This window comes from Somniosus microcephalus, chromosome 8 (genome assembly GCF_052327205.1).
Source record: "Somniosus microcephalus isolate GS21.2 chromosome 8, FLI_Smic_1.0, whole genome shotgun sequence".
Classification (NCBI taxonomy): Eukaryota; Metazoa; Chordata; class Chondrichthyes; order Squaliformes; family Somniosidae; genus Somniosus; species Somniosus microcephalus.
This window is the reverse complement of record NC_140994.1, coordinates 118,275,244-118,385,836: the sequence shown is the minus strand read 5'-3', so window position 1 is coordinate 118,385,836 and position 110,593 is coordinate 118,275,244. Positions and strand designations below refer to the sequence as shown.

At 49.1% G+C, this 110,593-nt stretch overlaps 1 long non-coding RNA gene across 1 annotated transcript; it reads right to left on the bottom strand.

Annotated features, from left to right (window-relative positions):
* Positions 1 to 22,988: 22,988 nt before the first annotated feature.
* Positions 22,989 to 92,638, bottom strand: LOC147113759 (uncharacterized). The gene is made up of 3 exons (XR_015079267.1): positions 92,445 to 92,638; positions 65,655 to 65,745; positions 22,989 to 23,151 (listed from the first exon to the last, which is right to left on the bottom strand). It is a non-coding gene; the product is annotated as an uncharacterized LOC147113759 (long non-coding RNA).
* Between the last annotated feature and the right edge of the window lie 17,955 nt (positions 92,639 to 110,593).

Genomic DNA, 110,593 nt, shown 5'->3' with positions numbered 1-110,593 from the left:
GAAGAGAGCGACTGGGGGGAAGAGAGCGACGCGAAGCGACTGGGGGGGGAAGAGAGCGAGCGAGCGACTGGGGGGGAAGAGAGCGATGCGAGCGACTGGGGGGGAAGAGAGCGAGCGAGCGACTGGGGGAAGAGAGCGAGCGAGCGACTGGGGGAAGAGAGCGATGCGAGCGACTGGGAGGAAGAGAGCGAGCGAGCGACTGGGGGGAAGAGGAGCGAGCGAGCGCGACTGGGGGGAAGAGAGCGAGCGAGCGACTGGGGGGGGGGAAGAGAGCGAGCGAGCGACTGGGGGAAGAGAGCGAGCGAGCGACTGGGGGGAAGAGAGCGAGCGAGCGACTGGGGGGAAGAGAGCGAGCGAGCGACTGGGGGGGAAGAGAGCGAGCGAGCGACTGGGGGGAAGAGAGCGAGCGAGCGACTGGGGGGAAGAGAGCGAGCGAGCGACTGGGGGGAAGAGAGCGAGCGAGCGACTGGGAGAGAGCGAGCGAGCGACTGGGGGAAGAGAGCGAGCGAGCGACTGGGGGGAAGAGAGCGAGCGAGCGACTGGGGGAAGAGAGCGAGCGAGCGACTGGGGGGAAGAGAGCGAGCGAGCGACTGGGGGGAAGAGAGCGAGCGAGCGACTGGGGGGAAGAGAGCGAGCGAGCGACTGGGGGAAGAGAGCGAGCGAGCGACTGGGGGGAAGAGAGCGAGCGAGCGACTGGGGGAAGAGAGCGAGCGAGCGACTGGGGGGAAGAGAGCGAGCGACTGGGGGGAAGAGAGCGAGCGACTGGGGGGAGAGAGAGAGCGAGCGACTGGGGGAAGAGAGCGAGCGACTGGGGGGAAGAGAGCGAGCGACTGGGGGGAAGAGAGCGAGCGACTGGGGGGAAGAGAGCGAGCGACTGGGGGGAAGAGAGCGAGCGACTGGGGGGAAGAGAGCGAGCGACTGGGGGGAAGAGAGCGAGCGACTGGGGGAAGAGAGCGAGCGACTGGGGGGAAGAGAGCGAGCGACTGGGGGGAAGAGAGCGAGCGACTGGGGGGAAGAGAGCGAGCGACTGGGGGAAGAGAGCGAGCGACTGGGGGGAAGAGAGCGAGCGACTGGGGGGAAGAGAGAGCGAGCGACTGGGGGGAAGAGAGCGAGCGACTGGGGGGAAGAGAGCGAGCGACTGGGGGGAAGAGAGCGAGCGACTGGGGGGAAGAGAGCGAGCGACTGGGGGAAGAGAGCGAGCGACTGGGGAAAGAGAGCGAGCGACTGGGGGGAAGAGAGCGAGCGAGCGACTGGGGGGAAGAGAGAGAGCGAGCGACTGGGGGGAAGAGAGAGAGCGAGCGACTGGGGGGGAAGAGAGCGAAGCGAGCGACTGGGGGGAAGAGAGCGAGCGAGCGACTGGGGGGAAGAGAGCGAGCGAGCGATTGGGGGGAAGAGAGCGAGCGAGCGACTGGGGGGAAGTGAGCGAGCCAGCGACTGGGGGGAATAGAGCGAGCGAGCGACTGGGGGGGAAGAGTGCGAGCGAGCGACTGGGGGGGAAGAGAGCGAGCGAGCGACGGGGGAAGAGAGCGAGCGAGCGACTGGGGGGAAGAGAGCGAGCGAGCGACTGGGGGGAAGAGAGCGAGCGAGCGACTGGGGGGGAAGAGAGCGAAGCGAGCGACTGGGGGGAAGAGAGCGAGCGAGCGACTGGGGGGAAGAGAGCGAGCGAGCGACTGGGGGAAGAGAGCGAGCGAGCGACTGGGGTAAGAGAGCGAGCGACTGGGGGGGAAGAGCGGGATCGACTGGGGGAAGAGAGCGAGCGACTGGGGTGAAGAGAGCGAGCGAGCGACTGGGGGGAAGAGAGCGAGCGAGCGACTGGGGGGAAGAGAGAGCGAGCGACTGGGGGGAAGAGAGCGAGCGAGCGACTGGGGGAAGAGAGCGAGCGAGCGACTGGGGGAAGAGAGCGAGCGAGCGACTGGGGGGAAGAGAGCGAGCGAGCGACTGGGGGGAATAGAGCGAGCGAGCGACTGGGGGGAAGAGAGCGAGCGAGCGACTGGGGGAAGAGAGCGAGCGAGCGACGGGGGGGAAGAGAGCGAGCGAGCGACTGGGGGGAAGAGAGCGAGCGAGCGACTGGGGGGAAGAGAGCGAGCGAGCGACTGGGGGAGGAGAGCGAGCGAGCGACTGGGGGGAAGAGAGCGAGCGAGCGACTGGGGGGAAGAGAGCGAGCGAGCGACTGGGGGGAAGAGAGCGAAGCGAGCGACTGGGGGTAAGAGAGCGAGCGACTGGGGGGGAAGAGCGAGCGACTGCGGGGAAGAGAGCGAGCGACTGGGGGGAAGAGAGCGAGCGACTGGGGGAAGAGAGCGAGCGACTGGGGGGAAGAGAGCGAGCGACTGGGGGGAAGAGAGCGAGCGACTGGGGGGAAGAGAGCGAGCGACTGGGGGAAGAGAGCGAGCGACTGGGGGAAGAGAGCGAGCGACTGGGGGGAAGAGAGCGAGCGACTGGGGGGAAGAGAGCGAGCGACTGGGGGGAAGAGAGCGAGCGACTGGGGGGAAGAGAGCGAGCGACTGGGGGAAGAGAGCGAGCGACTGGGGGGAAGAGAGCGAGCGAGCGATTGGGGGGAAGAGAGCGAGCGAGCGACTGGGGGGAAGTGAGCGAGCGAGCGACTGGGGGGGAATAGAGCGAGCGAGCGACTGGGGGGAATAGAGCGAGCGAGCGACTGGGGGGAAGAGAGCGAGCGAGCGACTGGGGGGGAAGAGAGCGAGCGAGCGACTGGGGGGAAGAGAGCGAGCGAGCGACTGGGGGAAGAGAGCGAGCGAGCGACTGGGGGGAAGAGAGCGAGCGAGCGACTGGGGGGAAGAGAGCGAGCGAGCGACTGGGGGGAAGAGAGCGACGCGAGCGACTGGGGGGAAGAGAGCGAGCGAGCGACTGGGGGGAAGAGAGCGAGCGAGCGACTGGGGGGAAGAGAGCGAGCGAGCGACTGGGGGGAAGAGAGCGAGCGAGCGACTGGGGGGAAGAGAGCGAGCGAGCGACTGGGGGGAAGAGAGCGAGCGAGCGACTGGGGGAAGAGAGCGAGCGAGCGACTGGGGGAGAGAGAGCGGAGCGAGCGACTGGGGGGAAGAGAGCGAGCGAGCGACTGGGGGGAAGAGAGCGAGCGAGCGACTGGGGGGAAGAGAGCGAGCGAGCGACTGGGGGTAAGAGAGCGAGCGACCTGGGGGGGAAGAGCGGGAGCGACTGGGGGGAAGAGAGCGAGCGACTGGGGGGAAGAGAGCGAGCGAGCGACTGGGGGGAAGAGAGCGAGCGACTGGGGGGTAAGAGAGCGAGCGACTGGGGGGAAGAGAGCGAGCGACTGGGGGGAAGAGAGCGAGCGACTGGGGGGAAGAGAGCGAGCGACTGGGGGGAAGAGAGCGAGCGACTGGGGGGAAGAGAGCGAGCGACTGGGGGGAAGAGAGCGAGCGACTGGGGGGAAGAGAGCGAGCGACTGGGGGGAAGAGAGCGAGCGACTGGGGGGAAGAGAGCGAGCGACTGGGGGGAAGAGAGCGAGCGACGACTGGGGGGAAGAGAGCGAGCGACTGGGGGGAAGAGAGCGAGCGACTGGGGGGAAGAGAGCGAGCGACTGGGGGGAAGAGAGCGAGCGACTGGGGGGAAGAGAGCGAGCGACTGGGGGGAAGAGAGCGAGCGACTGGGGGAAGAGAGCGAGCGACTGGGGGGAAGAGAGCGAGCGACTGGGGGGAAGAGAGCGAGCGACTGGGGGGAAGAGAGCGAGCGACTGGGGGAAGAGAGCGAGCGACTGGGGGGAAGAGAGCGAGCGACTGGGGGAAGAGAGCGAGCGACTGGGGGAAAGAGAGCGAGCGACTGGGGGGAAGAGAGCGAGCGAGCGACTGGGGGGAAGAGAGAGAGCGAGCGAGCGACTGGGGGGAAGAGAGCGAGCGAGCGAGCGACTGGGGGGAAGAGAGCGAGCGAGCGAGCGACTGGGGGGAAGAGAGCGAGCGAGCGACTGGGGGGGAAGAGAGCGAGCGAGCGACTGGGGGGGAAGAGAGCGAGCGAGCGACTGGGTGGGAAGAGAGCGAGCGAAGCGACTGGGGGGGAAGAGAGCGAGCGAGCGACTGGGGGGGAAGAGAGCGAGCGAGCGACTGGGGGGGAAGAGAGCGAGCGAGCGACTGGGGGGGAAGAGAGCGAGCGAGCGACTGGGGGGGAAGAGAGCGAGCGAGCGACTGGGGGGGAAGAGAGCGAGCGAGCGACTGGGGGGGAAGAGAGCGAGCGAGCGACTGGGGGGGAAGAGAGCGAGCGAGCGACTGGGGGGGAAGAGAGCGAGCGAGCGACTGGGGGGGAAGAGAGCGAGCGAGCGACTGGGGGGGAAGAGAGCGAGCGAGCGACTGGGGGGGAAGACAGCGAGCGAGCGACTGGGGGGGAAGACAGCGAGCGAGCGACTGGGGGGGAAGAGAGCGAGCGAGCGACTGGGGGGGAAGAGAGCGAGCGAGCGACTGGGGGGGAAGAGAGCGAGCGAGCGACTGGGGGGGAAGAGAGCGAGCGAGCGACTGGGGGGGAAGAGAGCGAGCGAGCGACGGGGGGGAAGAGAGCGAGCGAGCGACGGGGGGGAAGAGAGCGAGCGAGCGACTGGTGGGGAACGAGAGCGAGCGAGCGACTGGGGGGGAAAGAGAGCGAACGATCGACTGTGGTGGGGAAGAGATCGAGCGAGCGACTGGGGGGGAAGAGAGCGAGCGAGCGACTGTGGGGGCAAGAGAGCGAAGCGAACGACTGGGGGGAAGAGAGCGAGCGAGCCACTGGGGGGAAGAGAGCGAGCGAGCGACTCGGGGGGAAGAGAGCGAGCGAGCGACTGGGGAGGAAGAGAGCGAGCGAGCGACTGGGGGGGGAAGAGAGCGAGCGAGCGACTGGGGGGGGAAGAGAGCGAGCGAGCGACTGGGGGGGGAAGCGAGCGAAGCGAGCGACTGGGGGTGGAAGAGAGCGAGCGAGCGACTGTGGGGGAAGAGAGCGACGCGAGCGACTGTGGGGGGAAGAGAGCGAGCGAGCGACTGGGGGGAAGAGACCGAGCGAGCGACTGGGGGGAAGAGACCGAGCGAGCGACTGGGGGGAAGAGAGCGAGCGAGCGACTGGGGGGAAGAGAGCGAGCGAGCGACTGGGGGGAAGAGAGCGAGCGAGCGACTGGGGGGAAGAGAGCGAGCGAGCGACTGTGGTGAAGAGAGCGAGCGAGCGACTGGGGGAAGAGAGCGAGCGAGCGACTGGGGGGAAGAGAGCGAGGGAGCGACTGGGGGGAAGAGAGCGAGCGAGCGACTGGGGGGGAAGAGAGCGAGCGAGCGACTGGGGGGAAGAGAGCGAGCGAGCGACTGGGGGGAAGAGAGCGAGCGAGCGACGGGGGGAAGAGAGCGAGCGACTGGGGGGGAATGAGAGCGAGCGAGCGACTGGGGGGGAAAGAGAGCGAATGATCGACTGTGGGGGGAAGAGATCGAGCGAGCGACTGGGGGGGAAGAGAGCGAGCGAGCGACTGGGGGGGAAGAGAGCGAGCGAGCGACTGGGGGGGAAGAGAGCGAGCGAGCGACTGGGGGGGGAAGAGAGCGAGCGAGCCACTGCGGGGGGAAGATAGCGAGCGAACGACTGGGGGGGGAAGATAGCGAGCGAACGACTGGGGGGGGAAGAGAGCGAGCGAACCACTGCGGGGGGAAGAGAGCGAGCGAGCGACTGGGGGGGGAAGAGAGCGAGCGAACCACTGCGGGGGGAAGAGAGCGAGCGAGCGACTGGGGGGGAAGAGAGCGAGCGAGCGACTGGGGGGGAAGAGAGCGAGCGAGCGACTGGGGGGGAAGAGAGCGAGCGAGCGACTCGGGGGGGAAGAGAGCGAGCGAGCGACTGTGGGGGGAAGACAGCGAGCGAGCGACTGGGGGGGAAGAGAGCGAGCGAGCGACTGGGGGGAAGAGAGCGAGCGAGCGACTGGGGGGAAGAGAGCGAGCGAGCGACTGGGGGGAAGAGAGCGAGCGAGCGACTGGGGGGAAGAGAGCGAGCGAGCGACTGGGGGGAATAGAGCGAGCGAGCGACTGGGGGGGGGAAGAGTGCGAGCGAGCGACTGGGGATCAGAGAGCGAGCGAGCGACTGGGGGGAAGAGAGCGAGCGAGCGACTGGGGGGAAGAGAGCGAGCGAGCGACTGGGGGGAAGAGAGCGAGCGAGCGACTGGGGGGAAGAGAGCGAGCGAGCGACTGGGGGGAAGAGAGCGAGCGAGCGACGGGGGCAAGAGAGCGAGCGAGCGACTGGGGGGAAGAGAGCGAGCGACTGGGGGGAAGCGAGCGACAGTCGCCTGATGCCGGATTCGAACCCAGGTCCCTGGCGCTGTGAGGCAACAGTGCTAACCACTATGCCACCGTACATGTAAATTGGCCAGAAAAAGCAGTGCACCTGAGGATTGGGAGCAGTTTAGGATTCAGCAAAGGAGGACAAAGGGATTAATTAAGAAGGGGAAAATAGAGTATGAGAGTAAGCTTTCAGGGAACATAAAAACTGACTGCAAAAGCTTTTATAGGTATGTGAAGAGAAAAAGATTGGTGAAGTCAAGCGTAAGTCCATTACAGTCAGAATCAGGGGAATTTATAATGGGGAACAAAGAAATGGCTGACCAATTAAATACATATTTTGGTTCTGTCTTCACAAAGGAGGACACAAATAACCTCCCAGAGATGTTGGGGAACATAGGGTCTGATGAAAGGGAGGAACTGAATGAAATCAGTATTTGTAGGGAAATGGTGTTAGGGAAATTGATGGGATTGAAGGCCGATAAATCCCCAGGGCCTGATAATCTACATCCTAGGGTACTTAAGGAAGTGGCCCTGGAAATAATAGATGCATTGCTGATCATCTTCCAACATTTGATGGAATCTGTAACAGTATCCATTGATTGGAGGGTAGCTAATGTTGCCCCACTATTCAAAAAAGGTGGTAGAGAGAAAACGGGGAATTGCAGACATCGGTAGTGGGGAAAATGCTAGAGTCCATTATAAAAGATATAATAGCAGAGCACTTGGAAAACAGTGACAGGATCGGACAAAGTCAACATGGATTTACAAAACGTAAATCGTGCTTGACTAATCTACTGGAATTTTTTGAGGATGTAACTGGTGGAATAGATAAGGGAGAACTAGTGTATGTGGTGTATTTGGACTTTCAAAAGGCTTTCGATAAGGTCCCGCATAAGAGATTAGCATGTGAAGTTAAGGCACATGGGATTGGGGGTAAGGTACTGACTTGGATAGAGAACTGGTTGGCAGGCAGAAAGCAAAGAGTTGGAATAAACGGGTCTTTTTCCGAGTGGCAGGCAGTGACTAGTGGGGTACCGCAGGGATCGGTCCTAGGACCGCAGCTATTCACAATATATATTAATGATCGAGACGAGGAAACTAGATGTAATATCTCCAAGTTTGCAGACGACACAAAGCTGGGTGGGCGTGTGTGCTGCGAGGAGGATGCCGATAAACTCCAGGATGATTTGGACAGGTTGGGTGATTGGGCAAAAGCATGGCAGATGCAATATACAGGAAACTCTTTATTATCCGGCACCAACGGGACCGGCGTGGTGCCGGTTTATCAAAAAGTCCGGATTACAGAGAGGTATAGTTTAAAAGGTACGAGAGCTCCGTACACAGCAACAAATCTGTTGTATCCGTGTGTTAATGGAGACACGGAATGCAGGAGTTGGTTTCACAGGTGTTTACTGAACAAAGTCTGGAGGTGAACTAACAGATACAAGACACTATATAGGCTTATATAGCCCGAGTGGCCATTACCGGCATTACAGTACACAGGGGCTCTTAAAGGCACATACACCACAATTCCTCCCCTTTTAGACAACCAGTACATAACATTTTAAGTAATCATTAATTAACATGTTACAAGAACAATAATCTACACATTTGCTGCAGTTAATCAATTATTAGTCAGTCTCTCTGGAGGCTTCCTGACTCGGTCCGGATAACGCCTCGGTGGTGTAGTAGTTTTTGGTGGTGTAGTAGGTTCTTTTGGCAAGGTCGATTCGGCTTGAATGCCAGTGTCGGGTTCATCTGGTTCCAGTATCACCGGATCGGAGGTAGATACTATGGGTATCTCTGCTTCATCATTAGGTGTATAGAGTTGTGGTGTAGGTTGTCCCTTTTCGGATGACTCTATGATCTGGTCAGCATGGCGCCTTATTATGCTTTCTCCAATGTCCACGGTATACATCAGCGGTCCTAGTCCTGTGCAAATAGTTCCAGGCTGCCTTTTCTCAGTACGGTAGTCCCGGGCCAAAACTTGTTGACCTATCTGGAAGGTTCTAGTTGGCCTTTCATTCATGCCTTGAAATTGCCGGTTCTCCACGTCCCTTCTGATGTTTGGCTTGATCAAATCCAGCCGGCATCTTAGGCTTCTATTGAAGAACATCATGGCGGGAGTTTGATTTGTAACCACGTGTTGCATTCCTGTATGCAAACAAGAAGCTATCTACCTTATGCTGTAGATTTATGTCTTCATTACCCTTGGCCTTTATGGCCTTCTTGAAGGTCTGGACAAACCTTTCAGCCAATCCATTGGTGGCAGGATGGTATGGGGCGGACGTGTAGTGCTTAACCCCATTGTTTTTTTAAGAACTTCCTGAATTCTTCGGACACAAATTGCGGTCCATTATCAGAACAGATCTGTTCAGGCAGCCCATTCCTGGCAAGTATGGTCCTTAATACTGGGATGGTTTTTTCCGTGGTGGTGGAGGACATCTTTATTACCTCCGGCCACTTGGAGTGTGCATCAACCGCGATTAAGAACATTGAGTCCATAAATGGACCAGCAAAGTCGATGTGTACCCTTTGCCATGGAGATGAGAGCCACTCCCATGGATGTAGAGGGGCTTGTGGTGGGGCGTTTTGGACCTTCTGGCATCCTAGGCAGCTCTTGGTCATTTCTTCGATGTCTCCATCGATACCTGGCCACCACACAAACGCTCTGGCTAGGTTCTTCATTTTCACTCCACCCAGATGCCCCTCGTGAAGCTCCTTTAGCACTTTATCCTGGCGTTTGGGTGGAATCACCACTCTGGATCCACACATCAAGGTTCCTCGGCACACTGACAGCTGTTCTCTTCTTTGCGAGAATGCTGGCAACAGTGGTTCGCCATATGCTGGCCATCCCTTCACCGTTAAATCGTAGACTCGTGAGAGAGTCGGGTCATTTCTCGTTTCCTTTTCAATGGCAGAATTTGTTACTGGTGGACATTCCACTATGGTTGAGTGGAACACCTCCACTGGGTCCACTGTAGGTGCCTCTTCTACCGTTGGCAACGGTAGGCGCGATAAACCGTCTGCATTCCCATGCTGTTTTGATCCTTTGTATTCTATGTCATATTGGTGTGCCCCTAGGAAAAGGGACCACCTCTGTAGCCTTTGCGCTGTCATAATGGGAACACCCTTTTTAGGGTTGAATATGGAGACGAGGGGTTGATGGTCAGTCAAAAAGGTAAATTTTTGTCCGTGTAGGTAATGGTTGAATTTCTTCACTCCCCATACCAGGCTGAGTGCTTCCCTGTCGATCTGGGCATAGTTACGCTCAGCTGAGTTCAATGAGCGTGACGTAAAAGCTATCGGCCGCTCCGAGCCATCAGGGAATCTATGCGATAATACCGCTCCTACGCCGTAAGGGGATGCATCGCACGCCAGTCTGATTGGCAGTGATGGGTTGTAATGAGCCAAAACTTCCTTGGACGTGATCAAGCCTTTGCATTCATGGAAGGCACGTTTACAGTCTTCACTCCATTTCCAAATATCTCCCATTTGTAGCAGTTCGTTAAGAGGGTGCAGAAGAGTTGACAAGTTCGGTAAAAATTTATGATAGTAATTTATCAATCCCAGGAACGACCTTAATTGTGAGACATTTTCAGGTGCTGGGGCTTTTATGACCACTTCAATTTTTTCAGGTGACTTGTGCAACCCTTCCTCGTTAATTATGTGGCCACAATATGATATTTGTTTCTGGAAAAATTCGCACTTGGGGCGATTTGCTCATAGGCCCCGTTCTTTCAGCCTAGTGAGCACCTGCTCCAAATTGGCAAGGTGCTCGTTGTCATTTTCACCTGTTACAAGGATGTCGTGTAGGAAGCATTGAGTCCCCGGAATCCCTTGGAGGACTTGCTCCATAGCTCTTTGCCAGATAGCTGGAGCTGATGCTACTCCGAAAACCAGTCGATTGTACTGGTACAGGCCTTTGTGTGTATTTATCGTGAGATACTTTTTAAGAGGCCTCTTCAACTTCCATCTGTAGATATGCTTGTGCCAAGTCAATTTTGGTGAAACGTTTCCCTCCGGATAGTGAGGCGAAAATATCTTCTATCCTCGGAAGAGGATACTGTACCGTGTGAAGGACCGGGTTTACAGTCACCTTGAAGTCCCCACAGATGCGAATTTTTTTTCTGTTCTTCAGATTTATCATTATTCAACGTTTTCTTCATGACCGGGACGATGGGTGTTGCCCACTCGCTCCAATCTATCTTGGATAATATGCCTGCCTTTTCCAAATTCTCCAGCTCTGCCTCGACTGCTGGACGAATTGCGTATGGCACCGGCCTTGCCTTAAAAAACTTGGGAATTGCCGCATCTTCCACTTTTATTGAGGCGGTGACGCCTTGCAAGGTTCCTAGTTCCTGTTGAAACACTTCCTTGGCGTTGGCCAAGATGTCTTTTAATCGTTCAGGTATGACGTCATCATCATTTTTTTTCTTACTGGTCACCGTCAGTGCCTGAATGGAGTGCCAGTCTAAATGTATCTTCCTGATCCATTCACGTCCAAACAGCGGTGGACCACCATCTTGCACAACGTATAAATACAACTTCTGTATTTCCTTGCCGTTGTATACAACAGGCACCCTTCTTTTCCCTTTGGGGTATACTTTCTGCCCCGTATATGTTTTCAAGATAATGGATGTGTCTTTCAAAGGTATATGCGGAAATAGCCGCTCGTAATCCCGTCGACTTATGACGGTCAGAGCTGATCCTGTATCTAGCTCCATTTTAACTGGGGACCCCGCTATCGTGAGGGTAACCCAAATAGTCTGGTAATCTTCTTTGGCAATTACATTATGTAATTTGAGACAGCTTAGTCTCTAGTTTCCGGAGTCGCTATCGCTCTTCGGAGCTACTGTCCGTCATCATTTGTACCTTTCTGTACTTTTCCTTATTGATTTTTTTCCTGTCCGTGGATTTTCTGTTTCCAGATCGGCATACACGTGCAATGTGTCCAATCTTTCCGCATTGCCTGCATGCTTTGTCCTTGAACCAGCAGTCCCTCTGTCATGGGTGGATCTGCCACAGCGATAACATCTCTCGAAACCCTGTGTCATTTCATGGGTGCCGAAGTCCTGTGGCTTTTGCTGTATCTCTGCAGCTCCTCTTGCAGCTGCTTCGTATGATACAGCCACACTGAAAGCCTTGTCCAGTGTCAAATCTTTCTCAGAAAGTAGCCTTTTCTGAGTTACTTCACTTAGGAGACCGCAGACAAATTTGTCTCGAAGAGAATCTGCCAGTCCTGCCCCGAATTGGCAGTGCTTTGACAGCTTCCTTAATTCAGTGAGGTAATCAGCGTTACTTTCATTCTTGTGCTGGTTCCTCCTGAAGAATTTGAATCGTTCCGCTATCAGCAGCGGTGTTGGGTTTAAGTGCTCCTGTAGGGTATCAACAATCTCCTTAAAATTCTTGTCCTTCGGTTTGGCTGGAGTGATTAAGTTTCGTAACAGCCCGTAAGTCCTTGCGCCCATTAGATTTAGAAGTACTGATGCCTTTTTATCATCCTCTATTTCATTTGCTGTGCAATATACCTCCACTCTTTCCACATATGTGGTCCAATCCTCTATATCGCTATCGAAATCAGTAATATTGCCAGTCTTAGGCATCCTGAAAAAAAATGGCGCCTCCCGCGCTTTCCTTTCTTCCCCACAGAAAAAAAATGGCACCTCCCACGCTTTCCCGCCGCTGCCGCTTCTGACAACGCTGTTCTCCGCGGTTTTTATTTACATAGGTATTTTTAATACGTGGAGACTCGTTCCCACCGGACTCTCTGGGACTTTTCCCTCCCTCTGCTTGGTCCGAACACCGACCTGCTTTGCAGCGCCGGCCGTCTCCCGAGTGCTCCACCCTCTGTCTCCGTTTGCCTCCGCCTTCGTTGCTCGGCCCCGCTGCAGAGCCAGCCGATAGAGCCCCAGCCCGCCGCCCAGGAAGGATTATTGCAGTACCTGCCACCAGCTCGGCTAGCTGGTGAAACCACAGTTTTTTAATATTTTTTTCTTTCTTGTTTTTCTTCGACTTTCGTCTGAGGAATCGATCTCCTTGAGGTGCTGCCGAATTGCAGGTAAGTCCGTTTCCAATTCGTCGCCACTGTTATATCCGTGTGTTAATGGAGACACGGAATGCAGGAGTTGGTTTCACAGGTGTTTACTGAACAAAGTCTGGAGGTGAACAAACAGATACAAGACACTATACAGGCTTATATAGCCCGAGTGGCCATTACCGGCATTACAGTACACAGGGGCTCTTAAAGGCACATACACCACAAAATCCAGGCTTCCTTGTTGCTTAGCAACATGTGCCAGAACTCCGGCCACAGACCAAGCATCCCTGTTGCTTAGCAACAAGTGCAGGAACCCCAGTTACGCAGCCACAGATCCAGGAACTGCCACTAATATGAAGTAAAACTTACCTGAACCTACTCCTGAATTTTGCTGGTTAACAGAGATTTCCGGTTATTTATGTGCCGGTTAAAAGAGAGTTTCCTGTAACGTGGATAAATGCGAGGTTATCCACTTTGGTGTCAAAAACAGGAAGGCAGATTATTATCTGAGCGGCAATAGATTGGGAGAAGGGGAAGTGCAACGAGACCTGGGTGTCCTTGTGCACCAGTCGCTGAAGGTAAGCATGCAGCTGCAGCAGGCGGTTAAGAAGGCAAATGGTATGTTGGCCTTCGTAGCGAGTGGGTTTGAGTACAGGAACAAGGATGTCTTGCTGCAGCTGTACAGGGCCTTGGTGAGACCACACCTTGAGTATTGTGTGCAGTTTGGTCGCCTTATCGGAGGAAGGATGTTCTTGCCATGGAGGGAGTTCAGTGAAGATTCACCAGGCTGATACCTGGGATGGCAGGAATGACGTATGAGGAGAGATTAGGTCGATTGGGCTTATACTCGCTGGAGTTTAGAAGAATGAGAGGGGATCTCATTGAAACTTATAAAATTCTGACAGGACTGGACAGACTAGATGCAGGAAGGATGTTTCTGATGGCCGGGGAGTCCAGAACCAGGGGTCATAGTCTAAGGATAAGGGGTAGACCATTTAGGACAGAGATGAGGAGGAATTTCTTCACCCAGAGAGTGGTGAACCTGTGGAATTCTCTACCACAGAAGGCAGTAGAGGCCAATTCATTAAATATATTCAAGAAGGAGTTGGATATATTTCTTAAGGGATCAAGGGATATGGGGGGAAAGCAGGGACAGGGTACTGAATTTGGATGATCAGCCATGATCTCATTGAATGGCAGAGCAGGCTCGAGGGGTCGAATGGCCTACTCCTGCTCCTATCTTCTATGTTTCTACATTTCATATTTAATAATTCGTTAGAAAAAGATGTAGTGCCAGAGGACTGGCAGATAGCTAACGTAATACCTATATTTAAGAAGGGGGAGAGAACATGTCCAGGGAATTATAGACCAGCCAGCTTAACATCGGTGGTAGGAAAAATAATGGATTCCTTACTAAAGGAGAAAATAAAAGAACATCTAGAAACCAAAAGCATAATGAATAGTCAGCATGGATTTCAAAAGGGAATGTCTTGCTTGACCAACGTCATTGCAATTTTTTGAAAAGGTAACAGAGCGAGTAGACAATGGTAATGCTGACAAATGGTAATGTAGACAAATGTAATTTATCGAGATTTTCAAAAGGCCTTCGATAAGGTACCCTATAATAGACTGATAAACAAGGTCAGAGAATGCGGAGTCAGGGGAGAAGTAGCAGAATGGATTGCTAGCTGACTTCAAGACAGAAAACAGAGAGTAGGGGTAAAAGGTAGCTGTTCACAGTGGCAAAGGTGGGTAGTGGTGTTCCACAAGGATCAGTGCTGGGACCACTGTTGTTCACAATTTATATTAACGATTTGGATTTTGGAATCAAAAACACAATTTCTAAATTTGCGGATGACACCAAATTTGGGGGGGGGGGGAATGAGAGAGAGTCAATACTGAGGAGGATAGAGCAGATGAATGCGTGGCTAAAAAGTTGGTGTAGGAGGGAGGGTTTTACTTTCCTGGATCACTGGGCCTGCTTCTGGGAAAGGTGGGGCTTGTACAAGTCGGACGGGTTGCACCTGAACCAGAGCGGGACAAATATCCTTGCGGGGAGGTTTGCTAGCACTGTTGGGGGGGGTTTAAACTAACTTGGCAGGGGGATGGGATACAGAGGGGAGCTGAAATAGGGGGTGATGTGCTGCCAATTATAGAGAAAAAAACAAGTCAGCTTGGTAGACAGGGCAAATATATAAGGGCAAGGCTGGATGGCATCTATTTTAATGCAAGGAGTCTTGCAAATAAGGTGGATGAACTGAAGGTGTTGATAAACACATGGGAGTATGATATTGTTGCTATCACGGAGACATGGTTGAGGGAGGGGCAAGACTGGCAGCTCAATATTCCGGGGTACAGAATCTTCAGGCGAGACAGAGGGGGAGGTATAAGAGGAGGGGGTGTCACAATATTAATTAAGGAGTCAATTACTGCAGTAAGGAGGGATGATATATTAGCAGGTTCCTCTAATGAGGCCATATGGGTGGAGCTTAAAAACAAAAAGGGGGCAAGCACTTTGCTGGGAGTGTACGATAGGCCTCCAAACAGTCAGGGGAGATAGAGGAACAGATATGTAGGCAAATCTCAGAGAAATGTGCAAATAATAGGGTAATAATAATGGGGGATTTCAACTTCCCCAATATTAACTGGGATAGTCAGAGTGTGAAAGGCTCAGAGGGTGTAGAATTCTTAAAGTGCATCCAGGAGAGCTTTTTGAGCCAGCATATAGAAAGTCCTACAAGAGAGGGGGCGGTACTGGACCTAATTCTAGGGAATGTGGCCGGCCAAGTGGAAAAAGTGCTAGTAGGTGAGCACTTTGGTGACAGTGACCATAATATGGTGAGATTTAAGGTGGTCATGGAAAAGGACAGGGATGGGCCGGAAATAAAGGTTCTAAATTGGGGGAAGGCCGATTTTAATAGGATAAGGCAGGATCTGGCCAAAATGGACTGGGATCAGCTACTTGTAGGAAAATCCGCATCGGAGCAATGGGAGGCTTTCAGAAGGGAGATTGAGATCATACAATGGCAACATGTTCCCGTAAAGGTCAAGGGTGGTTCCAAAAACCACAGGGAACCTTGGATGTCAGGGGATATACGAGAATGGATTAGGAAAAAAAGGAGGGCTTTTGGCAGATACAAAAGGCTAAAGACGGAGGAAGCCCTAGAGGAGTACAAAAAGTGCAGGGGGATACTTAAAAAAGAAATTAGGAGATCAAGGAGGGGCCATGAAATAACACTGGCGAGCAAAATAAAGGAAAATCCTAAGATGTTTTATAAGTATATTAAGGGTAAGAGGATAACTAGGGAAAAAAATAGGGCCCATTAGGGACAAAAGTGGCAATCTGTGTGTGGAGCTGGAAGATGTAGGAGGGGTTCTAAATGAATTTTTTGCATCTGTTTTCACTATGGAGAAGGACGATGTAGACATAGAAATAGGGCGGGGGGACTGTGATATGCTCGAACATATTAACATCGAGAGGGAGGAGGTATTGGCGGTTTTAGCAGGCCTAAAAATGGATAAATCCCCAGGCCCGGACGAAATGTATCCCAGGCTGCTGTGTGAGGCAAAGGAAGAGATTGCGGGGGCTCTAACACATATATTCAGGACCTCTCTGGCCACAGGGGATGTGCCAGAGGACTGGAGAACCGCTAATGTAGTACCATTATTCAAGAAGGGAAGTAGGGAAAAACCGGGGAACTACAGGCCAGTGAGCCTAACATCAGTGGTAGGAAAATTATTGGAAAAAATTCTGAGGGACAAAATTAGTCTCCACTTGGAGAGGCAAGGATTAATCAGGGATAGTCAACATGGCTTTGTCAAGGGAAGATCATGTCTGACTAATTTGATTGAATTTTTTGAGGGGGTGACTAGGTGTGTGGATGAGGGTAACGCAGTGGATGTGGTATACATGGATTTCAGTAAGGCCTTCGATAAAGTCCCACACAGGAGACTGGTCAAGAAGGTAAGAGCCCATGGAATCCAGGGTGCCTTGGCACATTGGATACAAAACTGGCTTAGTGGCAGAAGGCAGAGGGTGATGGTCGAAGGTTGTTTTTGTGACTGGAAGCCTGTGGCCAGTGGGGTGCCACAGGGATCGGTGCTGGGTCCCTTGCTGTTTGTGGTCTACATTAATGACTTGGATATGAATGTAAAAGGTATGATCAGTAAGTTCGCGGGTGATACAAAAATTGGTAGGGTGGTAAATAGCGAGGAGGGTAGCCTCAGTCTGCAGGACGATATAGATGGGTTGGTCAGATGGGCAGAACAGTGGCAAATGGAATTTAACCCGGAAAAGTGCGAGGTGATGCACTTTGGGGGGACTAACAAGGCAAGGGAATACACTATGAATGGTAAGACCCTAGGCAAGACGGAGGGTCAGAGGGATCTGGGTGTGCAAGTACACAGATCCCTGAAGGTGGCGGAACAGGTGGATAAGGTGGTAAAAAAGGCATATGGGATACTTATATTCTATGCCTCGGCTAATGAAGGCAAGAGCAAGGAGGTTATGATGGAGCTGTATAAAACACTGGTTAGGCCACAGCTGGAATACTGTGTGCAGTTCTGGTCGCCACACTACAGGAAGGATGTGAACGCTTTGGAGAGGGTGCAGAGGAGATTCACCAGGATGTTACCAGGGCTGGAGCGCTTCAGCTATGAAGAGAGACTGGGCAGATTGGGTTTGTTTTCCTTGGAGCAGAGGAGGCTGAGGGGGGACATGATTGAGGTGTACAAAATTATGAGGGGCATAGATAGGATGGATACTGAGGAGCTTTTTCCCTTAGTAGAAGGGTCAATAACTAGGGGGCATAGATTCAAGGTAAAGGGCGGGAGGTTTAGAGGGGATTTGAGAAAGAACTTTTTCACCCAGAGGGTGGTTGGAGTCTGGAACTCACTGCCTGAAAGGGTTGTGGAGGCAGGAACCCTCACAACATTTAAGAAGCATTTGGATGAGCACTTGAAATGCCATAGCATACAAGGTTACGGACCAAATGCTGGAATATGGGATTAGATTAGACAGGGCTTGATGGCCGGCGCGGACACGATGGGCCGAAGGGCCTCTATCCGTGCTGTATAACTCTATGACTCTATGACTGCAACAAATTACAGGAGGACATTAATAATCTTGCAGAATGGGCATATAATTGGCAAATGAAGTTCAACACAGATAAATGTGAGGTAATACATTTGTGTAGGAATAGGGAGGTCACTTATTACTCGGAGGGTGCGAGTCTAGGTGGGGTGGAAGAACAAGGGGATCTCCGAGTACAAATACACAAATCACTAAAAGTTGCGACACAGGTTAGCAAGGCCATAAAAAAAGCAAATCAAGCACTCGGGTTTATTTCTCGACGTATAGAATTGAAATGCAGGGAAGTTATGCTAAACCTGTATCGAACCTTGGTTAGACCACACTTAGAGTACTGCATACAGTTCTGGTTGCCATATTATAAAAAGGATATAGAGACACTGGAGAGGATGCAGAGAAGATTTACAAGGGTGATAGCAGAAATGCGAGGTTACATATATCAGGAAAGGATGAATAGGCTGGGTCTTTTCTCTTGTAAAAAGGCTGAGGAGTGACCAAATAGAGGTCTTTAAAATTATGAAAGCTTTTGACAGAGTGGATAGAGGGGGGTTGGGCCGGATTTTCCGCCCCCTATGGGGGCGTACGCGCCTGTAGGGGCCGCGCAAATGTCGGTTTCAGGCATGCAAAGCGCATGCGCTGAAAACCAGCACTTGCGAAGTAAAGTGCTTCTGCGGGTGGAGAGTTGCACTTTTTGCACAACTTCCGCCCGCTGAATGACAATCAAATTCTTACGCCTGATAAAAGCAGGCGTAGGGCCTGCTTTTACCAGGTTAACAGTTTAAAAAAATATGAAATTTGATAATCATTTATAAATTAAGAAGACTCGTCAAAAGGTAAGTTTATTTTTAGCCCCGTAAAAACATTAAATTTTGAATATTTAATTAAAAGGCATTTTAATTAATTTTAATTATGTAATTTTTAAAAAATTATTTCATGTTTTAGCGTGTTTTTAAATGTGATCCCCATTCATACTTTTGACAGTTCTGTCCGTACAGAACTGTCAAAAGTATGAAAGGGGATTCCCTTCTTCCATTGGTTCACCTAGCCCAACATGATCCCAGGGGCGCTTGTGAATGTCTGGCACCCCGGGATACCTGGGCCTCAACGCATTTCAAAGAGAGGCCCAGGATCGCAAGCCTCGGGGAATCTACGGAACCAACAAGTAAGTTCGAAGATTTTTTCTCCAATCGGAGGCATCCGCCAGCAGGAAGCCTCTTATCGGAAATTCAGGGCCAATGTTTCCACTTGTGGGGAAGAGCATAACTAGAGGCCATCAATATAAAGATAGTCACCAAGAAATCCAATAGGGAATTCAGAAGAAACTTCTTTACCCAAAGAGTGGAGAGAATGTAGAACTTGCTACCACAGGGAGTGGTTGAAGCGAAAAGCATAGATGCAGTTAAGGGGAGGCCAGACATAATGACCAGAGGGTGGTGGGGGTCTGGAACTCACTGCCTGAAAGGATGGTAGAGGCAGAAACCATCATTACATTTAAAAAGTACTTGGATAGGCACTTGAAGTGCCGTAAACTTCAAGGTTACGGACCAAGAGCTGGAAAATGGGATTAGGCTGGATAGCTCTTTTTCAGCCGGCACAGACACGATGGGCTGAATGGCCTCCTTCTATACTGTAAATTTCTATGATTTCAATGATCCACTTGGCACTTCTGACTGAAGATGGTTGCAAACACTTCAGCACTGTCTTTTGCACTCACGTGCTAGACTACGCCATCATTGAGCAGGGGGATGTTCGTGGAGCCTCCTCCTCCCGTTACTTGTTTAATGGTCCACCACCATTCATGACTGGATGTGGCAGGACTGCAGAGCTTTGATCTGATCCATTGGTTGTGGGATCGCTCAGCTCTGTCTACAGCATTCTGCTTCCGCTGTTTAGCATGCATGTAGTCCTGTATTGCAGCTTCACCTCAAGTTGGCACCTCATTTTTAGGTACATCTGGTGCTGCTCCTGGCATGCTCTTCTACACTCCTTATTGAACCACGGTTGGTCCCCTGGCTTGAATGTAATGGTAGAGTGAGGGATATGCCAGGCCATGAGGTTACAGATTGTGGTGGCATACAATTCTGCTGCTGCTGATGGCCCACAGGGCCTCATGGATGCCCAGTTTTGAGCTGCTAGATCTGTTCTTATGTTCTGAATCTATCCCATTTAACACGGTGGTAATGCCACACAACACAATAGAGGGTGTCCTCAGTGTGAAGACGGGACTTCGTCTCCACAAGATCACTGCTCCCTATACTGTCATGGATCTGCGACAGGTAGATTGGTGAGGACGAGGTCAAGTAGGTTTTGCCCCCGTGTTGGTTCTCTCACCACCAGCCGCTGGCCCAGTCTGGTAGTTATGTCCTTCAGGACGCGGCCAGCTCGGTCAGTAGTGGTGTTACCGAGCCACTCTTGGTGATGGACATTGAAGTCCCCCACCCAGAGTACATTCTGTGCCCTTGCTGCCTTCAGTGCTTCTTCCAAGTGGTGTTCAACATGGAGGAGTACTGATTAATCAGCTGAGGGAGGGCGGTAGGTGATAATCAGCAGGAGGTTTCCTTGCCCGTGATGTCATGAGACTTCACGGGGTCTGGAGTCAATGTTGAGGACTCCCAGGGCCACTCCCTCTAGACTGTATACCACCAATGCCGCCACCTCTGGTTTTTAAACAGCTGCTTCCAGCTCGGAAGTGAACAATGCAGGAAAACAGAAGGCAAGTGACATAAAGGTAAGTGACAGATTTTGAAGTTAAAAAAGGATAGATTACAGTATACTACAGGAAACTCTCGTTTAAACGGCATCTAAATATCCGGAATTCTCTGTTAACCGGCAAAATGCTCACTCCGAAAACAACACCTCAATAACCGGCAACGTTGCCGAGTCCGAGTCTCCCGCGGTGGCCGAGTTAGTCAGTGGGGGTCGTTCTCCAAACTGCCACTACTCGGCTTCTTGGCGCTGTCGGAAGTCGGAACACCTCAATAACAGGAGTCCGAGTCTCCCGCGCTGCTGGTAGTCTCTTCTGATCCGCCATTTTACAGGGGTACTTTGTGTCTCCCACACTGTTGGTAGTCATTGCATTGCATTACCCTCAACTGGCAGTACTGTACTTAATCAAGCATCTTCCACCATTCATTTAAGACAACATTCTGTAGGTGAGTACCCAATTACTGTATACTGCACATTTCTTGAATTTTTTATTTTTCTTTGTTAAAAATAGCCTCGGTAGATAACTCTCTCCATCATCCGGAATTTTTGATCAACCGGCAACACACCGGTCCCGTCAGTGCCAGATAGCAAAGAGTTTCCTGTAGTTAGATAAAGAATAAAACTAAAAACAAATCAGAGAAAGATGCCAGCATTTCTGGTTGGGCCACACTCTCCCTGAGCGTGTGGCCGGGTCGAGTTAGACCAGGCTCTGGCTGAGCGCGAGGCTAGGTCAGGTTGGAATGGTGACAAGCAAGTACCATGCTTTACCTGAAAGCTAGGTCAGATATTGCATCTTCCACCTGCTAATAGCACAAAAACAATCACTTTCAATCACAATGCACCAGTGGTGTCTAGGTTTATCTTGTATGCAGATCATAGATTTTTTTCAGGTTCCTTTGGGCTGCAAAGTAGGAAGGGGTCATCTTAAATATCGATTGACTTACATGTAAGTATATCTATATATATATAAAAGGATACTTCTGTCTGTCATTCCGTCTGTCTGTCTGTCTGTCTTGAATTAACTCGAAAGTTATAGAGCGTACCTACACATGCGTTACGTCGAAAGAAAGCTGACGATTCCAGAACCGTCCTGAGCGTATTTACGTTTCGGCCGGACAAAAATTGCGCCCGCGGTATCCAAAAAACGTTCAACATTCCACTCATTATCCGCTCATTAGCATCGAGTGACCTCGAGGTCGACCAATCGTACGGCGGGTTCCTGGCGCATGCGGCCGGGCCCTCCTACGGTCGAGTGACGGGACGATTGACCAATCCTACGCTTCGGTGACCTGACGGTCCACCAATCGGTGCCTGTGTGGGCGGGCCTTATCGTTCTGAACCGAGGTGAGTCGCCGCCATCTTGATTCCAAACTTTTCATTTCTTTTTCTCGCTTTCTGCGTCTTTAAAAAAAAAACTTCCTTTTAAAACAGAAATTCTTTTAAAAAAGTTAATTACTTTCAGAAATTGTTTTTAAAAAAAGTGAATTACTTTCTAAATCTTTTATCTAATCTCATTAATTTTCCTACCTTTCCCCGTTTTTGCAGGTAGGCCTCTAAGCCTGGGCGTTTGTTGCCAGCCATGCTGGACCCTAGGCAATTGTTTTGTGGCAAGCTCCTGCCACCCCTCACACCCCCCCCCCTTCGGTCTCCCCCATCACGTGATGGTTGACCAATCCTATGGCGTGTGTGGGCGAGGCCTGATGCTTAATAAGACAGAATAAATAAAAGTTACTTTAGTCTTCGCGAGCACTGGAGTGACTGCAGCAACTATTGCAACGTAAGTGAAGAGATAGAGAATAAATAATTCAGTTTTTATATCTTCTAACTTTATATCTTCTTTCCTTAAAAAACTTTCGGTTTTCAAAAGGCGAAAGTTTTTTAAGGAAAGAAGATATAAAGTTAGAAGATATACAAAAGCCGAAAGTTTTTAAGGAAAGAACATATAAAGTTAGAAGATTTCCGATTTTGTACCTTGCAGCTAATTTTTTTTAAAAAGTAAAGAAATTTTGCAGTTTTTAATTAAGAAAAAAAAATTTCCGTGCTTCCAACCGACATGAGAAAATGGCCGCCGGCTTCTTCACGCACCTTCAAGGCTGGCCGCACCCACCCTGAAGGCTGGCAGACAGCTTTTTTTTCTTTCTGCCCCCGCCCCCTATCCCCTCTCTCCCCCCCTCTCAAGGGTTAACCCGGCAACTGGCTCTGGAGATCGGGAGGGGAGGAGGGTTACCCCGGCAACTGGGCCCGGCCATCTTTCATCCTGGCAGCAGTTCAATGCAGCGACACCACAGCGCCATATTTGATCCTGGCAGCACGACAATTTCCTCGTGACGCCATCTTTGATCATGGCGGAACTTCAATGTGGGCCCGAACAGCGCCATCTTTAGTCTGGGCTGCCCGGTTTCTTCCTCCTCCTCCCTCTCTCTCCCCCTCACCCCTCCCCCTCTCCTCCCCCACCCTCCCCCCTTCTCCTCCCCCACCCTCCCCCCCTCTCTCTCCTCTCCCCCCTCTCCCCCCCACCCTCCACCCCTCTCCCCCCACCCTCACCCCTCCCCCCCACACCCTCCCCCCCCTCCCCCCCACACCCTCCCCCCCCTCCCCCCCACACCCTCCCCCCCACACCCTCCCCCCCTCTCCCCCCTCGCCCCAACACCCCCACCCTCCCCCCCTCCCCCTCCACCCTCCCCCTCCCCCCCACCCCTCCCCCTCCCCCTCTATAACCACCAGCATTGTACTGCTGGGTGTTTTTCACAGTGCAAGTGGATACAGCACAAAAAAAAATTACATGCCAACAATTAAACTGTACTGAAATCATAGTAATAATATTGCTGCACTTACATATAAAAAGCATCTACAACAATTACAAAGGTCTTTAAGTAGCTTTACTTAATCCCACACAACTTTACTGTACTTTCTTACCTGTAGAAATTTGGTGACATCAGCAATCACTTCCCTGAAGGCTAGCTTGTCTTTCCGGACTTCAAACCATCCCATTTTAGTAATCTTGGCAATAACCTGGACCAATGCCTGGATCACAAAGGGTTCTAGCTTAGGGCAAGATGCCATGTAATTCAAGATATAGTTCCCTGAAAGAATAATTTGAAGTTGTTAAAAAAGCAAATCAGAACTAAAGGAGCATGCAGGAGAGAAGTCCTCCTGTTTCAAACCATAAGTTGTCAAGTCAAAAAACATCCCGATCCTCCCAGATACTCAGCTGCAGTGAGGATTCACTAAAGAACAATCAGATCGCAAACTGAACATAATCCACATTTAAAGGTAATCTTGAATTCAGTAAAAATGTCAGAATTGGTATACAATACCTTCCAATTTCAGGGAGGGGGATATAGAGGAGAAAAATGCCAAAATCAGCAGCGGGGTAGGAAGGGAAAGAGAAGCTAGCCGAAAATGGGGGGGGGGGGGGGGGCGGTGGAGGGCAGGGCGCAAGGCAGCAGCATGGGGACAACTGGCAAAATGGGGCAAGGGGAGCTGAGCTGAGCTACTAGAATCAGGAGTGAGACAACTGCCAGAATCAGCTGGGAGGGAGCTGAGCTTCTACTGTAAGGAGTGGGGCGGGTGGAAGGGCCAAAATTGGGAATGGGAGAGGCAGTGTCTCTGGTACAGTTGGCTTTTATTATAAGTTTGAGTTAAGATGGAAAATAACATGAAAGCAGCAGAAACCGTGTGATAGTCCCACATTGATTCAGAAACTCACAGTAATAGCCCAAATGGAATAGCACTACTGCCTCTCCCATTCCCAATTATAACAACTTGCATTTATATAGCGCCTTTAACACAGTAAATGTCCCAAGGCCCTTCCCTGGAGCGTTAGCAAATAAAATTTGACACCAAGCCACATAAGGAGATATTAGGACAGATTACCAAAAGCTTGGTCAAAGAGGTAGGTTTTAAGCAGCGCCTTAAAGGAGGAAAGAGAAGTAGAGATGCGGAGAAGTTTTGGAAGGGAATTCCAGTACTTCGGGCCTAGGCACCTGAAGGTTCGGCCGCTAATGGTGGAGCAATTAAAAGCGCAAGAGGCCAGAATTGGAGGAGCACAGAGATCTCAAAGGGTTGTAGGGCTGAAGGTGGTTACAGAGATAGGAAGGAGCGAGGCCATGGAGGGATTAGAAGACAAGGATGACAATTTTAAAATTGAGGCGTAGCCGCACCGGGAGGCAATGTAGGTCAGTGAACACAAGGGTGATGGGACTTGGTGCGAGTTAGGATGTGAAGGAATAAGCCACATAACCTATTTAGAAAAATACACTAGCTTATGAAAGAATTCTGGCCTTATTGAAACAGGACAAGTTGTTGACCCTGAATAAATAACCTTATTGAAAGAGAAGGTGCAGGGCTCCGAGAGGCTGACTTTTGGGAACAAAAACAATGGTCCAACCTGGATAAGGGGTTTTAATTTAAACTTCGTAAAGATGGCACATAAGATAAGGAACATCTGCCCTCGTAAAGATGACATAAAATAAGGGACACGTGCCCTTCACACCGTTTTATATGGTGAACCCAGAACACCTGGAGATGAGACAAGATTCTGGAATATTACAAGTTGATGTAGCAGTAAAGAATTGCAGAGATCAGCAGAAAGATGAATAGGGATAATTAACTTGCATCAGCAGAAACTTTAAAGGAAATACAACTGAAAAAGGGTATAAATATTGAAGTCTCAAATGAGATAGCAGACTCGCTTTAATTGGGCAAAGCGATTCTCGACTACAGAGGCGGCTCTGTGTTCTTCCACTCTTTGTACCTCAGGGATCAAAGGTATTTGATATTGATGGATATCCTGTATAGAAAATTTAAGAACTGCAATACTGTAGCGAAGTTAAGATTTAAAAGCAAGATTCTCTGTTAATAAGGTCGTATTTTTTCTCTTTTTAGAACTGTTAATGGTGTGATTGACTGATTCACCAACTGTAAATTGCATTTCGGTTCTTTTAATAAATCTCTATATATTTTTGGAATTGTCTCTCATAAGTCTTCTGTATCACTAACTCGCGAACTCAATCTCTGTATACTCTTTGGTGGAGAGGTACATGTCTGCGGGGAGTTTTCCGGACCCTCATAATATCCGGGACATTACAGTTTAGCTAAAGTTATTAAATGCGCTATCTGGAGGACGGTAACATTCTCGGGTTGTTCCTTTCCTTTAGGGAGAGATAGCCCGGACCTTTAGACCCAGTTAAGCGTCTTTAAGATTCGGCTACCTCAAACTTTAGTTGAAAGTGAACGTCTAAGAAATACGCCTGATCCGGGATAACCCCAAAGGGGCTAGGACTAGTAAATATCCCTTCAGGATACGGGCAGCAGAGTTTTGGATGAGCTCAAGTTTATGTAGGATGGAAGATGGGAGGCCGGCGAGGAGAGCACTGAAATAGTCAAGTCCAGAGGTAACAAATGCATGGAGGAGGGTTTCAGCGGCAGATGAGCTGAGGCAGGGGCGGAGTTGAGCGATGTGGAAATAGGCGGTCTTGGTGATGGAGTGGATATGTGGGCGGAAGCTCATCTCAGTGTCAAATATGACACCAAAGTAGCGAACAGTCTGGTTCAGCCTCAAACAGTTGCCAGGAAGAGGGATGGAGTTTGTGGCAGGGACCGAAGACAATGGCTTCATACTTCCCAATATTTAGGAAGAGGAAATTTCTGCTCATCCAATACTGGATGTCGGACAAGCAGTGTGACAAATCAGAGACAGTGAAGGAGTCGAGAGAGGTAGTGGTGAGGTAGAGCTAGGTGTCATCAGCGTACAAGTGAAACCTGCCGTTGTGTTTTCGGATGATGTCGCCAAAATTTAAAGTGGGTTCTTGCCGTATACCTGCACATACACTCTACTATAACTCTTCCCTCAGCATCTCTCTTGGTTGCTCTCCCTAACAGGTGAATATTGTATCAGTGTGAGATGGATACTGTATCAGGAGGGACAGTAAGTTGTGCAGGTGGGAGCAGGAAGAACATCGACAGACTAAGTGAGTGGGCAAAACTATGGCAAATGGAGTTCAATGTGAGGCCATCCATTTTGGATCTGAGAAAGACAAAAATCAGAATATTGTCTTAATGGTGAGAGACTAGGAGCTGTGGATGACTAAAGGGATTTGTGTGTCTATCACTATAAGCTAATGCACAAGTATAAAAAGTAATCAAAAAGACTAATGGACGGTTGGCCTTTATCTCAAGGGGTTAGAGTTCAAAAGTAAGAAAGTGATACTTCAGTTCGACAGAGCCTTAGTCAGACCCCGTCTGGAGTACTGCGTTCAATTTTGGGCACCAAGCCTCTGGAAGGATATATTAGCCTTGGGAGGTGGGTGTCGCACATATTCACCAGAATTATACGGAAGCTTAAAGGGTTGAATTATGAGAACATATTGCATAAACTTGGCTTGTATCCCCTTGAGTTTAAAAGGTTGAATTGAGATCTAATTGAAGTATTTAAAATAATAAAGGTATTCGATAGGGTAGATACAGAACAAGGGAGCATAATCTTAAAAATAAATTAAATCAGCAAGCACTTTATCACACAAAGGATAGTGGAATTCTGGAACACTCTCCCCCAAAATACTGTGGATGCTGGGTCAACTGAAATCAATAGATTTTTGTTAGGTAAGGGTCTCAAGGAATATGAAGCAAAGGCAGGTAAATGGGGTTGAAGTTCAGCAACATTACCTAATTGAATAGCGGAACAGGCTCGTGGGACTGAAGGGTCTGCTCATGTTCCTGCTCCCCTTTCTCTGTCAGTCATAATCTTCTTGTATCTTTGCTACTCTACTGTTTTTAAAAAGGATATTTTTCTTGCTTTGTGCCTGGGCGCAAAGCCATGGGAGGGACCATCAGGATAGCACAGAGTGGCCAAAGCCATACCCGAGTTGTGGTACTCATGAAGAGCGACCATCCTGGGCAGCTCCAGAGCGCTGGTCCTGAACCAAGTCAAGGTAAGCCACAACATGGAGACTTGACTGGGTTGGCTGCTGGCAGAGCCCAGGAAACTGGAACAGATACAGCAGCCATTCATTGTCAAGTGAATGAAGTTAATGGCTGGCCAGGATAACACCTTAATTTCTAACAAAAGCAGTGCTGCGGATGCTCAAAATCTTAAATAGAAAACAGAAAAGGCTGGAAACAGTCAGCAGGTCAGGCAGCATCTGTGGAGAGAGTTTCAGGCTGATCATCTTTCATCAGCTCTGCCCACAGATGCTGCCTGACCTACTGACTGTTTCCATCCTTTTCTGTTTTCTACCGGTTACAAAACAGACCAGTTAGGTAATAGCCCAGAAATTTGGGTCAGGGGCTTCCCACAGGTGCAAGCCCCCGAGCTGCACTTATCTAGCGCGCCGGCCGTTAAGCTGTGGGCCCGCATGGGATTCCAATCCTGGGCCTCCTCCAACTGCCGGCGCGCAGTGCTTGCGTATCCCAGGGGCGCAGTTAGTTCGATGCATCCCCTGGGATCACGTGGGCCATGGAGAGCCAATGATAGCAGGGAATGCTTCATTCATAAGTTTGACAGGAAATCTATAAATACTATAAGCCCCAAAACATCACTAAATCTTCAAATAATTTTTTTTTTAAATCACGGCCTAGAAATTCAGTTGGGCGCGCCAGCCGTTAGCGCCTTAGGAGGAGTAGATCTCGAGCGCTAGGCGCTTAGCGCCCGGGCGCAGCGCGATCTGCGCCTCGCCCCAACTTCAGTACACATTTAGCGCCAGCGCAAAGTCTTAGCGCGCGCCCTGCTGCGCGCGCAGATCATGACGTCATTTCGTCGTGCAACGCCCTTTGTGCGCCCCGAACCGGAACTTCACTCGCGCCGGCCCATTGTGCGCTGGGCGGCCCTAACGGCTGTGAAATGGAACAGTACACAGCCGAGGCGGGCCGCGGGGAGCGCACATTAAAGGGCCCTCCTGTACTAGAAATGGTACGGCTGGCTGGCTGGCTGGAAAGGGAGGGAGGGAGGGAGTGAGGGGGAGGAGGAGGAGGAGGAGGAGGGAGGAGGAGGACTGGTGTGCCGGGAACACATAACACACTGATGGAGAGAAACCCTCCCCAAAACCACAAATACACCAGTGTCAGCCTTTCAAAAAAACAAATCCACCCTCCCCCTTTAAGAGCTCACCGGAGCCAGAGTGTCTGCCGTCAATCAGCAGCTCGCCGCACCTGCCCTGCGCCCAACTTCCGGTTTAGCGCCCCGGCCTGCCGGCTTAGCGCCTAAAGAGCGGCGTGCAGCGCCAGTTTTAGCGCTCGAGCAAACTCTTAGGGCGAAGCTAATGAATATCAGAGAAGTGGCCTCGATTTGGCGACGGGCGCAAACTTTAGCGGCCGCCCGACTTTACCGCCCCAAAAGTGGCTACAATGAATTTCTAGGCCCACATTTTTAAAAGAAACTATAAATTACATGGAATAATTATTTTAAACAATAATTTAAATTTTTGAAAAAATTAATTACATTTTCTAACGGGGCTAAAAATAAACTTACTTTTCTTTAAAGTATTTTAAAATAATAAACCTGTGGAAAAAATGTTTTAATATTAATTCACCACTTACCTTGTAAAAAGTAGGCCTTGCGCCTGCTTTTTAAAAGTGTAACTCCTGGAGACTTACCCTCCCGGGGTAAACCTGCAAAAAAAAACGTAAGTTCGATGCACATGCGCTGCCTCTCCTGCGCATGCATTCCACCTCTGAAACCCTTCTTTCAGGGGAATGGAAGTGCCGGTTTCCCACGCATGCGCAGTGCATGCACGAAACCAGCACTTCCATTGGGCTTCCGGGTGAGTACCCCATGCGTACTCACCCGTGGAGACCTGAATTTCTGGGCCAATGTTTAGGTCACATAGTGTGAGTAAGAGACTACGACTAGTCAGTATATGTGACTTGTAAGTAAGGAGGACTGGCGTTAATATACATAAAAGTTTATATAAAAAAAGGTTAGGAGCCAAGTTAGTGATAATGGCCCAGAAATTCGGGTCTCCACGGGTGAGTACGCACGGGGTACTCACCCGTAGGCCCAATGGAAGTGCCGGTTTCCTGCATGCACTGCGCATGCGCGGGAAACCAGCACTTCCGTTCCCCTGAAAGGAGGGGTTAAGAGTTTGAACGCGTGCGCAGGAGAGGCTGCACGTGCGCATCGAACTTAGGTTTTTTTGCAGGTTTTCCCGGGAGGGTAAGTCTCCAGAAGTTACACATTTAAAAAGCAGGCGTAAGGCCTGCTTTTTACATGGTCAGTGGTGAATTAATTAAAATTAAAACATTTTTTCCACAGGTTCATTATTTTTAAATACTTTAAAGCAAGATAAGTTTATTTTTAGCCCCGTTAGAAAATAAAATTATTTTTTTCAAAAATTTAAATTATTTAAAATAGTTATTTCATGTAATTTATAGTTTATTTAAAAAATGTGTTTTTAAAAAAAATTTATTTGAAGATTTAGTGATGTTTTGGGGCCCATAGTATTTATAAGTTTTGACTTATGAATGGGCATTCCCTGCTACCATTGGCTCTCCATGGCCCACGTGATCCCAAGGGACGCATCGAACTAACTGTACCCCTGGAATGCGCAAGCACTGCACGCCGGCAGTTGGAGCAGGCCCAGGATCTGAATTCCACGGGGGCCCACAGCTCAACGGTCGGCGTGCAAGCTAAGTGCAGGTCGGAGGCTTACACCCGCGGGAAGCCCCCGACCCAAATTTCTGGGCCTGTATATTTCATAACGGTTGTGTTTTTACATTGCATTTGAGTTGACTCTCCTAATGGGGTCTCTGTTGCTTGGAAAGTCCGTGCTAAATGCGATACTGCACTTAAAGATAGAAATACATAGGAGTTACAACATGGAAACAGGCCATTCGACCCAACCAGTCTGTGTTGGTAATTTACGCTCCACGCGAGCAAATAGTTCTAATCACATTTACCCACTCTGTTCCCATATCCCTTTGTTCCCTTTCCCTTCACCCACCTATCCAATCTAATCTTGAATGTTGACACAGTTTCTGCCTCCTCCATCACTAACCCTGGAAGTGAATTCCACAGCTTCACACCTCTCTGTGTAAAGAAGTTTCTCCTGTTCTATGTTTAAAATCTCTTGCATTTTTGGCCCTTTGTTCTTGACCCCTCAACTACTGGAAATAGTCTGCTTCTATCGATCCAGTCCCATCCTTTCATAATTTTAAACACTTCTATATCGTCCCGTAATATGCGTTATTCTAACAAATAAAGTTAAACTGTCAAAACGTTATACTTCTGAGCAATAAGCTGAAGATTTGCCACGATCTGGTACAAGCCTAGTATTGAAACAAACTAGCTTTTTGGGAAAGCTATATACAGTGACAGGAATAGGCTATATGCTTCTGATGTCAGTGCGAAATTCTGCCGTAGAAATTGAATTGGCTGCTGTGACTCGTCTATACAAAACTATTGATTTATGCGTGATCTGTAACAGTACAGATTTGCTGTTAATATATCTTCTGCTATCTGGTGGGTGATGTTAACTAGTTTCCCCCCCTATAGCACAAGCTATAAATACAGCAAGGCACTTTAACTGTTTAATATCTGGATTTCACTTGCTTTTGGTACCTAGAAAGGTTCTGTTCTAGAATATGTGCGTCAGGGCAATTATATTAGTCCTGGTACGGTAACATTTTCTGTGTAGTTTTAGAATATGCGTGAAGAACCAAGGACCTTAATGTAGGTTGGAAAGAACTGCAGAAAGGACCAGATAAATCAAGTTGAAAGTAGGCAACACCTCAGTTTTAAAAGCCTTTAGAATGTAGTCTCCAGTCTAGACTAATGCAGTTCGCTTTGAAACAGATTATCTAAGCTTCTGTGATTATGTATGTTTATAGAATGAGCTAGTGAGGCCCAGTGGATAGCACTTTTAGCTGGCTTAAAACCCTTACTCCCAAAAGTTAGATGATGAGGAATCTGGCGCTGAACCAGTTTCTTGATGAAGTGCAAACATCATAAAGCTACTTGAATCACAATTGAAGCACGAACCAGCTCAGCTCATTATCAAGCCACAGGGGGAAGATGATCCAACAGCAGATAAAAGAAAAATAAAGTCTTCGTTGACACTGGCTGTGTAGAGGTCGGGCCATTGATGGTGCATAACCTGCACACCTGTAGTCAACAAAAACCTAGTACTGTATCAAGAAAGTGAGAGGGATAGACCCTCCCTTCCAGGTCCACAAACTGCAAACCTGAAAAATAGGGCCACAGACACTCACTCAGGGACACAGACACTCAATCATAAACACTCACTCAGGAACAGCGACACTCACTCAGGAACAGCGACACTCACTCAGGAACAGCGACACTCACTCAGGAACAGCAAAGGCTATAGGCCCCGACAACATCCTGGTTATCGTGAAGACTTGTGCTCCAGAATTAGCCGCGCCTCTCGCCAAGCTGTTCCAGTACAGCCACAACACTGGCATCTATCCGACAATGTGGAAAACTGCCCAGGTATGTCCTGTCCACAAAAAGCAGGACAAATCCAACCCGGTCAATTACCTCCCCTTCAGTCTACTCTCAATCATCAGCAGTGATGGAAGGTGTCATCGACAGTGCTATCAAGCAGCACTTACTCACCAATAACCTGCACACTGATGCCAAGTTTGGGTTCCACCAAGACCACTCGGCTCCCGACCTCATTACAGCCTTGGTCCAAATATGGACAAAGGAGCTGAATTCCAGAGGTGAGGGGAGAGTGACTGCCCTTGACATCAAGGCAGCATTTGACCGAGTGTGGCATCATAGAGCCCTACTAAAACTGAAGTCAATGGGATTCGGAGGGAAAACGCTCCACTGGCTGAAGTCATACCTAGCACAAAGGAAGATGGTTGTGGTAGTTGAAGGTCAATCATCACAGCCCCAGGACATCACGACAGGAGTCCCTCAGGGCAGTGTCCTAGGCCCAACCATCTTCAGCTGCTTCATCAATGACCTTCCCTCCAACATAAGGTCAGAAACGGGCATGTTTGCTGATGACTGCACAGTGCCATTCACAACTCCTCAGGTAATGAAGCAGTCCATGCCCACATGCAACAAGACCTGGACGATGTTCAGGCTTAGGCTGAGAAGTGGCAGGTAACATTCACGCCACAGAAGTGCCAGGCAATGACTATCTCCAACTAGCGAGAGTCCAACCACTTCCCCTTGACATTCAGCAGCATTACCATCGCCGAATACCCCACCATCAACGTCCTGGGGGTCACCATTGACCAAAGACTCCCCAAAGCCTTTCCACCATCTACAAGGCACAAGTCAGGAGTGTGATGGAATACTCTCCACTTGCCTGGATGAATGCAGCTCCAACAACACTCAAGAAGCTCGACACCATGCTGGACAAAGCAGCCCGCTTGATTAGCACCCTATCCACCACCTTAAACATTCACTCCCTCCACCACCGGCGCACCGTGGCTGCAGTGTGTACCATCTACAAGATGCACTGCAGCAACACGCCAAGGCTTCTTTGGCAGCACCTCCCAAACCCGCGACCTCTACCACCTAGAAGGACAAAGGCAGCAGGCCACCACCTCCAAGTTGCCCTCCAAGACACACACCATTCCTGACTTGGAATTATATCACCGTTCCTTCCATGCTAGGTAAGACTCCAGCCAGTGGAGAGTTTTCCCCCCGATTCCCATTGACTTCAGTTTTACTAGGGCTCCTTGATGCCACATTTGGTCAAATGCCGCCTTGATGTCAAGGGCAGTCACTCTCACCTCACCTCTGGAATTCAACTCCTTTGTCCATGTTTGGACCAAGGCTGTAATGAGGTCTGGAGCCGAATGGTCCTGGCAGAACCCAAACTGGGCATCAGTAAGCAGGTTATTGGTGAGTAAGTGCTGCTTGATAGCACTGTTGACGACACCTTCCATCACTTTGCTGATGATTGAGAGTAGACTGATGGGGCGGTAATTGACTGGATTGGATTTGTCTTGTTTTTTGTGGACAGGACATTTTCAGGTAGTTTTCCCCATTGTCGGATAGATGCCAGTATTATAGCTGTACTGGAACAGCTTGGCTAGAGGCACAGCTAGCTTGGAGCACAAGTCTACAGCACGACAGCTGGGATGTTGTCGGGGCCCACAGCCTTTGCTGTATCCAGTGTGCTCAGCCGTTTCTTGATATCACGTGGAGTGAATCGAATTGGCTGAAGACTGGCTTCTGTGATGGTGGGAACCTCAGGAGTAGGGCGATGTGGATCATCCACTCGACACTTTTGACTGAAGATGGTTGCAAATGCTTCAGCTTTGTCTTTTGCACTCACATGCTGGGCTCCACCATCATTGAGGATGGGGATATTCATGGAGCCTCCTCCTCCCGTTAGTTGTTTAATGGTCCACCACCATTCACGACTAGATGTGGCAGGACTGCAGAGCTTTGATCTGATCTGTTGATTGTGGGATTGCTTAGCTCTGTCTATAGCATGCTGCTTCCACTTTTTAGCATGCATGTAGTCCTGTGTTGCAGCTTCCCCAGGTTGGCATTGCATTTTTAGGTATGCCTGGTGCTGCTCCTGGCATGCTCTTCTACACTCCTTATTGAACCAGGGTTGGTCCCCTGGCTTGATGGCAATGGTAGAGTGAGGGATATACCAGGCCATGAGGTTACAGATTGTGGTGGAATACAATTCTGCTGTTGCTGATGGCTCACAGCGCCTCATGGATGCCCAGTTTTTAGCTGCTAGATCGGTTCGGAATCTATCCCATTTAGCACGGTGGTAGTGCCACACAACACGATGGAGGGTTTCCTCAGTGTGAAGATAGGACTACGTCTCTACAATGACTGTGCGGTGGTCACTTCTACCAATGGACAGATGCATCTGCGACAGGGAGATTGGTGAGGACGAGGTCAAGTAGGTTTTTCCCTCGTGTTGGATCTCTCACCACCTGTCGCAGGCCCAGACTGGCAGCTATGTCCTTCAGGACTCAGCCAGCTTGGTTAGTTGTGGTGCTACCGAGCCACTCTTGGTGATGAACATTGCAGTCCCCCACACAGAGTACATTCTGTGCCCTTGCTCAATGCTTCTTCCAAGTGGTGTTCAACATGGAAGAGTGTTGATTCATCGGCTGAGGGAGCATAGTAGGTGGTAATCAGCAGGAGGTATCCTTGCCCATGTTTGACCTGAAGCCATGAGACTTCATGGGGTCCAGAGTCAATGTTGAGAACTCCCAGGGCCACTCCTTCCTGACTGTATATCACTATGCCGCCAGTGGGACGGGACAGGACATACCCAGGGATGGCGATGGAGGAGTTTGGGGCATTGGCTGAAAGGGATAATTATGTGTGTATGACTCTGTCAGGCTGTTGTTCCCAATTTTGGCACAAGTCCCCAGATGTTGGTGAGGAGGACTTTGCAGGGCCGACTGGGCTGGGTGTGTCGCTGTCGTGTCCTTAGCCAGTGCCGAGTGGTCTGTCTGGTTTTATTCTTATTATTGTTTTTCGTAGCGGTTTGTTACATATGGCTTGCTAGGCCATTTCAGAGGGCAGTTAAGAGTCAACCACATTGCTGTGTGTCTGAGTCACATATAGGCCAGATCACTTAAGGATGGCAGATTTCCTTCCCTAAAGGACATTAGTGAACCAGATGGGTTTTTACAACAATCTGATAGTTTCATGGTCACCATTATTGATGCTAGCTTTTTATTCCAGATTTGTTTAATTAATTGAATTTAAATTCCCCAGCTGCTGTGGTGGGATTATGAACTCGCGTTTCCGGATCATTAGTCTAGGCCTCTGGATTGCTAGTCCAGTATCTCTCCGCATAACTGAAGTCGCTCATCCCTGGTATCATCCTGGTCAACCTCATCTGTACCATCTCCATGTCTTTGTCATCCTTCCTAAATTGCGGTGGTCAGAATTGTATACACTACTTCATCTGATGCCTAACAAGGGATTTGTAATATTTTAGCATGACTTCCTATTTTTTTGCATTCAATGCCCCTTTACAATGGCAAGTATCCCAACACACTAGTCCAATTCTACTTAATTAGAAATCCCACTGATTGCAGTTGAAAGGCTAGAGAGCTTAATGTGAGAGTGTTTAAAATGACGACAAGATGATTTCACCCAAAGGCTAGTTGAATGAAGTACCAAAGGGCTGCTGCCGCCCATAAAACCAGGCCCCAGCGAATGCCAGCAGCCATTAGAAGATTGAGAGAAACAGGAGAAAAACGGGAAGAAAAAAGTCTTCAAGACGTAATAGTCTGATTTGATATCTAACACTTTTGAGTTACAGCAGATCTTTGCTTATTAAAGGAAAAGTACTTTGTTCGAATGTATACATTGTATTACAGTACACCATTCAAAAATACCTTACATGTACTAAAATTTCCAAATGGCACATTGCTGAATACCCACAGAACAATACTACAGCACAACTTCCACACATAAGTTAGGATCTAAATAAGTACATTTTCAAAATCTTCCCTGAAATGCCTTTATTGGGAAAGTATACCAACCATTTTCTCCTCAATGATACATAGGAAAATAGGAATTGTTGGACCAAAAAAGACCAAGATCCATCTAGTTCGCCTTCTACCATCCTGGCAGTCACTTGATACAACAATAGTGGAGTTGCCATGAGGTGTGGGAAAACCCCATTTGGGAACCATAGGTCCAAAGTCACTTGTTTCTCCCAAGCTTGCTACACTTATATATATCTATTTAAATAAATTTGTTCACACACAAGAATTACAAAACACAGTATGTACATAGAATTATATAGAACTCACTGGAGTGCCCGGCGGTGTCGAGGGATTTTTGAGGGCATGTTGTTGTTAGAAGAGAGAGCGCGAGCGACTGGGGGGGGGGGAAAAAGAGAGAGAGCGACTGGGAGGGAAGAGAGAGAGCGACTGCGGGGGAAGAGAGCGCGCGACTGGGGGGGAAGAGAGCGCGCGACTGGGGGGGAAGAGAGCGCGCGACTGGGGGGGAAGAGAGCGCGCGACTGGGGGGGAAGAGAGCGCGCGACTGGGGGGGAAGAGAGCGCGCGACTGGGGGGGAAGAGAGCGAGCGACTGGGGGGGAAGAGAGCGAGCGACTGGGGGGGAAGAGAGCGCGCGACTGGGGGGGAAGAGAGCGCGCGACTGGGGGGGAAGAGAGCGCGCGACTGGGGGGGAAGAGAGCGCGCGACTGGGGGGGGAAGAGAGCGCGCGACTGGGGGGGAAGAGAGCGCGCGATTGGGGGGGGAAGAGAGCGAGCGACTCGGGGGGAAGAGAGCGAGCGACTCGGGGGGAAGAGAGCGAGCGACTCGGGGGGAAGAGAGCGAGCGACTCGGGGGGAAGAGAGCGAGCGACTCGGGGGGAAGAGAGCGAGCGACTCGGGGGAAGAGAGCGAGCGACTCGGGGGGAAGAGAGCGAGCGACTCGGGGGGAAGAGAGCGAGCGACTCGGGGGGAAGAGAGCGAGCGACTCGGGGGGAAGAGAGCGAGCGACTCGGGGGGAAGAGAGCGAGCGACTCGGGGGGAAGAGAGCGAGCGACTCGGGGGGAAGAGAGCGAGCGACTCGGGGGGAAGAGAGCGAGCGACTCGGGGGGAAGAGAGCGAGCGACTCGGGGGGAAGAGAGCGAGCGACTGGGGGGGGAAGAGAGAGCGACTGGGGGGGGGGGAAGAGAGAGCGACTGGGGGGGGGGAAGAGAGAGCGACTGGGGGGGGGGGAAGAGAGAGCGACCGGGGGGGGAAGAGAGAGCGACCGGGGGGGGAAGAGAGAGCGACTGGGGGGGGGAAGAGAGAGCGACTGGGGGGGGGGAAGAGAGAGCGACTGGGGGGGGGGGGAAGAGAGAGCGACTGGGGGGGGGAAGAGAGAGCGACTGGGGGGGGAAGAGAGAGCGACTGGGGGGGAAGAGAGAGCGACTGGGGGGGAAGAGAGAGCGACTGGGGGGGAAGAGAGAGCGACTGGGGGGGAAGAGAGAGCGACTGGGGGGGAAGAGAGAGCGACTGGGGGGGAAGAGAGAGCGACTGGGGGGGAAGAGAGAGCGACTGGGGGGGAAGAGAGAGCGACTGGGGGGGAAGAGAGAGCGACTGGGGGGGAAGAGAGAGCGACTGGGGGGGAAGAGAGAGCGACTGGGGGGGAAGAGAGCGCGACTGGGGGGGGAAGAGAGAGAGAGCGACGGGGGGGAAGAGAGAGAGAGAGAGAGAGCGACTGGGGGGGGAAGAGAGAGAGAGAGCGACTGGGGGGGGAAGAGAGAGAGAGAGCGACTGGGGGGGGGAAGAGAGAGAGCGACTGGGGGTGAAGAGAGACAGAGAGCGACTGGGGGTGAAGAGAGACAGAGAGCGACGGGGGGGGAAGAGAGAGAGAGAGCGACTGGGGCGGAGCGAGAGAGCGACTGGGGGGAAGAGAGAGAGAGCGCGACTGGGGGGAAGAGAGAGAGAGCGACTGGGGGGGAAGAGAGAGAGAGAGCGACTGGGGGGGGGAAGAGAGAGAGAGCGACTGGGGGGGAAGAGAGAGAGAGAGCGACTGGGGGGAAGAGAGAGCGACGGGGGGAGTGGAGGGGGGGAGGGGAGGGGGCAGAGGGAGTGGGGGAAGGGGAAGGGGGGAGGGGGAGGAGTAGTGGAAGGGGGGAGGAGGGAGTGGGGGAAGGGGAAGGGGGGCAATGAAGGGGAGGGAGGAGGGGGAAGGGGGAGGCAGGGGGGGAAGGGGGATGGAGGAGAGGGAGGGAGGGGGGTGTGGTGATTATTCTTGTTTTATAAGAAACATTGTAATTGGTTGCCTGTTTTCCTGCCTTGAGACATATGCTGTAAACTTATTGGTTAGTTGATTCCGTGTGACCTGTGGTGGCCATCTTAAATTCAGTTTTCTACAGTGGTTGAGACTGGGTGCTCAACATTTACTTGTTGGTTTTTTAAGGTTAATAAAGCCTAGCTCTTGAAAGGCAATCTATTCTTTATTTCAATTTATTAACCTTTTGCTATAATGGAACAATATCTTCGACCGGAACGATTTAATGCTGACCCTAATTCTGCAGGAGTGGATGATCAATGGAAACATTGGTATCGTACATTTAAAAACTTTTTGGGTGTGTTGGATCAGCAATCTCTGAATAAGTTGGATATACTAATCAACTACATTGCTCCGGATGTGTATAAGTATATTTTGGAATGTGAAACTTATGAATTGGCTATTGCTACGTTGGAAAAAAATGTTGTTAAACCCAAAAATGAGGTATTTGCATGTCACCTTTTATCCGCCCGTAGGCAGCAGGCGGGAGAATCCTTGGATGCTTATTTACAAGCACTCCGGCGCCTTGGTGCTAACTGTAATTATAAGGCCGTGTCTGCAGAAGAACATAAGGAAGAGTCGGTACGGGATGCATTTATTAATGGATTATTGTCTAGATCAATTCATCAGCGGCTATTAGAAAATAAGACCTTGGATCTTAAGAGTGCTTTTGAGCAAACCTCTACATTGGATTTGGCTCAGAGAAGTTCGGATTCTTATGCTCTTTTTGATCGGCCTGTGACCGTGGTTTCGGCAGTTCCGGATGAACGGGAGTTACGTGGATTTAATAGGAGTGGTTTGCCAGATTCTGAAACAGTTTCTACTTCGGCAGCTGTTGCCTCTAGGATTCAGAAGTGTTATTTTTGCGGGAATGCCCGGCATCCCCGTCTGAAGTGCCCTGCCCGGGAGGCTGTGTGTAGTAAATGTGGCAAGGGAGGTCATTATGCACGTGTTTGCAAATTGGTTGCCTCCTCTGCGACCATTCAGCCTTTAGATAGGGCGTTTATTGCATCAGTTTCTGCCGCCTTTTCCCATGGCCTAAACAAAGCTATAGTTATGGCCCAAGTTAATGGGTTAGAAGTGAAGGCCCTTATACATACGGGCAGTACTGAGAGCTTTATAAGTCTTCAGTTTGTGAGGGAGAAGCGTTTGAAAATTTCGCCTGTTTCCTATCAGGTGTGTATGGCTCAGACGACTCTCACCTCACAAGTAGCTGGTTGTTGCCTTGTGAAATTAATTCTCCTAGGTAATACGTATACTGATATACGCCTATCCGTTCTGCCTAATCTCTGTGCGGACATTTTGATTGGTCATGATGTGCTTCAATTACATGAGTCCCTCAGTCTTTCTTTCGGAGGAACCAAGCCACCTTTGTCTATTTGTGGATTAACTTCTTTATTCATTTCTCCATTTTCACTTTTATCCAATTTGATGCCGGACTGTAAGCCAATTGCTACCAAGTCAAGAAGGTATAGCAGTCAGGATAAAGAATTTATTAATTCTGAAGTTCAACGTCTTTTATCGGAAGGAATCATTGAACCTAGTTTTTTGCCCTGGCGGGCACAGGTAGTTGTCACCACTAATGAGAGACATAAGAAGCGAATGGTGATAGACTACTCTCAAACTATTAACAGGTATACTCAATAGATGCGTACCCCCTGCCTAAGATTGATGAGCTTATCAATAAAGTATCTCAATATAAGGTTTTTAGCACTATTGACCTAAAGAGTGCTTATCATCAGATTCCTATCGCTAAGAGGGACAAACCATATACGGCCTTTGAAGCTGGCGGAAAGCTGTACCAGTTTTGCCGAGTACCATTCGGTGTTACTAACGGTGTCGCCTGTTTTCAACGGGCAATGGATGCTTTTATAAGTGATAACTCTCTCTGACACCTTCTCATATTTAGATGACATCACGCTGTGTGGCAAATCAAGGGTGGAGCACGATTTTAATCTAGAAAGATTCCTTCAAGTTGCGGAAAAAGTTGGCTTAACTTTCAATAAAGAGAACTGTATCTTTTCGACCACCGAGGTAAATTTACTGGGGTATATTATCTCGGGAAACAAGATTAAACCAGATCCAGAACGGCTGCGACCACTGATAGAATTAGTAGGGCAAGGTAACTCAAAGGCCTTGCAACGAGTTGTTGGACTGTTTTCTTATTATTCTAATTGGATTGCAAACTTCTCGCAGAAGATCTGGCCCCTTATTCAGGTTACGACATATCCTCTATCATGGGAGGCCAGGATGTGTTTTGATAATCTTAAAAAGGATATCCTTGGAGCAGTTGTGCATTCTATTGATGAGCAGGTTCCCTTTGTGATTGAGACGGACGCTTCCGATTTTGCAATTGGGGCTACCCTGAACCAAAATGGAAGACCTGTGGCCTTTTTCTCACGTACTCTGAGCAATAGTGAGCAGAGACATTCATCAATAGAGAAAGAGGCGTACGCAATAGTAGAAGCACTGCGTAAATGGAGACATTATTTATCTGGGCAACATTTTACGTTAGTAACTGACCAAAAATCTGTGTCCTTCATGTTTGATGTCAAACATTTCGGAAAGATTAAGAATGATAAAATAATGAGGTGGCGGATCGAGTTGGCATGCTATCATTTCGATATAGTCTATCGTCCGGGGAAGGATAATGTTGCCGCTGATGCGCTGTCGAGGGCTTATTGTTCTGTGCTTCACGGAGATACACTTATTAATCTTCATAATGCTTTGTGCCATCCTGGTGTTACGAGGATGATACACTTCGTACGCAGTAAGAATTTGCCCTTTTCAGTTGAAGACGTCAAGCGGATGACTTCGTCATGCTCTGTCTGCGCCCGGTGTAAACCGAATTTCTTTAAGCCTCAACGAGCTCATCTTATAAAGGCTACTTCTCCCTTTGAACGCCTGAGCATTGATTTTAAGGGGCCTCTTCCTTCAACGGCTCAGAATCGATATATATTTACTGTTGTGGATGAGTTTTCAAGGTTCCCTTTTGCTTTTCCTTGTGCAGATGTATCAGCTGCTACAGTTATTAAATGCCTGACTCAACTTTTTGTCATCTTTGGGATGCCTGCGTATATCCATTCGAATCAGGGAAGTTCTTTTATGTCTTCCCAGTTGAAGGAATACCTCCAGAGTCGGGGAATTTCTACTAGCAGAACTACCCCGTATAATCCCCAGGGTAATGGACAGTGCGAACGATACAATGGGGTGATCTGGAAGGCAGTTATGTTGGCTTTGACATCCCGGAACCTTAAGAATACACAGTGGGAAATGGTACTGCCTGATGCCCTGCATTCCATTAGATCATTGATTTCAACGGCTACTAATGTGACCCCCCATGAAAGGCTCTTCAACTATCTGCGGAGATCCACTACGGGATATTCGGTACCTTCATGGCTTACTATGCAGGGACCTGTGCTGCTCCGACGCCATGTTAGACTGTCAAAGTATGATCCTTTAGTGGAGGAGGTGGAGCTATTGGAGGCAAATTCCCAATATGCTCACATTCGATTCCAAGATGGGAAAGAAAGTACGGTTTCAGTTAAAGACTTAGCTCCTTGTGGTGGCCAGCCCTCTCCTGAGGACATTAACAATAGCCATAATTCAGATAATGTTGATATCGTCACAGATGCTACAAACATTTCCAATCCTATTGCAGACACTTACAATTCTCTTAGTCTGCCCCCGATAGATGTTCATGACCCTCCCAGTCTACCTTCTAATGGGACTTCCAATGCGGAAACCGTTGATAATCAGGATATTGATAGCCTCCCTGCAGAAGATATTTCTGTGTCTCCTGGTGTGGGAGGGCAAGGAACTCCATCAAGGCTAAGAAGGTCGACACGAACAAGATATCCGGTCGACCGATTAAAAATGGACTTTTAAAATAATTAATAAATTAATAGTAACATTTTAAAATTGTTGAAGGCATTATACATGTATTGCTCTAGTCATAAATAACTAATTGTAAACTGTAAAGGCTACCTAGGTTGAAGTATATTTTAAAAGGAGGGGTGAATGTGGTGATTATTCTTGTTTTATAAGAAGCATTGTAATTGGTTGCCTGTTTTCCTGCCTTGAGATATATGCTGTAAACTTATTGGTTAGTTGATTCCATGTGACCTGTGGTGGCCATCTTAAATTCAGTTTTCTACAGTGGTTGAGACTGGGTGCTCAACATGTACTTGTTGGTTTTTTAAGGTTAATAAAGTCTAGCTTTTGAAAGGCAATCTATTCTTTATTTTGGGGGGAAGGGGAAGGGAGGGGGAAGGGGGATGTGGGGAGGGGGGAGGGGTGGAGGGGAGGGGGAAGGAGGGAAGGGGAGGGGGAGGGGGGGAGGGGCGGAGGGGAGGGGGAAGGAGGGAAGGGGAAGGGGAAGGAAGGGGAGGGGGAGGGAGGGGAAGGGGAGGGGGAGGGAGGGAAGGGGGAGGTGGGGGAGGGGAAGGGTAGCGGGGAAGGGGGAGGGGGAAGGGGTGGGGGGAGGGGGATGCGGAGGGGGTGTGGTGGGGAGGGGGATGCGGAGGGGGTGTGGTGGGGAGGGGGTGGAAGGGGGTGTGGGGGCTGTGGGGGGGGGAGATACACTTAAAGTACAGGAAACTTTGTGCTATCAGGCACCCACCGTCTCCAGAGTTAATGTTGAGAGATACGGAGATTCTTATCTCCGTATTTGACAACAAACACTGTTGCTTAGCAACAGCTTCTAAACACTGGGTGTGGCCCTAAAGCTCTGTAGCTAAAGCTGTTGCTATAGGTACAGACCTTGCACAGCTTGACTGTTCAAACAAAGCAAAAAAAAAAACAAAAAAAACGGCTGCTGATTTTTGCCGCTGGCTCCAGATTGCCGGATAGCTCACCTCCGGATAGCACAAAGTTTCCTGTACTTATAAAACATTTTTGGTAAATCTTTCTATAACATACACTTTACAACCTCACCAATCTTTTTATTAAAAAAGGGGTGCTCACCTCAGTGTGTTTTATCACAAACAATGGCCACCGCTTGCTTTTCAGTTGGAAAGATTAGGTCCCGCCCACACAGTCGATTGTCTGTGCCGGTCACCAGTACCCGATTTGGAGCACAGAAGCCCCACCCACTCTCTGTTCCTGTACTAAGATGGCCGCACATGCACTCTGTTACACACTGAATCAAAATGGCGTCGCACTGAAACTTTTCGCCCTCCTTGACAAAGATGGTTGCCGTTAACCTGGGACTGTCAGCAGAAGAAATTTCCTCAGTTGCAAACACAGGATCTTCAGATTATTATTCGGGGCTTGCGACCTACCCCAGTTGCTTATGAAGCCTCCCCACCTACTGACCCCGGGAATGGAGCTGAGGCAGCACACCCTCTCCCCTCTGCCAGTGTTTGTCTCTGTCTAGGCCGGGAGCCTGGGTCTAGAGTTGCACTGCAGTTGGAGAAGCCTAGGCCCCGGGCCTGGAAAAACGGTGAAAGGTAGGAGAATTATAGAGGTTAGAGAAAAGATTTACAAATTAATTAACTTTTTTTAAAAACAATGTGTGTTTTAAAAGCAACTTTTTTTTTGCTGGAAATGTAGATTTGAAAAGAAACACGCAGAAAGCGGGAAAAAGAAATGAAAAGTTTGGAATCAAGATGGCGGCGACTCACCTCGGTTCAGAACGATAAGGCCCGCCCACAGGCACCGATTGGTCGACCGTCAGGTCACCGAAGCGTAGGATTGGTCAATCGTCCCGTCACTCGACCGTAGGAGGGCCTGCCCGCACGCGCCAGGAACCCGGCGTACGATTGGTCGACCTCGAGGTCACTCTATCGCTAATGAGCGGATAATGAGATGCTAATGAGCGGAATTTTGAACGGTTTTCGGATACCGCGGGCGCGATTTTTGTCCGGCCGAAACGTCAATACGCTTACGACCGTTTCGGAACGGTAAGCTTTCTTTCGACGTAACGCACGCGTAGGTACGCTCTATAACTTTCGAGCGCATAGCCGGACAGACGCACACGTGAGGACAGACAGACAGATCGATCCGTTTATATATATATAAAGATAGATAGATAGATATATGGAATAGAATAGATAGATTCACAGCACAGAAACTGGTCACTTGCCAGTGTTTATGCTCCACACGAATCTCCTCCCCACCTTACTTCAGCTCACCCTATCAACATGTGCTTCCATTCCTTTCTCCCTCATGTACTTATCTAGCTTCCCCTTAAATGTATCTATGCTATTCACCTCAACCACTTCATGTGGTAGCACGTTCCACATTCTCACCACATAAGAACATAAGAAATAGGAGCCCTTCGAGCCTGCCCTGCCACTCAATAAGATCATGGCTGATCTGATCTTGGCCTCAACATCAGTGGTAGGGAAATTATTGGAAAACATTTTGAGGGACAGAATTAGTCTCCACTTGGAGAGGCAAGGATTAATCAAGGACAGTCAGCATAGCTTTGTCAGGGGGAGATCATGTCTAACCAATTTGATTGAATTTTGAGAGGGGGTGTCTAGGTGTGTAGATGAGGGTAGTGCAGTTGATGTAGTCTACATGGACTTCAGTGAGGCTTTTGACAAAGTCCCGCATGGGAGACTTGTCAAGAAGGTAAGAGCCCATGGGATCCAGGGCAATTTGGCACATTGGATCCAAAATTGGTTTAGTGGCAGGAGGTAGAGGGTGATGATCGAAGGTTGCTTTTGTGACCGGAAGCCTGTGTCCAGTGGTGTACCGCAGGGATCGGTGCTGGGTCCTTTGCTGTTTGTAGTGTACATTAATGATTTAGATATGAATGTAGGAGGTATGATCAGTAAGTTTGCAGATGACACAAAAATTGGTGGAGCGGTAAATAGCGAGGAGGGAAGCCTCAGACTACAGGACGATATAGATGGGTTGGTTAGATGGGCAGAACAGTGGCAAATGGAATTTAACCCTGAAAAGTGTAAGGTTATGCATTTTGGGAGGACTAACAAGGCAAGGGAATACACAATGAATGGTAGGACCCTAGGAAGGACAGAGGAACCTTGGTGTGCATGTACATAGATCCCTGAAGGCAGCAGGACAGGTAGATAAGGTGGTTAAAAAGGCATATGGGATACTTGTCTTCATTAGCCGAGGCATAGAATATAAGAGCAGGGAGGTTATGATGGAGCTGTACAAAATGCTAGTTAGGCCACAGCTGGAATACTGTGTGCAGTTCTGGTTGCCACACTATAGGAAGGATGTGACTGCATTGAAGAGCGTGCAGAGGAGATTCACCAGGATGTTACCTGGGCTGGAGCGCTTCAGCTATGAAGAGAGACTAGACAGGCTGGTGTTGTTTTCCTTAGAGCAGAGAAGGCTGAGGGGGACCTGATTGAGGTGTACACAATTATGAGGGGCATAGATAGGGCAGAGAGAAAGGAACTTTTCCCCTTAGTAGAGGGGTCAATAACCAGGGGGCATAGTTTCAAGGTAAGGGGCAGGAGGTTTAGAGGGGATTTGAGGAAAAACTTTTTAACCCATAGGGTGGTTGGAATGTGAAACTCACTGCCTGAAAGGGTGGTAGAGGCAGGAACCCTCACAACATTCAAGAAGCATTTAGATGAGCACTTGAAACGCCATAACATACCGAGTGCTGGAAAATGGGATTAGAATGGACAGGGCTTGACGGCCGGCGTGGACACGATGGGCCTCTTTCTGTGCTGTAAAACTCTATGACCTTGCACTTATATCGGGCCTTTGACATAGTAAAATGTCCCAAGGTGCTTCACAGGAGCATTATCAAGCAGCAATGTGAAAATGACCAGATAATCTGTTTTTTGTTATGTTGGTTGAGGGAGAAATATTGGCCAGGACACCGGGGCACTTAACTTGGTTCATCCTCATGTGATTTGGCTAACCAAATAAGAGTAATACAACTCCTCCTGTACTTTATTTTTCAACCCCTCTAAGAGGGATGTCCACATCAGAAAGGGAGATGAAGCACATTCATGGCCTACTGACACCAGAAGGGTACGGTCTTCAAAGTACTTTATAACAGTAGCCATTGTGTCAGGACTCCAATTGGTAATATCAGTGCCAATAATGAAAGATAAAAGAAGAAATAGGAACCAATGGTGTGTCTCCTTTTTCTGAATTTTTTCTTGGTAAAATAATGGGACTAAAAGACAACAAGTCCCCTGGACCAGATGGCCTGCATCCCAGGAACTTAAAAGAAGTGGCTGCAAAGATAGTGGATGCATTGGTTGTAATCTGCCAAAATTCCCTGGACTCTGGAGAGGTCCCAGCGGATTGGAAAACTGCAAATGTAATACCCCTATTTAAGAAAGGAGAGAGACAGAAAGTAGGAAACTATAGACCAGTTAGACTAACATCTGTCGTTGGGAAAATGCTGGAGTCCTTCATCAAGGAAGCAGTAGCAGGGCATTTGGAAAATCATAATGCAGTCAAAGAGACAGCATGGTTTTATGAAAGGGAAACAAACTTGCAGAAGTTCTTTGAGGATGTAACACACAGGGTGGACAAAGGTGAGCCAGTGGATGTGGTGTATTTGGATTTCCAGAAGGCATTCGATAAGGTGCCACATAAAAAGTTACTGCATAAGAGAAGAGCTCACTGAATTGGGGGTAATATATTAGCATGGATAGAGAATTGGCTAACTAACAAAAAGCAGAGAGTCGGGATAAATGGGTCATTTTCCAGTTGGCAAATGGTAACTAGTGGGGTGCCACAGGGATCGGTGCTGGGGCCTCAACTATATACAATCTACATTAATGACTTGGATGAAGGGACCTGGTGTAATGTAGCCAAGTTTGCAGATGATACAAAGATGGGTGGGAAAGCAAATTGTGCAGAGGACTCAAAGAACCTGCAAAGGGATACAGACAGGCTATAGACAGGCTAAGTGAGTGGGCAAACATTTGGCAGATGGAGTATAATGTGGGAAAGTGCAAAGTTATCCACTTTGGCAGGAAAAATAAAAAAGCAAACTATTATTTAAATGGAGAGAGATTACAAAATGCTACAGTTCAGAGGGACCTGAGGGTCCTTGTGCATGAAACACAAAAAATTAGCATACAGGTACAGCAAGTAATCAAAAAGGCAAATGGAATGTTGGCCTTTATTTCAAGGGGGTTGGAGTATAAAAGCAGGGAAGTCCTGCTACAACTGTACAGGGTATTGGTGAGACCACACCTTAAGTACTGCGTACAGTTTTGGTCTCCTTATTTAACATAGAAATATAGAAGATAGGAGCAGGAGTAGGCCATTCGGCCCCTCGAGCCTGTTCCCCCATTTAATGAGATCATGGCTGATCATCCAAATTCAGTACCCTGTCCCTGCGTTCTCCCCATTTCCGTTGATCCCTTTAGCTTTAAGAAATATATCTAACTCCTTCTTGAATATATTTAATGAATTGGCCTCAACTGCCTTCTGTGGTAGAGAATTCCACAGGTTCACCACTCTCTGGGTGAAGAAATTCCTCCTCATCTCAGTCCTAAATGGCTTACCCCTTATCTTTAGACTGTGAACCCTGGTTGTGGACTCCCCCGCCATCGGGAGCATCCTTCCTGCATCTAGTCTGTCTAGTCCTGTTAGAATTTTATAAGTTTCAAAGAGATCCCCTCTCATTCTTCTGAACTCCAGTGAATGTAAGCCTAATCGACCCAATCTCTCCTCATACGTCATTCTTGCCATCCCAGGTATCAGTCTGGTGAATCTTTGCTGCACTCCCTCTATGGCAAGAACATCCTTCCTCAGATAAGGTGACCAAAACTGCACACAATACTCAAGGTGTGGTCTCACCAAGGCCCTGTACAACTGCAGCAAGACATCCTTGCTCCTGTACTCGAATCCTCTCACTATGAAGGCCAACATACCATTTGCCTTCTTAACCGCCTGCTGCACCTGCATGCTTACCTTCAGCGACTGGTGCACAAGGACACGTAGGTCTTGCTGCACTTCACCTTTTCCCAATCTATTGTCGTTCAGATAATAATCTGCCTTCCTGTTTTTGCCACCAAAGTGGATAACCTCGCATTTATCCACATTATACTGCATCTGCCCAATCACCCTATCTGCCCAAATCATACTGGAGTTTCTCTGCATCCGCCTCACAGCACACACGCCCACCCAGCTTTGTGTCTTCTGCAAACTTGGAGATATTACATCTAGTTCCCTCATCTAGATCATTAATATATATTGTGAATAGCTGGGGTCCAAGCACCGATCCCTGCGGTACCCCACTAGTCACTGCCTGCCACTCGGAAAAAGACCCGTTTATTCCAACTCTTTGCTTCCTGTCTGCCAACCACTTCTCTATCCAAGACAGTACCTTACCCCCAATCCCATGTGCTTTAACTTTACACACTAATCTCTTATGTGGGACCATATCGAAAGCCTTCTGAAAGTCCAAATACACCACATCCACTGGTTCTCCCTTATCTATTCTACCAGTTACATCTTCAAAAAATTCCAGTAGATTAGTCAAGCACGATTTACTTTTTGTAAATCCATGTTGACTTTGTCCAATCCCGTCACTGTTTTCCAAGTGCTCTGCTATTACATCTTTTATAATGGACTCTAGCTTACCGATGTCAGGCTTACTGGTCTATAATTCCCCATTTTCTCTACCACCTTTTTTGAATAGTGGGGTTACATTAGCTACCCTCCAATCCATGGGAACTGTTCCAGAGTCTATAGAATTTTGGAAGATGACCAGCAATGCATCTACTATTTCTAGGACCACTTCCTTAAGTACCCTAGGATGTAGATTATCAGGCCCTGGGGATTTATCGGCCTTCAATCCCATCAATTTCCCTAACACCATTTCCCTACAAATACTGATTTCATTCAGTTCCTCCCTCTCATTAGACCCTATGTTCCCCGACATCTCTGGGAGGTTATTTGTGTCCTCCTTTGTGAAGACAGAACCAATGTATGTATTTATTTGGTCTGCCATTTCTTTGTTCCCCATTATAAATTCCCTGATTCTGACTGCAAGGGAACTACGCTTGACTTCACCAATCTTTTTCTCTTCACATATCTATACAAGCTTTTACAGTCAGTTTTTATGTACCCTGCAAGCTTACTCTCATACTCTACTTTCACCTTCTTAATTAATCCCTTTGTCCTCCTTTGCTGAATCCTAAACTGCTCCCAATCCTCAGGTTTGCTGCATTTTCTGGCCAATTTATATGTCCTCTCCTTGGATCTTATGCTATCCCTAATTTCCCTTGTTAGCCACGGTTGAGTCACCTTCTTTGTTTTATTTTTATGCCAAACAGGGATGAACAAATTCTGTAGTTCATCCATGCGATCTTTAAATGTTTGCCATTGCCTATCCGCCGTCAACCCTTTAAGTAACGTTCCCCAATCCATCCTAGCCAACTCGCGCCTCATACCATCGTAGTTTCCTTTATTTCAATTCAAGACCCTAGTCTCTGAGTCAAATACTTCACTCTCCATGTTAATGAAGAATTCTATCATATTATGATTGCTTCGTCCCAAGGGGCCTCGTACAACAAGATTGCTAATTAATCCTTTCTCATTACATAATACCCAGTCTAAGATGGCCTGATCTCTAGTTGGTTCCTTGACATTTTGGTCCAGGAAACCATCCCGTATACACTCCAGGAATTCCTCCTCCACAGTATTGTTACTAATTTGGTTAGCCCAATCTATATGTAGATTAAAGTCACCCATGATAACTGCTGTGCCCTTATTGCACGCGTCTCTAATTTCCCGTTTAATGCCATCCCCACCCTCAGCATTACTGTTTGGGGGTCTGTATACAACTCCCACTAACATTTTCTGCCCCTTGGTATTTCTCAGCTCTACCCATACAGATTCCACATCAGCAGAGCTAATATCCTTCCTTACTATTATGTTAATCTCCTCTTTTACTAGCAATGCTACCCCACCTCCTTTTCCTTTTTGCCCGTTTTTCCTGAATACTGGATGTTCAATTCCCAGCCTTGGTCACCCTGGAGCCATGGCTCCGTAATCCCAATTATATCATATCCGTTTACATCTATTTGTGCAGCCAATTCCTCCACCTTATTACGAATGCTCCTCGCATTAAGACACAAAGCCTTCAGGCTTGTTTTTTTAACACTCTTAGACCTTTTAGAATTATTATTTACTGTGGCCATGTTTGATTTAAACCCTTGATTTCTCTGACTGCCACTTTTGCTTTTCTCCTTCCTGTCTTTTGCTTCTATCCTTGCTTCCTTTTCCTCTGTCTCCCTGCACAGGTTCCCAACCCCCTGCCATTTTAGTTTAAACCCTCCCCTACAGCACTAGAAAACACTAGCAAACACTAGCAAAGATATCCCTTAAACCAGGTAATAAATATATCCCCAACACAAGCTATAAATGTTTCCCCTACTCCAGGTAATAACAATATCCCCTACACCAGCTAATAAAGGTATCCCTACACCAGGTAATAAAGATGTCCCCTACACCAGGTAATAAATGTATCACTACACCAGTTAATAAAGATATCCCTACACCAGGTAATAAAGGTAATCCTCTACACCTGGTAATAAAGATATCCCAACACCAGGTAATAAAGATATCCCTTACACCAGGTAATAAAGATATCCCTTACACCAGGTAATAAAGGTATCCCCTACACCAGGTAATAAAGTTATCCCTACAATAGGTATAAAGATATCCCTTACACCAGGTAATAAAGATATCCCTAGGCTTACCGGTCTATAATTCCCCATTTTCTGCCTACCACCTTTTTTAAATAGTGGGGTTACATTAGCTACCCTCCAATCCATGAGAACTGTGCCCGAGTCTATAGAATTTTGGAAGATAACCAGCAATGCATCTACTATTTCCAGGGCCACTTCCTTAAGTACCCTAGGATGTAGATTATCAGGCCCTGGGGATTTATCGGCCTTCAATCCCATCAATTTCCCTAACACCATTTCCCTACAAACACTGATTTCATTCAGTTCCTCCCTCTCATTAGGCCCTATGTTCCCCGACATCTCTGGGAGATTATTTGTGTCCTTCTTAAGGAAGGATATACTTGCATTGGAGGCAGTTCAGAGATGATACACTAGGTTAATTCCAGAGATGAGGGGGTTGGCTTATGAGGAAAGGTTGAGCAGGCTGGGCCTATACTCATTGGAATTTAGAAAAATGAGAGGTGATCTTATTGAAACATATAAGATACTGAGGGAGCTCGACAAGGTAGATGCAGAGAGGATGTTTCCCCTCGTGGGGGAATCTAGAACTCGGGGGCATAGTTTCAGAATAAAGGGTCGCAAACTGAGATGAGGAGGAAATTCTTCTCTCAGAGGGTCGTAAATCTGTGGAATTCTCTGCCCCAGAGAGCTGTGGAGGCTGGGTCATTAAATACATTTAAGATGGAGATAGACAGATTTTTGCAAGATAAGGGAGTGAAGGGTTATGGGGAGCGGGCTGGGAAGTGGTTTTGAGCCCAAGACCAGCCATGATCTTACTGCATGGCGGAGCAGGCTCGAGGGGCCAAGTGGCCTATTCCTGCTCCTATTTCTTATGTTCTTATGAATGCGCCACACGTGAAACTTGTGGCAAATTAGCTCTTCAGAAGCTGACAATGTAAGTGAGTGGCTATAGCAGTCTAACAAAAAAGGAAAAGGGGAAAAAAACACAAATAAAAACAAAATTAACTGCAACAAATATTCAACTTTCCTGTAAAAGCATTCTTGAAGCCGAACGAAAAGGTCAAAGTAAGCAAGGAAGAAATTGCTCATGACAAGACTGGACAACAGCAACCATAGCCAAGGACAGAACAATAAAACAAACTCCACATGCACAAATAAAAACGTAGATGGATACAGATCAGCTGAATTGATCATTCAATCTTTTGAGCTTTAAAAGCACTTCAACTTGCTATTTGATTTAGGGAGAAAATATTTGCAACAGGCAGACAAGTAAAAGACAGAAGGCTCAGCTGAGCATCACTCCTACATCTACCACTGTCTCGGATAGAGTCCATTTATATGGAAATTGCACAAACACAGTACTCATATCAGCATTAACAGACTGTACCATGGTTTTATTACACACAAAGTAAGTCAATGCTTCATTACATCAGAATGAAAGGCATGGTGCAATCTGTTTAAAGTCAACCCTTAATGCAAAGTTGCTTAAATCGAATTATCTGATAATCCAATTTTTTTTAGCACTACATTCCCACTCTGTCGCGTGATTCAGGTTGCTTAATTCTAATTATTGAGACAATTAGAATTTTATTTTAAGCACAAAAAAACTTTGTATTATTGGGAGTAGACTGTATATGTAAGCAGTGCTTTTAAGTCCTGTTATGGCCATATTATAGTCTTATTCTATTTAAGTCTGCTGAAAAGAAAATGATGTTGACCATCCGAATTCACTCAAGGAACAAGCTGCAGTGTATTTTATGCTCCAACGAACTGCTGATGTTAACAAGTAAAATAAACATTCAAGTTCTAGTCCATTATAAAGATAGTCAAAAAACAGAGCCAGAAAACTAATGACGAAGAGCATGTGAGTTGGGAACTTTGAAATCCTCGTGTTGAGTGGTGCTGCCAAATAATGAATCACTGAAACCTCCAGCTGTTTAAAGCCTGGTCAGAACAGCAAGAAACTTTCTCCTAAATGAAAATAGTTAAAGCTTATTTAAGTGTGAAGTATTAAACTGGGCAATTTTCTTAAATGATGCATTACAAGGTACTAGGTGCAAAAGTAAGGTTTAACATATTAGTTCTTTCCTCTCTCCCTGTCCCCCACTCTTTTTAGATTCTCATTGCTGAATGCATCTAGTTTTAAATGTCAAATTCAGGGATGGTTAAAAAAAATAAAGAAATTGCCAAAAAAGTATTACCAATATCTAGGCATCACACATACCCATAGGGCTGCATACTGTTACAGAAAGTTGGAAGACAGACTATTTTATAATGACATTAGGATTATGCCATTTTGTGCACAATATATTATAATTTAGTTGATTTCCCATGGCATTGCTCTTGGACAAAGAAAATGATCACACTCTTCTGTAATTTGTCTCTGCTTCTTTTCCGCACTCCAATTCTTTTTGTTACATGCTCTGACCCCTCTCTTCTGTATGTCTCCAGTATGCGTGTGGCTCTCGCACATGTTCCATCACTGATGTACTCAATTACCTGTCTCTCACCTTTCCCTACATTACAACAGTAATTACATTTCAAATGCAATTCATTGGCTGTAAAGCGTTTTGGGGGAAGCCTGTGGTCATGAAAGGTGCTAAATAAATGCAAGCTCCTTCCTTTAAAGTCTGGGTACACAGATGGGAGGCAACTTACACTAAATTGGAGATGGGGGCAGAGAGACTGCCAGAGAGGTGCTGCAACTAGGATGGTTGAAAGAAATTGGGACCAAGGATCAGGCCAGGAGAGATTGGCAGAGGGAGGCTACAGCCAGAGGAAAGGAAGGGTTGGGATTGGAGTGCAGGAGACTGTGGGAGGAAGGAACCACAACTTGGAAGGCAGTGGGAGAGGGCTGAATCAGGGAGTAATTGTGAGGGATAAGGTGGGGGATCACTCGGGTCTGGGAACACTCCTGGGTCTGCAATCAGGGGCCTTAGAGGACTTTGTGAATGCCTAGAACAGGCATCACTCATTCCAAGGGAGATTGGTAGGCTCGTGGAGTGGTTGGTGAAGCCTGGCAGAGAGAGAGCTGGTGCCTGGGAGATCTTGGGGAGGGGAAATGTCAAGGAGAAGTTTGAAAAGACTCAGTATGTTAGAGTTCTGATGTGGAGATGCCGGTGTTGGACTGGGGTGGACAAATATGAGAAGTCACACAACACCAGGTTATAGTCCAACAGCTTTATTTGAAATCACAAGCTTTCGGAGCGCTGCTCCTTCGTCAGGTGATCCTGGGTTCATGTCACGCTACATGTAACCCCACCTGACGTAGGGTCACCCAGACTCTAGTCGTCATTGGCTTGTTCTCTCTACACAGATGCGGCCGGACCTGCTGTGATTTCCAGCAAAAAAAATAATGTTTTTTTGTCTGTTTTTTGTTTTTCATACAGACCCCAGCATCTGCAACATTTGACCCCTTGTGACCCCACCTCATTGTTCTTTGATGTAATGCTTTCCTGACTAACCCGTTTGGACACCATCCACACCTTTGACTGCTGTGATTATCTCTCTGCCGAGGTGTGATAAATGGCAGTTAGAAAGATTACCTGTAATCATCTGGCATTATTCTCTGACTATATAAGCTGTGTTTTTATGCATCTCTCCACTTCACCTGACGAAGGAGCAGCGCTCCGAAAACTTGTGATTTCAAATAAAGCTGTTGGACTATAACCTGGTGTTGTGTGATTTCTCACATATGTTAGAGTTGTGGGAGAACTGATGAATGCTGGAATACTGGAGCACATGAAGTGGGCGAGGGGGAAGATTGGGTTTGTTGGATCAGTAATGGCGGGGAGGCAGGCAAGCTAGGAAGCACTGGAAGCATGTGGGTGGGTAAGCAGGCAGGACAGTAAGCACTGAAGTTGAGAGGATGGAAGAGTAGGTGGTCTGGGAAGCACTACTAAACCTTTATAAATCACTGGTTAGGCCTCAGCTGGACCAGTGTGTCCAATTCTGGGTGCCACACTTTAGGAAGGATGTCAAGGCCTTGAAGAGGGTGCAGGAGATTTACTAGAATGGTACCAGGGATGCAGAACTTCAGTTATGTGGAGAGACTGGAGAAGCTTGGATTGTTCTCCTTAGAGCAGAGAAGGTTATGGGGAGATTCAATAGAGATGTTCAAAATTATGAAGAGTTTTTATAGATTAAATAGGAAGAAACTATTTCCACTAAAAAGGACTTGCATTTATATAGCGCCTTTCACGACCACTGGACGTCCCAAAGCGTTTTACAGCCAATGAAGTACTTTTGAAGTGTAGTCACTGTTGTAATGTAACAGGAGGATCAGTAACTAAAGGACATAGATGTAAGATAGTTGGCAAAAGAACAAGGGGAGAGATGAGGAGAATTATTTTTACCAAGCATGTTGTGATAATCTGGAATGCACTGCCTGAAAGGGTGGTGGAAGCAGATTCAATACTAACTTCCAAAAGGGAATTGGATATACATTTGAAAAAGAAAAAAATTGCAGGGCTATGGGGAAAGAGCAGGAGAGTGGGACTATTTTCATAGCCTTTTCAAAGAGTCGGCACAGGCACAATGGGCCGAATAACTTCCTTCTGCGCTGTGAGATTCTTGACCAGGTTTATTAATATGCCTAACCCTAAGACGCAATTGATCATCTATGTCCTGGCTAAAACCAAATTTATTAAGCTAGTTAGTTATTTTAAATTGCAGTAGCGCAAGCATTCCAAAGAAAGACTTTTTAAAATTATTTTTAATATTATTAAATTTAGGTGAAAGGCCAAAGCCCACAGCAAAGGGCACCACCCAACTTCAATCTGGACCAGAAATGGTCAGGACTCATGAAGAAAAACCTCCCATTTAGGTTGCTTTTCAAGAGGTTTTAGATATTCCCCCACTGAGTACTTTGGGTGTTGCTGCAATATGCACTTTCACAGTGCTTGGTTTCAAGGCAGAATTAAGATGTGTTGGAAACACTTCACAAAACATGAAGACATTGTACGATTAAAATCAGATAGCTAATATGTGCAACAAAGAACACGTAGTTCCCACATTGAGTTACATGTAAGTAGTTTTAAATATGTAAACGTCTCGATGACTGAGGCTAGAAATATTCTAATTGGAAACTTTTACCATTCAGTTACCAATGCATCAAGGGAATCACACTGGAGAGGAGTGCCAAATCTGGTGTTTCTCAAATTAGAATAAGTCCATCACATGGGTTAGTAATTTGGGTCAGTGTATTCCAGCTATAGGATGTGAGAGAACCATGTTCTCTCCACCATTACCTTCTTACAACGAGAAAAAAGGAAGCAAATTTGTAAAAGTTCCCAAGCAAAAGGCAATCCTGAGTCCAAGGACTATGATTGCTGCCCCTCAAGCAAAACAGCATAAGATTCCTGTTACAAACAAGTCCATTCCTAAAAAAGACCATGCATGGAAGAGTATCTAAAATAGAAAGGTGACTTCTGGGCTATTTATATACGGAATTTTTTTTTTTTTTTTTTTTTTTTTTTTTTTTTTTTTTTTTTGAGTACCTGTAATTACCCTCACAACCCAACCAGGGCAATTTACAACGCTGTATTTATATTAGATAAAATAAAGTTAGATTAATCATTTTTAAAGAATCCCCAGGATGAGAATTTTTGCTAGTTAAATCAATTTTTTTTTTTAAATGATTCAGTGCATGTGTATTAATATTAATTTTTTTATAGCACCACGCACTCAGATCTGAATACAAACACATATCACTGGAGAAAATTAATTTTTAATACCTGTCACTGAATCATTAAAGAAAATATCCACGCCTGATATTAATTTTCCTTTAAATGATTCAGTGACTGGATATTAAATATTAATTCCTTCTGAAATTCATTGGACCTATTTAAGAACAAATAACATTAATTTTAAAAGGTTGAGCCTTTTCCTTTGGAATAAAAACACTTACTTTCACATAGAAATTTAAAGAGAAGGTCATTATCAGAGCTTTATTCTGGAGTATTCCTTTAACCTGTAGACTGCTGCCAGGTTCAGGGATTCTCCTGTCTCCTGGGCTGACCGGATTTCTAAATTTTCAGCTCACACACCCATATAGAAACAGTAATAACACAACTCAGACATTAGGAGATTTATTACTGTATAATATTACACAAATACTAAAACATAATTTCACGTAAAAATACTTGATCGCTTTTCTGCCCATTCCTCTCGTCATTCTGCTATTCACTAATCATGCCCATTATTGGCTTTTCAAAAAGACACTTGTTTTCTAATTAATCTAATCTATTTCCCCCTCTATATCTTTTAAATTTAACTTTTTTTTCTTCTTTTGCTCACTCCTCATTTTGGGAATGTCTTCAACTTTGAAAGCAATTGCCTCTCAATTGCAATTTCCTACAATACAAGTGACTCCACTTCAAAAGGCTGTAAAGCACTTTGAGACGTCCAGTGGTCGTGAAAGGCGCTATATAAATGCAAGTCTTTGGCCTAGAAATTCACTATGGCCCCGCCAGCTGGCTAACGGCCAAAAGTTAGCGCTGGGCGCGGAGCCATGTGCGACCGTCCGAAATTCACTTTTTGCGCCCCAAGTCGGAACCGGCCGCTATTCCAGGGTGTGCCCGCCCCCGCTTGGGGCGCTGAAACTGAATTTCAGCGCTCTAAGTGCCGCTGCGCCACCCGATGCGGTGCGGCAGGCTGCGGTACTGCAGGCCTCCTCCTTCTCTTAAGGTGGAGGTGCCTGCAACGGGGAGATTGCCGCTGGATTGTGCCGGCAAATGAGCCCGGCACCACGGAGAAGTGCCGGGCTCGCGGAAAGCAGCCGGCAATGCCGCGGGGGGGGGGGGGGGGCGCGGTGGGTGGAGGAGGCCGGGGAAGGAGGTGCGGGCAGGCGGCCGCCGAAAAAGCGGCCGGCCGCACCTCCACCTTAAAGCGCCCCAGTAGCGCAGCAGTACGGCCCCGTTTTTCAATCGCTGTTTGCGGCCGCTACAGAAGAGGCGGCCGCAACTAAATATGGGGTTTGGGCCGGAAGCGGGGCGGAACCGGGGCACTGCGCAGACCGATGACGTCATCGGTGTCGGCGCAGCGCTACCGGCTACCGCCGCCATTACCGCAGCGCTGAATATCAGCGCACCCTCTTACACTGGCGCAGAAACCCTATTTGGGCGGTAACTGGGCGCAAAGCCCACTGAATTTCTAGCCCAATATTCCTTGGCTAAAAACAGCAAACAGATGCTAAGGCACCGACATCGACAGGGGCAGGTTCTTAAAGGGGTGGGGGGGGGGGGGGGGGGGGAGGAGTTTTGGTCAGGAAAGCTGGAAGTCCGGATTTTCCCGCATGCTGTGGAGTTGTAATTCCACAGTGAGCGTCTTTTTTTTTTTGACAGGCTTGGCTCCCGGTCGGGTGGGGAACACACTGGAGGAGGCCGCAGCCCCAGGAGCAGGTAAAGAGCCTGCTGCTGCGTTAGTGGGAGCATGGGGTGGGGGGTGCCGGGGGGAGGGGGGAAGAGCAGGGTACAGATTTTGAAGGGGTCCGATCCCCGATCCGGAGGAGGGGACGGATCCAGAGGGGTGAATGGGCCGATCCCCGATCCGGGGGGTTGGGGGTAATGTCTGATCCCCAAGGGGGGGGTTCAATACCGGGGGTCTTTGGATGGGGGGGTCCAATACTGAGGGACTTTGGATGGGAGGTGGTGGGGGATTCTGATGGCAATGGCGAGGGTGGGGATCCGATGGCAAGGAAGAAGGCAGTTTTATGGGCTGGGAGGAAGCATTCCTGTTCCTCTCGACCTACAAGCAATGCTGTAAGGGCACTTACCTTTTCCCCAAAGCTGTCCTCGCCTGCCTGGAGCTGCGGGTTTCCCCGAGTCCTTGGAACCTGGTCAGCCAGAGTTAAACCAGTTGGACAGGTTAAATATGAGGCTCACCCACCACCTGGGAGCAGGATTTTATTTATTCGTTTATTGCCCATACCTAATTGCCCTTGAGAAGGTGGTGGTGAGCCGCCTTCTTGAACCGCTGCAGTCTGTGTAGTAAAGGTACTCCCACAGTGCTGTTAGGTAGGGAGTTCCAGGGTTTTGACCCAGCACCTGCTGCCCTTGTCCTTCTAGGTGAAAGAGGTCGCGGGTTTGCGAGGTGCTGCAGTGCATCTTGTAGATGATACACACTGCAGCCATGGTACACCGGTGGAGGAGGGAGTGAATGTTTAAGGTGGTGGATGGGTTGCCAATCAAGCGGGCTGCTTTGTCTTGGATGGCGTCGAGCTTCTTAAGTGTTGTTGGAGCTGCACTCATCCAGGCAGGTGGAGAGTATTCCATTACACTCCTTACTTGTGCCTTGCAGATGGTGGAAAGGCTTTGGGGAGTCAGGAAGTGAGACACTCGCCACAGAATACCTAGCCTCTGACCTGCTCTTATGTGGCTGATCCAGTTAAGTTTCTGATTAATGGTGACCCTCAGGATGTTGATGGTGGGGGATTCGGCGATGGTAATGCCGTTGAATGTCAAGGGGCTGTGGTTGGACTCTCGCTTGTTGGAGATAGTCATTGCCTGGCACTTCTGTGGCACGAATGTTACCTGCCACTTATCAGCCCAAGCCTGAACATCGTCCAGGTCTTGTTGCATGCGGGCATGGACTGCTTCATTACCTGAGGAGTTGTGAAAGGCACTGAACACTGTGCAGTCATCAGCGAACATCCCCATTTCTTACCTTATGTTGGAGGGAAGTTCATTGATAAAGCAGCTGGAGATGGTTGGGCCTGAGACACTGCCAGGACACTGGTTGGCTGCCCGTTCCCCGCCCCGCCTCCATTAAACCCAGAAGTAGGCGGGTTGGAGTTGGGTTTGACATTTTTAAAATTTTTGCAGCTCACCCAACCCCAACCCACCCGTTTTTGGGGGTTACAATTACCCCGTAAGTGTCCAAGCTGAGGAGCTCTTTTACTGTTGGCAGCTTTTTCAAAGTGGTCAGCAACTATGATAGACAATAGCCCTGTTCTCGTAAGGGCTATCCACTGTGTTTCTTCTCCTTCAGATAAAGCTGGCATTGTGAAATGCCATACAATGAAGGAATCTTGGCTGCTCCCTGGATAATGGTCACCGGCATACACAATGAGGTTTCTGTGATCACATACCACCCCTACAGTAATTCAGCCCAACTCTGTCTTCATGAAAGCCATGGGGTTCATAACAGCCCTGATGCCCACATCTAAACCACATGCGACTCTTTGAACTTGATGGAATCCTGACACCTACACATACACTCCAGACTGCCCGATGTGGCGGATGTCTCCTGGGGCGGCTTGGAAGGGTCCTGTAGCAAGAAGGTTGCATGCTAGGGTCATCTACACTGCTACAGGAAGAACAGAACCTGATCTAGATGTAGTGTGCAGGTCATCGCGCAGCAGATGACACAACATTGTGGCAGGCTGTCCTGTGAAGCAAAGGCAGGTCCTGGAGTAGTGACGGGTACAGCCACAATACCTCGAGGGTTATTTGCAGCTGTATTTGCTGGCCCCTCAAAAACTCTTCTTCGTCTCAATTATGCACTGAATTTGGAACCTCTCCAAAGGAATACCCATCCTCGCTTCTTGTTAAGGTGCAACTTCAAAGCCAGCAGAAACCAAGAATAATGATAAAAAATACTGGCATGGAAAAAAAACCAAGACAAAAACAGAGGACTGTGCAGCTAATGCATGAAGCAAAATACAGAAAAGGAAACATGGGTGGGGTGAGGGGGGACATGCCTTCTCCATGCACACGGCCTATTTGAGCATGCAAGGCCCTGAGGACAGCAGTATGTCCAGTTTTTATTGGGGAGGATTGTGCTGCGGATGGAGCTTCACCCAAAGTTGTAAAATTCAGAGCATTTAAATATTAAAATGAGGCCAAGCATGCTGGTTGTGTGGCATCATTATTTCAGTCCACGTTGCACCTCGTAAAATCGCGTAACCGATGTCCTGACCCACACCCATTGATGGGGACCTCAAATAATTTATCCTAATATTTGGTCTATTTGGATGCTGATGGACCTGTGTTAATTTCTAGCATTTTCTGGGTTTCCAGCATTTTATCTAATTCTAAAAGATTATGAAGAACACGGTCACCTTAATTATCACCCATAAGAAAGACTAAGAACTTGTAATTATGTACCACCTTCACAACCTCAGGATATCTCAAAGCGCTTCACAGGCAATGAAGTACTTTTAAAGTGCAGTCACTGTTCTAATGTGGGAAACACAGCAGCCAACTTGCGCACAGCAAGGTCCCACAAAAGAAGATATTAGGACAGGTGGCCAAACAACAATGAGATAATGGCCAGATAATCTATTATTTAGTGAGGTTGTTTGAGGGATAAGTGTTTGGCATGGCACTGGAAAAACTCCCCTACTCTTTTTTTATATTGTCATGGAATCTTTTATGTCCACCTGAGAGGGAAAACAAGGCCTTGGTTTGATATCTCATCCAAAATGGAGCACCTCCAGCAGTGCAGCACTCCCTCAGTACAACAATGAAATATCAGCCTAGATTATGTGCTCACGTCTCAAGTGAGGCTTGAACCCATGACCTACAGACTCATAGATGAGAGTGCTGCTACTGAGCCAAGGCTGGCATCCATATGAACTTTGTAAAAAATGTACATGTACTGTAAATCCAATGTACTGGTAACTGACAAACTGCAATCAGAGCGATGCAATAGTCACAGCCCTAAAGTTAAGATATAAAAAAACATACAACAGCACCTGCTCCAGAAAGTTGCATTAGCCTACAGTTAAACTCATGGGTGTTAACAAATAGGATCTCTCTCTTCTGGAGGTTCTAACCAATGCATTTAACACTGTATGCTCGCCGAACAGTTGGATTGCAGCAGCCCCTAATATTACACCTAATCAATTCCATTGTCATCTACCTACATTCTGCTTTATCTGGCACTCTCATTAATACCATAAGAGATTCCCAGACAATATCAACCCCAGCAACCTGTTGATTCTTAACGAATGTGCTTACACTGTATAAATTTCTCATCATAACTATTTTCTTGTTCTAGTTCAAAGGTAGTTGCTTTTCTTGTCAACTAATTTTCAACATAGTCTGTAGCACCAGAACTCGAACACCTCCAGTTTTCTTCTGACATCAGTCTTCAAGATCCAGTTTCTGCATCTCTACAATGTTATCTAAGCATTCTACTTTTTATCCACGGTCTTATTTTAGTTGCAACAGAAACTCACTTCACGTTGTCCAATGCCTCTTTTGTAGATTCTTTTCTCCATTTAACTTCGTCACTCCAGGCAACTGATATTACTGGACTAGCCATGGTAGCAATGATAGCTACTGGCTTGGGATGGGGGACAAGGGGGATAATCATACTGCAAATATAGTTTGCTTGAAAGAAATGATTCTTTTGAAGAATGCATATTTAAAAAAATATATGATTTGCATACCCCCTCCCCAACTCTCAGTATTGTAAATGTTGGGTTTTGATCAATATTTTTATTAAAAGCGCTTTCAAAAATGTTGAGTCTTTAATTAATTGATTGTACTTGAGACAATGCTTTGTTCCATAAGATAAGCAACTTTTGTTTATACCTATCCCATATAATAAGCAGTGCAGCTTTAAAGAGGCATAGAAATAGCACAAAGAGCACAGGGTAAAGGTATTGAATGTGGTTAATAATTTACTATTAATGATGGAGCCATAGGCAATCTGAATATAAGTGAGACACTGGGATGTCAGAGGATGACGAAATTGATGTATTCTGAATTAATGTCTTTTATCTCTGTAAATGAGATCTGCACAAAGAACGTTAAATGCTGTGATCTGGATAGTCACCCTCCCAGACAACCTGTGAGAACAGCACTGGCATCCAAGATATTAAGAACTCTTGAAGAGAAGGGCCCATCCCCACGTGTTTCTAGATTCCCTTATTCTCTTCTGATGACTCATGCCCCACAGGATCAGGCACACCACCAGTTCAGCACCCAAAGGGCCATTATTTATGTGACACCATGGCTAGCATTTTGCACCATCCTTGCGTTGATTTCTGGGACATAAAATGAGATGGCGAGGCACTCTGCGCGTCCCCGGCTGTTCTCACACCCATTAGATTTCCCTCTGGAAATTACATTAGGGCACGTGTATTGAACTGATATTAAAATGACAGCAATTCGCCATGCAAAGTATTTTCTATCATCTGACCCATGGCAACAACCGGGACACAGTACAGATTGCAGCGCAAAATTTAAAACTTTTACCTGTACCATGAAACCTGCTGACAAGGCTACACACCAAGACCAGCAGCAGCAAATCTCCACCACCGCACCCTCTCCACTCCGATATTTGTCATACAAAATCTCCAGCTCCACCCCCACCACCAACCCCCCCCCCCCCACTCTGAGACTTGTCGTATTAAATCTCCATCCCTGCCCCCCACTTCGAGATCTGTTGTATTAAATCTCCAACCCACCCCCCCACTCCGATACCTGTCGTATTAAATCTCCAACCCCACCCCCTCACTCCGAGACCGGTCGTATTAAATCTCCATCCCCGCCCCCTCACTACGATACCTGTCATACTAAATCTCTATCCCCGACCAACACTCCAAGACCTGTCTTCCAAAATTCTAGAAACTCTGGAACAGTTCCCATGGATTGGAGGGTAGCTAATGTAACCCCACTATTTAAAAAAGGTGGTAGAGAGAAAACGGGGAATTATAGACCAGAAAGCCTGACATCGGTAGTGGGGAATATGCTAGATGCCATTATAAAAGATGTAACAACAGAGCACTTGGAAAACAGTGACAGGATCGGACAAAATCAACCTGGATTTACAAAAGATAAATCATGCTTGACTAATCTACTGGAATTTTTTGAGGATGTAACTGGTAGGATAGATAAGGGAGAACCAGTGGATGTGGTGTATTTGGACTTTCAGAAGGCTTTCGATAAGGTCCAGCATAAGAGATTAGCGTGCAAAGTTAAAGCACATGGGATTGGGGGTAAGGTACTGACTTGGATAGAGAACTGGTTGGCAGGCAGGAAGCAAAGAGTTGGAATAAACAGGTCTTTTTCCGAGTGGCAGGCAGTGACTCGTGGGGTACCGCAGGGATCAGTGCTAGGACCCCAGTTATTCACAATATATATAAATGATCTAGACGAGGGAACTAGATGTAATATCTCCAAGTTTGCAGATGACACAAAGCTGGGTGGGCGTGTGTGCTGTGAGGAGGATGCAGAGAAACTCCAGTATGATTTGGACAGGTTGGGTGATTGGGCAGATGCATGGCAGATGCAGTATAATGTGGATATATGCGAGGTTATCCACTTTGGTGGCAAAAACAGGAAGGCAGATTATTATCTGAATGGCAATACATTGGGAAAAGGGGAAGTGCAACGAGACCTGGGTGTCCTTGTGCACCAGTCGCTGAAGGTAAGCATGCAGGTGCAGCAGGCAGTTAAGAAGGCAAACGGTATGTTGGCCTTCGTAGCGAGAGGATTCGAGTACAGGAGCAAGGATGTCTTGTGCTGCAGTTGTACAGGGACTTGGTGAGACCACACCTTGAATATTGTGTGCAGTTTTGGTCGCCTTATCTGAGGAAGGATGTTCTTGCCATGGAGAGACTGCAGCGAAGATTCACCAGACTGATTACCTGGGATGGCAGGAATGACGTATGAAGGGTCGACTGGGCTTGTATTCGCTAGAGTTTAGAAGAATGAGAGGGGATCTCATTGAAACTTATAAAATTCTAACAGGACTAGACAAACTAGATACAGGAAGGGTGTTCCCGATAGTGGGCGAGTCCAGAACCAGGGGTCACAGTCTAAGGATAAGGGGTAAGCCATTTAGGACTGAGATGAGGAGGAATTTCTTCACCCAGAGAGTGGTGAACCTGTGGAATTCTCTCCCACAGAAGGCCGTAGAGGTCAATTCATTAAATATATTCAAGAAGGAGTTAGATATATTTCTTAAGGCTAAAGGGATCAAGGGATATGGGGAGAAAGCAGGGACAGGGTACTGAATTTGGATGATCAGCCATGATCTCATTAAATGGCGGAACAGGCTCGAGGGGCCGAATGGCCTACACCTGCTCCTATCTTCTATGTTTCAATGTACTAAATCTCCACCCCCGACCCCCCACTCCGAGACCTGTCGTACTAAATCTCCAACCCCGCCCCTCCATTCCGATACGTCATACTAAATCTCCACCTCCGCCCCCCCACTCCGAGACCTGTCGTATTAAATCTCCACCCCCGCCCCCTCACTCCGAGACCTATCGTACTAAATCTCCACCCCCGCCCCCCACTCCGAGACCTGTCATATTAAATCTCCACCCCCGCCCCCCCCACTCCGAGACCTATCGTACTAAATCTCCACCCCGCCCCCCACTCCGAGACCTGTCATATTAAATCTCCACCCCCGCCCCCCCCACTCCGAGACCTGTCATATTAAATCGCCACCCCCGCCCCCCACTCTGATGCCTGTCATATTAAATCTCCACCCCCGCCCCCCCACTCCGAGACCTGTCATATTAAATCTCCACCCCCGCCCCCCCACTCCGAGACCTGTCATATTAAATCTCCACCCCCGCCCCCCCACTCCGAGACCGGTCATATTAAATCTCCACCCCCGCCCCCCCCCACTCCGAGACCTGTCGTACTAAATCTCCACCCCCGCCCCCCACTCCGATACCTGTCATATTAAATCTCCACCCCTTCCCAGCTGGAAGATCAGCAGTAGTCAGAGGTACACCTGTGTCCCACTACAACGGAATATCTGGGTTCCAATGTCAGCAGGGCATTGAACTGCAGGATTCAACAAAGACAAGCTTGTTTCTGTCCTCATCTCAGATTCAGATTCAGATTAGATTTATTTGCCATATGTAACAAGTACAATGGAATGCTTGTTCCCCGTAGGGATGCGTCAGCTATACATACAGTGCCGCGTTCAGAGTCAATACAATGGCTTCCCGTGGCAGTGGGAGCATGATGTCACTCAGCCGCTCCGTCCTCCTCTTGACCGCGGCCTCCTCCTCTGCATTTGAACATTTCCTGGCAGAAATCACAGGATAGCAACCAGGAAAGGGAATTTTGGCTGATTTCAGCCCTCTTCAGCTAAACGAGCTGCAGCCATCTGTAGCAATGCAACTGCCATGCTGGCTCAGGTCAGTTAACTCAGCACAGACCATGGGTCAGAACCTGCATGTCTGGATGTCTGCACAGGTCGATAAAGGAAATCCAGCAAAGAATGAAGTAAGACATCTGTAATGCTGCAATCAGTAGCTCAGAACATGAATTGAAGTAGAGCAACAGAAAAACCTACTCACTGATGTCAATTCTTTGTTGCAGTGGCAATGGATTCACCCGAGACACAAGCTTTGTAAGGCATGTTGCCGCCAGCAGCTGAGCATATGAAGTCTACAATAAAAAAAATACATTAAAAAAAATTATCTACCAAGATAAACAGCTAGATCCTTTCTGCCAGAAATTGGATTGCAATGATGGCAGGGAAACACAGAACATAAATCAAAACAACAAACATTCGACCTACAGCTTAAAGATCATTCATTACATAGCAGACCCACGTGGGTCCTGGCTAGTTACAACATTTAGTGAGTGCATTGTTCTCACTGCATTTATTTCTTAGATTGGTGCCTTGATAGGCATTACAGCCCAGTCCGACCCACCCACACCTTCCAGCAGGAGTCAATGGACAGCAATCAGAAATGGTACACCTCCCTTATCAAAATAGGTCGGGGCCAATTCTTGTGCCTCAACTGTTCCCGACTGAGAAAAGCTAATTAAGTACAGACCTGCAATCAAACCTGGTCTAATGGCTCAGTACTAAACCCCAAGATCAGCAAACGTCTCTATATACATTCTTCGATAAAATGCTGCAAATATATAGCAGGTCCATCAGAATCTGAAACAGATGGGTTAACACTGTATGCAGAGACCCTTTGTCAGAACTGAAAGTAAGCTCCCCCCACCCCAATCTTTGTTTTAGTCAATTCTGTGGAGCCTCAGTGTCACAGATATGAGGAAAGAGGGGACAACCTTGGACTTCTCACCCTTGAAAAGAATTGACTGAAAGATAATCTTGGGAGTTATAGCAGGCAGTAAATGGTAATGAAAGGATAATCTGGAAAACTACATCAAACTAAACCATGACAATCGGTCTAGGGGCACAGGTTCAAACTGGCAAAAGATAAATTTAGGACCGACCAGGAAGCTCTTCTGCACACCAAGAGCGAGCAAAACATGGAATGGACTTCCGAGTACAGTAGTGGAGGCAAAAACCATGGAATTATTTAAGAATTAATCAGATGCTACAAAGGGAGTGTAGGGGGTGGCGGGTGTGGCGCGTGCGCCCAGTCAGTTATGCCCCTGACTGTTTTGTGAGCGGTTCGAATCGCTCCCACGCCCCTGGGTTCTAGACACCGGACTTAGGTACAGGCAGCGATACAGAAAAGGCTCGAGTAGACAGGTGGTTTGGATGTAGGAAAACCAAGATTTTATTGAAATAGAAATTAACAGTCTTACGAAAAGCTACTAGTGTAAAATTGCAGGCAAATACAAAATAACTATACTTATACAGGGAATAGGGAACACACGGCACATCGAGGGAAAACAAACTATCTTAACAATCCCCTTATCCTTATCCCACCCCTTATATCTAACTAGATTAAGCTATGAGGGGCCAGAATTCATGCTCACCGAGTCAAAATCTGCTGAGCTCAGACAACGGTGGGGCTTGCTCTTTGTGCTCTCTGGGGCCTGCCGTCGTCACGCGGTCTCGGGGCGCTGCAAGGGCGTCATCCAGGCAAAAGTACCCCAAGGTTAAAGTCTTTGCTTGGGTACTTTACCTCGCAGGGATGATGGTTCCTCTTCCTCGGGCGGCAGTTGGAGTTTGCATGAAGATAGTCGTAGGTCGGCTGAATTGAAGGCCCGATTATTCGAAGCGTTCTTCAAACTTTTCCCAATTCGTCTCGTCTCATCGCATCTCACCTCACCTCGCCTGGCCTGGTTTGCCCGTGTTCGCCTGGTGCAATGCCGGGCGTCCCTGATGGGGTGGGGAAAGACACGGACAGTGGCCAGGCGGCAAGCGCGGGAGGGGAAAAGGAGCAGCAGCCATGAGGGCAAGGAGCAAGAGCAAGAGAGCGTCGGTTGCCGGTGGGCCTACAATTATACTCCTTCGGATGGCCCTTATCTGCGCGCTAAATCAGGTTAGTGTCCCAATCTTGGCGGGCTAGTTTAAATAATTGTAGCAATCTAAACTAACTGTTTTTAGATGGCCGTTGATCGCACCTAATGGCCTGATGTCTCAGCTGTATTGTTATTAATGCATCTTAATCGCCTGTCCAGCCTCGATGGCTTCCTTAAGCTGTTTCTGATTATAGATGCAAACAACTTGATGGCCTCAAGTATAGGCCTAACTGGTTTTGGCCTGTCTACGATTTGGCTTAATGCATATTCAGAGTTCTGTCTGCTTTCCAAAATACAAAGTCCTTCTTCACAGAAACTGCATTTTAGGTTTCGATTTCCCCAAAAGCTGCTTGTGCCACAGAATCCAAGCTTTTAAAATCTTGCAGGCTTTTGATCGCGAGGTGCAGACGCCATCTTTGAGTACGCTTTTTTTTTTAATGTCCACGCGGGGTCCCTTTTATTAATAACAACCTTGGGGGAAATGTGGAAATTTTGCAAATCTTACACTTCCCCCCTGTGATACTAAAACTTGCTTGAAGTATCATTCTTACAAAGTGAGCAAAATTGTCTCTGACCCTCCATAGTCAACCTTCCCCTGTAATTACCTATCTAATACACCCACAACACATGCACTTCCCATTCCGCGAAAATGTAGTGTACATAAGCATAGAGAGAGTAAATCACAGACTTTTACATACATCCAAGCATGGAGGGGGTCCAACGCCCCTGCACCACTTGGTACACATACATCTTTATTAACCGCGTCGCAAAAAAACAGAAAAACCTTTACTAAAAATAAGAAACACAAAAAAACAATCTTTTAATCAGAATGCAAGGAAAAAAACAGGCGTATCTCCCTCCACCTTCACATAATGTTCCTTCCAGATCTTCTGGTTTCGGAATTCTAACAACTGACCTTTTCCCTTACACTGAATGCAAACTAGATACAACACTATCCCTAACTAACAAACCACGAGAATGTGGGAAGCCAGTCTGATCCATGAAGGGACCTCTGTTATTGAAAATGTCCCACCAGGGTGGAATCACAATATCCAATATCTTAGTCCCTATCTCTACTGTTTTCTGCTCGAGTGTAAAAATGTTTCTGCGAAACTATAACGGCTTTGAGTATTTTGGTAAGGTGTTCAGGGAGAGGGGGAATTTCGTAGCCAAAGTGCACTACGTACTTTTGAACTGTGTTTTTAAGCCGTTTATCTGGGTCTGCAGCTCTATGTCATCCAAACTGTTGATGACAGAGGACCCAGTATTAAACGCAGTAAAAACATCATTCCATACTCCCCTTCGTTGCCTCCCTGCATTACCCAAAAACTCTCGGTTTGTGGTGTACAGTTCGGTTTTGTCCACGTGGGCGAAATGGAACTTGTAAAACTTCTTGAACATGTCCTTTAATAGGGCCTGGTATAACTGCTCTGCCTCTTTCGGACACCACTCCGGCAAATGTACCTCGGTGAGATTTAAAATCACGGAGGCTACCACGTAGTGTACCCCCTGGTACATTATCTGATCGGAAGGGACTAGTACCAACCCATTCCCTGGTCCCTTGGTAGTGGTGGGGCACCCTTCCCTGTGTAACCTTGCTGCCTGCGCCGTGGGCGGGGGCTTACGGGGGCGGGTGACAAGCTCAGTGGCATTGACTGGGATCGGGGAGAATGGGACTGCGCACACCTTCCGGCTGGCATCCCACCTCATCCCCTTCCCGGTGTCATGCCACTGCCGTTGGAAAACGATGGATATGCCTGCGGGGCAGACCTTTTCTGACCCCCACATACAGATATAAATCCCTTGGTCCGGTTCCCACCACTTGTCCCAACACACACTTAATCCTCCATGAGTCCCTGTAATCGTCCAGTGGGTGTTGTTCCCCAACCGTTCCCACTCGACTTCGGGGTTCCTCATATCTTTGCTCAGCTTTCTGAGCCACCACCACCTGTCCAGAGGAATGTGTCCTTTTCACGATAAACATATGTGCTTTCCAACGGTGACGTTGACCCTCGTGGTAACGACCCGTACCCTGGGGCCCAGGAGGGAGGTCTCCCCGTACGTGAATCCGGTTTGGCTGGAGTACTGAGACGAATTGGACCCCAGCCATCCTGGCCACCTTCCCTCGTGGATGTAGACAGCGGTCTCCTCCGCATCCCGTTCACCGCTTCCGTCGGTCGCTAAAGGCGCCCCGTCTCCCGAGCACCCGCAGATGTGGGAATCTTGTACACCGCCTCGCCTTCCGACGCCCATCCCAATCAGGGCGAAAAGGATTACGATCCCCTTCCTCCTGAAAGTCTTTCTGCAAAAAGATACAAAAACATGCAGCCAGGTCCCCAAGAGATTCTCTGGCTTGGTGAAGCATGGTCGGGTCCCGCGACCTCGACCCAAATATACACACTCTTAGCAGATTACTTACTTAATTAACACTACCCATCACCTTATTTAACTTAAACTAAAACACCCAAACTTAAGCTAAAATACTTAAACTGCTAAATACCTAACTTAACAATAGCCAAAACTTAAACTACCTAAACTATGTACATCCGCCGCCCGTCTCCGGGCAGCCAGGCTAATCCCTGTTTGGACTGCGGCTCACCACTACCCCCGGCGTGACCGCATCGTCCTGCACTGTTGGTCCCTCGCAGCCCGTGGCTGCTGGCTGAGGACCTCTGTCCTTGGACCTCTCCCTGACTCGAGGGGCGGCCCTTGGTAACTGGAGGGCTGGTGACCATGGCTTTCTCGGCTGGGGCGTCCATGGGGACCTTCTGGGGGCCTTGGCGGGTGGGGTTTTCTTGGCCGCTGGGCCTTTAACCCGAACCGCTGCTCTCTCAGGCTTGACCTCTCCCGAACCTGGGCTAGGGGCAGGTAACTCTTCGCAGCCTGTGGCTGCGAGTGGAGAGTCTCTGCCCCCAGGTCCCATGGCTGGGTCCGGGGCGGGGTTTTCAACCTCCGGTCCCTCCCTCTCTACACCTGGGTTAGGGGCGGGGTTTTCACCCTCAGGTCCCTCCCCCTCGTCTAGATCCCAGAAGAGTGGGGGAGTGTCCCAATCGATGGGCAGGATGGCCCCTCCCTTTAAGCAAGCCACAGCGCCTGCCTGTGCAGTCTGTGAACTCGCTCCTGCTGCAGGCTGAGGATCTTTATCCTCAGACCTTTCCCCAACTGGCTGTTTTCCCCTTTCAGGTGTCAACAGCTTACACTGGTTGATATGGAACCATTTTGTATGCCGGGGCATCTTCACGGCATATACCATGGGTCTGGCTTTATCTACAATGCTGTAGGGCCCCATGTACAATGGCTCCAAACTTCCTACTCGGGCATAGTTTCTCACCATGACCTGATCTCCTACCTCCCACTCGTGGTGCTTTCTCGGTTCGAGCAGCAATCGGTTACTCCGATGCTGCTTTCCCATGTTCCCAGCAGCCTGCTCGTGGACCTCAAAGAGGTTTCGGGCAAACCTGTCCCGGTTGACCTCTCTGAGCTGACCCTCCGTGAGCACCGGGGCTAGTACATGGGTGGGGGTCCGCATAACCCTGCCAGTTATTAGCTCGTACGGGGAGTACCCCGTGCTTTTAGACTGGCTGGCCCGGATCCCCATCAAAGCCAACGGTAGGACCTCGGCCCATTTACGGGGCGAGTCCACCGTCTCCTTCCTCAATCTTTCCTTTAGGGTCCGATTCATGCGTTCCACAATCCCGGATGCCTGGGGGTTGTGGGCCACGTGCCATTTCCCCTCGATGCCTAACAGCATAAGGGGGTTCTGCATCACCCATCCGGTGAAGTGACTCCCTTGGTCAGACTCCACATACTGTGGTAGTCCCCACCACGAGAACACTTCCCGGACCAGGATCCTGGCAGTACCCAGAGCTATGGCTGTTCTGCAGGGAAAAGCCTCTACCCATTTGGTAAACACGTCCACCAGGACTAGGCAGTACTTATAGCCTCCCTGGGCGGTGGGCAGGGGCCCGGTGCAGTCGACCTGTATCGACTGCCATGGTCCCTCTACCCTCCTGACGTGTCCCATAGGTGTTGTGTCTGTGTGTTGATAGAGACACTGAAGACAGGAGTTGGTTTCATAGGTGTTTACTAAACAAAGTCTGGAGGGGAACTAACTGATACAACACAATATACAGGCTTATATAGCACGAGTGGCCATTACCGGCATTACAGTACACCTGGGGCTCTTAAAGGCACATACACTACAATAGGTACCTTCCTTTTGTGGGGGTCGGGGTTATTCGCAGCGCACACAAGACAGCCTGCACAGAAATCGTGGACATCGTCCCCGAGTCCCGGCCACCATCCCGCCTGTTCCACCCGCTGCCAGGTGGTCTCAGGCCCGGGGTGTCCTGCTCCTGGACCGTCGTGGGCCAGTTGAAGGAATTCCCTCCGGTGCTGCTGCGGCACAACCCACTGTTCCCCCCGGAACAGCATACCCTCTTTAACGGAGAGGGTCACTGTGCCGTACGGACCTTCTACTCCCTTTCCCTCAACTACAGCGTGGAGTACTGCTTTGAGAACGGGGTCTTGGGCTTGGACTTTAACGTCCAGGGCTAACGCTACCCCTACACCCCTTGGGTCCCGTCCCTACCTCTGACCGCTGCCATGGGTCTGGACCCAAATGGGTCCCAGAAAGTGCCTGTGCAGACACCCTCCTTGGCGAGCAAGTCAGCCTGCTGGTTGCCTTGGCCGCGGGGTTCTGTGGAGGAATGGGCTTTCACCTTGTGGATGAAAACCTCCCCTTCCTCCCCCACTGCTGCCAGGATCTTTTCCAGCAGGGGTTTTACTGTGAGGGGTCTCCCGTCAGCGGAGGTGTATCCGCGGCGGGACCAGATGGTCAGGTACTCCATACATGAATTGCACGTGAACATGCTGTCCGAGCAAATCATGTAGGGGGTGGGGAAGGTTTCGGGGTGTGTAACAACGTACACTACCGCGGACAGTTCAGCCTGCTGGGCGCTCATGGTGCTGGAGAGCTTAATCGCCAGGGCGATGTTTGCCGCTGGGTCGTAAACTCCACACCCCGTGAGACGCTCGCCAGCAGATACCGTGCTGGAACCGTCTACATAGATCTCGCGGCCCGTGGGATGTATCCCGGCCCGTAAACCTATGTTTACTTCCCAAACCCCTTTGATGGAACACCGGTGGGCTGCTCCAGGATATACCAGGTTGGCTGTGAGCTTTGGCTCACAGAGACCCTTCACCTTCAGATCCATCTGTGAGAGGAGCAAGGTCCAGCGGGCAATGCGGGCACTGCTCACTGTTCCATCCTTGATCCTCCCATCCAGAAGCATCTGGGTGGGTGTGTGATGGGTGAGGAGGGTGACAGGAGAGGTGCCTGTGAAGATCAATGATCTTGTCACAGCCCAATGTGTGGCCAAAAGGTGCCGCTCACAGTTGGAGTAGCTCCTCTCCACATCCGTGAGTATCCTGGAGGAGTAGACCACCGGCCGCAGCCGGCCGTCACGCTCTTGGAGCAGCACAGCACTCAGGCTGTCCCCGCTGGCTGCTACCTCCAGGAAAAACTCTTTCCCCCCGTCTATGGCCCCTAGAGCTGGCGCGGACTGCAAGTCTTTCTTGAGCCTGACAAATGCTGCCTGGTAACCCTCATCCCAAAGCCACTCCACTCCCTTGTGTAGGAGTCGGAGCAAAGGGGCTGTGGTGGCTGCATAGTCCTCAATAAAGTCTCTACAGTACCCGGTTAGCCCAAGAAACGACCTCACACCCGTTACTGTGTTAGGGACCGGTAGTTCTTGTACTGCCTCCCTCCTAGCCTTATCTATGACCCTTTCTCCAGCGCGCATGGTCAGGCCGAGGAATTTCACCTCCTGCTGGCCGATCTGCGTTTTCTTGGGGATTACTTTGAAACCCTTCTCCCCGAACAGCTCCAGCCGTTCGGCCAATAGTGGGCCATGCTCTTCTTTCGAATCAGTGAACAGGAGCAGGTCTTCCACATATTGGACCAACTGTCTGGGCTGGCTAAAATCCTTTAAACTGTTGGCCATGCACTGATGGAAAATGCTGGGGCTGTTGTGGAAGCCCTGAGGCAAACAGTTCCACGTGTACTGTTGCCCTTTAAACGTAAAGGCAAACTTGTACTGATCCTCCCTCCTTACAGGGATGGACCAAAACCCATTGGAAATATCCAGCACCGTGAAAGTGGTCGCAGATGCTGGAATACTCCCTATGAGGTCGGCAACTGCTGCTACTGTGGGTGCACAGGCTGGGATGTTACTATTGAGCATTCGATAGTCCACCGTGGCCCTCCAGGAATTGTCCGGCTTTCTGACCGGCCATAATGGAGAATTCATGTGGGTAGCTATCGGTCTCAGAACTCCCTGCTGCACTAACGAGGACATGGCTGCTTCCATATCTGGCTCTGCTTCCCTGGGAAAGTTATACTGTTTGTGGTCAGGCCATGGGGTCCCCGTCTACGCTGACCGCAAACCCTGTGACCCTCCCGCAGTCGTGTTTGCGAGTGGCAAATGTGGCCAGGTGGGCCTGCACAAATGCCTGGAACTCCTGTGGGGTGTTGCTGACCATGAGCCCGAGGTTATGATCCTCTTTGGGCTTCATGGTGCAGAGGGTCCCCTTCCCTTCCCGGGATTACTACTACCTCTCCATTCTTTACTTTACCTGCCCCCCATAGGCAATGATTCCTCAAATCCACTAGGATCCTGTGGCCTACAATAAAGTCGGCCCCCAGGACCCCTCTTCCACCCTCCACTTCCCATTTCATCAGGACACAGGTCCACTTGGAGCGGAGCGGTCCTAACCGAATGGCGAGCGGGATGGAAAACGAGCCAGCCTGTTCTTTACCCGTGAACTCCGATAGACTGTATGGGACCCCGTTAGAGAGAGGCGAGGTGGTAGGGTTAGCTGAGTAGACCACGGTGCATGATGCCCCCGTGTCCAACAGATAGGTCCCCGTCACCTTTTCTGCCTCCATCTCCAAAAGGGGTCTTTTCCACTCATCATACCGGAGAGAACACAGGTAAACAGGCGGCACTGGCTCTAGTCACGGCTGTGGGTTGGATGGGGCTGATGGGGTGAGAGCACCGGTGGCGGCTGCTACTCTCCCCTGGCCAGTCAATAAGGACCTCATGGTGTCCAAAAGTGACTCGACCTCTGCAGAAGGGATCCCTGCCCCTGCCTTTTGGGCTGGGGCTGTGGAATGCTTTCCCTTGTTATCTTTCCAAGGGTTTTTGCACTCCTTCCGCCAGTGACCATCCTTCAAACACCCGTAACAATTGGTCTTTGTGTTGGGGGGGGGTTACTCCCTTCCTGGTGCCACTCTTTCCTACCCGGTCCGGGTTTTACTTCATGCACCTTTCCCTTGGGTGGGTGTGCATCAGCTCCCCTACTGTTTTTATAGGCCAGAGTGAGCTACCTAATCACCGTGAGTTCGGTGGTCTGGGGATTTTTGGGGTCAAACCAGGCTTCTGCCTTGGCCCGGACCTGTGGCAAGCTGTTCGCCACCAGGCAACGGAGCCAATGGGCCAGGAGGTCCCCATTCAGGAACACTCGGTCCGGCGTCCCCGGACAGGCCCCTCGGTACACCGGCCACAGCCAGTCCGCAAAAGCCTGCGGGGTTTCCCCTGGGAGCTGGATCGTCTTCTCCACACGGGAAAAAGGACTCCCCTCATTCATCCCCATGGCCGCCAGAACTGCATCTCTAAGCTCCTCGTACCTGCTCTGCCCCCTCTTACACTCGTCAGAGAGGGATTGGAGGAGACTACTCTCCAGGGAAAATAGCAGCATCTTGGCCTTCTCAGCGTCATCGCAGTCATTGACGCTGGCTGCCTGCTCTACTTCCCTGAAGTGGATCGAGGGGTCTCCCTTTTCGGAGAGCCTCGGGATATGGTTGAACATAGCCCTAAGCTGTTGGGTGTTAAAGGGTAATACGAACTGGTTTTGGAGGGGTCCCTCATTGTCGCCATTGGCGGGTGGGCCGAACCTCCGATGCCGTGCTGGGCACATTGGTCCCGCCTCCGACCTCTCTGGCGGGGGTTGCTCCACCTCCGCCTCCACCTCTGGCTCCACCCACCCTTGCTGCCAAACCTCGCTGAAACTTGGCGCTACGGGTGGTGGGCGTGAGATCTCCTCTCTCTCAACCGGGTCGTCCCTAGGCACTACCGGTGACGTTGGAACTGTCCTCCCCTCGTTCTCCATAAAATCTGCCTGACCTGCCTTTGGGCTTATGAGGCATACCATGCCTTTTGCCTTCCGGAGGGCCCGGCTCAGATTTTCTATCCTCTCTTTACAGGGGCCGTGGTCTGCCTCCTCAAACCCCTGTTCGCTCGCTAGCTTATACACTGCCTTTACCTCCTGTACTTTCTCTTCCTGTTCCCTAATCTGCCTTGCCAAGCGGGCGTTCTTCTTCCGCAACCTGAACTCATTTCCCTTGACCTCGGTGACTTGGCACTGTAGGTATTCCAACTGGGCCTTGTGTTCTCCCATTAAATGCACTCTCTCCTGATTCAGGGCCTGCAAAGCTACTAATAACTTCTCCCCTGCCAGAGCCTTATCCTGGATCTCCAGGGCTGACTCCCTTAACTCGACTGCCTGTGCTGCAACGAGCCTGTCCAAAAGCTGGACCTGCCTTTTGAAACACATCAGCCAAACAGCCTTCTCTAAGGACTTCTTGTGTTCCTTTCCCTCTGTCCACTTAGCTGCTGCATCTACCAGACGCCCAGCCCTTAACAGAGTGGTGATCCACTTCTTAGTGATATTCACCTTGCTAAACACATAATCAGAAATCCTTTCCTCCATCATGGTTTGCTCATCCGAACCATTGTCTACTGTATCGCAACCCTGTTGCCGGTGTCCTGCCGCGGTCGCCATTTCTGTAGGGGGTGGTGTGGTTGGCGCGTGCGCCCAGTCAGTTATGCCCCTGACTGTTTGTGAGCGGTTCGAATCGCTCCCACGCCCCTGGGTTCTAGGCACCGGACTTAGGTACAGGCGGCTATACAGAAAAGGCTCGAGTAGACAGGTGGTTTGGATGTAGGAAAACCAAGATTTTATTGAAATAGAAATTAACACAGTCTTACGAGAAGCTACTAGTATAAAATTGCAGGCAAATACAAAATAACTATACTTATACAGGGAATGGGGAACACACGGCACATTGAGGGAAAACAAATTATCTTAACAATCCTCTTTTCCTTATCCCACCCCTTATACCTAACTAGATTAAGCTATGTGGGGCCAGAATTCCTGCTCACCGAGTCAAAATCTGCTGAGCTCAAACAACGGTGGGGCTTGGGGTTCGCTCTTTGTGCTCTCTGGGGCCTGCCGTCGTCACGTGGTCTCGGGGTGCTGCAAGGGCGTCGTCCAGGCAAAAGTACCCCAAGGTTAAAGTCTTTGCTTGGATACTTTACCTCGCAGGGATGATGGTTCCTCTTCCTCGGGCGGCAGTTGGAGTTTGCATGAAGATAGTCATAGGTCGGCTGAATTGAAGGCTCGATTATTGGAAGCTTTCTTCAATCTTCTCCCAACTCATCTCGTCTCATCTCACCTGGCCTCGCCTCGTCTGGCCTGGCCTGGTTTGCCCGTGTTCGCCTGGTGCAATGCCGGGCGTCCCTGATGGGGTGGGGAAAGACACGGACAGTGGCCAGGCGGCAAGCGCAGGAGGGAAAAAGGAGCAGCAGCCACGAGGGCAAGGAGCAAGAGAGCGTCGGTTGCCGGTAGGCCTACAATTATACTCCTTCGGATGGCCCTTATCTGCGCACCAAATCAGGTTAGTTCATTGTCCCAATCTTGGCGGGCTAGTTTAAATAATTGTAGCAATCTAAACTAACTGTTTTTAGATGGCCGTTGATCGCACCTAATGGCCTGATGTCGGAGCTGTATCGTTATTAATGCATCTTAATCGCCTGTCCAGCCTCGATGGCCTCCTTAAGCTGTTTCCGATTATAGATGCAAACAACTTGATGGCCTCAAGTATAGGCCTAACTGGCTTTGGCCTGTCTACGATTTGGCTTAATGCATATTCAGAGTTCTGTCTGCTTACCAAAATACAAAGTCCTTCTTCACAGAAACTGCATTTTAGGTTTCGATTTCCCCAAAAGCTGCTTGTGCCACAGAGTCCAAACTTTTAAAATCTTGCAGACTTTGGGTCGAGAGGTGCGGACGCCATCTTTGGGTACCCTTTTTTTTTTTTTTATATAAATGTCCACGCAGGGTCCCTTTTATTAATAATAACCTTGGGGGAAATGTGGAAATTTTGCGAATCTTACAGGAGGACAGAAGGTTCATTCCAAATGGTTTAACTAAGATGGGCCGAATCCCCGTCCTCATCTACATGTATCTTGTAAAGGGTTTACCTGGCTTCCTTTTTCAGTTGTGAACAGTCTCTACCCTAAACATTAACCCATCTTTTCAGATGCTGATGAATCTGCTGTGTATTTACAGCATTTTCTGGTTTAAAATTTCAGATTAACAGCATTTGCAGTTTTCTTTTCATTTCTATATGCCTTTAATTTTATGAGCACAAGTTGACAGTTGCTATAAATGCTCTTTGTTGAGGAATTTTCTAAATTCTGTATTAACTTGTAATTTTACTGAAGTTAAACATTTGCGAGTTAAAGCAGCAATTGTTAATTATTTGAATACTTAAAGGACAGTACTTTGTGTTTTGTTGTAAATTAGTCCTAGATCACAAGGAACCTATTCAAGACCTTACTTCAGTGTTTGAAAGATCTGTTGCTATTTATGATCTCCAATGACATCCTGTAGTGAGAGATTCTATGGTTGCTGTAATAAAGCGGTCTGTTGTATCCATTCTAAGTTTAGATTTTAGGGATCCAAAATATATTTCCTTCCGACAAATGCAAGTGTATCAGGACTTTTATAAAGTTTAACAACAGTCAGCTTCCTTCAATCATTCAGGGACATTTTTCAGAATACATTGAAACCAAACAAATGCATTTTGGAAGTCACCATGTAAAACTGTGGGCGCTACGGCCCTGATATTCCTGTGTCCCCAATGCACTGGCAGAAGTGTGGGCAGGTAAGATTTCCACCTGGCAATGTCCAAGGACACTGACCCTGTCATAAATCCCAGGGTCAGCTGCTTCACATTATGCTGGGCGGGACAAGTACGGGACGCCTGCCAGCAGTAGGCCAGATACACCACGGAGGGTGGAAACTTTAGGAACGAGGCAAAACAAGGGCACAACTTGCTCATTTAAAGCCCTGCATTCACTTAAAGGTGTGAGCAAACTCTGGTAAGAGATAATGTAGTGGCACCTTGATAGCATCAAGAGGTGAAAATAGTAAGCATCAAATTTTTCTCAGGCTGATCCAGAAAGACATAGATGGTCTAAACCTTGAAATACAGAATATTAGGAGATAAGGCTGTTGGATAAGCTCACCCAGAAGCAGTCCAAGTTCAAAATTAACACTCATTATAGTGGACACACTGCCTGAACCTCGTCATTAGCTTTTCATTCCTGTAACCTGCACTTGCTCAAAAATGTGAACAAGTTTAATTTGCCTCCTCTTTAGGCACGAGTCCAAGAGGGACAGTCTTCTGAGCGAGATCATTACCACAAACATTCCTCAAAAACCCATGGGTAGAATTGGTTGGTATAGAGGCATGCAACATCAACCATTGTAACAGTTTTACAAGAAGATCGTTATTGCTCTTCGGCTCATCAATTTTCAGCTTCAGTAAAGACCAAGACAGATAGGGGGTTCTTGCTGGCTGCTTACCAAATGCCCTCCCATTAGTGTACTAATAGAATGGGAATAGCCAGAGATATACAGCAATCAAAACCACAAACCTGTGAAAGGCAGAGACACAGACCTAACCCTGATTCAGCAGAAAAGTGGTACAAGCAGAATATTGCTCTGCACCACACTGTTGCAAAACTGGAGACATAGTCTCACCTTTCCCTCAGATGTCATCAGATTTGCCCAGGTTAGTACCATCCATATGGAGAACATCAGGTGGGTGTTTCAGAAGCTGCTCAGCAGTATTACAGAACTACTTGGCTCGGAACTTACCACAGGACAGAAACCTGAAGAATCCCCCTAAAAGGACACAAAGGCTTTGAGGGGAATTATTTACCTTCTATATTCTTCTTGCACATTGCCAGCAACGTCATGTTAATTTAGGACAAATGGAAATGCCTTGTATAGATGCAACTAAACTTTGCTGAAAGTTTTTGAGGAGACAGTTACAAGAAAATGTGGGCATTGAGCTTAAGGGTAATAGCAGTAATTGAATTAATTAAAGTCAAAGGAATTCACTGCCATCCTCAATCCAACAAATGAAAGAAAAAAAATCCTACACAAGGTACGACACAGCTCTCAGTTAATTGTATATAATTACCAGTGAAGCATATAGATGAGCATTGCTAACCTTGAGTTGAATTTTATACACTCAAATTCAATCTGAAGTACTGGAAACTGATCTTAACATTCAAGGGCCCTGATTTCTTGTTTCCCTAGCTCGGGTGCTAGTCAGGCACAGCACACACATGGGGGGAATTTTAACCCCCAAAATCGGACGGGTTGAGGTCGGGTGGGAGGTTAGAGTTAAAAAACTGAATCCTGACCCCAACCATCACACTTCCGGTTTTAATGGAGGCGGGATGGGGGGGCGGGCAACCAAACCGCTCACAGGAGACAGGTCCACCATTTAAATATTATAATGAGGCTGGCGTGCCTCGTGGTGATCCACCATTACAAATTTAATGGGTGGTCGGGTTTCCCAGGCTTCGGGGAACCTGCCAGCTGAAGGGAGGCAAGGACTGATGGATCCAGGAGGTAAGTGCCTTTACTCTTACCTGCTGGATCCAGTATCCCTCCCTCACCCACGCCCCGCGATCAGACACCCGCCACCCCCCCCCCTCACCTCCGCAACAAGGCTTCCGATCTCCCCCTGACCTCCTCCCCACTGACCTCCCCCACCCCCACCCCCGCCGAGGCCTGCGATCCCTCCTCCGACTGCCTTCCCAGTCTCTCCCCTCCAGCCCCGATGCTCCTCCGGACCCCAACCATCCCCGCCCCACCCAGATGCTGCTCCAGCCTCCCGATTATCAACCGGCCCCGATTCACCACCCCCCAGGCCGATCCTCCTCCAGCCTCCGATTCACCCTCCCGATCATCCTCTGGCCTCCGATTCACCACCCCGATCATCCTCCGACCCCAATTCAACCCACCCATCCCTCCCTCCTTCTCTCCTCTCTGTGGCCTTGTGCCGCAGGCCTACCTGCCCGCAGCCAGCCACCCTCTCCATCCAGACAGAGCTTTGAAATGCTAATCAGGCCCTGCCGTTAAATTCGGCAGAGCCTAGGGGGAATCCGTTCTCCCGGGTTTCTAGCACACACGCCCGCACCCCCCCCCACATGCGCTCCCTACCCGCCTCCAAATTAAAATTCCGGCCTTAAGAACATAAAAATTAGGAGGAGTAGGCCATACAGTCCCTCGAGCCTGCTCCACCATTCAATAAGATCATGGCTGATCACTGACCTCAACTCCACTTACCCGCCCGATCTCCATATCCCTTGATTTCCCGAGAGTCCAAAAATCTATCTATCTCAGCCTTGAATAAATTCAACGATTCAGCATCCTCGGCCTTTGGGGTAGAGAATTCCAAAGATTCACAACCCTCCGAGTGAAGAAATTCCTCCTTATCTCATGACCGACCTCTTATCCTAAGAAAATGCCCCCTAGTTCTAGACTCTCCAGCCAGGGGAAACAACCTCTCAGCATCTACCTTGCCAATCCCCTTCAGAATCTGATATGTTTCAATGAGATCACCTCTCATTCTTCGAAACTCCAGAGAGTATCGGCCCAGTCTACTCAATCGCCCCTCATAGGACAGCCCTCTCATCCCAGGAATCAATCTAGTGAACCTTTGTTGCACTGCCTCCAAGGCAAATATATTCTTCCTCAGATAAGGAGACCAAAATTGTGCAACATGTTGACCCAATGTCAACCGTATTTGCAGGTTCAGGTCATGAGATTAAACCCAACACACCCCAGACACGGAAATCCAATCCTGCGTAGCGGTAACGGCCACTGGCGTCAGGGCCTGCTGTCCATTAACAACAGCTGGAAGGTCTTTAGCCCAGAGAGTCCCCCTGTAAAAATAGATTCCTCTTACAGCTATCTGGCCTTGTTGCCTGTCGTTCTCAGATTCTCTGGCCACCCTCCAAATGGATGACTACCCTGGCAGGGAATCAAGTAAATCCCTCCAACCGCATTTACACGGCCACTCCAGGTACAAGCACTCTGTCCCCCAGCTCAAATCACCGGGAAATCCCTGGGCAACATAAAATGGGCAAAGACCTGACATCATGAACCTCTGCCCCATTTTCCCTCTGCTTTGCAGCTGGGAGCAGAATCTTCTACAGAGGCAAATCAAAACAAAATCTTCCCCAATACGTGTAATATTATACGGCCTGTTAATCTATTAGTGCTTCATAAAATCTCAATTTTCCGTAGAATTTTTTTTTAATCCAGGGAAGCTGAAAGGAGAAATTAAGGGAAAAGAATTTATATACTCAGCTTCAACACTATTTGTTGCAGAGAATTCTGCATTCTATTCACCCTGAAATGTTCTTTGTGTGTGTGTGTCTCTCTCTCTCACTCACTCTCTTCCCCCCTCCATCCCCTTCTCAAAACATAATACAGCACAGAAACAGAGCAATGGAAACAATCTATTATTAAGACCTCTTTAACCCATGGACTTTCTCAGCTCCAGTGAACAAAGCCCCAACTTGAATGTCTTCATACCTGTAACTCAACAACAACTTGCATTTATATAGTGCCCTTTCATCCCTGGTAAAAAGAAAACCTAGTGGGGGCCAAATTGGATTACCCCCAAAAACAGGCACGGGGATCGCACTGCACGATTAACCCGCACCCGTTCTATGTAATGCAGGCAACACGCCAACTTCGTGCTGCACATTAGCAGGGGGCCCAATATAGTTATTTACTAGCACTGCTTAAAGCTAGCTTGCACGGCTTTAAACTAGCCTGTACCACTTAAAGGGAAAGTGTACTATGGCTGCTGGAGGTGCTGAGATCATTCGGAATAGTGCTGTGCAACGATCAACAATGGCTGGCCACGTGAGAGAACATGACCAAGGTTTTCCGACGCTGCATTGGAGGTCTTGGTGGAGGAGGTGGAAAGGAAGAGAGATGTCCTTATCTGCAGGAGGAAGGAGGCCCTCCAGACACATGATGAGTAGGGAGTGGAAACAGATCGCCACGGAGGTTGGAGCGATCATAACATGATAGAATTCTTCATTAAGATGGGGAGTGAAGTAGTTGACTCAGAGACTAAGGTCCTGAATTTAAATAAAGGGAACTATGATGGTTATGAGACGCAAGTTGGGTAGGATTGATTGGGTAATGTCACTCAAAGGGTTGACGGTGGATAGGCAATGGCAAACATTCAAAGATCACATGGATGAACTACAGAATTTGTTTATCCCAGTTTGGCATAAAAATAAATCAAAAAAGGTGACTCAACCGTGGCTAACAAGGGAAATTAGGGATAACATAAGATCCAAAGAGAGGACATATAAATTGGCCAATAAAAGCAGCAAACCTGAGGATTGGGAGCAGTTTAGGATTCAGCAAAGGAGGACAAAGGGATTAATTAAGAGGGGGAAAATAGATTATGAAAGTAAGCTTGCAGGGAACATAAAAACTGACTGTAAAAGCTTTTATAGATACGTAAAGAGAAAAAGATTGGTGAAGTCAAGCATAGGTCCATTACAGTCAGAATCAGGGGAATTTATAATGGGGAACAAAGAAATGGCAGACCAATTAAATACATATTTTGGTTCTGTCTTCACAAAGGACGACACAAATAACCTCCCAGAGATGTTGGGGAACATAGGGACTAATGAGAGGGAGGAACTGAAAGAAATCAGTATTTGTAGGGAAATGGTGTTGGGGAAGTTGACGGGATTGAAGACTGATAAATCCCCAGGGCCTGATAATCTACATCCTAGGGTGCTTAAGGAAGTGGCCCTGGAGATAGTAGATGCATTGTGATGCGCTATCAATTACTCATAAAAGACTGAGAGTTAAGAGAGTAACTAAAGGCTTTTATTAACAAAAGAATGAAGGTCTGCCTCGAGTGGTCGACCGGTTCAGAAATACAAAGGGCTGGGGAGCAGTCACCTTTATACTAGGACTTGTGGGAGGAGTCAGCCGAGGCATGTACACAGTGGAATACAAACAGTGGTTTACCACACATTGCTGGTCATCTTCCAGAACTCGATAGACTCTGGAACAGTACCCATGGATTGGAGGGTAGCTAATGTTACCCCACTATTCAAAAAAGGTGGTAGAGAAAAAGCGGGGAATTATAGACCGGTAAGCCTGACATCGGTACTGGGGAAAATGCTAGAGTCCATTATAAAAGATGTAATAGCAGAGCACTTGGAAAGCAGTGACAGGATCGGACAAAGTCAACATGGATTTACAAAAGGTAAATCGTGCTTGACTAATCTACTGGAAATTTTTGAGGATTTAACTGGTAAAATAGATAAGGGAGAACCAGTGGATGTGGTGTATTTGGACTTTCAGAAGGCTTTCGATAAGGTCCCGCATAAGAGATTAGCTTGCAAAATTAAGGCACATGGGATTGGGGGCAAGGTATTGACTTGGATAGAGAACTGGTTGGCAGATAGAAAGCAGAGAGTTGGAATAAACGGGTCCTTTTCCCAGTGGCAGGCAGTGACTAGTGGGGTACCGCAAGGATCGGTCCTAGGACCCCAGCTGTTCACAATATATATTAATGATCTGGACGAGGGGATTGGATGTAGTATCTCCAAATTTGCAGACGACATAAAGCTGGGTGTGAGGGTATGCTGTGAGGAGGATGTCGTGAAACTCCAGTGCGATTTGGACAGGTTGGGTGATTGGGCAGAAACATGGCAAATGCACTATAATGTGGATAAATGTGAGATTATCCACTTTGGTGGCAAAAACAGGAAGGCAGATTATTTGAATGGCAATAGATTGAGAGAAGGGGAAGTGCAAAGAGACCTGGGTGTTCTTGTGCACCAGTTGTTGAAGGTAAGCATGCAGGTGCAGCAGGCGGTTAAGAAGGCAAATGGTATGTTGGCCTTCGTAGCAAGAGGGTTCAAGTACAGTAACAAGGATGTCTTGCTGCAGCTGTACAGGGCCTTGGTGAGACCGCACCTTGAGTATTGTGTGCAGTTTTGGTCGCCTTATCTGAGGAAGGATGTTCTTACCATGGAAGGAGTGCAGCGAAGATTCACCAGGCTGATACCTGGGATGGCAGGAATGACGTATGAGGAGAGATTGTGTCGATTGGGCTTGTACTCACTGGAGTTTAGAAGATTGAGAGGGGATCTCATCGAAACCTATAAAATTCTATCAGGCCTGGATAGACTAGATGCAGGAAGGATGTTCCCGATGGCCGGGGAGTCCAGAACTAGGGGTCATAGTCTAAGGATAAGCGGTAAGCCATTTAGGACTGAGATGAGGAGGAATTTCTTCACCCAGAGAGTGGTGAACCTGTGGAATTCTCTTCCACAGAGGGTGGTGGAGGCCAGTTCATTAAATATATTCAAGAAGGACTTGGATATATTTCTTAAGGCTAAAGGGATCAAGGGATATGGGGAGAAGGCAGGGACAGGGTACTGAATTTCGATGATCAGCCATGATCTCATTGAATGGTGGAGCAGGCTCGAGGGGCCGAATGGCCTACTCCTGCTCCTATCTTCTATGTTTCTAAATGCCAAGAGTTTAGCCTGAGGACCTGGATGCAGCGCCGCAAGCAGTTTAATGACCTCACACGAGTGGTCAAAGTCAGTGAAAGTATCTTCAAACACCATATCCTACCAACTGCACCATGAGCCTCAGCCACTACTCAATTCAACACACCCCCATCAATCACCTACCAACAACCTCTATCAACCAGGACTCATACCTAACATTCATTTGCTTCACCTCACCTACTTCGCACTGTTGCAAGCCTCATACCTACATCTTACAGCTTGCACACACCGCCAGCTATTCAACCATGAAAGCCACATCGTTCAAACATATTGCATGACACTCTGACACAATACCCTCTCTCTTGCAGGAGAAGGTGGTGCACAACCGGAAGCAGCAGGATCTAACCAGAGGGGGAAGAGGTGTGCCTGTATGTTCTAACCCCCATGGAGGAGACGGTGCTGGCCATTATGGGAAGCGCCATTGCTGAGGCCATGACCAGCGGAGGGGCCGATTCCATTGAAAATATCTGCATCCTCGTACCTAATCCTCCTTCTCACATTCTACTTCCCCCTCTTTTTTTATTCATTCACAGGATGTGGGCGTCGCTGGCAAGGCCAGCCTTTATTGCCCATCCCAAATTGCCCTCGACAAGGTGGTGCTGAGCCGCTTTCTTGAATCGCTGCAGTCCGTGTGGTGGAGGTACTCCCACAGTGCTGTTAGGGAGGGAGTTCCAGGAATTTGATCCAGCGCCGATGAAGGTACAGTGATATATTTCCAAGTCAGGATGGTGTGTGACTTGGAGGTGGTGGTGTTCCCATGCGCCTGCTGCCCTTCTTCTTCTGGGTGGTAGAGTTCGCAGGTTTGGGAGGTGCTGTCGAAGAAGCCTTGGCAAGTTGCTGCAGTGCATCTTGCAGATGGTACACACTGCAGCCACGGTGTGCCGGTGGTGCAGGGAGTGAATGTTTAAGGTGGTGCATGGGGTGCCAATCAAGCGGCTGCTTTGTCCTGGATATTGTTGAGCTTCTTGAGTGTTGTTGGAGCTGCACTCATCCAGTCAAGTGGAGAGTATTCCATCACACTCCTAACTTGTGATTTGTAGGTGGTGGAAAGGCTTTGGAGAGTCACGAAGTGAGTCACTTGCCATAGAATACCCAGCCTCTGACCTGCTCTTGTTGCCATGGTATTTATGTGGCGGGTCCAGTTAAGTTTCTGGTCAATGGTGACCCCCCAGGATGTTAATGGTGGAGGTTTCAGCGATGATAATGCCGCTGAATGTCGAGGGGCAGTGGTTAGACTCTCTCTTGTTGGAGATGGCCACTGCCTGGTACTTGTGTGGCGCGAATGTTACTTGCCACTTATCAGCCCAAGCCTAAATGTTGTCCAGGTCTTGCAGCATGCAGGCACGGACTGCTTCATTATCTGCTTCCGCTGTTTAGTATGCATGTAGTCCTGTGTTATAGCTGCTCCTGGCATGCTCCGCTGCACTCCTCATTGAGCCAGGGTTGGTCCCCTGGCTTGATGGTAATGGTAGAGCGAGGGATATGCCGGGCTATGAGCTTACAGATTGTGGTGGAATAAAAATCTGCTGCTGCTGATGATCTACAGAGCCTCATGGAGACCCAATTTTGAGCTACTAGATCTGTTCTGAATCGATCCTATTTAGCATGGTGGTAGTGCCACACAACACAATGGAGGGTATTCTCAGTGTGAAGATGGGACTTCGTCTCCACAAGGACTGTGCGATGGTCACTCTTACCAATACGGTCATGGACAGATGCATCCGCAACAGGTAGATTGGTGAGGACGAGGTCAAGTAGGTATTTCCCTCGTGTTGGTTCTCTCACCACTTGTCGCAGGCCCAGACTGGCAGCTATGCCTTTCAGGACTCGGCCAGCTTGGTCAGTAGTGGTGCTACCGAGCCACTCTTGGTGATGGGCATTAAAGTCCCCCACACAAGAGTACATTCTGCCCTTGCTACTCTCAGCGCTTCTTCCAAGTGATGTTCAACATGGAGGAGTACTGATTCATCAGCTGAGGGAGGGCGGTAGATGGTAATCAGCAGGAGGATTCCTTGCCCATGCTTGACGTGAAGCCATGAGACTTCATGGGGTCCGGAGTCAGTGTTGAGGACTCCCAGGGCCATTCCTTCCCGACTGTATACCACTGTGCCGACACCCCTGGTGCATCTTCCTAGTGGTTTTCAACATGGAAGAGTACTTATTCATCAGCTGAGGGAGGGCGGTAGGTGGTAATCGGCAGGCGGTTTCCTTGCGCAGGTCTGTAGTCAATGCTGTGGGTTTGGAGTCACGTCGCCCAGATCGAGTAAGGACGACAGATTTACTTCCCGAAAGGACATTTGTAGTTTCATGGTCATCATTACTAATACTAGTTTTTATTCCAGATTTATTTAATTCACTGAATTTAAATTCCCCAGCTGCCGTGCCGTGGCATCATGTCTCCGGGTCATTAGTCCAGGCCTCTGGCTTACTCGTCCAGTAACATAACCACTATGCTACCATACCCGTACCTCATCCCGCAATCTCTTCTGACTTAAAAGCTGCAGATGTTGCAAACATGCACTTCTTACTTTCCCCTCTCCCCTCACCACAACCTTACCCTTGTCCCTTTTTTCTTTCAGATACCCAAGAACTACACTCAGTAGATGAAGACACACCGTCACCTGATTTTACACTCGCAGCCACCATCTCAGATACTGACACTGCACGTATCTTACAGGATAGCATAGAAACGGGATCTGCACGTGGTGAGACACTGCACAAGTGCACTGCAGCCAGGGCAGAGGGCAATGATAGAGCAGGTGCCAGCTCGCCGGAGGGCGAGATCGTACACAAGTTCAATGGGCCAGGCTACAGAAGGCGGCTGAAGGGTGTACATAACGAAATACTTGGTGCATTGGGAAGCCTGCCAGAAAGCCTGTGTACAATGTCAAGGAACATAGAGGAGTCCAGCACCAACTTGGCACAGGGCTTGGAGCCCATAATTTCCAGCATGGAAATGGTGGCCAACTCCATCAACACACTTGTGGACTCAACCGTGATGCAGCGTCTGACGGCTGATGTCTCGCCTTCCATTGCAGCACAAGCAGCTTCCACCAAAAGTCTGAGTGCTGCAGTGGAAGCTCAGACTGAAGTCATGCAAGGACAGCTTGCTGCCATGCAAGCTCAGAGTGCTTCCATCATGGCTGTGGATACCAGTATTCAAAGGGGCTTCTAGCATGTCACAGCAGTCTAGCAATCTGTCCTCCAACAGATTAGTAGGATTGCTGAGGCGCCACCCTGGGGGAGTGGCAGTGGCTCCATCAGGATGACAGCGTTCGTGATCTCACCCCTGCCGCTCCGCCAGACTGCTGCCGCCCATGCCAAGATGGTGCAGTCTGAAGCCAGGCCTTCTAGGCCCAGAGCTGCTCGAGGTCGTGCTATAAAGCCATCTGCAGTCTCCTCCACTGAAACTCAGCAGCCTTTTACCAGCTGGGGTAGCACTAGGGCAGGCAAAAGCACACAGAAGACAGGCACTAAATGAATGCACAAGAGTGGCTAGTTTAAGTTTGTATGCAATATGGCATGATTTAATTTATAAATTTAGTTTGCAATGTATATTTTGTGTTGGCTTTTATTTTTCCATTGTGGCTAAGAGGATAATGTGATGGTCAGTGACAGAGGAAAGGAGTGTGGGACTGTTGGCTAATCGGGAACTGGGGTTGAGGTTACAGGTATCACACTTGAAATAGTTCTTCATGTACAGCCCGGGCAGAAAGGGGCTGTCTAGATTGCAGCCTCGCTTCCTCTTCTGCCTCCCCCTCTTCCTCCTGCTGCTCAGTTTCTCGCATGATAGGTAATGGCAAGGACTGTTGTCTCATGATGGCAAGATTGTGCAGCATACCACCACAAATCTTGAGACCCGCTCAGCCGAGTACAGCAGGGCTCCTCCAGAGCGGTCCAAGCAGCAGAATCGTTGCTTCAGCACGCCAATGGTCTGCTCTATCCAAAGCGAACCGGAGTCATGAGCCAGGTCATCAGCGGATAGCCCTCGTCGCCAAATAGCCATCCTTTGGTTTGTTGTGGTGGCTGAAGTATAGCTAGCACAGCAGACTGCCACAGAATGAACGCTGCCAGAATACCGGGCATTGGCCTGCATGATGCACTGCCGATGGTCATCCATCAGCTGCATGTTGTGGGAGTGGAATCCCTTTTGGTTCTAGTACATGGCAGAGTTGACATGCAGTGCACTCAAATCAATGTGCAAGCAGTTAATGGCACCCTGCACCATGGGGAAGCCTGTATTCCTTGCAAATCCTCGTGCTCATTCCGCCTGCTTCTCTCTGGCAAGAGGGAATGAAATGAAGTTATCTCTCATTGAATAGACAGCCTCAGTGGCCTCCCTTATGCAACGAGCGCACTGCAAACTGTGATATGTTTCAAATATCTCCAGCACTAGCCTGGAAGGAGCCAGACGCATAAAAGTTCATTGCCACTGTCAGTTTCAAAGCCACTGGCAATGCTATCCTTACCCTGCTCTGAGGTTGGAGTGGAGGCTGCAGCAGTTGGGAGATTTCAGTGATGACCTTCTTAGCGAAGTGCAGACGTCTCAAACATTGATGGTCATTGAGTTTCAGGTAGGAGAATTGCTCCTTAAACACCCTAGGCTACTCCAGCTGAGAGCCCTTCTCCTCCTCCCTCTTCGGGCAGCCTGTTATGCTCTGCGTGGCCTCTGCTCATTCTCCTAGTCATGCACGATTCCAAGAGGAATCCCATGTTTGGGAGCAACTGGTTTGTGCAGAAGACTTGAAGTCAGCAAAAAGTACGTCAGCACCTGCCACACCACTACCTGCAGACTTCTGAAACTTGAAACTATGGAAAGCACCAAAAAGGTGTAGAATTATAGCAACAGCCAGAAGAAATAAACCAGCAACTAACCTGTAAGTAGTTGATGATTCCTTTAAATAGCACTGGTGGTGGGGCGTCATGCTGCTTAACATGTGTTCAGCTGTGTGAGGTTAAGAGAGGGTGTCGCCTGGAGCGTAGAGCTCCAAAATGGCAGCGCGGCATCAAATCAGCGTTGATGTCATGATCTGCCTGCGCTGCATACTTCCGCCACACATTAAGTGCACGCATGCCAACCCTTTTACCAAGATGGCGTCCGCCGCACTTCACGCCAGAAGTGTGCGCATGCACCACAAACACTATTTTGGATTCCAAAGGGCACTCGTAGCACCAAATAAACGGATGCTACCAAGCCCAATTTTGCTCCCAGTGAGTCTACACTACATATTTTCCACTACTTTTATATCCTTCCTATCCTGTGCTTTCTACATAATTCATGGCGCACGAAGCAGAATTCTCTTTCCAGAAAGGATGTACATGCCTATCTACTTTTTCCCTTCCTCTTCCTTTTGCCAATTCTCTCCCCCTCCTTTTCTCCTGAAAGAGTTCACTGTTCCCTGGGGTACGGTTCTACAGATGCCAGGCACCCTCCAGTAAGTCATCCAAGTGGCCAGTCTTCAGGTGTAAGCCAAGACAGTGAGTGCTTGCAGGCTATGTCAAACACAGAGAGCACAACAGTAAAAATCATCCTGTCTTTGTTTGATGTTCACACATGCAGAGCTCTAGCAGGGGCCAATGGCTAATGATAAGGAGGAACCCTGGTTTATTTTTACCCTTCCTAACTCAATGGCAATCATAACACTCCTATTATTGCCCCGGCTGAGATTTGGTAACTCAGCACAGACTGGGGAATTCAAACCTGGGATGTCCAGGTCTTTGTAGATCAACTACTTACTGCTTAACAATTGGATTGCTATTCTGAAAATTCAGCACCAATTGGCAGAATGTGTGTGAGGTGATGCGTTTTGGTAAAACAGCAATAATTATACTCTGACTGGAAGTTGGCTGTGGGAGAGCCGAGGGAATTGGGGGTACAGGTTCACAGAATACTAAAGGCAGAACCTCAGGTTGATAAGACTGCAAAATAACTAATGGAATTCTAGGTTTTATCTCAAGAGGTATAGAATTTAGAAGCCAAAAGACAATGATGAGTCAATATAAAATCTTAATAAGTCCTGTATGCAGTATTGGGCTCCATACTATGTGAAGGGTAATGAGGCTTTAGAGAAGGTGCATAATCACAAGGCTACTGCCAGGTATGAGGAAATACAAATATGAAAAAATTGAGTCTTTTTTCATTAGAACAATGCAAATTATGAAGTGATATTACAATAGAAGCAGACTGTTTCCAGTAGTTGAGGGGCCATAGTTATAAGATTAAATGCAAGAGATTTAGTACAAAGGGCAGGAGAAACTTCTTTACAGAGTTGGAAGACTGGAATTCACTTCCAGGGTTAGTGGTTGAGGCAGAAACAATGTCAACATTCAAGATTAGATTGGACAGGTGGGTGAAGGAAAAGGGGTTGAAGGCATATGGAAACAGAGCGGGTAAATGTGATTAGGAATATTTGGTTGCATGGAGGGTAAACACCGATACGAGCTGGTTGGGCAGTTGAGCTGTTTCCATGTTGTATCTTCTATGTATTCCTATGCCTCAGAGACACCAAGGGATGACTTGTGTGGGAAATGGTAAAATTTCATACTGGTCTGTAGGAGGCACTATTTTGACATTTGGTGTGGAGCTTTACTCTATATCTACCCATGATGCAACTGAGCTGGGGGTGCTTCAAGCAGATACTTGGTGACCAAAATAAAAAGTGCTCCATCCCCAACACTTATATCCCTCATCCCCACAAAGAAAGATCATTATGGATGTGTTATAGCACAGGACAAACTACACTATGATAGATATATAATATGCTCTCTGTCAGTTTCTAACAAATTAACATGCTCAATTTAAAAAAAATTGAAGTACTAGGGCCATTAGTCATTTTTCCTCTGACAGCTGTTATGGGTCTCGTCTGAAAGAGCTCAAAAGTTACTAAACGGCCACTGGTGCTCTCAAAATTCTACTCTCATAGGAGTATTAGAACACTGGAAATAAAACACGTTCCTCCATGGTTGGCTTGCCTAACATTGTTGGGGCAGTGTGAAGAAATTGTCTCAAGTCCGTGCCAGTTCTAGGACCAATTTTGGGATTACTTGATCGCTGGACAGAAAGAAGAAAAAAAATTCTAGTTTTCTGGCATAGTCATCGGTCACATGAATACACAAGAATACAAATGGACTTACTGTTCCTTGTTCCAGTAGGAGTTGGCACTTGCTGAGACATTCTGGGCTCTCAGTGAGCTCGATCAAGGCTTTCTCTGCTTGCAATCGCTGGGCTGGATCTGTGGCCTCATAAAGCTGCTTACATAGTATCTCCAATTGTGCCAAATCCTACAACAGCAACAAGAACAGTGTTAGAAATCCAAGACTGAAGAACACTTCCACATAGATGCTACATTTCTTTCATACCGAGACACTTTCAAAATGTTGCTTTCAATATTTGAAATGAAAAATAGATGATCTCTTGTAAAATTGAATTACCTGAAATCCTAGAGGTGAACAAACTACACAGTACTCTACAAGTACAGTCCCTAACCCAATCAGTATTTTTTTTAAAACACACCAATCTTTTGAGTCACATAACTATATCAAACATCCAACAAGAGCTATAAAAATATTTTACAAAATAGCATTTGGGTCTAGTGGTTGCAAAGATATAACTGACCCTTGCTCTCAAGAACACCTTTGTAATCTATTATTGAAACTACTTATCCAATTAACAATATAAATAACCCACAGCACTACAGAAATACCTTGACAAAACAGAGGTAAACATACCAATAAAGTCAAATCTTAAGTCAAAATAACCAGTATAAAGGATGTTAAGAGCACCATAATAATTGCCTCCAAGTATTTTGAAGACATATTACCCTGTAACGAACTAAAAAACAAAAACATCGCCAGACTAACAATTCTACTCAGTACAATAGCAAAATATGCTGGAAATCTGAAATAACAACAGAAAATGCTGGAAACACTCAGCAGGTCAGGCAGCATCCGTGGAGAGAGAAACAGAGTTAACGGGCCAGTAATTCCGGTCCCAACGCGTGAGTACGGACGGTGTACTCACGCGTGGGCCCGTTGGAAGTGCCGGATTTCAGCATGCACAACGCATGCGCGGGAAACCGGCATTTCCTCCAAGGGTTTCAGAGGTCCAATGCGTGCGCGCAGAGCCTTCCTTCTTTTTGACAGGTTTGCCCGTGTGCAAAGGCCTGAACTTTTTAGACATATAAAAAGGAGGCGTAAGGACTGGATACTTGAAGGTAAGTGGTCTATTATTTAAAATTATTACATTTTTTCCACAGCTTCATTGTTTTTAAGGACTTTACAGTAAGGTAAGTTTATTTTTAGACCCGATTTCTTAAAAAATTATTTTTTTCAATAATTTTATTAATTGTTTAAAATAGTTTTTTTTAAGTTATTTATAGTTTATTTAATTATTGGGATGCTTTTTAAAATTTTATTTAAAGTTAAACTAGTCTTTTGGGCGCCCGTACGTTTCATGAGTTTGACAGTTCTTGCTATCAAACTCATGAATGAAGTTTCCCCTCCCCTGATTGGCTGCACAGTGCTCACCTGATCCCAGCCGGCACATCGCACTAACTACGCCGCTGGATCAGGCAAGCACATCGCGCCGACAGCTGAACCGGGCCTATGACAGGAATTCCAAGCAGGCCCGGGCTTCAGATGTCGGCGCGCCGGGTGAGTGCACATCGGGGGCTTGCACGCGCGGCAAGCTCCCGATCCTAATTTCTGGCCCAACGTTTTAGGTCTGTGACCCTTCAACTAAGGCATTGCTTCCCTGAGTGAAGGACACATATATAACTTGTCAAGTGTGTTATTTGTCTCATGGACTACCCGTTCCATTTAACAATTTCTCAGGTGGGGCTAATATGCCACTAATATGTTAGTGGCATACTACTGAGCCACAAACAACCAGGAGATCCCAGGTTTCATCCCAGTCTATGCATAATTAACTAATCTCACCAAAAAGGCATCTGTGGAGTCTCACGTATTGGCTTCAGTATCACTAGGCTAGGGGAGGTTAACTAGAGCTCCGTTCTTGATCACCACGCAGCTCCCCTTACTGGAAAGTGCACATGTAGCAGTTTAGTGACAACACAATAGGGCACAGCTAGGATTACTGACCGGGTCAAATATAATCCAAACATCCACTGTCTAAGATCACATAGGAAAAATGGCCTCTTGACTAAGATACCAGAGGACTGCCAGTACTTATAGAACAAGTCACCAACTTCGGGGAGATGAGTAAGAGCAGCGATTTCACATGCAGCAACCTCTCTCTGTTCCATTTATGAGAGGCATTCCCCACTCAAGAAATAACACTGGTATTTTGCTGTTCCCCATTGTACAGTTGCTGTCCAGGGGTGAGGATCAGTAATTATTTCTGTTAAGCACCATCCAGCATAGCCTCATATACTAAATGGTGCAAATCTCAGCTTCATATCTAAGGGATCCTACATCACTGTCTTAACTGATGACATCAAAAGGAGCAGCAGTTAAAAAAAAAAAATCGCTCCATCTAAATGACAACCAGGACACTTGGCAAATGACCAGCTGCAATCCCATTTTAAGGTACTGACAGTAAACCAACTGCTCCAGCTTCACTTTAGCCGAATCCCTAGATTAGATGGATTCCTGCTGTGTAATGCACTGTGGATAACCCAGTGTAGTATAGGAGTGAGGATAACTGGTCATCTTACGCACAATAAATTGGTGCATGAGCTGCGGTCAGCCTCCTGAGTAAAGACAGCACTTATAAATCTAACTGATGCCAGTACACATACTATCTATGACAGACACTGAAAATCTAATTTATGTTTTTCGAACACACAGCATAAAGATGCAAAAAGCATCTCTACAATTTCTGGAATTTAAACATTAAATAAAAACACATCTTCAGTGAGTGATAAATTGCTGAACGAGACAACAAAGTGAAAAGAATATTGTCACTGGTAATGAATATATTGTCCATGAGTAATCACATCAGTCCATTACGGAGAACAACCTTCAGGTTTCTATTTTTTTTATTATTAACAAATAACTTTTTTTTAAGATTAAATCATAAGCTACAATAGTAGAATCGTAGGCTAGTCTCTAGCCCAACAACAACAGCATCATTACAGTTCAGGTTCTCTACAACACCTTTGTTTCCAAAAGCAGACCACTGTCTCCAATGACCACCTTGTTTATGATGTGCCACAAGACTAAAACACTAGCTTTTTCTGCTGTAATACACAGCAGACACGGCATGGCCTACCCACCAAGATCTTGTGTCAACTACAAAAGGTGCTAATATCATATTGTCAGATTGAATCATACAGACTAAAACTTATTTAATTACAAATGAAATACTTACACAGAGACAGAGCCACACTCAAGAGATTAGCACTTGCTTTATTCCATAAACTACTTCAAAACAGTCGGGTGCTAGATCTTTGAAATTCCATTCCAGTAACTTTTGAACTGAGTCTCTGATGTTATGTGAAAAATTGGCCACGGTGAAACCTGCTAGGCCACCTCCATTGGAATCAAGTAATCTAAATAAAGAACTGAAAATCCTAGGAATGTGGTCCAGATAGTCTTATCTTCCTTTAAAATGGAAGCAGGCTTCTTTGAAGATCAGATTCTCTCTCAAATACCAAGCAATCAAAAATTTTAATAATTTCATCACTCAAGTAGATAAGATGTGAACAGCAGTCTCTTGGTTGCCTCTGGAGAGTCATTTGCTCAGGACATGTGGCCACAAAAAAAGAATCGGCCTAGGAATTCAAGACTGCCCATTTTTACTTACCCTGCGCACAAGGAGCCCCGGAGATGAGGCATCGGACCTCATTTGTATAGGAACAGTGCTGCAGGAGGAGCCCAAGAAGTTGAGTGGAGGAAGATCAGGCTGCTGCCACAGGTAAGTGAAGGCCTCACGTACCTCTGGGTGGGGGGGGGGGAAACATGGGTCTCGGGAGGGATCAGGGGCCTCGGGGCGGGGAGGGGTCACAGGCCAAGGCGCAGGGGATAACACGGGCCTATGGAGAACACGGGGGGGGGGACATGGGACTCGAGGGGGGGGGGGAAGGAACATGAGACTGGGGGGTTGGAGGAGGAACACTGACCTTGGGGGGGGGGGGGCAAGAGAAGGGGGGAACACCGACCTTAGGGGGCAAGGAAGGGGGAACGCGGGCCTCGGTGGGGGGGGGGGGGGGGGAGAGGCGCAGGCCTCGGGGGGGGGGGGAACGGACGCAGGCCTCGGCGGGGGGGGGGGGGGGGGGAGACACAGGCCTCGGGGGGAACGGACGCAGGCCTCGGCGGGGGGGAGACACAGGCCTCGGTGCGGGGGGGACGACGACGAAGCAGGCCTCGGCGAGGGGGGGGGGGGGAACGAGGCAGGCCTCGGCGGGGGGTGGGGGGAGACGCGGGAATGACGCAGGCCTCGGGGGGGGGGGGGGGGAGACACGTGGGCCTCAGCAGGGGGGGGACAAAGGCTTCGGCAGGGGGGACGCAGGCCTCGGCGGGGGACGGGGGGGGGGGGACGCAGGCCTCGGCGGGGGACGACGCAGGCCTCGGGGGGGGGGGGGGGGAGAAAGAGAGAGAGGAGACACGTGGGCCTCGGCAGGGGGTGGACGCAGGCCTCGGTGGGGTGGGGGGGGGTGGGGGAGACGGACGACGCAGGCCTCGGCGGGGGAGGGGGGCGCGTGGGAACGACGCAGGCCGCGGGGGCGGGGGGAAAAAGAGAGGGGCGCGGCCCTCGGCGGGGGGGGGAGAAAGAGAGGCGCGGGCCTCGGCGGGGGTGGGGGGGGGGGGGAAAGACGCAGGCCTCGGCCGGGGGGGGGCGTTGCAAAGGCAAAGTGGCCATAGTTGGGAACTAAATATTCCTGGATACTTATCTATTAGAAGAGATAGGCAAAATGGAAAAGGAGGGGTAGCCCTGATAATAAAGGATGGGATAAATACAGTAGAGAGAAAGGATCTTCACTCGGAAAATTAAGTGCAGGTAGACTATCCTTTATCAGCACTTCCGAAAACCGAAAACCTCTAAAAACCGAAAGTTTTCTCGTGGAGCGTAAGTCGTGCGCACGACATGACCCGAGTGGCGCCAAACATGACAAGAGTGGTCCGGGAGCTCTGCCTTTCCCTGTGAGCAGGGCAGAGGGTCACAGAGTTATCTCCTGGGTAGGAGATTGCAGGCCGAGCCGGGCAGTGTGAAGGAGGTACCGGGAGAGTGAACCCAACAATACAACGGCCCGTCCGATAGTCTTTTCTTCCCTCCCCCACCCCCCCCCCCCCCCCCCCAACCCCACTGACCTGATTTGCGGGCCAGCTTAGCGTAGGAGTCAGCCGATATCTGGCTTTCCCACAACTGGCGGCGGCAGTCGAGCCCCAGACCCCCGCTAAGTCAAGGAATTTAGATACGGAGCAGGGGGAGCCGGAAACCTCGATCTAACGGCAGAAATCAGCAGCCGTTTTGTTAGGGTTTTTTTCTTCCCCTAGCATTTTTTTTCTTCCCCTAGCATTTTTTTAAACAGTCAGGCTGTGGAAAGAGTCTCTGTAGCTTAGCAACAGCTTCAGAGACGCTTCCAAGGCAGGGCCCGAGTGTTTACAAGCTGTTGCTAAGCAACAGTGTTTGTTGTCAAAACCTTCCGAAATCCGAAAAATTCCGAAAACCGAAACACAGCTGGTCCCAAGGTTTTCGGATAAAGGATAGTTTACCTGTAGCAAAATCAGCTTGGGTGGAGCTAAGAAACAGCAAGGGGCAGAAAACATTGGTGGGAGTTGTTTATAGGCCCCCAAACAGTAGTTGTAATGTAGCGTAGAGTATAAATCAGGAAATTAGAGGCGCATGTTACAAGGGTAATACAGTAATCATGGGGGACGTTAATGTACATATCAACTGGGCAAACCAAATTTGCAGTAATAGTGTTGAGGACAAATTCATGGAATGTATGCAAGATAGTTTTCTAGATCAGGATGTTGAGGAACCAACTAGGGAACAGTCTATTTTAGATCTAGTATTGTGCAATGAGAAAGGGTTAATTAATAACCTTGTAGTAAAGGAGCCTTTTGGGAAGAGTGACCATAATATGATAGAAGTTTATATTGAGTTTGAAAGTGATTTAGTTAAATCTGAAACTAGGGTCTTAAATCTAAATAAAGGAAACTATGTAGGTATCAGGTGCAAGTTGGCTAAGATTGGTAGATTGGGAAACTACATTAAAAGGTATGACGGTAGACAAGCAATGGCTAGGATTTAAAGAATTAACACATAATTTACAATAAATATGCATTCCTTTAAGGCACAAAAAACCCCACAGGAAAAGTGGTCCAACCATGGCTAACAAGAGAAGTTAAAGATAGTATTAGATCAAAAGAAGAGGCTTATAATGTTGCCAAAAAGAGTAGTAAACCTGAGGATTGGGAGGATTTTAGAATTCAGCAAAGGAGGACCAAGAAATTGATAAGGAAAGAGAAAAAATGAAAGTAAATTAGCAAGAGACATAAAAACAGATTGTAAACGTTTCTATAGGTATGTAAATAAGAGATTAGTGAAAGTAAACGTGGGCCTATTAGAGGCAGAGACAGGAGAATTTATAATGGGCAATAAGGAAATGGCAGAGTAATTAAACAAATACTTTGTATCTGTCTTCACGGTAGAAGACACAAAGATCATTCCAGAAATAATGGGGAACCAAGGGTCTAGAGAGATTGAGGAACTTAAAGAAATCAGTATAAGTAAAAACATAGTACTGGAGAAATTAATGGGACTAAGTGGCGACAAATCCCCTGGACCCGACAACCTGCATCCTCGGATTTTAAAAGAGGTAGCTGCAGAGATAGTAGATGCACTGGTATTAATCTTCCAGAATTCCCTAGACTCTAGAACAGTCCCCAAGGATTGGAAGGTAGCAAACATAACCCCGCTATTTAAGAAAGGAGGAGGAGGCAAAATGCTGCAATCTATTATTAGGGACGTGGTAACAGGGCACTTAGAAAATCATAATATGATTTAGAGTCAGCATGGTTTTATGAAAGGGAAGTCGTGTTTGACAAATCAGAAGAGAGTTTTTTGAAGATGTAACTAGTAGGATGGATTAAGGGGGAAACCAGTGAATGTAGTGAATTTGGATTTTCAAAAATCATTCGCTAAGGTGCCACACTAGAGGTTATTAAACAAAATTAGGACTCATGGGATTAGGGGTAATATATTAGCATGGATTGAGGATTGGTTAATGGACAGAGAGTAGGAATAAACGGGACTTTTTCAGGTTGGCAGGCTGTAACTAGCGGGGTACCGCAAGGATCAGTGCTTCGGCCTCAGCTATTTACAATCTATATTAATGACTTAGATGAAGGGACCGAGTGTAACGTATCCAAGTTTGCTGATGATACAAAGTTAGGTGGGAAAGTAAGCTGTGAGGAGGATGCAAAGAGGCTGCAGAGAGATATAGACAGGTTGACTGAGTGGGCAAGAACATGGCAAATGGAATACAATGTGGGGAATCCACTTTGGTAGGAAAAAAAGCAGAATATTTTTTTGAATGGTGTGAGAGTGGGAAATGTTTGCACTCAGAGGGACCTGGGTGTCCTTGTACATGAATCACAGAAAGTACAGCAAGCAATTAGGAAAGCAAATAGTATGTTAGCTTTTGTTACAAAGGGATTCAAGTACTGTATAAGAGTAAAGAAGTCTTATTACAATTATACAAGGCATTGGCGAGGCCACACCTGGAGTACTGTGTACAGTTCTGGTCTCCTTACCTAAGGAAAGACATACTTGCCTTAGAGGGAGTGCAGCAAAGGTTCATTGGACTGGTTCCTGGCATGAGGGGATTGCCCTATGAGGAGAGATTGAGTAGACGAGGCCTCTAGTCCCTAGAGTTTAGAAGAATGAGAGGTGATCTAATTGAAACATATAAAATTCTTAAGGGGCTTGACAGGGATAATGCTGGGAAAATGTTTCCCCTGGCTGGGGAAATCTATTACACGGGGTCACAGTCTCAGAATAAGGGGTCGGCCATTTAGAACTGAGATGAGGAGAAATTTCTTCACTCAAAGGGTTGTGAACCTTCTGAATTCTTTACCCCAGAGAGCTGTGGATGCTCAGTCGTTGAGTATATTCAAGGCAGAGGTCGATAAATTTTTGGGAATGAAGGGAATTAAAGGATATGGGAATAGTACGGGAAGATGGGAAGATGGAGTTGAGGTAGAAGATCAGCCATGATCTTGTTGAATGGCGGAAAGCTCGTAGGACCAAATGGCCGACTCCAAATCCTATTTCTTATGTTCTTATAGTCCTTTCTCCCTCATGTTTTTATCTAGCTTCCCCTTCAATACATCTATGCTATTCGCCTCAACTATTCGACTTGGTAGCAAGTTCCACATTCTCACCACTCTCAGTAAAAAAAAAAGTTTCTCCTGAATTCCTTACTGGATTTATTAGTGACTATCTTATATTTATTTCCCCTAGTTTTGATCTCCCCCACAAGTGGAAACATCTCTACGCCTAACCTATCGAATCCCTTCATAATTTTTAAAGACCTCAATTAGGTCACCCCTCAGCCTTCTCTTTCCTAGAGAAAAGAGTTAAGTATTTCCTAATAGTTATATTTTCTCAATTCTGGTATCATCCTTATAAATCATTTTTGCACCTGCTCCAGTGCCTCAATATCATTTTTGTAATATGGAGACCAGAACTGTGGACAGTACTGCAAGTGTGGTATAACCAAGATTCTATACAAGCTTAACAACTTCTCTGCTTTTCAATGTAATCCCTTTTGAAATGAACCCTAGTGCTTTTTTCCATGGCCTTGTGAACCTGCGTTGTTACTTTTAGTGAGTTGTGTACCCCCTGATCCCTTTGCTCCTCTACCTCATTTAGACTCTTAGGGGGAAAATTTGGTGCTTTGCACCTCCCATTAGCAGCCCCAGGGAGGTACTAATGGGGCACAAAGCCCCTAGCTCCTGGGCATGGTGCCGCTAATGCCTCACCCGAAATTCAGCGGGAGGTTAGCGCCGCGGCGCTGTGCCGCGCCTTGAGCAATGACATCATCGCCGTGCGCAGCGCTCCGGCCGCAAACTTCAGTTGCGCCCCCTGACCTACCGCCGGACGATATGTCCGACAGGGTCAGGGTGACATTTTTGCAACCACGCAAATTAAAGGGCAGGTGCCGGGCGGCAATTTTTATTTGGGCCACCTGCCAGCACCTGCCCCCTTTCGCTTCCTCATGCGAGGTGCCGGCCGCGATCGGTCAGCCCGGCACACCTTTCTCTCTCTCTCTCTCTCTCTCCTTGTAATGAGCCACCCGCAGCTCCCCGATTTCCAGCCTCTTCAATGGAAGTGGAAAAGATGTCGGCAAAAAGCTTTTGCATCTGCGACGGTGACTGGATAGGGAGAACTTTAAACACCAGGAAGGCTGGAGAGGGGAGTTAAAATTTCAAAAAATCGGAAACCTGACCCCAACCCGTAACCAACGCGTCCACTTCCGGTTTTAAAGGAGGTAGGTTGGCGGGTGGGCAACTAACCTGCTATCCAGAGGCAGGTCTGTAATTTAAATATTTTGATGAGGCTGCGTACCTCAAATATTACCCCAGTTTTAAATTTCCCAGGGCTCAGGAACCCAGTAGTCAGAGAGAGGCAAGAATGGCCAGATCCAGCAGGCCAGTGCTTTTCCAGCACAGCTCGTGAGCCAGGAGGAGCAGGAGTGCTCACCCCTGCCGGCCCCCCAAGCTAACCTGCTTCCCTTCTCGCGATCGGACCCCGACGCCTGATCTCTCCCTTGACCCCTCCAATCTCCCTTCACCCCTCCAATCACCCTTCACCCCTCCAATCTCCCTTCACCCCTCCAATCTCCCCCGCTCCCAGGCTATGGCCTACCAGCATAACTACCTCTCAATATGATAACAAAATACTGCGGATGCTGGCAATCCAAAATAACAACAGAAAATGCTGGAAAAACTCAGCAGGCCAGGCAACATCCATGGAGAGAGGAACAGAGTCCGTTTCTCTGTTTCTCTCTCCACAGATGTTGCCTGGCCTGCTGAGTTTGACTACCTCTCAATCTGGCTGGCTACCAGAAACATTTTTTTTAAAATGAGGTCCTGTCATTAAATTCGCCAGGATCTCCGGGGTTACCTGCATTTCTGGGTTTCATGATTGGTATGGTCTCCACCACCCCCCCACCCACCTGCTTCCTCCCCGCCACCCTGTAAATTTCAGGGCCAATATGTCCAGATAATAATGTGGAAATGTCAAACTCTAACAGATGTGGAAAAGAAAGAGCACGTGAAGCAAAGCTAATGAAGGCCGGAGGAACAGAAACTGGAAAAAGTGTTGCAGAAAAAAGCCGTGGCCTTTTCAGTGCCAATGACTGGCAGTGTAAAACCTGTGGGAATGCAAATTGGGCAAGAAGTTCAGAGTGCCACATGTGCAACACTCCAAAGTAAGTCAAACTAGAAGGACTGGATACAGAGGTGAATTTAATGTAGCATTAATAAAATTAAAAATCATTTTAATTACAGTTTTAAAGACTGCCAGAGAGAGGGCAGTTAGAATTCACGCTGCAGCATGTCTATATTTACCGGATAGCTTTCAAATCTGGGCCATTCATGACAGCTGATGTACTGTCAGCACAAATTCACTGGAACGGTTGAGTTCACTCGTTGCTTTGGTCAGTCCTTAATGGGGGAAATCTCCTGCACAGCCATGCAGGTTCTGGTGAAGGATTCTCATACAAAAATGTAAAAATATTAAAAAGTCTGCCTCAATAAGGCACTTTTGTTACATTCAGTGCATCTTAATGAGGTGTGCACTAGTGAGTAGACATAGCTGTTTCAGCCCGAAATAAACAGATATCTTAAGACACTATAACGGCAATTTTGAAGTTGATGTTAATGCAAATAGATAATGGTTATCGCTTTTTGGCTGATATAAGCGAATGCCCATTTTAAACGAGTTTAACTTACAGGAATCATATCACAGCCTAACTAAATAAAATGGCCCAGAAGTTCGGGTCTCCACGGGTGAGTACGCACGGGGTACTCACCCGTAGGCCCGATGGAAGTGCCGGTTTCCTGCATACACTGTGCATGTGCAGGAAACCAGCACTTCCATTCCTCTGAACGAAGAGGTTCAGAGGTCGAACGCGTGCGCGGGGGAGGCTGCGCGTGCGCATCAAACTTACCCTCACGGAGAAACCTGTAAAAAAAAAAGTAAGTCTGCAGAATTTAGAAATGTAAAAAGCAGGCCTAAGGCCTGCTTTTTACAAGGTAAGTGGTGAATTAATGAAAATTAAAACATTTTTTCCACAGGTTTATTATTTTTAAATACTTTAAAGCAAGGTAAGTTTATCTTTAGCCCCGTTAGAATATAAAATTATTTTTTTCAAAAATTTAAATTGTTTAAAAGTTATTTCATGTAATTTATAGTTTATTTAAAAAATGCGATTTAAAAAAATTTATTTGAAGGTTTAGTGCTATTTTGGGGCCGTAGTATTTATAAGTCTTGACAGCACTTCCTGTCAGACTTATGAATGGAGCATTCCCTGCTCCGATTGGCTGCCCATGGACCACGTGATCCCAGGGGACGCATCGAACTAACTGCGCCCCTGGGATACGCAAGCACTGCGCGCCGGCAGCTGGACCAGGCCCCGGATCGGAATTCCACGGGGCCCTACAGCTCAACGGCCGGCGCGCAAGGTAAGTGCAGGTCGGGGGCTTGCACCCGCGGGAAGCCCCCGACCCGAATTTCTGGGTCAATAGTGCAACAATTTGCTTGTCTAAAAATCAGTCCAATAGATGGTCAGAGCCATTCAGTTCAAATACAAGCATTCTGTGCGATTTATTCAAAAATATATTGGATTGGTAGCTCTTTTTGAATTTAAACAGTTACTTAAATTCTGCTTCATCCCAGTTGCCATTATAAAAGGTATTTATCAGCCTGACGTTTTCAAATCAATAAGTCTATCTGGAACCTTAAAAGGGAATCTGTCTCGAACCTTCGAGAAGATCTGTCATGTGCTTTCAAAAAGAGTTAGCGAGGGCAGATAGTTTCCATAGTTGGTTAAAAAAAACTTACCATGCAAGAAAAATTGCTTGCATCATAGCTTAGGGTAGTAGTTGATTACAATGAGGAGGTGGCTAAGCTTAATAACTACTGTAAAAATATATGTTGTGTTCTGCTACCATTTGTTTATTCTATTACTATTTCATAAATATGTTTGGCAGTTAGGCCGAATACCAAGTATATGTAGTATTACCCTACCATCTTCCAAAGACAAAGAAGATCCCATGGAGACACGGGACAGAACCAGCAGCTTAAATAATCTGAAAAGGGTCCTCTGTTCATTACGCAGGCACACTACAAACTTTACACAGATATCAGGTTAAGTGAAAACATTCTCTGGAACACAGTTCACCTATGAGAGTACTCTGAAATAAAAACACCAGAAGCACAGACACACACACTTAACAAAGCTAACTAGTCTCACTGCAACAATCTGTAGCCACATCATCTATGGAAATGGTTTTCCCCACAATACAAATTCTAGCCACACACAGAATATAGATTCTACCCCAACCCAGCAACACTAAGCCTGTCCCACCTCATAAATAAATAAATTATTATTAAAGGGGGGGGGGGGGGGGTTCTTATGATTTGAAATGTGATAGATCACCATATCCATCATAGTTAACACAAAATTGTTTCTGATTTCAGCAATATGCAGTTAAGGATCAATCATGTATATTCTGTTTCAGTTCTATTTGAGCAAACATTTTGTGTGTTACACTACTGTTTGCAGACTAGAGTGCTTCTGATTTCCAGCATGCTCCAGTTTCCAAATGACAAGGAATTTGCGACAGTAATAACGACGAGGCTGTCAGCACTCTCCTTTATTACTGGGTAAAACTGACAGCAACTTCTGGCACCCGCACATGCGCAGTTAAATGCTGAAATCCGGAAGTTACAGTGAGAGATACAATGCTGCTCCACAGAGTGCACTGTTGCAGTCTTTGTAGATGGAATCAAAACAGTGAAGGTGTGAACTTAAAACTAATTGTTCACTATTCTCACTCTAAAGGCCAATGAAAAACTTACGCCTTGTTCAATCAGGAGTAACTGAGTTTTTAATGGCATACTAAGTCATAATTACTGAACAACCTCTTTTGGCAAGAAAATAAATTTTACAAGTGTTGTGTGTCATTCCCTCAGAAGGAAATCAAAATGTTGCAGAATTTAAATGTTTCTGCTTCCCTATTTAAGTCTCTCCCTCAACCCCATGTGTATGTCCCAATCTTTTTCTCACGTTCTGTATAATGATTTAAATGTAATTTATATTCCCTGCTTTGCAGTCTGTGAGGATTCTTCAATCTGATTGGTTGATCAGTATCCCTGCTGCCTGCCCTGTTGCTGGACGCCACAGATCTCCTGTAGAAGGCGCCAAATTCAAACTGGCATTGAAAAAGAGGAAGTCTGCGCTCTAGAGCCCGCCAAAATTTTGTGGGCAGCTTTTTGAGGTGAACGTCGAGTGCCATTCCTTCACCGCTGACCGTTAAATCCGGGCCAACATAAACTCCACAGAATGCCCAGATAGAGAACATTCCTAAATCTGTGATTACTGGCAGCTTGCAGGATCCAGCATAGGTGGTTCTCAGGTGAAACCAGAGTCATTCTGATCTACCTGCACCAGGAAGGAGTTAACTCTGTACAGAGTTTAGTATTTAGTATTGTAAAACTGCAGATGGGATTTAGGACTCCTTGCATATATGTGCTACACAGGCTAAAAAACACAGCTTTGTTGCTGCAGTAGCAGTTCAGAGCCACAAAACTTGCAACAATTAGCTGGGTAAAACATACTAGTCTTTAAAGTCTAGGGCAAAGACATTGCAGCATTTTGCCTTAATTACAATCAACTTGATAAATAACACGCATCACAACACTATACTAGCTGGAGTGCCCGGCGGTGCCGAGTCTTTTTCGAGGGCATGTTGTTGTTGGAAGAGAGGGAGCAAGCGACTGGGGGGGGGGGGGGGGTGGGGGGGGGGAGGGAGAGCGCGACTGGGGGGGGGGGGGAAGGGAGAGCGCGACTGGGGGGGGGGGGAAGGGAGAGCGCGACTGGGGGGGGGGGAAGGGAGAGCGCGACTGGGGGGGGGGGAGGGAGAGTGCGACTTGGGGGGGGGAAGGGAGAGCGCGACTGGGGAGGGGGAAGGGAGAGCGCGACTGGGGGGGGGGAAGGGAGAGCGCGACTGGGGGGGGGGGAAGGGAGAGCGCGACTGGGGGGGGGGGGAAGGGAGAGCGCGACTGTGGGGGGGGGGAAGGGAGAGCGCGACTGTGGGGGGGGGGAAGGGAGATCGCGACTGGGGGGGGGGAAGGGAGAGCGCGACTGGGGGGGGGGGAAGGGAGAGCGCGACTGGTGGGGGGGAAGGGAGAGCGCGACTGGGGGGGGGGGGGGGAAGGGAGAGCGCGACTGGGTGGGGGGGGAAGGGAGAGCGCGACTGGGTGGGGGGGGGGAAGGGAGAGCGCGACTGGTGGGGGGGGGGGAAGGGAGAGCGCGACTGGGGGGGGGGAAATGAGAGCGCGACTGGGGGGGGGGAAGGGAGAGCGCGACTGGGGGGGGGAAGGGAGAGCGCGACTGGGGGGGGGGAAGGGAGAGCGCGACGGGGGGGGAAGGGAGAGCGCGACGGGGGGGGAAGGGAGCGCGCGCCTTGGGGGGGGGGGAGGGAGAGCGCGACTGCGGGGGGAGGGAGGGAGAGCGCGACTGAGGGGGGGAGGGAGGGAGAGCGCGACTGGGGGGGGGGAGGGAGGGAGCGCGCGACTGGGGGGGGGGGAGGGAGGGAGCGCGCGACTGGGGGGGGAGAGCGCGACTGGGGGGGGGGGGAGAGCGCGACTGGGGGGGGGGGGGGGAGAGCGCGACTGGGGGGGGGGGGGAGAGCGCGACTGGGGGGGGGGGAGAGCGCGACTGTGGGGGGGGGGAGAGCGCGACTGGGGGGGGGGGGGGAGAGCGCGACTGGGGGGGGGGAGGGAGAGCGCGACTGGGGGGGGGGAAGGGAGAGCGCGACTGGGGGGGGGGGAAGGGAGAGCGCGACTGGGGGGGGGAGGGAGAGCGCGACTGGGGGGGGGGGGGGAAGGGAGAGCGCGACTGGGGGGGGGAAGGGAGAGCGCGACTGGGGGGGGGAAGGGAGAGCGCGACTGGGGGGGGGGGAAGGGAGAGCGCGACTGGGGGGGGGGGGAAGGGAGAGCGCGACTGGGGGGGGGGGGAAGGGAGAGCGCGACTGGGGGGGGGGGGAAGGGAGAGCGCGACTGGGGGGGGGAAGGGAGAGCGCGACTGGGGGGGGGAAGGGGGAGCGCGACTGGGGGGGGGAAGGGGGAGCGCAACTGGGGGGGGGGGGGGAAGGGAGAGCGCGACTGGGGGGGGGAAGGGAGAGCGCGACTGGGGGGGGGGAAGGGAGAGCGCGACTGGGGGGGGGGGGAAGGGAGAGCGCGACTGGGGGGGGGGGGAAGGGAGAGCGCGACTGGGGGGGGGGGGAAGGGAGAGCGCGACGGGGGGGGGGAAGGGAGAGCGCGACTGGGGGGGGAAGGGAGAGCGCGACTGGGGGGGGGAAGGGGGAGCGCAACTGGGGGGGGGGGGGAGGGAGAGCGCGACGGGGGGGGAGGGAGAGCGCGACGGGGGGGGGAAGGGAGAGCGCGACGGGGGGGGGGAAGGGAGAGCGCGACGGGGGGGGGAAGGGAGAGCGCGACGGGGGGGGGAAGGGAGAGCGCGACGGGGGGGGGAAGGGAGAGCGCGACGGGGGGGGGAAGGGAGAGCGCGACTGGGGGGGGAGGGAGAGCGCGACTTGGGGGGGGAAGGGAGAGCGCGACTGGGGGGGGGAAGGGAGAGCGCGACTGGGGGGGGGGGGGAAGGGAGAGCGCGACTGGGGGGGGGGGGAAGGGAGAGCGCGACTGGGGGGGGGGGAAGGGAGAGCGCGACTGGGGGGGGGGGAAGGGAGAGCGCGACTGGGGGGGGGGGGAAGGGAGAGCGCGACTGGGGGGGGGGGAAGGGAGAGCGCGACTGGGGGGGGGGGAAGGGAGAGCGCGACTGGGGGGGGAAGGGAGAGCGCGACTGGGGGGGGGGGGGAAGGGAGAGCGCGACTGGGGGGGGGAAGGGAGAGCGCGACTGGGGGGGGGGGGGAAGGGAGAGCGCGACTGTGGGGGGGGGGAAGGGAGATCGCGACTGGGGGGGGGGGGGAAGGGAGATCGCAACTGGGGGGGGGGGGAAGGGAGAGCGCGACGGGGGGGGGCGAAGGGAGAGCGCGACTGGGGGGGGGCGAAGGGAGAGCGCGACTGGGGGGGGGAAGGGAGAGCGCGACTGGGGGGGGGAAGGGAGAGCGCGACTGGGGGGGGGGAAGGGAGAGCGCGACTGGTGGGGGGGAAGGGAGAGCGCGACTGGGTGGGGGGGGAAGGGAGAGCGCGACTGGGGGGGGGGAAGGGAGAGCGCGACTGGGGGGGGGAAATGAGAGCGCGACTGGGGGGGGGGGGGAAGGGAGAGCGCGACTGGGGGGGGGAAGGGAGAGCGCGACTGGGGGGGGGGGGGGAAGGGAGAGCGCGACTGGGGGGGGGGGAAGGGAGAGCGCGACTGGGGGGGGGGGGAAGGGAGAGCGCGACTGGGGGGGAAGGGAGAGCGCGACTGGGGGGGAAGGGAGAGCGCGACGGGGGGGGGAAGGGAGCGCGCGCCTGGGGGGGGTGAGGGAGAGCGCGACTGCGGGGGGAGGGAGGGAGAGCGCGACTGAGGGGGGGAGGGAGGGAGAGCGCGACTGGGGGGGGAGGGAGGGAGAGCGCGACGGGGGGGGGAAGGGAGAGCGCGACGGGGGGGGGAAGGGAGCGCGCGCCTGGGGGGGGGGGGGAGGGAGAGCGCGACTGCGGGGGGAGGGAGGGAGAGCGCGACTGAGGGGGGGAGGGAGGGAGAGCGCGACTGAGGGGGGGAGGGAGGGAGAGCGCGACGGGAGGGGGAGGGAGGGAGAGCGCGACGGGGGGGGAGAGCGCGACTGGGGGGGGAGGGAGGGAGAGCGCGACGGGAGGGGGAGGGAGGGAGCGCGCGACTGGGGGGGGAGAGCGCGACTGGGGGGGGGGGAGAGCGCGACTGGGGGGGGGGGAGAGCGCGACTGGGGGGGGGAGGGAGAGCGCGACTGGGGGGGGAGGGAGAGCGCGACTGGGGGGGGAGGGAGAGCGCGACTGGGGGGGGGGGGGAAGGGAGAGCGCGACTGGGGGGGGAAGGGAGAGCGCGACTGGGGGGGGGAAGGGAGAGCGCGACTGGGGGGGGGAAGGGAGAGCGCGACTGGGGGGGGGGAAGGGAGAGCGCGACTGGGGGGGGGGGAAGGGAGAGCGCGACTGGGGGGTGGGGGAAGGGAGAGCGCGACTCGGGGGGGGGAAGGGAGAGCGCGACTGGGGGGGGGGGAAGGGAGAGCGCGACTGGGGGGGGGGAAGGGAGAGCGCGACTGGGGGGGGGGAAGGGAGTGCGCGACTGGGGGGGGGGGAAGGGAGAGCGCGACTGAGGGGGGGGGAGGGAGAGCGCGACTGGGGGGGGAAGGGAGAGCGCGACTGGGGGGGAGGGGAAGGGAGAGCGCGACTGGGGGGGGAAGGGAGAGCGCGACTGGGGGGGGAAGGGAGAGCGCGACTGGGGGGGGAAGGGAGAGCGCGACTGGGGGGGGGAAGGGAGAGCGCGACTGGGGGGGGAAGGGAGAGCGCGACTGGGGGGGGAAGGGAGAGCGCGACTGGGGGGGGAAGGGAGAGCGCGACTGGGGGGGGAAGGGAGAGCGCGACTGGGGGGGGAAGGGAGAGCGCGACTGGGGGGGGAAGGGAGAGCGCGACTGGGGGGGGAAGGGAGAGCGCGACTGGGGGGGGAAGGGAGAGCGCGACTGGGGGGGGAAGGGAGAGCGCGACTGGGGGGGGAAGGGAGAGCGCGACTGGGGGGGGAAGGGAGAGCGCGACTGGGGGGGGGAAGGGAGAGCGCGACTGGGGGGGGGGGAAGGGAGAGCGCGACTGGGGGGGGAAGGGAGAGCGCGACTGGGGGGGGAAGGGAGAGCGCGACTGGGGGGGAAGGGAGAGCGCGACTGGGGGGGAAGGGAGAGCGCGACTCGGGGGGGGGGGAAGGGAGAGCGCGACTGGGGGGGGGGAAGGGAGAGCGCGACTGGGGGGGGGAAGGGAGAGCGCGACTGGGGGGGGGGGAAGGGAGAGCGCGACTGGGGGGGGGGAAGGGAGAGCGCGACTGGGGGGGGAAGGGAGAGCGCGACTGGGGGGGGAAGGGAGAGCGCGTCTGGGGGGGGGGAAGGGAGAGCGCGACTGGGGGGGG